The following is a 144,179-nucleotide window of genomic DNA, read 5'->3' as shown; positions in this document are numbered from 1 at the left end:
CAAACGAAATTATATTTAAGTATCGGCACGACAGACGGATCCGTGAATCATAAACGAAGAGAAATCTTCGCCAGCGATTCTTGCGACTCACGTCCGCGGTAAGGATGACTGTCTCCGTTCCGAGATATCTTAATAAGGTATGACTCATGTAATTATTTTTTTTTTATTCCTTTTTATATTTCCCTTTTTTTTAATTCCTATATAATTGTGGGTATTAAAAGAGCAGGATAAGAAGAAAAAATATATAATAATTTGATTATAATATTATTGATATGTAATATATTCATAAGAATGATAGCTTCATGTCTATAATGAAAATAGAAAAAGATTTTTGAAGATCGCGATATGAATTCCTTGAAAATAAAATTCTCAAAGTTAGTTGAATCATTTGCATGACGCAAGAATCGTTCGCGTGCGCTTTCCTGCTCCGGACGACACAATTCAAGACATAATCATGCTGTGCCGATGCTTAAGTAAAAATTTCCGTGCCAAGATGACGAATTCCGGGGACGAATGGTCAGGAAATCACCTGTAGTTGTCGAGCGCCTCCTCGACGTCTCGTTCGACCCGCATGATCTTCACGCTCGGATTGATGATTTTCGCGAAGATCGGCTCGCCCTTCTCGTACTCCATCGGAAAGCGCGGCGTGTCGATCTCGTCGATCGGTCGCTGATAGATGTCCCGGCTCTTGTACATTATCCTGGACTCGTCGAGCCTGTGATCGGGCTCCCGGTAGCGCTGCGAGTCGCGTAGAACTCCGTTTTCGAAGTTCTGCGCCCGTTCTCTGGGTTCCTGATCATCGCGAACTTCTCGATCCCCTCGAGAGTCGTCCGAAGGACGAACCGCCGATGATTCTCGCTGAGGTCTCGCGGTTTCGACCTGACGATCGTCCGTCGACTTCTGGAAGGCTTCGTTCGCGCGACCGCTTTCATCCTCCGGGATTTTCACGACAGCTGATTTCGGCTTCGACTTGGTATCCTCGCTGGTCACCACTGGTGTTACCTGTCGCTTGCCTGCAACGTTTATAAATTTTATATGTTTCTAAATTACATATTACATTGTAGATTACAAACTTGTCTATCCAAAAAATTTACAAACATGTAATATGTAATTTACAATGTAATATTACAATGTAATATGTAAACATATGTAATATTACAATGTAATATTACAATGTAATATGTAAATATTACATTGTAAATTATATATTGCATATGTTTACATTGTAACATTTACATATTACATTGTAATATTACATTGTAAATTACAAATTACGTATTACATTGTAAATTACATATTACATATGTAAATTTTTTGGATGGAAAATTATATTAATTAGAGAAGATCTTAATTATAAATAGAATAATAAATAATAAATAAATATGATAAATAATTGAGATATATAAAAATTGTTGCATCAAATTTCTTCTGCACAATTTAAGTATTATAATTAATTTACCTCTATCTTTTTCTAGGATTCGCGCTTCGTCCTGCTTCTCCTTCTTGTGAGGTTGACTCATCAGCAAATCCCCGATGAACACCAACGCTGTGAGCAGGCACAGCGCTCCCAAGACTGCAGCATTGTCAACCAGATCCTCGGGCACGCTGTCGATAGACGCCAACGACAAGGCGCCGACTATCCCGAAGAGGATCACGCCCAGTCCGAGTAGGAAGAATTCCTGAATATAAATCGCTTGACAATTAAATGCTCGCATCGGTTGAATGCAATCCGTTTATCTCGCATTGCATAATCGATCGGTTATACATGGGACCTTATTGTTACGCAACAATCTTCGGGAAGGAGAGCAAGTTTTTCGCGCGGATAAAACCGACGCGAAATGCCTAGTCGCTAGATATTCTAATACTCTATATTATCAAGAACAAACGCTTATTTTCGATGGGATTTTCTTAGTTAGAAAACATTGAATATATTTACGCGGGAGAGATCGATGCGATGCAATTCGCTCAAGATCGGCCCAGCCTCCCGGTTATGAGTCATTAAATGAGTTACATTACATTACGTGTCTCTCGATTGACCAAGGTTGCGATCACGTGCGCAAAAAGTCCGCTATTCGCTGCTTAAAGGAGAAACATTCTTATCCTTGGCCCCTCAATGACATCGAGTCGCGCCACCGATTTTCTCACGCCACCGTTTCTATCTCTCTCTCTTTCTATCATCGAGATTTATGCGCGGCATTATTTTCACTCGCGACCAACCTCGGAATAAATTAAATGCGCCTGGGAAGAATCTTGATGCGTCGAAATCGCCATCGTGTCCCGTTCCGCGTTACGTCAAACTTATCTCCGGACAGATTCCGGGTCTCCAGTAAGAAAAAGAAACACTTTTTTGACAAGATAAAATTTCACGCAATTAAATATCGTAAAAATCTCGATATAATCTTCTCTTAATATATCTGGTTTCCAGGAGAGTTCAAGTCAACTTTCTTTTTTTTTTTTTTAATGAGCTATATATTACATCGACGTGGTATGTACATATACACCATCTGACAATCGAGAGAGCAAGCCTTTCATTAACTGAAATTATTTCAATAATTCGCTCCATCATCTACCTGGCTACTTTCCTAATCTCTCTATAGAATCGAGAGTCTACGCCGTGTGCCCCTACCATTAGGGTTTCCTATTGTCGACGTACATTGACGGCTGATTACGAAACATCGCATCTACGACACGCGCGTTCCTCATGAGAAAAAGAAAGCAATTATTTACCGTCTTTCGTCCGCGGAGCTCGCCGGTAGCCGCGGCGATCAAGAGACCGGTCGTTATAATGATGTATCCGCCGCAGGTCGCCGTTGCCAGAGCAGCGCCTGCACATTCGCGGAAACCAGGAAATGAGTGTACATTGAGAGAGTCGGATTCCTAGACCCAAGTCACGCAGAATATTTTTGTCTGCACGTATGTATATATATACACATATATGTGAATCATGAATATGCGAGTACCTATGCTGCCCCATGTCACGTTGTTCAGCAGCGACCACTCCCTGCTACGATTCCGCAAGTAGTGAAACACCCTTCGACTCTCATCGTCCGTCACCCTGAGCGCGACGACGCAGGCGACGCACAAGAGCTGCAATTTTTTCATGCTTTTATATAATCGTTTTTTTTTTTTTTTTTTTTTCATTAGAAATCTTGATTTCTTTCAGAAGGGATATATTCAAAATCAATTTACTGACAGAAAAATAGAAAATTTCTTATGTTAATTTGGCCTCGTTTTTCAGGCATTAAAGTCTCTCAGCTAACGCGTCAATATCCTGTTATAAATAATTAGCGCTACTATTACGTGCTAATAGAGAGATAATTTTGAGTTTATACACGGAGAGAATTTTCTCTTAGAATTTATCTTGAAAATCGTAATAATCGTGGGACAATATAATATTGGAAGAAGCTTATAAGAGTTTCTCTGATTAATATTTACCATAATAAAAAATATTATTATGTGCATATTAAAATTAATCGAACATATTTTATATCTTATTGTAATAGATATTAATATTTTTATTGTGGTAAATATTAATTAGAGAAACTCTTTTATAAAATTCTTTCAATATTATGTTGTCTTAGATTACTATGATTTTCAGGGTAAATTCTAAGAGAAAATTCTCTCTGTGTAGGACTGTAAATCTACTAAACTATCTCGTGATTTTTTTTAGAAACGGAAGCAAAAGGAGACCTCACTAAAATTATTTTCACTTTTTAACGAACGTCAAATAATAAAATGCATCTCCAATAATATATACCACACGCAAAAAGCTTGAATCTGATTTTTTTCTGGAAAGATGTGGGAAGGGAAAAATTCGTTTACGTACCACTTCGATTATTCTGATGAAAACTTTGCGGTTCCACATGATGTTATATATCGCTAAAGATATGCGATTCCAAGATGCGGATGACTAAAGGAATGAGGAACGAACGGTCGTTTGCGAAAGTCTCGTCTCTTTTTGGCGAAGCATTACGTGAATTCTCAAGCTATTAACAAACCGTCCTCATTTGCCTTTGAAACGTCACTATTCGCATTAATAATTATACAGCTTTTGTTACGTTCACGAAGACATCCTTGGCTCCGAGCCAAAGAATTGTCATTTCCAGTATTTCAAAATAGAATAAGAATGACGAACCTTTCTCCCATTGTAGCACACAGAACGGTATAAGTTTTAAAATCTTGTAAAAATTGAATATTAAAAAGAAAAAAAATATAGATTCTAATAGACTATGTTTATATAATATTTTTCAGATTATAATGTCATTATAAAATTTTGATAAATATATATTTATAGAAACAAAATTTTTGACAATCAAAAATAATCAACTGAAACTATGTTTCTTCGCACATAAAATAATTTTTTTAAATTAGAAATCTCGATTTATTTCGATTTATATATAGAAAAGATATATATTCAAAATAAATTTAATAAGAGAAAAATATAAGATCTCTTATGTAACGTTAATTTGTTAGAAGTGCGAATTATAATCATCTCGAATTAATCTCGAAAAATGCAGGAAGAAACACAGCACACATTTTCTCGAAGCTATCTACGAAAGGTGAAAGCTCTCCTTTAAAAATCCAATTTTGTTATTTACGTCGCTGTGCGAACTCGTTAAACGTTTCTACTGACTGCTACTCGATAATGGCAAGTATAGTCGTGTTATCACCTGCAGCACCTGGAAATATCGCACGATGGAATCGCAAAACGAAGCTTCACGTCACGACGCGCCCGAGCGACGACTGAGAAGATATAGCGAAGGTGGAGCTGCTCATACACAGGTTGGCGGCATCGTGTGTCATGTAATGAGGACTGCCTGCATGCGAACGACAAATAACAATGCTATTATCACACACGGTGCAATGGCGCAGGACGATGCGAACCCGCGGATATGTGTCACGGAGACAGAGAAGCTCGTCGCGTTCTCCTCGTACCTTGAACCCGTTCGCAACAGGACGCACGTTAAATCTCGCTACCTGTGTGTATTTCCGATTTCTTGACATGTCTCTCTGCGTTTTGAAAAGAGAACAAGGTAATCTAAATCTCTCGCTAATTTGCAACAATTTTTTTTTCTTCGAAATTCGAAGATCAAACGACATAAAAGTGCGTGCTTGAGTTCCAATAAAAATTTTATTTAGAACGTTGCGAGAATATAAATTAATAAAAATCTTTTTATTAAATTCTATAATTTTATTAAATATAATTTTTATTAAATTTAATTTGATATATTCTTGCAACACTATAAATAAAATTAAAATTGTATATATAATTTTTATTTTTTTATTTAACTTGTTTCATTTTATTTAATTATTTAATTTTTTATGACAATTGTGATTTATCGTAATTTGATATTTTTATTTTAATTTATATATATATATATATATATATATATTATATATATTAATATATATACATATATGTACAATTTTATATATATATATATTAAAAAATAAAATAAGAGTAAATTAAAAAAAAAATATATACATATATATAATATATAAATTAAATATAAATGAAAAGAAACTAAAAGAATAAAAAATCTCGTAATGACATTATTCTAATTATTATCGAAATAAAATAAAATACAAAAATAATCTATTTATATGTTTTTAAAAATTAAAATACACTTAAAAAAAAAAATTAATGTCATTGAACTTTACATATTTTTCAAATGTGCACATTTCGAGAAACGTAGAAAGATCAGTGCGCGTTACCGCACGTGTTCCCGATATCAAGTGACGCGATAAGGTCAATTGTTTGACAGATGCCGGCTATAAATTGTTGGCGGTCGTCGGCGAATGATCAACAGACGAAAATCGAGCCGGTGCGGTGTGTCGGTGTTCTCTTTTCTCTTTTGTACCGCAGAAGGAGACATGCAAACATGCGTGGAGAAGAGAGACGAACCCACATCATCCCTTCCCTGTTAAATTTTCCGCCAATCCTGTGGGGCATCCCAAATCCTTCTTTCTCGATAATCGAACAGTCGCGCATAATTCGGCTGTTCTCCTCACGGACAGGATCAGAGCTCGTCTCGTTGCTTCGTGTCAATAGATCGATTCTCGAGGACCCGCAATAGACTCGCGAGACATATAAGAAAATATACATATTACTCGTATATATATATATATTTATATATACATATAAATTACGTGTGTATATATATTATTCTTATGTCAGTGATCGCTCGCGAAGAGTCATCTTTAATCAGCTGATATCGATTTATTGATCGAGAGATTGCTTGTGGAGATGGAGAACAATCATAAATCGAAGGGTGGCCGCAGAGGAAACAATCGGAGAAGAGGTGGCAGCAACAAAGAGAACATTAAGCGCGAGATCGAGAGGATGAAGTCGATGAGCGAGGAATCCATCGTGTGGTCTTATCCTACGTCCGACAACGAAAGCAGGACGGATGTCACCGACCAGGAATCGTCCCTCGATTTAGAAAATTTCGACAATGGTGAGTCGAGAGAGTTTTTTTTTATTGCGCGCAATTTGCGTCTTAATCGCTCGCGATATATTTATGTGCGTTGTGGGAAGTGAAAATATTTCTGGTCTCTTTTGGAATGATACGAGAGAGCACGTCGAAAGATAATGTGTGTGTTTATTTCGGACAATAGCTTCGCCATGGATACGATTACGCGGTGTTATTATTAGTGTATATATCGTATGTGCGAACAATAGTGTATCTGTATGGTTCCTTATATAGATTTATTTATATTCGATTATCAGATTATGTAGTTAGCTTTTTGTTCAATATTTTTTATATTTATTTTATATTTTATCCGAATATCTCATATTTTTAGCCAGAGCTTATATTTCGATACGTATATAATTATTTTTTATTAATATTGCATTTATATATAACTCGAAGTATTGCAATTTTACATCACATCTGTGAAGCAATCCAGATTTAATAAAAATAACGTCAATAGTATTAGTCTTATTGAGATTGAAAAAAATTTTTTTTTCTCAATTAAAATTACGACACAACATTATTTTATTTTATTAATCTGCATTAAAATATGATATTAAAATATTTTCAAAGTTAATTGCTACATATATTATTTATATCTGAATCGTGAGATTTTTTTGGAATGAAAATATCTTGTAATTATTTTTTATTAATATTGCATTTATATATAACTCGAAATATTGCAATTTTACATCACATCTGAAACAATCCAGATTTAATAAAAATAAAGTCAACAGTATTATTGAAAAAAAAAAAATTGTTTTTCTCAATTAAAATTACCACACAATATTATTATTTCATTTGATTAATCTGCATTAAAATATGTAAAAATATTTTCGAAGTTAATTGCTACATATATTATTTATATCTGAATCGCGAGATTTTTTCGGAACGAAAATATCTGTTGTTCCTAATAAATTGATCTATAACATATCTATCTTCATTAATGCGCAGGAGGAAATGAGAATGATCCAAAGGCCTCGCTCATGTGTCCCGCGTTACGCCGACAATTGCAGACGCACAAAAACGTTCTTCGGCTTCTGCACGAGTACAAATTAGCATCAACGCAGATCAACGGCCAGAGGATCCTCAGCATACAGCCGATTCGATGGACCGGGCCGACGCCCGGCATCGATTGCGAGATCTTCGTCGGCCGCATCCCGAAGACGATCTACGAGGACACCCTGTATCCGCTGTTCAAGACGATCGGCGAGGTCTTCCAGATACGGCTGATGGTCGACATGGCCGAGCTCACGAGAGGCTACTGCTTCATCATGTACACGAATCCGGAGGATGCTGGACGCGCCATCGTCCAGCTGGATCAATTCGAGATCTCCCCGGGTAAGAAGATCCGAGTCCTGGCGAGCGTGAACAAGTGCAAGCTCTACATCGGTCCATTGCCGTGGCATATCAGGTCCGAGGAGGTTGTCAGAGTAAGTTTTTTGTTTGCGTTATTTTTTATTTCTTTTTATGTATTTTTTAATATTTTTTATATTTATATTTTTTCGAGTATCTCATATTTTTAGCCAGAGCTCTTATATTTTGATTACATAAAATAATTAATTAAAATTTATATTTTCTCCTTATTTTTGACAGCTTAATTTAAAAAAAATTTATTTTTACCTCTCTTTTCTTGTTTTAAATTTATTATTAAAATGTTTAAATAATTTTTTTTCGTATGCGACCAGGTAATCTATGCATCAGCGTGGGATATCGAATACGTATCTATTTATCGATTTCCGAATCATGACGCGGCTTACGCTATCGTCTCCTTTAAATCGCATCGAAATGCAGCCTTGGCAAGACGAAAATTGAGACCCGAAAAGCTTTTCAAATGCAACGAAGTACACGTAGAATGGGCGCGTGTCGATTGGAATCCTTCTAATGTGGTGAGTAGACAATTTTTATTTTTTTCTGTTTTTGCGATCACGTCAGATTTTTCAACGATTAAAATTGAAGCACTGAAATTTTATAGATACTATTTTTTATTTAATAGATTCTATTTTTGGCCACTTCTTTTTATTCAGGAAAATTAATAATTGTTCGTAAAAGCACTGACGTATAATTTTTAAAATAATGGTTTTAACTTTCTTAAAATTATACTTTTAAAAGCATTTTGCACGACGCTGCTTCAATTAAAATCGAAATTAAACGAAGAAAGTCAGTATAATTTTTCTATATATTCGTGAAAACAGGAGATTTATTTATTGAAATTTTATATATATATATATATATTTTTTTTTTATTTATTTATATAATAATGAAATTTACAAGAGTCGATATTTTTTATCATTTAATTATCATGTTATATTGGAATGCGTGTGTAATTGATATGCAGAAATTAGAGAACTAATGAAATGTTTAAGATACAATCACATTTTTAATGCAACTTTAGATTTTTGCTTTTATTACGCTAAGATCGTAGCTGAAAAAAGTCGATGACACGTGACTTTCAAGATATAATTACCGGATTATCGACGGAATTGAGCGGCTCCTTTGAAGTAGTTTCTCGTGTTTTTCGTCACGAGGCGCTCACTTTGTCATTCTAGTCATTCGGCCAGACTCGGCCAAACTCGGCGATATTGATCGCAACATCAGCTGGTCGGCGTAGTAGTTTCATTCATGCGGTCGCGTTAAACGGTTCTTTCACTCCGCGAATTTCTTCTCTCTCAATCGCACGATGAGCGTTTCGAAAGTGCAGACCAGTGATTATTGCGATTATCGCAGTCCTCTGTCGACTCGGTACGCCTCCAAGAAGATGAGCTATAATTTTAGTGACCAAAATAAATTCAGCACGTGGCGCAAGCTCTGGATCTATCTGGCCAAGGCTGAAATGGTATGTGCGACAAAAAGATAATACACGATTCATTTACTGGTATTGTTCGTGTTGTATCATTGGCATTATAAATTCCTTGCGAATACAACGAATATAATATTTATATTTGAATCTTACCTTCTTCAGGCTCTCGCGAAGAGTATATAAGATAAAAATAAACTCTGTATGTTGATTCTATATGATTACAACTACATTTAATCCAGTCGAAATTAGATACGTAATTTAGAAGATTTCTAAGATCCGTTTTGTTTTTGAAATCGTTCTCTACAATTTTTTTGAATGAGAAATTTATGAAAAATATAAATATAAAAAATAATAAATAATATATGAAAATAATATTTTTGGATAAAAAAATTCTACTTATCTATGACAAATAAATTTACGGCAATGTGCTTTGCAAGAAGATTATGAAATTGTTTTTAACGCGTTCATACTGCCCCACATCTTATCGATTTGTGCGTGACATTTCGAAAACATGTTATCGTGGACCCCCACGAAGGTTATACGAAACGTCAGCTTAAGACGTAAGATCTTAGCGTAAATACTTCAAGTTATGTAAAAAAAGATTATAATTAATTATTATTCTAATGAGGAATATATTAATATGCATTTAAACAATTTTCAATGTTAATAACTCCTTTACAAGAACTTTAAAAAGTTCGAGAAGATCGATTAAAAAAATAATTCTCATCAATTGATTATCGAAAACTTAAACAATAAAATACGCATTCCAATATGACATTACTTTATAATCTTGTTTCCAATTCTCGTTTAAAAAAAGTGAACTGTTCTCTTGTGATGCTTGAACTCTCTTCGTATTCTGGCGACTTATTTACAATATTTGGTTTGCACCGATAATAGATATCAATTAACTTAAGTAACTCAATATCAATGAATTCGTTAAAGTAGCCCTTTTTGTATCACATTTACCTTATTTTATAAAACATAATATGCTGAATAATCTTTATATTATCTGTCTAAAATATTAAGAAAAAATACACTTACTCCAAAAAAAGAAGTGATACATTCAAAATTTGGAAAAAATCAAATTTCAAATAACGATAACTTTATAAATAATAAAGATATAAAGGTTTCTAAAAAATGAAAATAAAGCTTGGAAATTCCACTTTAAGAATCTATTTCTTTCAATGTTGCGAAATAATTTATTAAAAATGGCGGATGACAAAACGAGAAAATGCAAATTTGAAAAATAATGGTCTAACTTTACCAAGACACATGGCGTGAGTCAAATGTCGCAACTCGATGGGATAAAAAGTTCGTAATAGTACAGAGTTTTACCTTTAAAATGCTTTTTTATTCATCTCGATACGACAATTTTTCGCAGAGTTATTCGCATTTAAAGTAAAAAGCTGCCTTTTTATTTAAATACGAATATCTCGGCGAAAAATCATCGTATCGAGATGAGTAAAAAAGCATTTTAAAGGGGAAACTCTGTACTATCATATACTTTTTATCTCATTGAGTTGCGACATTTGACTCACGCCATGTGCCTTGGCAAACTCGGACCATATTTTTCAAATTTGCATTCTTTCGTTTTGTCATCCGCCATTTTTAATAAATTTATCTCGCAACATTGAAATAAATAGATTCTTAAAGCAGAGATTCCAAGCTTTATTTTCATTTTTTAAAAACCTTTCTATCTTTCTTATTTACAAAGTTATCGTCATTTGAAGTTTGACGATTTTTCGAAATTTTAAGGATATCGCTTTTTTGCAGTGAGTGTATATTTAAAAAGAAAATTTAGAGATATCTTTAAAATTTTGTTGAGATGAAATGAATGTCGGTGCAGCCAGACCTACATTATATTGTCTGGGCAAAATCTATCTAATCCCTCTCTCCGAACTTCGCATATTCGTATTATCAGTACGAAGATCGTGGCACGGTAGACGATAAGGGCGACGTGAACATTGTCCGAAAGTATCTGCAGTCTAAGAAGACGCCTACGTCATCGTCGGCTCCGACGCAGAATGAGTCTAATCATTGCCAGAAGCAACTTCTTCCGCCCATTTGCCCGCCGTTGTCACCCGGTATCAATCAAGGCAACGATCAAGGGAACTCTGTCAAATCCAATCGGAACCCGAAAAACACTCGTTACGCCACTATGCTAACCATGTCGGCGACGCTGGACGACGAGAAGATAGAGACGCTGACTGATATCAATGACAACAATGTACGGCTAGACGTCGCCAAGGATCCGCAGACGCACCAGAAGAGCGATGTCAGTCATATATCGACGGACAGCTTCCGGAACTTCGACATGTGGAGCTCCAATCTGGTCTCCCAGTTGTCCGGTTCGTCCGCGAACTCCGGCAGCTCGAAGGAATCGTCGAACACGACGTGCGAATCTGAGAACGACGCGAGATATTCCTTGCCGAAGGCAATGCCGTCTCTCAATAAGGGTATCGGCAACCGGCACCCGAACAGTGTTTCGAATTATCGCTATTCTTACCAGAACTATCGATCTTTCGGTAAGACGATCGACCAGAATCAGCTGATCAGCGACGCCATCCAGTACCAAGTACCTTATCGAAATCCAGCTCCGTCGTGCTATCTCGTCCTGCAGCCTCATCAGAATTATCTATATCCGAAGGACGCAATCGTTAATTATCCGCAAACCTCATTCGTTAATCGTCTTCCCGACGAGCTGACCGGAGTGCCTTTGTTCATGAATTCCGATCGCCGACCGTCCACCTTCTGGCACAACCAGCCGGGATCGATCGCGACGGATAAGGAAAATTTTATCGGCGACGGCGATTTTCGGCGCGAGGGAGTTGTACTGAAGCCGGAAGCCGAGAACATCGCGTCCGGCTATATTCCAAATTGTTTACCGAACATCATGATGAATCTTACGCCGATCTACGCGTCGGAGAACAACGGGACGGCACCGTATCTTGTCTCGTTCGACGCGATAAATGGCAGTGACGAGAAACGTCCTAGACCGATCTTGAAACAGACGACAGCCGGTCGTGGTTGGTTGTGATTTGGACTTTTCTTTCCTCTTCTTTTTTTTCGTTTTTTTTTCTTTTGAAAATCGCTTTACGCAGATTTTAAAAGACGACGCGACGCTAGAGATACCAAAGAAGGCGTTTTTACGTTTTATTTCACGCACTTGACGGGTGATAATCATATTAGGATATTTGTCTTTTTTTTTATTGATGCTGCCAAAGATTTGCATGTAAGTAGCATAAGGATCTTTTACGCGTTGTTTAAGAGCTCGATCTAGTTTCTTAGTTTAATAACTCTTTTTATATAGAGTTATATTATTTATTATTTTAATGATCCAATCTTGTACTAGTATTTTTTCCTAGTACTTTGAAACCGCGTATAAAATCGTTGGTATAAATTTATTTTTTTCTTTTTTTTTTTAATGATCGATGCGCATGATCTCATTTGTAAAACGACAGATTTATATCGGATTAAGTTTCATATGCGTTGCTGCGAACGTACTTACTATATACTTATTTGGAGGACGTAAAATAGGAGCCCCGATCTCTGAGTACTATTTCAACAATCGCATGGTTTTTTAAGAGACCTCAGATTTTTTATCGTTATATTTTTATTTTTTTATCGTTACGCGCTCGGGGCGAGAAGAAAGTTCTGAAGAACGCGAATTTATCAATATGAAGAAATTATGCAATATTATATTTGAAATCGCTCTATATATATATTTATATATATATATATTTTAATGATACAAGAATGCTACAAGACTCAAAAGTATAAAAAATGAAGCTAAAAATAATGAAAAGTGCATTACAGCATTACAACTGATTACAAATAGAGGACGGAAATAGGTATCATGTTACAAAAGAAGATACGAATCATGTGTTCCCCCCGATATCTTACATTAAGTTACAATTAATAATCAACAACGCGATTTCTCGTGCTCCTATTTTTAACATTTACGCGAAAAAAAAACGAAAATTCGTTTTATTCCTTATCGCTGTTCCTAATGACTATTATATTGTAAGGAATGAGTTTTTAAAGCAATCACGATATATCAACGCTTCCTGTTCATGCAATATCTACTCTATCGACGTGAGATATCTGTAGTTGTGTGTTACAATGTAATTGCGATGCGTTTACATGGAGGATGGAGAAGAAGCCGCTGTCTGTCTCTGCGATTGACCGCATTTCGGACAAGCGTCCGGTTTCAATTTATTCTGCGAATAAAAAAATATTTTTGATCCATCACTTTCATTAATTTTTTTGTCAGATAGATTGGCATTTCTTGACACTTACGATTTTAAAGCCTCGTGGTCGAAGAGATAATCGACAATTGGCACACCGTAGCTTCTTCAGATCCTTGACTTCGACTCTGCTTATTAACTAAAAAAAAAAAAAAAAAAAAACGACGGAAAAAATATATTCTTTTTTTTTAAGCAAATTAAATAATTCGAAAATTTGCTTTCATCGATCAATTTGACTACTGAAGAGAGAGTTATTGTTTCGTTTGCGCACGATTTCATATATATAAATCTGTTCTAGCCAGACATTTGTAACACGGAGGAAGTTTTTCCGTCCGAAAGGTTTGAATAATAATTTTTATAATACACAAATATAAATTGACAAAGATATTTACCCTATCTGTTGGAGCGCAAAACTCGCAAAAATATTTTCCCTTTTTGTCTTTGAAGATGTTGCAGCTGTTTGCCGAAGTTGGCGTTGAACTCTGAAAATATAAAAATGCAATTGAGAAATTTTCAAATATAATCAGAATATAATAAAACCATCGCGTTCTGAAGTCACCTGAAGTCGCTTGCAGTGTGAACAAACGTCCTTCATTCGATGCTCGATCGATTTCGGCAATTCAACATATTCGTCCTAAAATAGAAATCGAGATATTCTGTTGTAATTTATTTTTCAAGAGTAATAATTCTACATTAATTTTTTTTATACTTTCTGGACAGCCGGGCAAACAAGTGTTCTCGATGCTGCTATTTCCAACCCGGGATTTTCGTTTGATACACATCTGAATAATAATTGAAATTATTTTTATATTTACAGTATATTTTGGAGTATATTGTATTCGTTATCGTATATTATTTACAAGAGTCTTCGCTTGCTTACGCGTCTCTAATTGGATCCACCTTGTTCGATTTCAGGTATAAGTATGTTTTAGGCTTCGTCCTGCTGCTGGCGAACGACGAAATCAATGCGGTTCTAAAATGATCCCGAATTATAGTATTTATTTCCTTAGACATTGCGTAACGATGACAGTCGATTCAGCTGTGCAAGGACGTACAACAGCTAAATCGATAAGTCGTGTCGTCTTAAAGAGGACACGCTCGCCTACGTTTGGTGCCTCGACGATCCCTTCAGGTTCGACGAGCTTTCTCCATCTGACGCGCGCGTAAACTGATGACAGGTCATAATTCGGCGCTCCTCTCCACCTCCTTTACTTCTTTCAGTTTCGTCATTGTCTTCAACTCCTTCGATCGGCTCCTCTTTCCTTTTCTTCGCGCTCTCTTCGTTTCTTCTCTTCCCATCGATGGTCTCGATGATCATCTCTTCGATTGCCGCGGGATCCTCGCCTTTAGCGAGCATCGTAATTATCTCTTTCGATAATTCTTGGTCGGATTGGTTGAGCGAATTTCCATCTCTCTTTATCTCTGCTGCGTCGACTTTTGGCTCATTGTTAGATCTGAGATTAAGTAATATTTATGCATATGTGTGTGCGGTCCAATTAATTTTATTTATAATTAATTTATAATTATTTCTCCAATTAATATCATAAATAATATATATAATAAATTAACACAATTGTTTAAATTAAATATTAGAAATTACAATTTAGATTATATATTTATTATAAGTCTAAATTGTAATTTCTAATATTTGATTGAAACAATTGTATTTGTTATATTTTATAAATATCCTCGATAGAACAACGCTCGTGTAATTATATTCAGGAAATTTTAGATAAACTTTCAACGCGCGTACGCGGAATTTACTGAGTTATTCGGCGATGTCAGCAACTTCTTATCCGGTTTCATGTAAATAGAGGCGAGAGTAAGTCTTGTGACAGTTTGCACTCCCGTCTTTAATTTCGTTGAATTATTGGCGGTTCCGTGACTTTGAATCTTTGGTGACAATTAATATAAACAATTATGCATACTAAAAGGATACCAAGAGATTCAGGATCGGATTTATATATATATAATATATATAAAAAATAAAACTTAAACAATTCGTCTTCAATTTTTTTCGGGAATAGTTTTATCTCTTAATTATTTTATTACAATCCTAAAAAAATTATATATTTCGATATATCAGAGTTGTAAATCATATATCTTTCTTTCCATATATATATAATATTTATTTTTTCATTTCGTTTAATCTAATCAAATACTTAGAATTACGCGCGCGAAGCAAAGTTATATTATTCTTCGATCATAAAATTCCAAAAATTGCAATGTATGCATAAACATTTTTGCAATGCATACATAAGAATTATATATATGTATAATTTAATATTTTGCAATGCATAAAAATTCAATATTTAAATTTTTAATAGAGAAGAAAAAAATATTTAACAAGAATCTCGAGTAAAATATCCTATGCTCCCATTAAATTTACACGTCCACTGCACGTCGCGTGCGAGCAATCCTTTTCAATATTAGTACATCCCACGCATCCATCATGCTGCGCGTCTGACGCGAGACTGATTCTCGTGCGAGGTATCGCGAGTGCGAAACTGCTGATCACATGATCAGTCGCGCGCGAACAGTGCAGTGCGGTGGACGCATGAGGACGCGCGTGTCTAATAAAAGCGTGAGTGTATTTTGATCACAAAAATTCTTGCAGACAATTCTATTTTTTATTCGCATTTTCTCTTACAGATTGAAATTTTTATGCATTGCATAATTAATTAATTTATATTTTTATGCATTGATTGCAGTAATAATTTGTATCCATATGTTGCAATTTTTATTATTAAAGAATAATATAACTTCGCTTCGCGTGCATAATTATATTTAGTTAGATTACATAAAATTAGAAAAATATTTATATATTGGGATTGCAACAAAATAATTAAGACAGAGATAAAAGATTTCTATTCTCGAAAAAAATGACAGAGATTTCCGATTCTGAACGATAAGAATTTAATATAATTTCGTATATCAGATTTACTCGTAACCTGCTGTGTTGCCTCACTCGTAGACGTTTTGTTAGTTTTTGGAGCCGATCGAACCGGCGATTCCTTACGTTCTAATTGTCGAGATTGTTGCTGCGGTTGCTTCGGCTCTTGCGGCTGTTGCGTTTGCGGTGCAGTTCCCGTTGCGCATTTGCATCTACGAGAGGAGAGACCGGATCGCATTATTTCTTCGAGTCGAATAATATATATACGTTAAAAATCGCTCGTACAAATTTACCCGGGACAGCACGGCATGCCGTGCATTCCTCCGCGGATGAATTGCACGATGGCGGGATAGGAGGACCCAATGGTCGGATTATAGAACGAATTGTGCGATGAATTGTGGGAATAATGTCCTTCCTCGGGTGCCACAGCGGTTTGCAAAAATTGATGGCAATATTCGCATTTGCTGTATGTCTGCATCGGCGTTTCTTTCACGACCGTCCTCGGAGTCTGATTAAAAAAAAGAATATAGAGAATTTGAATGATACAAAACTTAATAATAATTACGCAAATTAATTTAATCAATGGCTTATATTTTTAAAAATCGATTCGATTGTTCTTTGATTTTTTTTTCAATCGAGATATCACAGTTTTCGCTCTGAAGAAAAATTATTTTTAATAAATTAAAACATTTGCATGAGATTTAAGGGGATGCTGATCATGACTGTTTTACCGACTTTGAGTTCAAGGGCTTTTCTTTTTATTGGCTATATAGATTGAAAAATCCTTCTTTACAATGAAGTACTGAAAAATTATGCGTTGATCAAATCATGAAACTCTCACTTGACTCTCCATGACGGATGTCTCGCGCGGTTCCGTTTGGATTTGGGCGATGCTGAGATTGCAGAAGGATGGTGAAACGCAGGTGGGACAATCGATGTATTCTCTTCTTCGAGGGTATTCGATTTTACGGAAACTGTGATCGGGCGTCGTGACAGTTTTTAATTCGACAGGTACCCTGACGTCGCTCAGACTAGTCGTTACGTCATGCTTCATTATCTGTTCGAGAGACATTAATTAGAACAAAATATATTTAATTAAATAATTTAATTATTATATATAATATAATTATATATATTATTATTATATATATAATAATATTATTATATAATATTTTTTATTATATTATATAATATAAATATATATAATAATATTATTATATATATTTAATTAAATAATTTAATTAAATACGCGTAAAAATTCTTTGTGTTCTATTACGGATTAAATGCAAAAATTTATATCAGATGGAAATCTTCCTCCGCTCACTTTGGTATCAGATGAGTGTGGTTCTTCATCCTTACGTAGCAAATGTTTCACTCCTTCGTTATTACAACATCGTTTGCAGACGGAGCATTTTCTCTTCCAAAATCTACAGAAAACGTAATATTATGTCTTCCGCGTCTCTTGACGCTGATTCGAGAATAAATCAATAATCGTGAGATTATATACAATACTTACGCGACTATCATCGTGATGTCGAGCAAGAATAATAACGCTGTCAATAGACAAAGTATCACTGTTCCCACCTGCACGCCCACTTGCTTGTAGTGATAAAAAATTAACGACATTCCGGTGATGCCGAAAAATATGAAGCCGAGCAAGGAGAACACGTACATCTGCGTAATCATTTTTTTTTACGAAGAAAAAAAATATATAATTTTGCGATATATTTGAAAAATATGTACCATATGTTTTTTTTCTAGCTCGTCGATAAATGATTTTTTTCAACAGGCATTTTGAGAAAGATAAATTACGAAGAAAAATTTCAAAATAAAATTTCCGAGTGGTTCTAATTTTTATTGAGATAATTGAGCGAAAATTAGACATTTCAACTCTTTGACGTGCAAAATTACCGGAATAATGTGCAGGGCGCCACCGGCAAAGTAGCTGATGAGCTCGACAGCCAGGATGAAGACGTAGATGCCTGATAAGACGATCAAAAAAATGCAGGCCAACGAGCTTATCGGTACGGGATCCATAGCGATTATGTAAATTGTGAATGCGAACAGCAGCAACACTGTAAACTGTCTCGAAAGGAAACATTTTTTTGAATTATAGAAAATTAATCGCTTTTAATTTTAATGTGTTTTCTCTAATGATTGAAAAATGTAATAATATATTAGATACGCACAAACTCAAATATCCTCAACGGCTTAATCATGTTTAACACACATCTGTTTGTCCTGTGCTGCTGAAGGAAAGTTTGTTTATACTTGGCCTCTTTGCTCTCTGCCATCTTTGCTGTTTTATAGATTATTTTATTTAAAACAACTTTTGACAGTTACGAGAACAGTTACGAGAACGTCGTGCATTTTTGTTTCTATGATCGAGATCGTTATGTCACAGAATGACCAACTTCGTATATAAGTATTTGTTTTTTTTATTTTTATTTGTTAAATATTTTTATGATCCAAGGAAAATAGGTAAATATGAGAGAGAGAGAGAAAGAGCGAAAAATATATAAGATAAATGAGAGAAGAAATATCTTTTATTTACTCTTAAAAGAGAGTATAGTTTCAATTGTGTATTAAATATTTTGTAGAAATAAATGCTCTTTGAATATACATACAAAACTTATTGGACGGATTCACACGCAAATAGATATTTATTGCTCGAATGGCAATGAAATTTTTACAATTTGCGATTACACACGCAATCGTTGCGATTTCTCGCGTTCGATCTCTTGTTTTTACATAATATTATCTACGAATCTATTATATTAACACTAATTTTTCCAACGATAACGATATACACGATATGTTGCTTATATACTACACTATGGTGATGATTATATAACACTATTATCAAGTTTCTACAATACGATTCTTGTGCTCGTCAAATGATATACAAAGTAAATATTACAAACAACTTTATAATTTGTTCTACAATTTTTTCTCAAAGCAGATAATATCCGTTAAAATTCGTGATAAAAGACAAAAATTTTTTTGTTAATTAAATGTTTTTTAAAAAAAAGACTATCTCTATAAAATATATTAGGACTATATTGACTTAGCATTTTTTGAGACACATTTCGGAAAACTAATAAGTCAATGGTGTAATAAACTTTCAAAAGAAATTTAAGATCTTCTGCTTTTTTTCTTCGTAATTCTGGCGAGTTCCTCGACTCCCTTAGATCGTCGGATCTTTTACGAAATTACCTTCGATATATATTCACGACGAATATCTTATTATGGCGACCATTTCCGCGACAAATACTACCGCGTTGACGAACGTAAATACGGCCGCGGATATAAGCATATCCATGTACTGTTTGCTGGGATGTATCTCATCGTTGTACACGTAATAGTAAGGCCCGTTCATCTGACGCCAATTGTGGACCATCAAGGCTCCGGCAACCACGTGCATAAACGCGCCCACGGACGCGAAGATTAGCAGCTGCAACAATTAAATTAATTGTCGATTAGATTCGCGATTCTCGGTTCGTTGCGTGAAAAGAATCACGCAACGAACAGTCGGCTATTTTTAATTTTTAATTATCGCGGAAACAAATGAATACACACATCATGGTGACATATCATTACATATAGCATTATGCTTTTGAAACATGACAGTTCAATTTGCGTATAGCTTTTGATGACTCTTATCCATACAGTGTGAAATATTTGTAAAATCTTTTAAAAATATTTCTTAAAGATCAAATAATTCTTGAAAACATTTTTAAAATGTTTTTATGTCCGCTTTTTCATGTTTTAAACAATAAATTTTAGAAATATTTTTGAATATAGATTTAAACTAATATGTCAAAAAATGTTATCACAAAAAATTTTTAAATCATTTTCAAATATATTTAAAACCATTTTGAAATGTTTTTATGCAATATTTTATAGAAATATCTATTTAGAAATATTTTTTTCAAAACATTCATAATATTTTGTGCTGTATAGCATTGTATATAATGAATTCATTTAATTATATAATTTTCATTACGAGAGAAGAATGAGAATAGTTTTTATTTCCAGTTTAAATTAAAATTAACGCGACGAGACATTTGACATTAATCCGCGATCAAGTTACACATTTCATTGCACATATTAAACAGGTGACTCGTGATTGTTTATCGTCGCATTTATTATACTACGTATTAAACCGAGATATATTTTCCCAAGGTTGTTTATCGAGATCTTGGGCTGGCGTCGCATCATCATCAATCATGCATCGTAAGAAGATACGTATTATATACGGAATTTGCACAGTTGAAAAGTTCTCGTTTGCATGATTTACAGACTGATATATCTCGGCCGATTCGCTCCGATTCGATAAGTTTGCACGCATGTCGCGTTTATTTGATGACACATATTTCCATTCGGAAACACATTCTTCAATATTATATATATATATATATATGTATATATATGTAATATAAGACAACGTAAGAAATATGTGAGCCTCGCGTAACGAGGCCTTGATGCGTCCGTTAATTAACGCATACGTCGTCGCTGCGTTCATAATGACTCAGCTGTACAAATGAACTAGGCGTATCTAGTTGCAGCCAGCATGTAGCTTCTACCATAAGAATAATATAACAAGGACAAGCGCATTGGCTATTAATCTCTATTAAATACTTGAAGAAGATGGACAAAGTAGAACTTTTTCAAGAATATACATTCTAATTTTCTGAATCTTTTTTCACCCTTCTCTCTGTCAAAATTTATTCCTGTTGAGAATTTCTCTCAAAAGAGAGAAATATTCAACTAATGAATTATAAATAATTTGTCAACTTTTTTATCTACGGTTTCTATGATTAATCTTCGAGATATTTTTTTATAGTAAATAATAGCTTCACATTAATAGTGGTGAAGATTATGTACGTACGTATAATCTTTCGTCTTATACCCTGCGCAAACCAAGGTTGTACAAATAAGTACAAGTGCGCATTTACGTTCTTTGTAAGGGAAATTAGAGGCAGAAAATGTGTCGCAAAAAGAAAGAAAGTTGGAAACTTAATTTCCTATTTTAGCGTTGGATTTATGATATACGCAGTGACATATTACCGTTCTTTTGGGCACGCGATCGCCGAGCATGTGGCTGAGGATGAAGATCGCATTGATGAGAATATAGCCGGCTACCGTAACGTAAATAGTGGCGGCATCGTCCAGCTTGAACCGCGGCCTGTTGAAGATCCGCTGGAACGAGTTCATCGGATCGACCGCCAGACCGATCGCAAAAATGGCCACAATCTGCATCGTGAAGAGAGCATTACGTAAAAAGTTTACTTGCTACGACGCTTGAATGTCGCGAAGTGACAGGTTTGCATCGCATCGAAATAAGGACATCGTCTTCAGTTAGCGTAAATGGAAATTCATCAAATATATTAACCCTCCAGCAAACTGAGGTCTCTTCTATAAGTTCATTTTATATTATTTTTAGTGTTCTAGACTGTCAAAAAATCCCCCAAAATTCTAGATTATTTGTTAATATCTCAATTACAATATCCAATGAATTTTAAAGCCAATTGTTTATACAAGGCAAAGTTTTTGAACAAAATGGAAATTTGCCTTAAAAGACCCAGATTGCTGACGGAGGATTAAATTTACTCGCGTAGAATTGAAAAATGTTCCATAACAAAATTAAAAACACGAAATAAAATCCATAAAATATAATAACCCTCCAGCAAACTATGGGGTCTCTTCTAATTCACTCTATATTATTTTTAGTGCTCTAGACTGTCAAAAAATCTCCAAAAATTCTAAATTATTTGTTAATATCTCAATTACAATATCCAATGAATTTTAAAGCCAATTGTTTATACAAGGCAAAGTTTTTGAACAAAATGGAAATTTGCTTGTGCCTTAAAAGACCCAGATTGCTGACGGAGGGTTAAATTTACTCGCGCAGAATTGAAAAACGTTCCATAATAAAATAAAAAACACGAAATAAAATGCTCTATCTTGTTCAATTGATTGAAGCTATACTCGCCACTTCGATTATTTTGATGACGACCGGCAGATGACTCAGAATCTTGTGTTTGGGGGCCGGCCGTTGACTCTGTTGATCTTCGTCCGCCATTCTCACTCTACGATGTTTTCCCCTTCTGTCGCCCAGTTTGAAGGATTTTCAACTGCAAGATTCGATGAGGATCGATCCTTTCTTTATCGCGTGCGCTCGACCCCTCTTAGGCAGTCTTATAGTGGACCCTAAAACCAGAAACGCGATAGTAATCGCGCGTAGGGGAGACGCACGTAAATCGGAGGGTTGAACCCGAGAAAAGCGACTCACGTGACGAAACGAACGAAAGACCGAAGCGAAATAATTCGAGCGGCAAAATAAAGATTTTCCTCAATTTTGCGATTTCACTCTTCCTAGTATGTATTCACGCATAATTCTGGTCGTAAAACCTATCACGAACACGTCATACATTTTTCTTTCGAAACGAAATATAAATTCCAAGCATGAAGGAGAACAAATACTTCTGTGTCTTTTAAGTATCGTAATAATTTTTTGTTCTTTCTTTTTTGTCAAGGAAATAAATACGCAGTTATGTCACGAATTGCGTATATAATAAAGTGAGTCGCTGCGCCTGTGAGACTCGTTATACCTAAATGGACTTCAAGTAGTACGTCGACTAACAAATACTCCGTCCATTGAGTCACCTGACACGCGTTCCTGTCCACGTGTGTTGCCGTCACCTCTCTCTCACTTCAACGCCACAACCACACTTTACTACAAGAACAAGTTCCAGATCGTCGTAGATTGCGCCACGTGTTGTATTTTGCCTATTTTATTTCTACCTTTCGAGAAAGTAGAGCGGCCTTCGGATGCACTTTCCCTCCGTTTGTTTTTCTATTTTTTTTTTTCCCGAACTAGTTGACGCACAACAACGCTGAGTTGCTCGTCCCAATGGGGAACCGTGCCGCACGTTGCAGCGGCGCAGCTCGAACTGAAACGCAGAACGTATTACGGTATCGTATACGCGACACTTATGAGCTTTACGATTCTCGCGCAAGCGAAGTACGGACTTGATGGAGGTCCCGAGTGCGCGCGAGCGACCGAGTCGGGCTTAGGTGTATATTCAAAGACGAGGAGAATCGATGCTCCGATATACCTAAGGCACCTTAGGCGCTCGCCTTGGGTTTCATCATTCTCAGGGCTTTCACTCATTCAGTGGCCACCAAACTTTCACCAAAAATCTCGTTAATCCCGTATCTACATATGATTGCGGGAGAGAGAGAGATGTTCCTTCTTTGAAATCGCTAGGAACTCGATGACGAATATAGGAATTTAACGATGTCACACTTCTCTTCGGAGGTGTTGCCTCCTGCTTGCGACAAGAAAACGTATCGAGGTCGGGCTCTTTCACGCACGATAGCGTTTGACATCGCCAGATTTCCGGTCGCGTTTTTTTTTTCCTGCTCTGCATATATCGGTAATGTGTCACGGACACGCGCGAAGTGTCCGTGTTTATGCGTGTTGCGTGCACACCCTATTGCGTCATCGATTAAATGACACGTAATAACGGTGCATTACGGAGTCAGTCGTCGAAGGACAGCTCTTGCAGCTTCTTCCTGCAACAGGTTGACTCGATGGACGAGGAAGAAAGTTGCAGCGGAAGATCTTTCGATTTTCAAGTTATTTTTTAACAGACTATATATTATTTAATCTAGTAAGAAACGTGAAGAAAAATGCGATGTAAGAAAATTCGAAATCCTTCTCTCTTTAATTCAGAGACATTTGCTTTCCGTTTCCGTGTTTCAATTTAATTATTGAAAAAATTAACTTTATTAATTATATTGAACTGACTTCATTAAGGGAATGCTGCTGTTGTTCTGTTTTATCAACTTTAAGTTAGGTTAGGTGCACTTTTTATTGAATATACAGATTGAATAATTAATTCAAGTACGAATCTTTTGATATAGGCTTTTAATCTCATTTTTATTACTTTTGTATTATTCTTTCATGTCATCTTTATTGGGAGCGCCATATTTTGTGCACAAATAAACTGCAGAACTTTTGTATTAAATAAGTATTGTTATGAGCTGATGCAAGAGGCCGATAAAAAACTGTAATTTTTTTAACTTTTATTGTTTTTTATACGAAATTACAGCGCTCCCCGTTCATTATTGTCAGTACTTTAATTGTGGAGAAGGATTTTTCAATCTGTATAGCCAATAAAAAGAAAAGCTCTTGAACTCAAAGTCGGTAAAACAGTCGTAGTCAGCATACCCTTAAATTTGACAAAATGTTATTTTATTTATCGTTTAATTAATTACGCTTGTATTATTTTTAAAGAACTGCCTTCAGTAATTCGGCTTAGCCGAATTATTTAATTAATTAAATTAATTGAATTAACTTTATAAAATTTTATTTGTCGTTTAATTAATTGCACTTGCGTTATTTTTAAAGAACTGTCTTCGATTGCATTAACTTGAGTAATTATCGAATTGATTTGATTAAATTTTACCATGAAATTTTATTTATTGTTTAATTAATTACGCTTGTATTATTTTTAAAGAACTGCCTTCAGTAATTTGGCGTATTGTTAGCCGAATTATTTAATTAATTAAATTAATTGAATTAACTTTATGAAATTTTATTTGTCGTTTAATTAATTGCACTTGCGTTATTTTTAAAGAACTGTCTTCAATAATTCAGCTTGACCGAATTACTTAATTAATGATGCACTTATTGCATTAACTTGAGTAATTATCGAACTGATTAAATTTTTCTATGAAATTTTATTTATTGTTTAATTAATTGCGCTTGCATAATTTTTAAAGAACCATTGTATGTACACCCAAATGCGTGCAAAGAGTATATAATTGAAAATTTCCGCAGGAGCGACTTCCCTCGCTCGCGACTCGGCACGTTCGATCCTATTTCACGGCGTTATTTTGACGTCGCGGTATGGTGCAAGGACACGTCGTAATTCCGCAGATTGCATTGCCTACCTTGTATTGAAAAGGCTCGCTATCGTATTACACGCAAATGCGCGCGCGCACTTATTACGTTTCACGTAATTATGGCAACGCGAATTATTTTTAACTCGCGACTAGTAGTAGGTCTACCGGACTGCAATTAATGAACTTTTAATGCACTAGCTCGCAATACGATAAAAGTACAACTTTCCGATTGTAGGACGCGATTGTGGGACGCACAGTGCTCTGATTATTTTATACCACAGTGTGGTATTGTTAATCTAATTGTGATGAGAGAAACAATGTTGTACTATTATATAATCTATTAATGTTAATTAATATAATCAAATTTAATTAATATTATATGCATATTATTATTAATCCTCTAGCAATCTAGGTTTGTAAAGACACAAGCAAATTTATATTTTTTCTCCAAATTTTGCTTTGTAAACAAATGTATGATTTAATATTTGGCTTTAAAATTTATTGTAATAGAGATATTGCAAATAGATAAGTTTTTGGGATTTTAAAAAATCTAGAACAAAGATAATGAGGAATGAACTGAAAAGATCTAGTTTTTTGATGGCATTAATAAAAAAAATGGTTACTGACGGAAGATTAATATGCGTCATTAGAAGAAACTTGATTTATTCGATTAATTAAATTCAGAAGTAACCAAGATAAATAATTTCACTGTGTTGCATTTTATTTATTACATCTTGTATTAAAAATTAATTTATTTAAAAAATCGTACTAATATATATCTATCGAAGACGTTATAGTCGAAGATGCAACATAAATATAATTAATTTGAAATGGAATTAGATTCTGCGCGTGTTCGCGTGTTATTAAATTCTTTATGAATTTTCCGTCTTGTCTGATGCGCAAAAAAAGTTCATTACACACAAAGCACGCGACTTTACATCACCTGTATGCAGTTTTTACATTGCTATATATACTTTGGCTTTAACCAACATTGTCGGAAGAGAATCGTATCGATCCGTAAATGTTGTACGACGACAACGTTAGCTTGCAATCTTTCACTTTTCATATATCGCGATATTTCTGAGTATCTATGTCAACTCTCGTCCTCGATGAAATATTTACGTAGCTTACACGACAATTATTTTTCGTCTCTATACACAAATGCTTACATAGTGAATTTCTCCTCCGCCGACAGTAAAAATAAGAATGTTATATTTTTATCGCGTTGACTTATTCCCTTTGGGACATCTCGAGCTTTGATTTTTTTTATCTCATAATCGATTAATTTTTTTTCTAAAAAAAAAAACAATTTATGAAAGGAGGAAAAAGTGCTTACTCACGTCTAGAACCTAGAACAACAAATTACTCTAATGAGGTTTTCTCCTTCTCTCGCACGAGTACTATGTTTATTCAAGCGCGAATAATATACTTGTCCCGTTGTTATTATTATTATTATTATTATTGTTAATATTGTTATTATTGTTATTGTTGTTGTTGTTGTTATTGTTGTTGTTGTTGTTGTTGTTGTTTTTGTTATTCCAGCTTTGTACCTTAGCGAAATTAAGCGTGACCTCTGCGCGATTAACGTGATTATACACGACCCGTGGGTGGGTGTGCAATCGTGTCGGTCATCCGCGACGATCGCCGGGTCAAATGGATTAATTGATGCGGTAGGACGGGATGCATCTTAGTAGGGCCTGGTATGATGGAATCATCCGGTGGAACGTCGTCGTGGAACGAATCAACGTTTACTTCGACAAGGGCCGTCTCCGGCAAAACGTTTCCAGCCGCGCGCTTTCTACATTTTCTCCTTCGTGCAGAGACCACCGGTTAAACAAAAGAGGTCACACGCATAATTATCGCCCGATACGTGTTATCGGTCGTTCGAGAAGGTGCGACCGAGAAGCCAGACGCGAAGGAAAAAATTTTCACAGCGGCGTCGCGAATGCGATTTTTAGAAACGAGCTCTTTGCTTCGGAGTAGAAAAATTTGTGCACCGAACAAAAATGATTAAGTTAATAAATATTTGTTTGAAATAAATAAATATTTTATTCGTTTTGAAAAAGATTTTCTTTTATAACGAATAAATATTTTTTATATTAAATCAATAGTTTTAAATTAATAATTTATTTGGCAGTATTGAAATATATACTTATTTGAGTTCAATAAATTTTTTTTTCAGTGTGTTTTCTTGTTAAAAACGGTCCCCGTTAAAATTTTTGTGTTAAATATTTAACACAATCCTGTGTTAATTTAACATATTACTGTTTTGTTAATTGAACTTAAATGTTAAATTAAAATAACAGAAAAAATGTAAAAATAACAATGTGCACCTATTTTTAATTTTACACAATAAATATATGTTCTGCTTTATTAGTGACAAGATTTATCTGTTAAAATTTACAGAAAAAAATGTTGATTTTTTATTTTATAATATCTATTTTATAAAATCTAAAATTAACATATTTTCTGTTAATTTTTACATTAAAAGTATGTTAATTTTACACAAAATTTATTTTAAATTATTTAAAGTTTTGCATTTATTTTATGTTAAAATATTAACACTATATTTGTATCTCCATTTAACATATATTCATATTCATTTATTTTGTGTTAAATTAACACAAAAATTTCTATGAACCGTTTGGGACATGTGATATTTGTTAAATTTAACAGAAATTTTTCAACTGTGTTTTAAACCAGAAGAACGATAGACGAAAAATAATAAAAATTGAAAATATTGATTCTCTCTCTTATATACATATGTAAGAAATATATTTTATAAATCAGTTTGATATAAATTCTTCGTGAGAAATTTTGTTGGGAAACATGTTACATGTGTATTACTTTGATCGATGTACGAATAAATATGTATAAAAATGTATAATGGGGGGAGACTTGCTGCTCTTCTTAATATTTGAAGAAGGATAAGATTATTTGCATTTCTCTTACAAAGGAAAACGACTCTCCGTACTAAAAATAATGATTAATAATACTCGGAAGTGTAGAAATAATTGGCGATAATTTTGCGATTTTTTTTGACGAGTTGATTTTGATGAAATGAAACGGAGGGAAATTATTATTGAATATCGTCGCTGTTGTCATCGACGTTATCTTGTAATACTTTTTTTATGCGAATTCGTCTTTAGCGTAATGGAGGAAGCTCAATATGAGATCCACCAGATAAGTCGCTCCTTCTAAGACGCATAACGAACCCACAGCAAGGCCGATCTGAAATTATGTATTTTGAAATTATTTATTTGTGTGTGCAAAATGCTACACAAAACTTGATAAAAATAAAGCAATATATTTATCAAAATTTAGAATAAATTTCCTACAAACGCTATCTATTTTTAAATATCGAACAAATTTAAGAAAAGTAATAAGCTTGTGAAGAAAATAAACAAATAATAATTTATGTTGCATTTAATTCTAAGTATTTAAGTAATAAATTATTTAATTTTAATATTTTTTGGAAGATTATTTCTACAGATGATTAAAATTAAAATGTATATATATATATATTGAATCCATTTTTGTAAATTTATATTTTTTTCACTCGTGTGAAAAATAATTCTCTTACCGTAATTGGGAAAACTTATACCTACATTCTTCAATTTTTTAACTTTATTCTACTTGTTCGAAATTCGACTTACCTGCCTCTCTGGTGCATCGTATATGAATTTTTGGTCAGGCTGGTAACCGTGCCAATAGTGAAGAGCTGTTCCACCTACAGCTACAAACATGAACGTTCCGACAAAATTCATGATGATTTCCTGTAAAAAGAAATTGCATTTGTTTCGATCAAATTATTTTAAAATTTTTGAACAGTGAAAGAAAAATTGAAATTTCATGTTTATAAAGTTTGTTAATGAAGAAAAAAATTATTTTCTGTTAAATGTGTCAAGAATTTCATTGATATGATACTTAATTCTCGAAATGTAATCTCTCTTGTGAAAAATGTGATTTTAGTTTTACTGTAATTTGACGTAACTATTTAATTATGAAATTTGCACGTCGACATGCAAGTACTTACCACTAGAGTCTTTTTGTGCTCGGTATTTCCAAAACAGTAGCTGACGAGCACGACACTCGTGTAGACGAAGAAGCCGACGAAGACGCCGGAAGCGACAATCTCGGTATCGGGATTTTTGTCCTCATTTAAGTTCCATGTTCCACCTACACCCAAAAATTCTCCCCCATATCCTGTACGATACAGGATCAGAATAATGAGGTTGAGAACCTGAAAATTGATAAATCATGAGTATTTATTTGTGCAAAATGTCACGAGAAACTTAATAAAAGTAAGGCAATATATTTATCAAAATTTAGAATAAACCTACAAACGCTATCTATTTTTAAATATCGAACAAATTTAAAAAAAGTAAGCTTACGAAGAAAATAAATAAATAATAATTTATTTTGCATTTAAGTCTAAGTATTTAAGTAATAAATTTTGTAATAAAATTTTTATATTTAATAACTTTTAATAAATATTTTATTTAATACAACTTTTTTACTGTGTTTCGACAATAGCTATAATTAATTTCGAAAATTTGAAATTTAGGTGATCGAAGAAAAACGAAATATGATAATCTTATTATTATCATTATAAAAGTTTTCTGGAGCACTCCATAGTTTCATGCAAGCAACGTATATAGCGTATCGCTTACTAAACGTGCGTTATCACGAGCGATAAGGGCAGTCAGAATGAATCATATACACGAATGTCCCTTGAATGACTGTATTTATAATGATTTTCCAACTCACGTTTTTTCACGATTGAATCAATGACCCGTGTTTATTGCACAACTTGCTAAGTAGAATATATGAGTCAGGTTAAATAAATTTTTTTACATGAAACTTAGTTTTGTTACATTGACCAGATACGTTACATCATATTAAAATGATCACAATTTAATATATTTTATTTTAATTGAACTATATAAATATATTTCCTAAAAGAAGTTTATTGAATTGATTGATCAACTTGGAGTCGTAAAAGATTTAATTAAATATATCTTTCTTCATAATTTTTCAACATTTAATATTAAACAGTTTCGTAACTAATTATAAGTCAAAGTTCTGATAAAATAAGTCACTCCAAATTAAATAAGAAGATAAGAAGTGAATTTGTTATGTCGAAAAATTCCTTGAATTTTTTACTCTAAATTTAACAAGGAAAATATCATGATTTTCAGACACTCTGCAAAACTATTTTCCTTTTCCACAGGTACACGTTTCTCACGATGATTACGACATGCGAGCGAAAATACTATTGTCTCACCAATTTCAGCACTTTGATCACTATACTCGCAATAGTCTGCAGGGACACCATGCTTGCAATAAACTTGGTGTTCAACACCTTTCGCCGTGAAAATGAACGAACAAAATGAAATCCACTATCGGGCGCTTCCCGAAGCGGAAAACCAAGCCCTCTTTATCTAATCAGATGATATAAAGAATATGGTTGAAACGAGGATAAGAATCGTAGAGGATCAACGCACATGCGCGATCTCTTATCGAGAGATAATTTTTGAATCGGCTTCTGCGTCGAGTTTCTTCTTCATTTTTACAACAGAGCGCTATCGAAAATAATGGTACCGATCAGAAAAATTGATCAGCAACGACTTTTCAGGAGCTCGGTCTGGCCATCAAGCCGCAGCAGGTTGCCGAGATGGAGGCACACGTGGACGACATCGACTTTGAAGCCGTCGCCAAGGAAGAAAGGGCGACGAGACACGACGTGATGGCACATGTTCACGTTTTTGGGAAACAGTGTCCACTGGCTGCACCCATCATCCACCTCGGCGCGACCAGCTGCTACGTGGGCGATAATACGGTATGACTAATTTATTTTACTATTATGAATGATGATTATGAATGATGATTTTTAAATTAGCTAGATAAAGATGCGATAAAAATATGTAAATTTTCTAGATAATCATTTTTAAGACTGCTTATGTGAACACAGTTATAAGACAAATGTAAATTATAAAAGGGATATAAAAATATATATGTATTCATATTTTTATTTATAAATTTTTATCGCTTATACTGTTTAGTTCTACTATTTAAGTATTTTTATGTGCTATAATTCTAAATCAAAATTATCTGAAAATTATTCTAGATCATCTATATAATTTTATTTAGATAACAGCAAACACTGATTACGAAGGATATTGTCTAGACCTGGAGATATGTCATATGATTTATAAAAAACATCTCTTAAATTTTAATTAAATTTCGTAAGATTAATAGAGGCAACTAATTTGTTAATATTGTTGTTTTGCGAAGGATCTCTTGATCCTGCGCCAAGGCTTTGACATACTGCTCCCGAAACTGGCCAGCGTAATTCGGCGTCTCGCCAAGTTTGCTCTCGAGAACCGCAGCTTGCCTACTTTAGGCTTTACCCACCTTCAACCCGCACAGCTGACGACGGTCGGCAAAAGGGCGACGCTATGGTTACAAGAATTGTTGATGGACGAAAGGGCTATTCGTCGGGCTAGAAACGATCTCAGATTTCGCGGAGTCAAGGGCACTACTGGCACCCAAGCATCTTTTCTTCAGCTGTTCAATGGTTAATTTTTACTTTATTTCATCAAGAGCAAATGAGAATATGTAGACTCGGAATTAATTTTTTTTTCAGATGATTTTAAAAAATTGTATTTAAATATATATGAATCTAGTTTTTATAATAATGACAATAAAATTTTTATTATTCAGATCTCTCTCAAGAAGAATCGAAGTTACAAAAACTTGATAAGCTTAATGAAACCTAACTAAAATTTTGGGAAATAACTGCTACAAAATTAATGTTAATAGGCGATGCGGAAAAAGTGAAGCGATTAGACGATCTTGTCACAAAGATGGCTGGTTTCGAAAAGCATTATGCTGTTACCGGACAGACGTACAGCAGAAAAGTCGATATAGAATGCTTGAACGTCTTGAGTTCACTTGGTGCGACTGTTCACAAGGTGAGCTAAAAAAATTCTTCGCGCAACAGCTCTATATTAAAACACAACCTTTCTTCCAAAAATTATCTTCCCAATTAATTTTTCTAAATCTTCTTCAGATCTGCACGGACATTCGGCTTCTCGCGAACATGAAAGAGCTCGAAGAGCCCTTCGAGAGCACCCAGATAGGTTCGAGCGCAATGCCTTACAAGCGCAACCCAATGCGCTCCGAGAGATGCTGCAGCGTGGCACGTCACCTGATGACTCTGGTGAACAACGTCCTTCACACCGCGGCGACCCAGTGGATGGAACGAACGCTGGACGACTCGGCGAATCGTCGGGTCACCTTGGCGGAGGCCTTCCTGTCGGCCGACGCGATCCTGATGACTCTCCAGAACATTACCGAGGGTTTGGTCGTCTATCCCAAAGTCATCGCAAAACATGTGGCGCAAGAGTTGCCCTTCATGTCCACGGAGAACGTGATAATGGCTATGGTGAAGGCCGGTGGTGACAGACAAGTACGATACACTTTTCTTTATTTTTAAGAGGATGCTGATCATGACTGTTTTACTGACTTTGACTTCAAGAGCTTCTCTTTTTATTGGCTATACAGATTGAAAAATCCTTCTCTACAATTAAAGTACTGATAATAATGAACGTTGTAATTTCGTACAAAAAACAATAAAAGTTAAACAATTACAGTTTTTTTATCGGCCTCTTGCATCAGCTCATAACAATACTTATTTAATACAAAAGTTCTGCAGTTTATTTGTGCACAAAATATGGCGCTCCCACTAGAGATTATATGAAAGAATAATACAGAAGTAATAAAAATAAGATTAAAAATAAGTTTGTGGAGAATTTGTCAATCTGTATATTCAATAAAAAGTGAACCTAACCTAACTTAAAGTCGGTAAAACAGAACAACGGCAGCATCCCCTTAAGTATGTTTATATTGGATCAAAATTTTGAGCAATTTTCTAAAGAGGATATCAAATTTTTATCGTAGGTTTGTCACGAAAAAATTCGCGTGTTATCGCATGAAGCTGGAGCGCAGGTGAAGCAACACGGCTTGGATAACGATTTGGTTGACAGGATCAAGAAAGATCCATATTTTGCGCCAATCTTATCTCAATTGGACGATTTGCTGGATCCGGCGACTTTCGTCGGTAGAGCTCCTGAGCAAGTCGTCGAGTTCCTCGAAGAGGAGGTGCATCCTATACTTAAGAATTACGAGGGACAAGAAAGTGAAAATGTTGAACTTAATATTTGATTCTCATCATGACTGTTTTACTGACTTTGACTTCAAGAGCTTTTCTTTTTATTGGCTATACAGATCAGGGAAAGGGATTTAATAATAGTTTAGTAAAAATCTTCTCGAGTGTTTTCCAGAGAAATTTATTATGTGATATCAGATTATATCAGAGTGGAGAGTGTGATTGGCTTTTAGGAATATTTTTGTAGGAAAGTTATGAAATTATGTGCGTATACACAATTTTATTCATATTGTTAACATTTCTTACATTTATAAAATAATTCGTAAAAAAATAAATCGCACTGTTCGCCATAGATGCACACGTTCTCTTTTATCATGTAGTATATATTTAGTATTCTTATAATCGTTATCTTTCCTCTTTTTTCGTTATCATACATTTTTTATTTTTTATTTTAACTCTTTTTGCCAATTTTACGATTCTTCTCTCCGACGTAACTGCTGTAACAGCAAATGAACAGCAGAGTGAAAAAGATAGAAAGAGAGATAGAAATAGATCGATAGATAAGATAGATAAGTAGGTAGATAGACAAAGACAAAAAAGAAATAAACGATAGAAGATGCACAGATTAAATCGGAAGTAGAAAATGAAATTGAAAGGAGAAAAATTATATTACAAGAGAAAAAGAGTAAAAGAAATTTGGCAAAAAGCACATAAGCTCTGAAGAAAAGATAGACTAGAAGAAGATAGAGAAATAAGAACAATAAATTTAAAAAAAAATAACGATAGAATAATGATAGAGAAATGAAATCACAGAAGCAACAAGAGAGTAAAAATACGATAATTTTAATAATATTTAAGAATATTTCTAAAGAGAAATATCCTAAAAGAAAGCACAAGAGATAGAAGAAAAAATATGAAACAAGGAGAAATAAAATTTGTAACAGACAGTAAAAATATAGAGTTGAGAAGAAAAACAATTTCTCAAAAGAGAACACAACGAAACAATAGAGAACAATTAAGACTAGAGAAAGTATTAGAGATACATAAATAATAAAAGAAAATATAGAAAGAAAAATAGTAACTTAATTGAACGGAGAAAGTTGATCTGTTAATTGCGTTAATTTTTAATAACGAGAAAAACAAGCTGAGAAAAACGAGGGGAAAGTTAGTGTGAAGAAGAAAACTAGAAAGCAAAATGGAAGAAGTAATAGACGGAAAAACTGAAAAAAATCTGTATTGATTTAAAGAATTAAAAATTTGTTTTTACTTCTTGTCTAAAAATTATTCGATCAATAAAATTTTGAGAGCGGAGAGAAACATTTATCACAAAATATTAAATTTATCGTGAAAAGTTTTAGAATCACGAATTACAAACTCTATTTCGGCACACAAGAAAACTTTTTAAATGAAATAACATTGATATTTATAACAGTACTTGGATTTTGCAAAAGCGTTTTAATTTTTTCGGATGCCTTTATGTATAAAAATATGTATATATGTATAAAAATTTGAAAATTTCTCAATTCAAGAGTCTGACATTATCTTCATTTTTGTTTATCGCGTATAATCTTAATTTTCCAATCTGCAACTTGATTAAAAATTTAATTTTTCAAAGATTGATTTATTTAATAATTACTAAAGACTTGTGAGAAAGATAATCTCATAAAATTCGACGTTTTTCGTGTTTAAACAGAAAATTCTAATTTAGTAAAATATTATTACATTGTATCACGGATTTGTACTTTAATTTCGCTTTTTGCATAACAATGATCAGCCTGATATGTCATTGAAGATTTAAACGGTCCAGCTTATCTTTTGTAAACGCGATGCCCCGTAAAGGTAGCCCCATCAGAGATCTTCCCGGACTCGACGAAGACAGCAAGCTGATCGCCGGCTTCGACGTCCAACAGGACCAGATTGCTTCCTCCGTTTGGTCCAGCGCTGACAACTGTTCTCCAGCTATCGGACTTGTTCAACTTACGCTTCAACGTCAACCGCAGGTCCGTGCTACCGTAGCCGGCGAAGCTAAATTGGTAGAGGCCTGGACAATGAGTGGTGAAGATGCCCGTCTCCGCCGCGTAGCCGACTCCTTTGTCCACCAGAGTCTCGGCGAGGACGAGTCTAGCTTCCTGTGATTACATTTACATGTATCACGTTCTTTTATATATCAATTTTTATATATATACAATTTTTTATATAGAAATGTTATATATATAACATTTTTATATATAAATTTTTTATGTGTATAAAATTTTTTATATATAAATTTTATATATATATATATATATATATATATATATATATAGAGAGATATAGAATAATATATATATAGATATATATATATAATATATATATATATATATATATATATATATATATATTAATATATATATATGTATATATATATATATATTATATATATATTTATATATATATATATATATATACAATTTTTTATATATAAATTTTTTTATATGTAAATGCGTACAATAATGATAAAATTTCAAATTGCACTCTCTACTCGGAGTTGACGGGACCATTAAATCAGTAATTTTTTTTCTCCTTCCGTGACGATTAATATTTATTATGGGTCTTTAAGCTGATTAAAGGACTGGTAATCTACTAATTTGCAGACTTTTATTCTCTTGCATAATAGCTACTTAAATTTCAGTTTAATCGCGATGACTTACATTCACCGAGCCTTGAGTGGCAGAGAAGGCGACGACCCCGGCGCAGTCGGCGGCGGTCGCCAGCTTTTTGGAACCGATCGTAGTGATGCCAGAGTTTTCCGGTGGATCTGGTACCGCAGCATCCGTGAACGCGACCACTGCCAATATCAGCACCGCCCACACCACCCTATTCAAATATACGAATGAGTAAGCACATATTTGTCAGCGCATTAAATAGCTGATTTGACTCTAGTAAATCCAACGAGCCAAATAATATATTTTTTAGGTTCCGATTTTTCTAAGTTTTACCCGACAAGTAGCGTGTTTTCGTCTCTTTTCAGATAAGTTTAAAAAAAAAGGGGCGACTAATTTAATTTCGTATACGAAGTTCTGATTTTCACGAATGTTGATTTGGAGGTGAGAAAACTCGAGCGTTCCGCTTTGAAATTACGCGAAACAAACATAACATAAGGCATTTATGCGTGGCAACAGGAGATAATACTTTGTTGCGTAACGCGTCACGTGGAAGAAAATTTTTTACGTTCATATATCACTTCTTTTTGCTCGGCTGCACGTTTAATGTCGCTGGTGCGACCATTCCCGGTAAAGTTCAGTCGGTTCGAGTTCTACTTTCACTGCTCGCGGCTACTTCTCGACCAAGTATGTCCGCAGGTTCGTCTTCTCTGCGCGGGCGTCTTTTATTCTCCTCTCTTGCTTTCTTGCCTCGTAAAATCATCAGTTAAAGGTTTTTATATATAAATAATTTATCATCATTTATATTTACAAATTAAATATGCAGAGTTTGCACAATTGTGACCGAATGGCATTAAAGAGTTTGAAGAGTTTGACGTTGCTTCGGATAATGGATGATAAAATTTATCTCTAAAAAAATGATATGATGCAACTTAACTCTTGCTATAAGCAAAATGAAATAGTCTCTGATATGATACGCACGATCTCGAAGTTAAAAGTTGACCTATTGAATATATAGAGAGAACTCAACTGCGCGTAAGTGTTTATATTATATCGGGAATACGATATTTGTGGAATTCTAATAAGCAGACGATTTACATTGATTGATTGATAGCCGGAACTGCAGCGAAGCCAGTCGCAAGGTCGACGATTATCGCGTTTTTTTTTTATTGCATTTACGTAATGTGATGAAGAGAGATCGATTAGTACTTTGCTACGATGTTATTAAAAACCTATCCTCTCGAGTGCATTCACATGCAAATCAGAAACTACGCCGTTAACAAAATATATCTATCTTCGTTACTATAGAATAAATAACAGAATAATCGACCAACATTGTCCGACTGTATTTATAATTACTTTATTTTTCCTTCTATAAAAAGAATATAGAAAAAAGATTTTTTGAAATTCAATTTATATTTATTAATAGAAGAGTCTGAATTAATTCACTTTTTCGGAAATTATTTATGCGCATGCGGTTGTAGGAGAAATTTCACCAATAAATTTTTGGAGCAATGCCTGGTAAAATCGGAATAATCACGTGTTAATTATATGATAATAAGATAGTACGAGCATATATAAAAAAAAAACTTACATGATGGTAAAAAGTGGTGTGGCAGCGACGGGTTTCCCGTTAGATCAAGCTGATCCTTCCGTGTTACAGGCAACGAATCGGACCTGGACAGATCCCGGGACGCTTTTATATCACCTCTTAGCCCGAACTAACGAGTCGCACGTCGACGCCAGCCTTTTCTTTCGTTTTGCGTCCCGTTCTACTCGCGGCGAATGCTCTCTTTCTCGCTGATTGGTAATCGTGACCCCTCTCCAATCGTCGATTGGCAAGTCGACTGGTCAAGTGGTGATAAAAGTGACAAAACTTCTCATCTCCGTCGGCGAGAAAGGAAAATAAACTTTGGAAATAAAGAACCATTACTCTTTTTCCGACAGTCCAAGAGTGCAAAATGATAAGAATAATAAAAAAAAAAAAACACACATGAATATACAAACAGCAATCAATCTATTTCATCAAGAAAATAATTTTTAATTTTTAAATTAAGAGTAGAGAAACAAAGATGCGCAAACATAATTTTTTGTCAGAAGTAAGGAAATAATTATCGATTTTATTTTTTCACGATATCTATGAGTCATAAAATTTTGCTGAAGTAGTATGATATTTCGAAACAATTATCTATTTTATTTTTTTTTTACAATATCTGTGACTCATAAAATTTCGCTGAAGTTTTATAATATTTCGACAGAAGAATGATTGTCAGTTAACGACTGTATTTTCGTGTCACGTAATTTATTGTTTATTAAAATCGTAATTGTATTCGATGACAGAGTAATCAAAGCGGAATTGCAAGAAAGAATATGCATCGATGTTATTTTTTTTTTAAATAAATGATATTTTTGATTGATAATATAATAATAGAAACGAATAATTAGTTTAACGTAATATATGATAAGAATCATCACACTTAAACAGTTTAATATTTTTCAGGAATATCATGAAGAATCGTGGACAAAAAGGCAAGCTCAGAATGATCATAAATTATATCAATTATGCGATGTCATTACGCCAAATGAAAAATTGTGGTAAGAAACGCTTATTATATCTAATGAACATTTTATAAGGATACGACACATTTTAGATTGAATAAAAAATAAATTTTATTTTTGTATTTTCAAGGATTTATTTTTTTGTGCCTTGACAAAAGTACTGATTATAACACACTATTGTTATTTTTAACATAATTATATATTAATGAGCAGACGGGTGTTTTATGCGATTTATTCAATATTTACATATATAAATTTGGAATGTATAAATATAAATAATATAGATATATATATTATTAATCGAAGGTTTTTCGCGATTTAGATCGAAGCAGGCACGGACTACTTTCACTTTGACAACGCTTTCCCGCAGCCTGCATCTCGATCGCCTTGGCTTTAAGCCTTCCTCTTACGTCTCGACGAGTTTCAAAGTTCCCTCTCGCAAGTTCTCCATTCTCCGATGCCACGAGATTCATTTCAACGAGATATATCATCGGCGCCATTCAATGCAAACGCGTTTAGGAGGGAAAATCTAGGTGTCAAGATGAATTCAAAACCGACGCTATCAATCGGATCCAAGGACCGAGAATCGCGTGAAAGTAAGTCGTTCTATATTTAATGATATACTGCGCCTCGCAACGTCTTTCATTGTTTGTGTAATATGGCGAATCAATCTTTCGAATTGAATCAACACGAAAACGATCTAAGAAACGATCTCGATATAACTCCTCTATAATGAAACTTTCGCCCTCTATTTATTATGTACAAAAGAAAAAGATATAACCGTGGATATACAAAGAAGACGACGAGAGGGAGATACAGGGGGTCGACAAAATAATGTGAACACTTGTGAAAGAGAGGTATTTATATTTGTTTGTTAATAAGATGTTGAACCGCCATTTGCCTTTTTTCAGTGGAATGTTGTCTCATTCTTCTATCTGCTAATTGCTTTGCAGATGTTAAAGGAGGAAATCTGCTTCTCATTCTTTTTCAAAATTGCCCGATGATATTAAGCTATTAAAATGTTTAAACATTTTCCCTGGCCAGTACAATTACCAAATTTGAATATCATCGAGCCACTATGGAAAAATTTTTTCATTCTCTTCTCCAAAACTATCCATGATGGATATTTGGGTTTGGTAATTATGCTGGCCAGAGAGAGTGTTTGGGCATCTCAATGGTTTAATATCATCGGACTGTGGGCAATTTTGAGGAAGAGTGAGAAGCGGATTTCCTCCTTCAACATCTCTAGGGCAATTGGCGGATGGAAGAATGAGACAACATTGCACTGGAAAGGGGGCAAATGATGACCCAACATTTAATTAATGAACAGGTATAAATATCCCTTTTTCACAAGTATTCACATTATTTTGTCTACCTTCTGTACAAGTGTCTAATAAGAGAATTTACACTAATAGATTGTCGGCTTGGCAAGCTGGGCCCTTACTCGGCCAATTGCACGCGCTCGCTTTTGTGTCGAACGTCAAGTGGATCGGACAATTGAAGATGTGAAGCGTGAATTTCTTCTTCCACTGGTCCCAATGACAGGCGTAGAACTTATTACAGAGACTGGGATGTCTGAAGAGGCCTGGCCTGGCGCAGTCGGTGGCGCCGTTGATTATTTGATCGGGATCATCGTCTTCTAGATCTTGAGCGATCGGTGGTGGCTCGAAGTCCTTCAGTTTCTTGCCAGTTCGAAGATTAAGCTGGAAGGGTGCGTCACTTGTTGGACGGAAATCTCTCGTTCTGATCGTCGTCGAAGACACGGGTAAGTAAGAAGACGACGGAGGGATGCTCGTCGTCGTTTCGATCGGACTAATTTTATAGGGTTGATCCGGAAAACTGTCATATTCGTTGTGGTAATTGTCCTCCTCGGAAGAGCCGTAGTTCTTCTCAAAATCGACGTAGATGTTGGATTCGTCGTAATTGGCGAGATCCACCTTGCCCTTCGAAGAGTCGATCAACTTCCTCACCGGGCCGCGAAGATTGGCGAAAGGATCGGCTTTGCATGTACACTCAGCTCCGAGTTTGCCTAGAAGAAGAGGATGTAGATCGCTCCACTTCACAATGACCTTGCCCTTGCCTTCTGGGGACTTTGTGGTGACTTCGTACGAGGATGTCGTCGAAATGGAAGGGGCCGTGATGGTATTGTACGCGTTTGGCACATACTTTGCAGTACCTCTGTCGTAGTTTGTAATCAATTTATCAATCTTGTCTCTCGAAATACCCAGGCTTGTCGGAGAACCACCGCCAGGAGTCCTTCCTGCGGAGGATGCCGTCGAGAAACCTTGACCGACGTAATAATTGGAAGGTCTGTACGTGGTAGGCGTGATCAAAGAACCTTCGTACGATGAAGGTCTCTTGTACGTTATTCCTGGACGCACAGTTGTCGCAGGTACGTCGTATCTCGCGGTGGACGTGAACACACCAGGCTTAGTCGGCTTTGCTGGAAGATATTCGGAAGATAAAGAAGCACCATAATCCTTCTTGCCGCTCGAATCAGTTTGTTGAATAAACCTGCTCGTCGGTTGCGACTGGGATATTTGAAGGTCTAGTCCTGTAACCGGTGTCGACAGGTCTAACAGTCGGCACAGCTACTGGAATCTTAGCTGCTTCAAAGAGGGTCGTTTTATAAATCTCTGGACTTTCAGTAGAATAAACTACGGACGAGACCGGGGTTGAGAAGCGGTGATTGGTCGGCTGAGTTGGTATTCTAGATCCGAACGTTACGCTGGCAGTGCTGCTCGATGATTCGTCGTAGACATTGCTTGAGAACGGCCTGGGCGATGAAATCGGTAAATTACTCTCAATCGGTGAAATCGATGACGTCGCGCCATTAATTCCAAGCTGAACGTTTGGTTTAGGATACGAGTAACCGGAAGTAGCTGACTGTACAGTGACACGACTCGGTGGAGTTGTTGAAGAATATCCAGGCGAAGGATACGAGTAACCGGAAGTATCTGATTGTGCAATGACACGACTTGGTGGAGTTGAAGAATATCCAGGCGAAGGATACGAGTAACCAGAAGTATCTGATTGTGCAGTGACACGACTCGGTGGAGTTGAAGAATAGCCAGGTGGAGGATACGAGTAGCCGGAAGTATCTGATTGTGCAATGACACGACTCGGTGGAGTTGTTGAAGAATAGCCAGGTCGGGGATACGAGTAGCCGGAAGTATCTGATTGTGCAGTGACACGACTCGGTGGAGTTGAAGAATATCCAGGTGGAGGATACGAGTAGCCGGAAGTATCTGATTGTGCAATGACACGACTCGGTGGAGTTGTTGAAGAATAGCCAGGTGGGGAATACGAGTAACCGGAAGTATCTGATTGTGCAGTGACACGACTCGGTGGAGTTGAAGAATAGCCAGGTGGAGGATACGAGTAGCCGGACGTATCTGATTGTGCAATGACACGACTCGGTGGAGTTGTTGAAGAATAGCCAGGTGGGGGATACGAGTAGCCGGAAGTATCTGATTGTGCAGTGACACGACTCGGTGGAGTTGAAGAATAGCCAGGTGGAGGATACGAGTAGCCGGACGTATCTAATTGTGCAATGACACGACTCGGTGGAGTTGTTGAAGAATAGCCAGGTGGGGGATACGAGTAACCGGAAGTATCTGATTGTGCAGTGACACGACTCGGTGGAGTTGAAGAATAGCCAGGTGGAGGATACGAGTAGCCGGACGTATCTGATAGTGGAATGACACGACTCGGTGGAGTTGTTGAAGAATAGCCAGGTGGAGTTAAGGTAACAGACAAGCCAGCAGTGTTGCTAATAGACGATGTCTTCGTATATCCAGCAACATTACCCTCGAATGCTTTTTCACTGATATTTTCTTCATTCCAAGCAGGTCGGCGTTCGCTCGTGCTTACTGAGAAGCTACCACCACCTCCGAGGATGGCAGTGGTTATACCTGTCCTGGTTGCGCCGGTTTTCGTAAATCCACTCGGTGTGAAAACGGCCGATGTAGGTCGAGGATATTCTGGCGCAGCACTGGTCGCACCTTGTGATGAGGTAGATCCAAAAATAACACCACCTTCTATTCTACCTCCAGGAATGATAGACTCTGGAAGAGTGGCGCTGGTCGGTCTATAATCCGGCAGGTCATTTTCCGAATATTTGCCTGCATCAATGCCGCATCCGCCATCAGTTTTGAAACCCTGAGGACCCGTCGGTGTCAACCTTCCACTTGAAGAACTGCCTGAGCATCCTCCTGTTTCGGCACCGCCGCGATAAATTGTTCCTGCTTGCGACACGTACGCTTTACCGGTTGAACTCTCGACGAATCCTGGTCGAACGGAACTTCCTATGTATCCTCCAGGAGCGGTATGTCCAGAAATTCCCGGGGCGATGCCACCGAACGTCGAAGAAGGCACGGAAATTGAAGGAGTCGGCGAGCCGTATATTAAAGTTCCCGGTCTAGCTGATTCGACATTTACGGTTTGCAGCTCGTCTCTATTCACGTATCCTGATGTTCCGGAAGCCCCGATATATCCAGGTTGTCCTCCTCCTGTTAAAACAGTACCTTGACTAACGGCAGGAGACGAGATCGCACCGGGAACATTTCCATAATTGAAAGCAGCCCCCGAAGTAGAACCACCGCTAAAAGTACCTCGTACGTCGCTACCAGTCACGAACGCACCGATTTCATCTTTTCGAACATCGTAACCGGTAGGAACTTCATTGCCAAAAATGCTAACGTTCAAACTAGGTCTCGCAAAATCGGGTCTCCTGTAATCTGGCGTTTCAGTACGATCTCTCACTCCATCTTCTGCTCTGAGCAAAGGATAAGTCGGTTCTCCATGTACTAAGAACACAGGAACTGTATATCCTTCCTCGTCGTATCTTGTTCTTGTCGAGGTACCGCCGATTACTCCAGAAGATGATACACCACCGCTTACAAAATGTCCGTCCTCAGCAATCGTATGCCCGGAGACGGAAGAAATTCCTGAAGTTACGGATTTCGAGACGTCGCTACCGAAACCAGTCGCTGACACTCGACCTGAGCTTGTCGAACCTTGCAAAATTCCGCTCGTAGAATATCCAGTCGGTCCTTCATATATTCTTGTCGATCCTCCGACAGCTCCGGGATGAGACGATTGAATTCCAAACGACGAGCCGGTTCTATCGAACGGCTGACCTCCAGGTTGAGCTCCTGAATAAGTGCCGGTAGAACCCGAGTAACCATCAGCACTAAACGCACCGGAGCCTGTATATAGATTTGCTGAACCGTCGTATTTAGAACCAGTGGAATCTACACGAATATTGACGGATGATCCGGGTGATGCTGAGGATGCCAAATAACTCGGAGGTCTGCCCGTATAAGTTGCACCTGTTGTCAAATGACTTCCGTCAACGTTTCCGAAATATCCTCCCGTCGCAGATCCAGAGAAACCTGTAGCAATTCCTCCGGTATATCCACCAGAGTATCCTCCATCGGCTCTGTATCCGGTAGATGCGGTATATCCGGCATCGCCAATTTTACTACTGGACCCAGAATATTCTCTATTACTTTCAGCGATGGTACCAGGAGATATCGAACCGACCTGTATACCAGACGATCCAGTATACGTCGGTATAGAAGATATCGTGCTTCCGTATCCGCTCGGTTTAGAATAATCGATACCGATTGGACCAGCCGATCCTGCATATCCCCCGGAAACCGCGCCGGCACCGGAAGTATGTTTACCGAAATATTCCGCGGTGGATCCTGCAAAGTTCACTCCATGGACGCCGGTCGTTTTGGAATAGTCTATGTTAGAGGGACCCGTGACGGAGTATTCCGGTAAACCACCGGTGATATAACCACCACCGACAGCGCTTCCCGAAGAGCTTCCCGCTACGGTGTATCCTCCGTAATTGTATTCCGTCCTGGTGTAAGCCGATCCAGATTCCGAGCAAGCCGGGACCAGCCAGGGCCATTCGCATATTAATCTTCTTTCGTCAAACACCAGGCCATAAGGACAGCGAAACTCGAACGCCATTAACTCCGACTCGCCTGTCGATTTATCAAGTTATAATATTTATTCCTTTTAATAATATTTATTTATTCTATTTTAAATAGGATATTTATTCACACAAAAATTTTCTCGAATTATTTAGATGATATTGTCGATAATAAATATAATAATTAAAATAAAAAATAAACTTTACATTTTCTTTATGAATTTATCATACCCAGATCCATGCAAGCGAAGAACCAGCGACAGTTTTGCGGATCTGCATAATAACCAGGTTGAGAGCATTCGAATCTCTTCGGTGCAACCGGAGCAATCTCGCTGCTACCAGGACAGGGTGAACCCTGAGGCAAGGAACCCGGCCAGACGCAAACCTCGGTTCGCTCATCGAATGATAAACCGGCCGGACAGTCGAATTCGAAGACGGAGTAGTCCTCTATCGCTTGATTGAATTTCACGCAGCGATAGAATCTGTGAAATGGGACAAAATGAAACAAGCTTCTCTTTATATCCCTCTTATGTTGAAATTTAAGATCGTGTTATCTCAGCTATTTCATCTCACCTGTTGCAACTCTTGGGATGAACAAAGTAACCTTGTCTTCTACAGACAAACTCGGTCTGCGTGTTCTCGCGAACAGCTCTAATGTGTCCCTCAGTATCTACTACACGAACCACGCGGTAGCTGGACGTTTTCGCTCGACTAGGATACGAGAATTGAATTTGCTGAAATTATAAATTTTAATTTACAATCTTGGAAAAATAGAACAAACGAATAATTTAAAAATTAAATATCGATAAATTAAATATAGAGATATAAATAAATTCTCTGTTATACATGGAGCTCGTCTTCCAATTCGTTCAGTACGGCCTGTCGCGATTTTCTTCTAAACTCCGTGAAAGAACGCCGTATTTCCTCCGTGAGTGGCTCCTCGCATTCGGTTTTTATGTCGTCTTCTATGTTTCTTACCGCTAAACCCGCCAAATCTCGCAGCAACGCGTATTTTGTCTAAAATCAGACATCTTGTACAGATTGTTTTTGCAAAGCAAGTATTCAATCTATTTCTTGATTTTTAGTAATTTTTTTTGAGAGAGCAATTGGCAGATTTGTATATACCTTTATTCCAACCGAGATCTTATCCTCGAAAGCGATCCATGTTTTGTTTTGAAACGCATAAGGCGCCGTGAGATCTTCATCTCGTTCCACGGTCCATTCCCCATCATTCATGGCATCGCAAAGCTACGGTGAGGATCGAATTAGTTCGACGATAGACAAAATGCAATTGTAAAGTAAATTCTTTGTATTTTAAAAGAGCAATTAATAAATGCAATTGAAAAATATGCGCACCTGTTTACGATCGATGGCTGTGGGTTCCTTTACCGTGGTTTGCGATCTAGGAGCGTTCTCGACCTCATTCTTCAAAGAGAATCTGTATGCGCTAGCTGGCAAAGTTATCATAAGCTTCTGTTTGGGTGCACCTAATTCGCTTATCAAATCCACCAAACTATCCGTATTTAGTACGTCGAAGAGCCCCATCAAACGCGAGGGATGAAAAGTGACGAAGGCTCCGTCCTCATCCGTCAAATAATCCGTCGATAACGTAAATAGATCGATATATCTATAATAGAAAAAATAGAAAATTGAAGATTAAAAAATATTTTCCTAAAAAAAGAAAAATAATTCTTACTTTACGAGTTCTTTAATATCAATCTGCTTAGCCAGATCCTCCGGTTTACTGGGTAAAGCTAGGAAAATCCTTTTGTCGTAAGATTTTCGTATCATTTCGTCTTTCAGACTTTTGACGAAATTGTAAAGACGCTCTTTGGAACCTGCTGTCACATTCAATTCCACGCCATCCACCTTGAAAGAATGAAAAGTTCTTTAATTAATTAATTTATATATCAATTTTTTTCATTGTTTCGTGATTTAATTTTCATGTTTTTTGCATTTCAATTTATTTCATATTTATTTTGATAACAATTTATTTAAAAACAATAAAACGATAGTAATGCGAGTATATAAGTATACTGTACCTCTTGAATAACAGCAATAATCTGAGCGATAGCTTCCTGTCGAACCATGGCGGAAGTTCTGAGCGTCATTTCGGGATCGTATATAGAGATTACAAATTGAAGAGACGGATGCATCTCTTTTAAGGACTTTTGCAATTCGACAATATCTAAAATATCATCAATAATGTCATTCATTTCAGAAAATGTAAATTTAATTGACAGAAAATTCTACTAAAATTAATTATATATTTATTTTATTTAAATTGATTCAAAAATTGGACTTGTCAACTTTTATTACAGTCACCTCGGTGTTAATATATATTCACTTCGAAAAAAGCGGTACACTTAAAATTTAACAAAAATCACCAAATTTCAAATGACAATAACTTCGTAAATAATAAAGATAGAAAAGTTTCTAAAAAATGAAAATAAAGCTTGGAATCTCTACTTTAAGAGTCTTTCATTTTAATGTTGCGAGATAAATTTATTAAAAATGGCGGATGACAAAACGAGAAAATGCAAATTTGAAAAATAATGGTCCGAGTTTGCCAAGGCATATGGCGTGAGTCAAATGTCGCAATTTAATGGGATAAAAAGCATATGATAGTACAGAGTTTTACCTTTAAAATGCTTTTTTATTCATCTCGATACGATGATTTTTCGCAGAGTTATTCACATTTAAAGTAAAAAGCTACCTTTTTATTCAAATGCGAATATCTCGGCGAAAAATCATCGTATCGAGATGAATAAAAAAGCATTTTAAAGGTAAAACTCTGTACTATTATGTGCTTTTTATCCCATTAAGTTGCAACATTTGACTCACGCCATATGCCTTGACAAACTCGGACTATTGTTTTTCAAATTTGCATTTTTTCGTTTTGTCTTCCACAATTTTTAATAAACTATCTCGCAACAGTGAAATAAATAGATTCTTAAAGTAAAGATTCCAAGCTTTATTTTCATTTTTTAAAAACTTTTCTGTCTTTAATATTTACAAAGTTATCGTTATTTGAAATTTGGCGATTTTTTCCAAATTTTAAATATACCACTTTTTTGGAGTGAATATATTTATTTAATTTTCTTAACTGCATCTTGCAAGAATATATACTTAACGCTGCATGTTTCATTCTTAAACTAAACTTACTGGAAACCGAGAGATTTCGCACGTCATGATGCTGATGCATTAGAGTGGTGCAGCCGCATATGGAGTCGGCCAGTGGTTCAGCTTCGAGGGCGGAAGTGTAGCAGAGAATTTCTCGGACTGGCGACATTTTTCTCTTCGGACATTCTGATGGCAGATTAAAAAGGCGTGTTCGATGCAGGAGTGAGTTTCACACGGTTGACATCATCGGTCACCGGTGCGTTACGCATTATACATATATGATTTATGTTGCTATATATATGTATGGCGGAAAAAGAAAGAAGCGGAAGATGATCCGCGAGAGATTAATCTCCGTGAATTATGCGAGACTGATTAATAATCAACGGTCCCGGATACATTGAGGTAATAAGCATGAGCAATTATCGCGCGACTGATTGAGCGTTAAACGTCGCGTCAAGTTGCGTGACGTTCCCGTGTATACTTCTTGTCGTTGCATATATAAACACATCTTTATAAATACTACAAATGTCACTTCTCGCGCCACGTGCGGCTCGTGGAGAATATGAGTAAAAATGAGACAGTATATATTCTTGACTGTGTAAATTAACTTGTTTTAATGACTTATTGCATAACATTTCGTCAAAAATAATGTTTAATGAAGAAGAAGAAAAACACACGTTCTGTTTTATTTAATTATAATATGGGCCAGTATCAATAATAGAAAAGAGGCAAAATGTGTTCTGAATCATCGCGTCATGTGATTCTTAGAGAAGCGTTAGAACATCGAGTGTATACAGATTCCACTGGACGATATAAATGGTATCATCCTTGTGAGAATAGCTGCTCCAGTCGTACGTGTCGTAATTCAACCTTAAAGGACGGTAACGTGTATCCGATACGCGTCGTAACGCAATCGGCAGAAGATCGCTTTTTGCATCGGACGCACCGATGCGTCCTATTTAACTCTGTGTTGTGTCATGTGCCATACAATTTTCATCTTATCCGAGAAATCATAGAAAATATGTATATAATCTATATTGACATAATCTTTATTAATGCGCATATATATATTTTTATTTTTGTTTCACGATTCTATGACTCTTATGATTTAATGAAGTTACATCATAGAAAACGGGACATTTTGTCCTTTCAAACTTTTTATTTACAAAAAGCTTTTCTTATTTTCAGTTAAAATTTATGTAATATTTATGCGTACATATAAAAATTATTTATGTCTAGTTTCTTACTTTATATCGTAATATGTAATGTTTTAACTTAAAAAATGTCGGAAGGTAAATAATTTTTATATGTCACTGGAAATAAAAGGCCATCCTTGCAAACTAATATCAGCGACGAATAAAGATAAAAGTATATAATTATAATTTTATTATAGATATTACATATCTATAATTTAATTTATCTAATAAAATTCGTAAAAATATATATATGAATAGATCATGTAAAAAATTAGATATGTAAAATTAAACAATATTTTACATGTTTCTTTATCACTTATATATCAAGAAAAAATTTAATCTAATTTTTTACACGATCTATTTATATATATATTTTTTAAGAATTTTATTAGATAAATTAAATTATAAATATATGTTATAAATTTATTATAGATATTAATTACATGTTGAATAAGATTTCATCATTATTTGTAGTTTATTTGCAAGGTGGCCTTTTATTTTCAGTGACATGTAAAAATTATTCTTTATTATTTTAAAATCAAACGATTTTATCATGAAAATCTATATCAAGAGATTTATCCTCAAAAATCACACTTACTCGTCGCAGTTCCGAACGCTATGAGCGCGAAAGATATTACGAGAATTATTTCGCGACCCCACATTTTCTTCAAGATCCCCGGACGAAGAACACCGAAATCGCGACAAATCACAAGTCGGACAGAGACACACAGGGGATCACCCTAGAACTGTTGAGCGTCGCATCGAGAGATCCCGTACGAACAACAGGATCTTCTCCGTCTCCTTTTCCACCCCTTTCTCTCTTTCTCTTCTCTGTCAAGTGGAGGATCCTTCGAGTTCGAGCGCGCGTTTTGCACTGAAGTTTCGGAGGACGCGTGCTCTCTTAGTAAACCTCGGCCGGATGGTAGCGAGGACCAAAGATCGAAAGGGAAGGCACCGAGAGAACGAGCCGTGGAGAAGCGAAAAAAGAGGGAGCGAGACCGGAGGCCATCGGGATATCGATGGGGATCGCCGGATCGCGGGTGGGGTTCTGTCCCAGTTCGGGACACTTTCCGCGTTTGATGTACGAGATGCAAAAGGTTTCTCCTTCTTCTTCGGGGTTCTTCTTTTTTTTTTTTCGTCGGAATAAAAAATATCGAACAGTCGGGAAGAAATCTGAATGAGGGATATTTCGATAATGTCGCGTCTGGATAAATTTTGGAGTGTCTAGAGATTCTTGGAGAAGTCTCGGAGATTCGACTCCCGAGAGAGATTATTATAGAAACGCGCGCCGCGATAGTTTGGCTCAAACTACCACCTTGGATAATCCCGCTTCGTCCTTCCGAAGGAACGTGAGAGCCGTCTCTGTGCAGCGCTCGGAATCCATTGCTATATATGTTAATCGATGATGAAGCTCTTAAATCTGAACAATTGCGTCATTGAATCTCTTGTGCATTCTCGTGATGAAATCCGTCGAATTTCGATAAACCTTTATCGTATCTTTTCCTAATCTTTTTTAAAGGAAAGACAGCTTGTCGATGAAATCTAGCGGTTCCCTTTGTTGGACTTCTCTGGTATTAGCGTAAAAAAATTTTATTCTAACGGAATCGGTTTTTCCAGAATTGTCTTGACTGATCTATGATTGAATCTATACTACATTACTGTTGATCTCCGGCGAAACCGATATCCGTCTTTGTCATTGCCGTTTGATCGTGAGAAACTTGCGACAAGAAAGGCGACCCAGTGTCGATTGATTCTGAAATTGTATGAGCAGAGATCTATAAAGTTGGCGAACGAACATGTGGGATCGAAAGGACCACAACCGGATAAATAAGTTTGATTAAACGATAGCTGTTTCTGAGCATTACATCATATTTGCAGGCGATCACTTTCTTCATTTAATTTTACATGATAAAGATGATAAGTCACTTTAAAATTCAAAGAAAGAACGACTCGCGGCTGCATGCTACGACGCGAATATTTTACCATAATGCTTTTATTGATATTTGTGAGTTATTGATCATATATATATTTTTCTTACTTTTATTTCCTCATCGAATCCGCATTAACTCCGACTTAGCATAATTTACAACATTATCAACGATTAAAAGAGGTTTATATAATCAAGAAAAGCATCAGCTTCTTTGCACTTTTTTTATTTATAGTTATTCATCGCGAGTCATCGAAAAAAATATTATTCTCGTTAAGGATCTATTTTTAATCATAACATCGGCTGTTGAAAAAAAATTTCAATCAAACAATAAAGAATCAGATGCTTTCGCAATCACTTCTTCGCAACCGTAGTTCCGTTTGACAGTTTCGCAACACATTGCGAATTAATTCGTAACATCTGATGTCGTTTGAAGAATGCGAGGAACTGAATTGGATCCACCCTTGAATCTACGACGCGGAGCGATAACGCAACTTATAACGAGGATATATAAACTTGTTGAGCTCTGACTTCGCGATTTGGTGCGACAAGCAGGCAATGGTTCACGCATTCTGCGTGGATCATGATGAGGGAAAGGAATCTCTTGGAAAATTACGACGTTCGTAAAAACGGCAAGAGTCACTTGAAAAGGAGACACTTGTTCTACTAACAGGCTTTTTTACAAAGCGCGAATTGCTTACTGACAACCTCAGAACGATTCTGTATGTTTTATTCTTCTTAGATCTTTGCGGTGCTTGCAATATATTTGAGAGACCCACACCTTTTATCCTACCGGACATATTGAAAAATCATTTATTAAATTCGAATAAATATTTATTTCAATATTGTCTAATAAATCATTTATTTGAGACTAATAATATTGATTTGATGTGAAAAATATTTATTTGATCTAAGAAAATCCTTTTTAAAACAGATTTATTTGTTTCAAATAAATGATTTATTAGGCAGTATTGAAATAAATAATTATTAATTTAATATTTGTTTTCGGTGCACTATAATAGCTATAAATAACTTTTTAATTTAAGAAAAAATTTTAAAATTAAAATTTTATGAAAAAAGGATAGCCTTTTTTGATTTTCCAATGAAGTCTTCTTAAATTAAAAATGTTGTCACCAAAAAAAAAAAAAATCTCGGAGAAAAGAGAATCGATATTTACCATAAATAAATATCACTTCGGAGATATATTTTATTGTTAGTTTCCTTTCTTCAGTTTCCTGAAAGTTACTTACAAAAGGATCGATTCAGAACAATTGAATATTCGTGAGAGAATTGTGTAACCTTGTAAGCGATGTAAATGCGTTTGTGGACTTATGCGTTCATCTTCAAGAAGATAAACGCCAAAATTCTGTGAGAAAAAAAAATTAAACGTAGGATACACGCAAGGTCAGGATTAAAATAAAACCATGATTAAAAGAGCATCAAGAACGCCAGGAACAGCTGTTTACTGTCAAATTGCGAAGGAAGTTCCTAGAGAGAACACGAACATACTTATCTAATTAGCAGAAGAATAAGAATAATTCACGCGGCTAACTAGAAGAACAAGTTACACTTTAAATAATTCAATTGCATTTCTATTAAATATTTCTACACACTCATGCAATCGATGTGGAAAGGAAATAAAGTCAGCGTCGATTTTTCGAGACTCCGCTATTCTATTATTCTGCAACTGATGTGGAAAGTCGTAAAATTAGACTGAAAGGCGAACTCGCGTGCGCACACGTTTAAGTTATAAATAAGTAATAATTATCTCTCTCCGAGAGAGGACGAGAACTACGTGGTTTATGGTAGGCAATGTGTCTTTGCCTTATTCCTTTTACGTAAACGGCTACACGGCACTTCGGCGAAGCCCGCGGGTCTAAGCCGCGGGCGTGGTCCTTTTGCCGCGACAAGTGACCGCTATCGAGAGATTGATCGATTTGCAAGTATCGACTCTCCCGCGACTCCCTCGTTTGGAATGACTCGTTGCGAAAATGCGATTTGTAGCAACAGCTGTCGTATATTTCTTCTTTTCTTTCAGCATATCGGTACGAATTTCCATCTGTACTGTCATACTGTGTACAAAGTATTTTATAGTGACTTTTTATATATTTTTCCTGCATTTATTTATAATAATTTATGCAGTTATTTTTTTATATGCAATTATAATTTTTATATATTTATTAATTATATTTTTTCTGTATTTATTTATAATGATTTATACAGTCATTTTATGTGTAATTAGTAATTATAATTTCTATATATATTTATTAATAATTAATAATTTATTATTAAGTTAGAGTAATTTTTAAAATTTTTTTTTCGTGTTGCTTACAAAAATATATATATATTATGGTATAATAGAACAATTTCTTTACGCATAAAAAAGAAGATATAAAAAAATATGTACAAATTACTATAACAAAGTATAATTATTAATACATATAAATTACTATAATAAATAAGTAAATATATATATATATATATATATATATATATATATATATAGTATAAATAGCAGAGATATTTTACGTAACATAAAAAAAGAAATAAAAGTTTTGCTATAATAACATTTATTCCTTTTATTTGAAAGTGCAAACTACGATAGTCGACAAAAATTCCTATCTTTTCTCATAAAAACTTCTTCCAGTGTTCTCCAAAAACATAAATAAGGTCATACTAGGGATCCCACGCAACGTTACACGCGCGCCTTAATAAACTCGCGACGCAGTCGTTTACTTCGCTAATTAGCGGCGTCACGTGTTTTGTAATGAGAAATAAAATAGCGCTTATACACGTAGATCTCTTGGCGACGATAAATTTCTTCGACCTCGACTTTTACCATAAGGAAGCTTATTAAGGAGATTTTTCTTTTAATCTCCGGAAGCCATCGAGAGATAGAAATACCGATCGTTGTTACGACTGATTTTTTTTCCGCGTCTTTACTGAAATAATTGCTTCGATGACAATTTTATGAATTCGGTCGGCCTTCGAGCTAGTATATACCGTTATGAAATTATCACAACACCTCTGGAAAAAATTATCCTTCATAGACACATCACTCTCTCCTCCTAAATCCTTTATGTCAAGGATATCCCAATCATTCAAAGATTCAAGAGATGAATAATAAAAAAAGAAGAAAACTAGAAAAATATGAAAGAGAGTTCTTCAGGGTTTCTTCTATGCATAGCTTCTTAATTTAACTTCCTCCCTCGCGAAAAGCGCATCGAAGATATATGTAATCTTCTAATCGCGTCGGTTCGAAATTAATTGACATTACGCGATTTATCGACGCAACAATCGAATCCCGTCTAAGGCAATTATCGCGCATTACGAACCGACGAGGCACGCGATGGATTATCCTCTCTCGCGCCGAGAAGAGATTCCTGCCACGCGACGTCACTGAAGGAGACCCGCAGAGAGGACCTTCGGGCGCGAAGTCGCGACTTCGCTCGAGAGAGTGCAGGAAATAATAATAATTCCCGCGTAATTGATGGATCGCGCGTCTCGGGATCTCGCCGCGCTTTTTACGGACCGTACAGGTCCATGTGGGACCGCTTTCTCCAGAATTACGTCATCGCGCACACCCTCCTGTTTCCTTCGTCCGGTTACGGGATCGCAGACTGGACTGAACCAGACACGCCCGGTCTCTCGCTCTTTCTCTCCTTCTCGGCGCAATTCGCCGAAATTCTTTACGGTCTCTTTGCAGACGCGACGTGTCGACCCCTTCATGAAGAAAAAATATCAGCTCAGCTTTTTACCGTCTTCCGAAATTCAGAAATTTCACCTTTTAACTATGATAACCACACGGGGAGAATTTTCTCTTAGAATTTACCCTGAAAATCAGGGTAAGCGTGGGACAATATAGAATTTTATAAGAGTTTTTCTGATTAATATTTACCACAATAAAAAATATTAATAAATATTAATATTAAATTTAAAACTTAATTAATTTTTTGTTCATGGAACTTTTGACTTAATTAAATTAATTTTATAAGCAATTAACTTTAACTTAACTTGGTTTAAAAAAATCATTAACTTACCCAACCCTGACGATAACTAATATTTTGAAGCTACAGTTTATCGGGGAATTCTCTGTTAAATTGTAATTAAAAATTTAGACATGGTAACTAAATTTCAGATGTACAGGGATACCTAATTTTTTAGGTATATTTTGATGACTCTATTTGAAAGCGATTTGTAGCAACAGCTGTCTTATATTTCTTCTTTTCTTCCAGCATATTGGTACGGATTTCCATCTGCACTGTCATACTATGTATAAAGTATTCTATAGTGACTTTTTATATATTTTTCCTGCATTTATTTATAATAATTTATACAGTTATTTTTATATGCAATTATAATTTCTATATATTTATTAATTATATTTTTTCTGTATTTATTTATAATGATTTATACAGTCATTTTATGTGTAATTAGTAATTATAATTTGAAACGCATTCTAAATTAGCAAACTGCTAAGTTGCTGCTGAAATTTTAAAGAATATTTTTTTCGGACAAATCTGGTTCCTTTTTGTCAAATCTTCGCGCAAGGAACGCTGTCATAAGAAATTTTGTGTTCGATAGCTCGCGTGACCTTTTTCTTTCGCACGTCAATTCGGATGTATTGGGTTCGATTTTTCGGCCGATATCGAAGCGAACTTAAGCCTCAAGCGACGTTTATATCAGCGTTGTTACGTCGAGAAACGCCCGAGGGAAACCGTAATACGCAATGTTTAGCGTCAGAAAAAGAATTACGAGTGAGAAGAAAAAAATGTTAACATGAAAAATCCGAGTGAGAATTTTTTCTCTCAAAGTATTCAAATTTCCACGACACAAAACAAATAATACTTTTTGTGAATTTTCCTAAGGTGCGGAAAAAATGATGCAAAGTGTTCTTTAAAGGAGACATATCGAACAACAATTCCTTTGATCATTTATTGAGAACCGCTTATATATGAGAACCGGATTAATGCGGAAATTTATACGTATCAGTAGAATCTAGGGATTTACGGTAAATGATTACGTTAACGCGTCGCTATAAAAGGCGGGGGTGTAACAACTCACAATTGTAGCCTCGGGGAAACTGGAGCGAACCATTATTACTTTCGCCATTATCGCCCGCGGCTTCGTCAGGTTGTTCGGTTAGGTCACACGTTGAAACGCAGCATATAATATTGTCGAGAAATGTAAAATATCGTACTTAAACGTAAAATTGTGTCAGTGCAATATAATAACCCAAAGGAGAACAGAAATGTCAAAATAATGTCAAAATATGGTGATTTTTTGTTCGTCAAAATAATATCAAATTGCAAAAAATTTTGATGTTATCTTGATGTTTATAATAATAAAAAATTATTTTATATTAAAAATAATTGAGATTGAAATTTAAGACATAACCCAATATTTTATATACATTAAATTTAATATTTATTATATATATATATATATATAAATATTTAATTAATTATTTATTTATAATAAATCATTAATTATAATAATAATTAAAATATTTACATATATAAAAAAGAGATTAAAAAATATTAATATATTTAAAATTTATTAAAATTAAATATATTAATTATTAAAAATAATAGATTATTAAATATTTATTAATATCTAAATATATATATATATATATATATATACATATTTAAATTTTAATCAATATATTATTAAATAATTTATTAATTTAATAAATTGTTTAATAATATATTGATTAAAAAATAAATAATATAGATAAATTCTTCCTGCTACTTTTTTGTTTCCTATATTTTATCTCACATTAGAGTTAATGGCCTTTTATCTTTGAACCTTTTTTCATTTTATTGTACGATGACAGCGTGACATGCATATAGTTTCTCCGTGTTCTCCATTTAAATTTGACAGTGCGTAATCGCTCCGCAATTTCAATTAGAATCCCGCTCGCCCAAGTTTCTCTTTCGCGATCCTTGTCGATTTGTCGTTGCGTATGTCGCATAACGACGTTACGCATAATCCATAATAATAATCGTCGAGCGAGTTACCTCGAGAATGAGATTCGACGACACCTTTAACGGAGGCTGAAAGTAAATTCCGTTCGCGTACCGATAAATCGCCGATCAACAAACGGATTGTTAGCGATTTAAACGCGTGCAGAGAAGCACGTGTCGAAATTTGCTCTGGTCCACCTACAATGGATTAATCGTGTCAAGGACTTCCATCGCGCCTATAATAACGCTCTTTCAACCTCGCTTAATACTCCTTTAACCCGGCGAGGAATTCTGTTCGATATCTCGAGAGAAAATCAACGCAGTTGCCCGTCAATTTCGCTATTTCTAAATAATGAATGTGAAGAAATTCAATTATTATAATAAAATTTTATTGAATATAAAAATATAACACTTGTCTATTTTACGTCTTTGATTATTTCGAAAAAAGTAGATGTTAATATATTAATAAAATTAATAATTTAATAATTGCAATTAATAAAGAATGTTTACTGATTATAATAATAATAATTTTGCTATAAATAAATATTATTTTCGAAAAAATGGCATTAATAATTATTTTATTAAAAAATAAAAATTAATTTTCTCTCAAAATTTTTTAATAAAATTTTTAAAATAAAAACCGCGAGATCGCGGTTTAATGTCACGCAAAATATAACAATCATAAAATATTTAAATGACTTTTTCTTTATCGATTGCTGGTACTACATATTGCTGCTGAATCTCTCCAGCAACGAAACGTTTCACATTAATAGAGAGCGCTTCGATGTAGTTGTCGATTTATGAAGAATAAACATTTTAGAATTTTGATTTGAATTAATTTAGATAATATTTTTAATAAATAGAATTTTTGTTAGACAATATTTTTCACAAACATTGAGCAAGTAAAAGAAAATTGTTTAAACAAATTCTATAAATTGACTCTCTCGCAAAACTTGAATAAATGAAAATTGCAAAATATGTACAATAAAGACGTCTTCACTTATTCATACGCAATGTACGATAAACAGGCAATTTTATCACTAATAAAGATCAATATTTACATTTGATGAAATTATTTCAGATATTGCAAAGCATGTGATATACTTTATCTTATCTGTCATTGAATCTTATCTATATGCACTCTCGAGATTTCCTGTCAATTACAAATTTTTAATTATAACTGCAATGATGAAAATAAAATGTTGTATACTGTTTACCGTAGATCCTTTTACGAGCTGGTAAGTATTCTTTAAAGCAAATAAAAATAAAGATAAAATATAAGTGATATGTTTTTCCAAGAGATAACATAGTCTGCGCAAGCACATACTGATTCATTGTGATTCAAAACGGAGTAAACAGCAACTTGTGCGCAGGCGCAGAAATGAAGCGACACCGACGTGAACTATTCTTCTCTCAGTTTCCTTGTAGTGGCCGGTTCGAGAAGAGCTGCCACAAGGGTCAACGAGGGCGAACCACTTCGCATCACGCGCTTGCGCCCTTCGAGTCACGGGAGAGATTAACAGACAGCAGGATCCCTAAATTCTCAACATGTCATACTGCACGCGTGTTCTTCGTGCACAGGTAAAGACAAAAATTGCGTGACACAAAGGAATTTGCGCGCTTCGGGCTCTCTTCCTCGTTCCCTCCACTTGTCATCAGGAGGTCAATACTATTTGACCCCTGACGATTGACGCGGCCTTCGCGCAGTGTCAGCCAGACCGACTCGAGACTCTCCAGAATTGGTGACGCGAATGATTGACGTTTTCCGGAGCTAACGAGATAATATTTTTCCGCTCGAGGAGTCTCTCGCTGCTCCGATTTTTCGGAGCACATGTTTAACTAACTGGAAAATTTCTCGGCCATTGGAGGAGTATGAGGCGCATATGTTGGCGGTTGTTCGGCGAGTAAATGTCGCAAAATTCGTGAATTCGAACGAATCCAAGAATGAGGAATAAGGCGGGTCGAAGTGTCGTAGAGACATTACGTAATCGTGCCAAACTGAGTTTATGTATATATTGCTCGCTTTTCGAGGACATTAGATTCAATACGTATATATTGTGTGGCGCAGGTGTGTGAAAGAGGCGCGAGATTTAAAGTTGAATCGAAATAATTGGGGAGAGGGTTGTGAAAAAATGACAAATTTTTTTTATTAAATTAATTAAATAAAATATTAGGAAGAAAATTGATTGTATTGCTTATCAACACTCTTGTAAAATATCGCGGTGTAATTATTATTGTGCATAGTCAAGGGTTATCATTATTTATTTACAATTGATGTATTTCTTACGTGGCTTATCTATGAAATTAATATCTCAAGTGCAACAAATGTCACGCATGTCCGGTCTAATTACGTAATTGGAGTCAGAAATAAACAGAGCATTGCGCAGCATATATGACAAAAATTTTGGCTGGCACGTGATACGATTTGTTTCTGACTATTATATATGTATACATATATATATATATATATATATACACCTGTCAGACGCGTATGAAAAAATCAGCATGATGTAACATCTACTTAACAAAATGATTTGTTTACTTTGCAGAAATTGTCCGCTTTAGCGGCGGACATTCAGCAACGATGCTTCAGCGCAAGTCCTTTGAGCTTCGCCGCAGCAAAAGTAGCAATGTCCAAATTCGATTCGACTAGTTATCTGCCCTATGACAAGCTAGAAGAAAATCTCCAAGTGGTCAAAAAGAGGTAAGAAGAGAGAAAACAGGAGATCGCTTTTGTATCGCGATTTATTTCAATTTTCTCACTCTTTTCAGATTGAATCGGCCACTGACTTTATCCGAGAAGGTTCTCTACTCCCATCTCGATGAACCTGCCAAGCAGGATATCGTTCGCGGTACCAGCTATCTCCGATTGCGACCGGATCGCGTCGCTATGCAGGACGCGACCGCGCAAATGGCAATGTTACAATTTATCAGTTCCGGTAAGATCACTTATCATGTTAGATTATCAACGTCATCGCGATTTATTAGATAACTAATTATTTTTCTCGTTCTCAGGCCTACCAAAGGTCGCGGTGCCTTCCACCATCCACTGCGATCACTTGATCGAGGCACAAATCGGTGGGGATCAGGATCTTAAGCGTGCCAAGGACATCAACAAAGAGGTCTACAATTTCTTAAAGACAGCTGGTGCTAAATACGGCGTGGGCTTCTGGAATCCCGGTTCTGGCATCATCCATCAAATCATTCTCGAGAACTACGCCTTCCCAGGCCTGCTGATGATCGGTACCGATTCGCACACGCCGAATGGTGGCGGTCTAGGTTGCCTGTGCATCGGTGTCGGAGGTGCAGACGCCGTCGATGTTATGGCAAATATCCCCTGGGAGCTCAAGTGCCCCAAGGTGATCGGTGTGAAGCTCACGGGTGAGCTCAAGGGTTGGACCAGCCCCAAGGACATCATCCTGAAGGTGGCCGGTATTCTGACCGTCAAGGGTGGTACCGGTGCAATCGTAGAATACTTCGGTCCGGGTGTCGACAGCATCAGCTGCACCGGGATGGCCACTATTTGCAACATGGGTGCCGAGATCGGCGCCACAACCTCGCTCTTCCCGTACAATTATAGGATGCAGGATTACCTGAAGGCGACCGGACGCTCAGATATCGCCGGAGCCGCCGATCAACACAAGAGTCTGTTGACGGCGGACCCCAACGCCAAGTACGATCAGATCATCGAATTGGATCTGTCTACCTTGGAACCGCACGTAAACGGACCCTTTACACCCGACTTGGCTCATCCGATCTCGAAACTGGGTAATTAAAGATCGAAAAGCTCTTGAGAAAAAAATCTGCTTCGTTTATCTCCATTGCTGATGAGGATAGTTATGAATTGTTTATATGACAGGCGAAGCGGCAAAGCAGAACGGCTGGCCAAACGAAATCAAGGTCGGCCTGATCGGTTCCTGCACCAATAGCTCCTACGAGGACATGGGTCGATGCGCAAACATCGCCAAGCAGGCTCTGAAGCATGGTTTGAAAGCAAAAGCAGCGTTCAACGTCACACCCGGATCCGAACAAATTCGAGCGACAATCGAGCGCGATGGAATTGTAAGTATTCATCTTTGCAAATATCAGGCATTTTACAAGACTGAATATTATTTTATTACAACACAGTCGTGTGCCTTTCTTGAATATTCAACTCAAGATTTTTTTATAACAAATCATCTATCAATACATGATTTATTCAGAGTATCAAGAAACTATGTTCTATTATATTGCATTAATTTATTCCAGGCTGAAACTCTTCGTGAATTCGGCGGCACGGTACTGGCTAATGCTTGCGGACCTTGCATCGGCCAATGGGATCGTCAGGATATCAAGAAGGGTGATAAAAACACAATTGTCACATCGTACAACCGAAACTTTACCGGTCGAAACGACGCTAATCCGGCGACACACGCTTTCGTGACCAGTCCTGAGCTTGTCGTCGCTCTTTCCATTGCTGGTCGACTCGATTTCAATCCTGTCAGCGACAGATTGAAGGGCAAAGATGGAAAAGAGTTCCTTCTCGACAATCCGTATGGTTAGTCGATAACAACAATTTGTGTATGTTGCATAATTAACAGCAGAAATAAAGAAAATGTATATATATATATGTTTATTATTAATGAATATATTTATGTGCTTGCAGGTGATGAGTTGCCTAGTCGCGGTTTCGATCCCGGTGTAGACACTTATGATGCACCGCCGTCAGACGGTAGTAAAGTGAAGGTCGACGTGGATGCAAAGAGCCAAAGATTACAGTTGCTGGAACCCTTCGACAAATGGGACGGCAAGGACTTGGAGGATCTGACGATCCTAATTAAGGTCAAAGGCAAATGTACAACGGATCACATTTCCGCGGCCGGTCCGTGGCTCAAATATCGTGGTCATCTCGACAATATTTCCAACAACATGTTTCTCGGGTAAGCTACTTGAACGTCTGAAGCAAGTATATGATGAAAAAAATGGCCAAAATTCGCTGCCGTTGTTCTGTTTTATCGACTTTAAGTTAGGTTAAATTCACTTTTTATTGAATATACAGATTGAAAAATTCTCCACAAGCTTTTAATCTTCTTTTTATTACTTTTGTATTATTCTTTCATGTCATCTATATTGAGAGCGTCATATTTTGTGCACAAATAAACTGCAGAACTTTTGTATTGAATAAGTATTGTTATGAGCTGATGCAAGAGGCCGATAAAAACTGTAATTTTTTAACTTATTGTTTTTTTATACAAAATTACAGCGCTCCTCGTTTATTATCATCAGTACTTTAATCGTGGAGAAGGATTTTTCAATTCGTATAGTCAATAAAAAGAAAAGAAAAGCCCTTGAACTCAAAGTCGGTAAAACAGTCATGGTCAGGATCTCCTTAAAGCTGTACAGCTTTTATTAATTAATTAATTGGTCGTTTCTTCTTTTTTTAGCGCCGTCAATTCTGAAAACGGCGAGATGAACAAGATCAGGAACCAATTGACAAACGAATGGGGCGCCGTGCCGGACGTCGCGCGCGATTACAAAAAGAAGGGAGTGAGATGGGTCGCCGTAGGCGATGAAAATTACGGTGAAGGTTCCTCCAGGGAGCACGCAGCTCTAGAACCGCGTCATCTTGGCGGTCGCGCGATCATCGTCAAGAGCTTCGCTCGTATCCACGAGACGAATCTGAAGAAACAAGGTCTTCTGCCGTTGACCTTCTCCAACCCTGCCGATTACGATAAAATCCAGCCCAACGACAAGATCAGTCTTCTTGGACTGAAGGACCTGGCAGCCGGCAAGGTTCGTGAAAGGATCTAAGATCGCTTTCTCTTTAATGTATTCCGTCTAAGACTCCCACGTCTCTCTCGAACGTTTCCTAATTTATTAATTAATTATTTATTCATCCTTGCAGCCGGTGCAAGCGCAAATCAAACACAAGGATGGCAAGGTGGACACCATCTCCTTGAATCACACGCTGAACGAGCAACAGATCACCTGGTTCAAAGCCGGCTCCGCCTTGAATCGCATGAAGGAAATTTCGAGCGGACGATAAATGGAGTATCCGACTCGCGGAAAATTAGCCGATTGTTATATAACGCGCAACGCATTTGTGTGATAAATGGAGAGAACGTGCCGTCGCAGAATGAGGCAAGGTCGATCGAGGCGCATAATGTCGTTACTATTAATTTTGTTTCCCGGATAAGCGAATTATATATGTATATGCCATAGTGCCTAGCAGCCATATATATGAAAAAAACACTTGGAGGATTTTAATTTTTTAAAATCTTAGTCTTAGATATATTTTTTAGATAACGTGTTTTTAAGAAAAATCGATTTTTCTTCATCATTGATTTTTCTTCTCTTCCTCCCTTGGCGCTTCTACTTGACAATACTTATGTGCGACGTGAAGAAGAGATTAAGATACTTATTATTCTCTGCGATACGCCGAAATAATTGCGATCGTATTGACGGATCGCGTTCGTCTCTGAATCGCAGGTCGTGGCGTTGTTACATGTACATATTATTCATCAACCAAGGACGATTACCAAGAAGACACTTGGTAAACGTCATTTTCTAGTTGTTGACCGATTTAGGAAGAAAAATGTATTGTCCCGCCGCAAGCGAGAACAAATAAATTATTAGCCAAGGAGTCGCGCATTATTAATTCCCTTATTTTAAGAGTCTCTTCCCAAGAAATACAAATGAAAAAAAAAAAAAAACAACGTAAACATTTAAGAAAGAATAAAATAAAGTAAAATTAATTTAATTCTTAGAATATTCTCTTTTTCGGTAAATTGTTATTCTGATAAAAATTTGATTTAGACAACATAATTTTAAATTAATTTAGGACAAAAAAAAACAGGGAAAAATCCCCAAGAAATGCTTACAACAACATATGTATGTGTCGACCAGGTGTGCTTCCATGGCAACAGCGTAAGGTACGATGACACAAACAGAGAGTTAAGGGATTGTTTGCGTCCGCTCTTCAAGTCAAGTGTCACAGTTTATTCTACTATCAAAAAAGCTGAAAAAGAAAGCACAGTTGACAAGTTCGACAAGTACTATGTCAGTGGAGGGACAATTTTTTTTGTCCATTACCGGATCCATTGAGCATGCGGAATTCTATGAGGCCGATAACGTTTATTGCAAGTACAGTTTTCATTTCGGCCCGGAATGGAATGTAGTCACGGTAAGCTTTCACAATAATCAAATCAAGTCAAAGAAAGCAATAAAATTACATTAGAATTGTCACAAAAGGAATCTTCTCGGCAATCTAGGCCACTTTACTGCCGTATTGGATTATGTTGGAAAAGAAAAAAACTTTATATAATCTGTTTTCTGTGCGTACGTGTTTTTTTTTTTTTTTTTTTTTTATATTAATGAATACTGAAAGAGAGAGAATTGAATTAATTTGGAACATTCCGTCAGTTGTTACATTAAATTATTGCTTATAATTTCTCTACCTTTCGCTAACAATAAACCATTGTAAATCATGTGGATACAAAATGCAAGAGTTGTATGACTGTATATAGTTTCATAGCGAGATTCAATTATAATCAATATTTGAAATCTCTAAATTATGCACGATTTAATCCAAATTTGCAGAGAAATTTGTCATGTTTATTAGCATGCATGTCTCTTTTTAATAATTGATTATTTTACATGATTTATAGCTCCGGGAAATTAAATTACTTAAATAATACGATTAACTGTGTGTCGAGAGATTGACCATTAATTCCAGTAATATATTTAAATATGTACAAAAGTGACATATATTGTATCGTCTTTTTGAAAAACAAGGGAAATTTAATTATATATTGTTTTTATAATATTTTTGTTGGGCACTATCTCAAAGTATGCTTTGCGATAAAAATACTACTGAGAAACTTTATACTTTGTTTCGTGATAACAAATTTAATACGATGTCCGGGAATAAAAAAAATAAGACCTTAATTTTTCCCCCTATTCTTATGCATAAGCAAAGAATACCTGTTTCCAAGAAACAGATATGGATGTAATTTTTAGTTTTCTCACTTCTGACATAATAAAAGAAAGTTAGAAAGGTAGAAAGTTATGAGTAAAAGCATTAAAAATTATGTCATATTTTTCCTTTGCCTGCAATAAACTTACATGGAAAGCATAATAAGCTGTGTAAAGTTGAAATGCTTTTCAATTAAGATAAAAATTTACTTTTATATAGTTTTAAAAACTTATACAGGTTTAAAAGAACTTTTAATTGCTATGACACGATACATATTCTAAGTGCGAAATAATTATAATTTATATCTAATTACTATAGAAATTATAATTATTTAGCGTTTAGAATATATCGAATAAAGTGAGATAAACCTCGTTTTGCATAGATACATATTTGCAAACCCCTATGCATTATAAATTTTCATTTATATTTTTTATTTACTGAGGCACACTCAATCACTTACTTTCGTGTTAATAAAAATAAGCGACGGCTAAAATCTTTTAAAAATTACTCAGTATTATCTTGACAATATTTGTATCAGCCGGGGCTGACTATGCAAAATTAATTAATTTGCCTTAATTAATTTTTTATAAAAGTTATTCCGCATATAAAAATAAAATAAGAGACTTTATAAAATAATATAAAGCGAAAAAGAAAACAAAGTTTCCTGTCGGCTTCTTTGGAATAAAATGCATTCACGGTAATAAGATCGCAAAAATGCCTTCATTCATAAAGCTAAAAGTAAAAAAATAATACGCTCGTAAAGAATTTGCTTTTTGCTCGAGTCATTATAATCGCTTAAGATGCAACAATTTGTGTATTGACAATTTGAATTATTCTTTTATTCGTTGCAGGGAATCGAAGAGGGTTTGACGCAAATGTGCAAATGCAGTAACGATCCGAGGAACCTCGTCGTTTGGAATTTTCCCCTGGATATTACGTTCAAAAGTACAAATCCGCACGGATGTAAGAGCAAACTTAAATTATTTTAGTTTGAATTTTACACGAGCCTATAATAATAATTAAATTTTTTAAAAATTACAAATTATTTTTGTCGCGTGCACAAGCGTAAAAAAATAAATGTATAAAAAAATGCGCGTTCTAGATTATTTCCAATTACAAGTAATGCATTTTTGCCGCAGGGCCACAACTTATTATGTTGATCTACGGATTGGATTGGTTCGGTCGTGACGTCATTAGAGGATACGGAGTATGTCATTTACCTTTGAAAACGGGACATCACGAGAAAAGGTATTATTCGAAGACGGAAGAGAGAAAGAAAATGTTATTTTGAAAACATATTGAGAAAATATATGCCGTAGAAATATATCTGTATGCTCGAGTCTCAGGTTCTTAACGATGGAAAATGTTGATTTTACATTTTGTAATCCAGACGTATTACAACACCGAGAAAAGGTCGAATACATATATGTATATATATATATACAATATATATATATATATATATATATATATAAAATTATATAATATTATTATATACATATATATACATATATATATATATGTATATATATATATATATATATATATATATGTGTATAATATGTATATATATATGTATATATGTATCCGTAGATAATATATATATATTACATTATTCATTGATTTATGGAATATCTCTAGCTCTCGCGTTATGTTAACCTTTGAAGAAACTCTTTCTCTCAAATCCGGCCATCGATCAGTGCGCGAAAATAAATATCAAATTTTCAGTGGCCCGGAAACGTGAGTTTTTCTCTCTTCGGGAGAACGCGCGTTTATAAATGACATTATTATTCATGAAGCCGGCAGCATTATAGCTGCCAACGAAACAAGAAGAAAAAACCAATGTTTTTCTCTTACGAATGTACACACGCGTGATTTAATCTCTTTTTACGTCGAACTGCGTTGCAACTTACAATACTTTTTTCTCGCGCTCTTTTTTACCCATCGCGTTTAAGGTAAACGTTCATTTGTTCGTGCGTTCGCATGGCATCGCACGTATCGCTCATATATATCGGAGGGAAATATGTATTTTCTATTATTCTGCGTTATTCCATTCGCTAGTTCTCGTCGCGCGCGCCGGAAAATCCGATCACCGGATTTTGCGGAAAAACAATTTTTCCGACGATTATATATACGACGCGTTCCCACGATAAATCATCTGTACATATAAAAGAAAAAAAAATAATAAGAAATACAATAGGCAGAAAAAAGGCGGGAGAGTAAATCCACATGCGTGTATTGTTGTTTTAATTAAGCGATTAATCTTTTGTATTATTTGTAAAAACGGATCTTTCCGACGATCAAACTTGAAATTTTAGGGATTTTATGCCAGGAAATCGTATGCTTAAAGTTAAATTCTCCGAATATAAAAAAAATCGGACATAGTGTTCAATCAGGTATTGGAAAAATTCGACAAATGGAGAGAAAAAGAGAAAAAGTTCGACATACCTGATAAAGAAGAATGCGATACGTGTCGACGTACGTGATAGTGAAAATTTATTTATTTTTTTTTTTTTGCAAATAACACTTTTTCAGTCTGTTAAGTCCGTATCGAAGCAGGATATTCGATCATAATTCCGCGTATACAATATCCTGCATAAGTCTGGAAACACCTTACATTCTACAGTTAAACAATCGTATGACAGCGATCTGTGTAGATTTTTTGTATCAATAAATCGCAAAATATTTAAATGACATTTTTATTTATGACAGATCGCTGCCATGCGATTCCAAACTTGTAAAGGATACTTATAAAATAAATAACAAATGTTCATTTGTAAGACTGTTTTTTGTTATCATGATTAATAATAATATTTTAAATAATATATTGATAAAAAAACACTCGATTAAGTTTATATTAATAAAAATCTTTTCTCAATGGTAAAAGTCGACCAAACTGGCAATCATTTATTATAGATAATTAGTTAAAATACAACGTTTCGGCTGTCATTGCAGCTCTTTTCACAAGTAAATCTATAAAAAGTTACATAAAAATAATTATAATTTTAATACATTTCATCGCAACAATTAATTATAAATTCATATATGAAAATATGTTACATACCAAAAGTAAATGCAAAATAAATTAATACAGTAAATCAAATTCACTGCATACCTCAGACAATGTATTTTAACTAATTATCTATAATAAATGATTGCTAATTTGGTCGACTTTTACCATTGAGGAAAAATTTTTATTAATTATTACTGGCGAACCTTAAGGATTATTATAAGTTTATATTCTTGCATGTTATCTATAATTAAAGAATTTCTTTAGAGAATTTTTCTCTTAAATTTTAAATTATTTCTCTTTTATTTTCTCTTAAATTAAATTAAGAATCTGTCCTTTTGACAGATCTGTGCAGATTTTTTGTATAAATAAATCATCAAATAAACGTAAAATATTTAAATGATATTTTTATTTATAACAGATCGCTGTCAAGCAATTCTTTAACTGTGAAATGCAAGGTGTTTCCAAACTTATGGAGGATATTGTATAAGTCCGCGTAGCATCATCCCTTGTGAGATGCCGAAAGTATTTTCACGAGCATGTTTTATTTACTAAAATCTCGATAATCACGCAGGGTTTCCGTCTACGTACCGGAGTCCTCGTCCACGTTGCAACGTTTCATGGAGTGGTTAACCGGCAGGAGACCGGAATTAATTGATCCCGCCATCCTAGCATCCGGAGGCGGCAGAGAACATAAGGAGATGCACCGAGACGTTTCTCATTAGCGCATCCATACATATTGACGTTAATGTAATTAACGGAGAAACGAAGGGAAAAATCAGATGATATATATTCGCTAGATTATCAAATTAAGCCGTCTTACAGGCTTTCTCAACCAAAGGGATAATCCCACTTTGTTAGACCCCAGGAAAACATTTCTTACATTTAATTATATATAAATAATTGTATAATTATGTATGTCCATTTCTATACATAATTATATAAATTTTAAGGGTCCGTATATAATTATGTCAAATTATATATGAAACATATATATTTATATATATGAAGAAATACTTATTTATTGTAAATATATATAAATTTATATAATTATGTATAAAAAAGCATTATCTAATTATGTATGGACATATTTCATATATAATTTTATATTGTTACATATATAAACAATTTTTCCCGAGATGCAAAATGATGATATACTTTTGGGGAAAAATTGATTACTTGTTTAAATAAAAAAAAATTCTTATAAACCTCCCTCATCTCGATAATATCAAAATTGATAATATTTCTTTATTGTTTTTTTTTTGCACAAGTTTCTCTCGCTATACTGTTAATTTTTTTCCCCTCAAGTTCTGTGTTTCGCAATATTGCAGTCACACGCATGAGAGTCGAGGGAGTCGTTACCTTAACGTTCAACGTCGTTTTGAAGGATTTGTTCAAGTTGGGTTACGACAACGGCGAGAAATGGAAGAAATGATAACAGGATCGTTAAACTTCCTCGGCTCGAAAGAGGATTACTCTGCCGTGCGGGATCATCTTATCAAAGAGGTACAATACACCCTGCGCTCTCATAAATAATATCCCGATGAGTAATCGAGGTGTGATTTTTCGAGGTATAATTTTGCGCCCTTTTTGCCAGATGTCGACGGTGAAATAAGAGATACAGCTCCATTTTCGGCGATAATAAACACCTTAAGGAGAGAAAAAGATCGAGAAAAGGGAGAAATGCGGAAGAGAGGATGGATTAACCCTTTACGAGGGATTTATTAAATTTGACGTGGTTCTAAGTCAGATGATTCCGGAAGGAGGCATTTGTTCTCTCTTGGGAAGTAAAAGAATGAAGCATTTGCCCTCCTTCTGAATAAACACTGGAATTTATTTGTGCATTTAATATAAAAAATAAAAATAAAAAAATTGGATCATGTCTCCTCCAAAAAAAATCCTGCGGACGCCCATAAGTATGCGATTGCGATAAAGCATCAGTAAAAAAATTAAGCATTTGCTCTTCTTCTGAAAAAACACTGGAATTTATTTGTGCATTTAATATAAAAAATAAAAATAAAAAAATTGGATCATGCTTCCTCCGGGAAAAAATCCTGCGGACGCCCATAAGTATGCGATTGCGATAAAGCATCAGTAAAAAAATTAAGCATTTGCCTCTTCTTCTGAAAAAACACTGGAATTTATTTGTGCATTTAATATAAAAATAAAATAAAAAATTGGATCATGCGTCCTCCGGGAAAAAAATCCTGCGGAACGCCCATAAGTATGCGATTGCGATAAAGCATCAGTAAAAGAATTAAGCATTTGCCTCTTCTTCTGAAAAAACACTGGAATTTATTTGTGCATTTAATATAAAAAATAAAAATAAAAAATTGGATCATGTCTCCTCCAAAAAAAATCCTGCGGACGCCCATAAGTATGCGATTGCGATAAAGCATCAGTAAAAAAATTAAGCATTTGCCCTTCTTCTGAAAAAACACTGGAATTTATTTGTGCATTTAATATAAAAAATAAAAATAAAAAAATTGGATCATGCTTCCTCCGGGAAAAAAATCCTGCGGACGCCTATAAGTGCAACTGTAAGAAGTGTAACGGGAAAAAATAGATAACAATATCGGTCCGTTTGGTTTCCGCGAGAGAATTAAAAACGTCGAAATATATAGGTATATCCTTTGACGGTCGGAAAAGCTGTCGGTAGCAGCTTCGATTTTTCGCGCGATTACAGCTGACCGAAGCAGCCGCTTTACATATCGCTGAATATTACGTTCGGGATATTTCATCTCGAACCGGGATGCGGTGAGTGCATTACACTTTACACTGTAAACGCGGGGAAGCCCAGGTGGCGATCCAAGAATTATACGGAGGCTATCTACATATCCACTCGTGCGTGTTACGGCGTAAATATGTATGTTGTAAATATAAAGTGGATCATGTACAAATATACCATCCATAGACGGACATGTGTCCGTCTCTGCAATCAATCTTGCAAATTGAAATACGATAAATTATGCATGTTAATTACAAAAATATGCATGATATTATTACAAATAAATATTTATACGGAAACATTACGGATAATATATAAAGGATTCTATAAATGATTGCGAAAAACTTCAGGAGATAAGTCTTTGTCAAAAATTAAGGGCAGATCTTTCATATAAAAAATATATATTCATTAAAATTTGATGGACATTTTCCGCTCTTAAAAAAAGTATTTATTAATATTTTTTTAATCCTCTTGTTTTGTGTAGGGATAAAACTAGCAAGCGGTATTCGATTTTTTATTAAAACTTTTAATGAGTCGAAATGTAATCATCTTCAAATATATGGGTTAGAAAGTTTAATTATTTTAAAAACTTATTTTATTTTTATCTAACTTTTCTTTTATGTTTTCGTAAAATCAACAATTAAAATACATTATCACAGCTAAATGACAGTTTCGCGTTTCGAGAAGTTAAATTTAGAATAAAAAAGTAAGTAAACATAGGAGTGGATGTTCCTCTTTAATTTTTGCCAAAAATCATCTCCTAAAATTTCTCGCATTTATTTAAAATCACCCTGTGTATAAAGAAAACAAATCTCTTAAATCTCACCTAACGGATATTATTTTAACAAATATTATTTCAAGGAAATTTAATATATAGAAAAAAAAATCGTAACAACAAGCTGCGAGAATAAAACCGTACGTTCGCAGCTGAATTTTAATTTTTCGATATACATACACAGTTGAAAAATTTCTGTTAATAGATATCACATGTTCCAAATGGTCCACAGAAATTTTTGTGTTAACATAAATAATACGGATATGTTAAATAAAGACACAAATATTGTTAATATTTTAACACAAAATAAATGTAACACTTCAAGTAATTTAAAATAAATTTTGTGTAAAATTAACATAGTTTTAATGTAAAAATTAACTAAAAATATGTTGATTTTAGATTTTATCATCCCTACTTAAACTATAAAATAAAAAATCAACATTTTTTTCTGTAAATAACAGATAAATCTTGCCACTAATAAAACAATATAAAATTGAACACAGATGCACATTGTGTTACTTTTACATATTTTTTAAATTGTTTTAATAATTTAACATTTAAGTTCAACTAACACGACAGTAATATGTTAAATTAACACATGAATGTATTAAATATTTAATTAAAAAATATTGTAAACGATCCAACTGGCTTCAATAATCTTTATTAGTTCAATATCATAAAAATTTATTACAGACTACGTTTCGATCTTTCGTGCTTTTCAAGTCTAAAATTAAATAATAAAAATGCAAACATATATGAGGAAATTATTTTATAGAAAATTAGTGCAAACCAAATTGAAGAAAAATTATTAAAAAATAGTTTATCTAAAATACACCTCAAATAAAATGAAACAAAACTGCTACATGTTATAATTCTCTGTTTAAATACATGTGTCAAATATTTAATACAAAAATTTAACGGGAATCGTTTTAACAAGACAATACCAATTTTCTACTGTGTATATACGAAAGCTCGAGCTTGTCGGAATGCGATATCGATGAGATACGACGTGCGTGCATCAGGGGTTACATATCCGCGGTCTCTCACCCGTGAGATAGGGTTAATGCGATAATGCCGGCGGAGATGCGTTGATAATGATCCAATAACGCGGGGACGTTAAAATCGAAAGACCGTGGCTTTAAAGGACGGCTGACTTTTAATCTAGACGTAAAGCGTATTATATGTACCCCCGGCGCACGATTATATACGCCATATACAGGACGTCAGGGGACGCCAGAGTGCACCCGGGGCACGATGACGTCGTCGGCGTTTTACGATCGGCGCGGAATGAAAGTGCTGCAAACTATAGGGAAGGACCCCATGGAGGTCGTAAACATATACAAGTCGGGAAATAAGCGGGCGACGCGACTACGCGATGAAAGGCAGGACGCGTCGCTCGCGTTATTGTTATTTTCCCGCGCGCGAGAACCTAACCTAACAAGATTCGATTTCCCGCCCTTTTTGTCCCCGGATCCACGAATGCGCGGATCCAATTAGCCTAATATGCAAATCTCGATGCTCTTCTTTCGCCTCTCTCTCCCGGGTACGGGATTCAAGTTTTGAAATGGAGTGACATATTGGATAATAATGGAATGAACAACTCGGAAACTGTATCAAGTAACAGAATGATGTCATTAGACGTCACAATGACGTCATTCAATGTCAAAATTACGTACGCTTGCTATATCTGATATTTTAATGCATTTTTATACGGATTAATAGTGGTATGTAGGTATATATTTATTTGATAATAATACAGTTACATTAATTGGATCAACCTGGGATAAATATATATACATCATGATATCTCCTTTTCTCTTATTCTATCATGAAAGAAATAATAACCTGAAGTGTGGTACGAGTTTTATAATTTCAAAAATTTCAATCTCGTACCGTGTAAATCTTCTCTCCACTGTTTCCGATCGAAACAGCTGTTTGGGAGAAGATTTTAGACAGCATATGCAACAAAGGAGCTAAATTAACGATTCGCAGCTTCTCGAAACTTCAACCCTCTCTCTTTTCTCGCTAATTTCATATCGCGTTACAAGTGATTATAACTTAATATATTCTACGTGTTATATCTACTAATGCGAGGAAAATTAAATATAGATATAATTTCTGTTCTCTATCTTTTACATCTCAAAATTCCCCGTTCTTTTGTATACATCAGACATGCATAATTTAAAATCTGAAAGCACGGTGGGTTTATCTTTGCGCTGCCCTTGCAAGGTTTTCCTTGTGGACTAGATTCGTTAACGCTACGCTTTATCGATACTTATCGTTAAACATTTAACAATTATTTGATATAGCTAGAGCGCGTTCTTCCGTATACATTTCTCGGTAAAGTAAAGTTTACATAGTAATTATACGTTTGTTAAACTGTAAAAACTGTAAAATGAGGTTTTGGGAAACAATCTGCGAGTTCATCATTATTTGTGTTAATTTATGTATAATTGCTTTTATAAAAATCAATATTAAGTCTCGCTCTGAAATAAATCGTGTAATCTCTCGCAATTGATTTTTGTAAATTATTTTTCCATTATATTCAAAACTATTCATAACTTTCGTTAAATATTAAAATAAAAATTATAAACTCATTATCTTCAAAAAGACTCTCTTAATTAAAGAGAATGGACTGAAAAATTGTGCCTATATGTTAACGATCTAAAAAAAAAACATGCTCGCAAGTCAAGTCCTCGATTTTAAGGTGATCCTAAATATCCTTTAGAAGTCTGTGATTTTTATCCTATTTTATCGACAAAATATGAGTTTAGATAAACTATAATGCAAATCTATTTATTGGCTATACGGATTATTTTTTACCTAAATGCTTCGCCCTTTGTTCATATTAATATAATACTTTAATTTGTACAGGAAAAAGATTTATCAATCTGTATAGTCTCATATATCTTGCGATTACAGAATTAAAATTCTAAGCATTCATAATTCTAACCAAGATATATAAAACTATACAGATCGATAAATCTTTTTCCTGTATACAAATTAAAGTATTAATATTAGGAAAGAGCAAAGCGTTCTAATTTCGATTAAAAAACAATCCTTATAGCCAATAAATAGATTTCTAGCTGAACCTAACTTCACATTTTGTCGATAAAACAGGAATGAAACTTAGGTTAGCTTAGGATTCCCTTAAAGCTTGAAAAATTTGTAGAAAAGAAATCAACGCGAGAAGAAAAGTATTAATATTAGGAAAGAGCGAAGCGTTCTAATTTCGATTAAAAAACAATCCTTATAGCCAATAAATAGATTTCTAGCTGAACCTAACTTCACATTTTGTCGATAAAACAGGAATGAAACTTAGGTTAGCTTAGGATTCCCTTAAAGCTTGAAAAATTTGTAGAAAAGAAATCAACGCGAGAAGAAAATTCATTTAGACATCGCCGCGTCGACTCCTCTTCGCACTTGTTAACGCTCTCGCTCCTAGAATCAATTAGCTACTTATCCGTTTACGTGCATTATCTGCTAACGATATCGTTGCCGTATCTCTCCGAAGACTCGACGCCCGGGAAGAGGCGGAGGAACTCGAAGACGATGCCGTTGGTCCATCCGAAGCCCTCCTGCACGTTATATTCGCCGCCGCCGCCGCTCTCGCCCGGATGTATCGCGTTGTACTGAAATTAAAAGACTAATTACTCACTCCCCGAGTCACAAAGTCGTCCGTCCCCGTCGAAAGTAATCAAGGCTTTAAGACCTCGCGGACGACGACGCTTTTCCATCCGCGGCGGCGAGTTAATTCTCCGGCGCGGAATGCTTATCCCATGCGGAAATCTAATTTCGCACGATCGAGAGAACTTGGATGAACTTTCGTCAGTTAGTTAAACGTCTGTGTACGTCTGAATCCGCGATCGCGCAATGTGTCAACTACTTTGCCACTAATTCATCTCCCTCTGCTTCCTCTTTCTATTACAATTTTCGAGGGAAAATTTTTTATTATTTCTTTATTTACGAGACAATAGCTCCGTCTAGTATAATAAGGTATACATAAGAATTGAAAAATGAATTAAAAATAAGAATAAATATAAGGATGAACTTTAAGAACTATTTTGCCACTTTTAACTCATCCTTCTCTTTTTATTATAATTTTCGAGGAAAGAAGCGAAATAAAAATAAAAAAAAAATAAAACAGGCAAGGTGTCGTTTAATTACATTTTCTGTATGCACAAATTGTTAGCTTAAATTTATCAATTATCCTTCCCAAGGAAATTTCTAATTTCTTCAACATAAGAGAGGAGCATCGGTGCGCATCAGTTTTGGAATTAAAAATCAATGATAAGAATTCTCGTTGAAATTATTAAATAACACGGGATAGCTAAGATATGCGATATTATATATTCAATTTTAAGAACGAATATTTAGCTTTTTAGAATTTTTATTTCCCGTTAAAGAGAATTTCTAACAATTTTCCAGAATTAAAACCAACGAAGACTATCTCGCGAATCATTGAAACTGAAATAACAAGGACTAATAATAACATTACGGGAGATGTGATCTTGCATTTAATTTTAAAAGCGAATATTCAGCTTCTCAGCAATCTTTATACTCATTTTACCCATTCGAGAGAGAAAATGATACAATGAGATTTGGAGAGTCGTAACGAGAGATTTTAATAGACCGATAGCGGGATGCGCAAATATAGGGAGAACCGTATTTATTTTCATTAATTTCATATCGATGATAAATCATCAGCCGGACTGTCGAAGGAGCGCGGTTGACGTTGTTATAACAATTTCCGACCTGGAAGCGATACGATATAAATCTAGTACGAGGGGGTGAAAGGGGGTGAGAGGGGATGAAATGCTCTTCGTTATTCCATCGGTTCTCTTCCGGACGGACTGAACGAGACAATAACAGGATATTACTCCATACAGCACACAAATGTTGAATCAACATCTCGAAGACATTACCCTGCAATATTACAATATTGTATCAACGTAATAAAATATAAATTCAATATTAAAAATATGTTGCAGAGATGTCTAATGTCCGCCGAATTGCAATATTGAGTGGACGTTGTTTTAACGTTGTAGCAATATAAAAGAATCAATATAGAAGACGCAACGTAGATTCAATGTTTTAGCAATATAAACCCAGCAAACACCGATATATAATTGTTACATTGCTACAATAAAACGGAATATAACAGGTAATATAACGTGTACGTTACATGTAACATCCATGTTAGTTGTAATTTTCCACTCATAGATGTAACATTTTAATATAACATATATTACATTGTAGTTATATTGTAATTATATACCAAATATATACGTTACATGTAACATCCACGTTAGTTGTAATTTCCCACTCATAGATGTAACATTTTAATATAACATATATTACATTGTAGTTATATTGTAATTATATACCAAATATATACGTTACATGTAACATCCACGTTAGTTGTAATTTTCCACTCATAGATGTAACATTTTAATATAACATATATTACATTGTAGTTATATTGTAATTATATACCAAATAGAACATTGTGATGTATTGATAAGTCAGTGCTATCTTGGGATATAATGACAATATAACTACAATGTAATATATGTAATATTAAAAATGTTACATCTATGAGTGGAAAATTACAATTAACATATACGTTACATGTAACATGCTTAAGTATATAACATTTATATACTGTGTTTTCTGGGAAAGAATCAATGTAAAAGATGTGCAACATAGATTCAACGTTGCAAAAAATTGATATTTCAATATTCAACATTGCAACGTATCAACAACGTTATTTCAACTTTTTGTGCTATGTTCGGTACACCACCCCCCGTAATGGCGAGATCCTATACCCTTCCAGCCAAAAACCGATATATAATTGGTACATTTGCTATAATAGTATCGGAATATAACAGGTAATATAACGTGTACGTTACATTGAAATCATCCATGTTTAGTTGTAATTTCCCACTCATAGATGTAACATTTTAATATATATATTACATTGTAGTTATATTGTAATTATATACCAAATAGAACATTGTGATGTATTGATAAGTCAGTGCTATCTTGGGATATAATGACAATATAACTACAATGTAATATATGTAATATTAAAAATGTTACATCTATGAGTGGGAAATTACAATTAACATATACGTTACATGTAACATGCTTAAGTATATAACATTTATATACTGTGTTTTCTGGGAAAGAATCAATGTAAAAGATGCAACATAGATTCAACGTTGCAAAAATATTGATATTTCAATATTCAACATTGCAACGTATCAACAACGTTATTTCAACTTTTTGTGCTGTTCGGTACACCACCCCCGTATGGCGAATCCTATACCCTTCCAGCAAAAACCGATATATAATTGTTACATTGCTATAATAGTACGGAATATAACAGGTAATATAACGTGTACGTTACATGTAACATCCATGTTAGTTGTAATTTCCCACTCATAGATGTAACATTTTAATATAACATATATTACATTGTAGTTATATTGTAATTATATACCAAATATATACGTTACATGTAACATCCACGTTAGTTGTAATTTCCCACTCATAAATGTAACATTTTAATATAACATATATTACATTGTAGTTATATTGTAATTATATACCAAATATATACGTTACATGTAACATCCACGTTAGTTGTAATTTCCCACTCATAGATGTAACATTTTAATATAATATATATTACATTATAGTTATATTGTAATTATATATCAAATATATACGTTACATGTAACATCCACGTTAGTTGTAATTTCCCACTCATAGATGTAATATTTTAATATAACATATATTACATTGTAGTTATATTGTAATTATATACCAAATATATACGTTACATGTAACATTCACGTTAGTTGTAATTTTCCACTCATAGATGTAACATTTTAATATAACATATATTACATTGTAGTTATATTGTAATTATATACCAAATAGAACATTATGATGTATTGATAAGTCAGTGCTATCTTGGGATATAATGACAATATAACTACAATGTAATATATGTAATATTAAAAATGTTACATCTATGAGTGGGAAATTACAACTAACATATACGTTACATGTAACATGCTCTCAAGTATATAACATTTATATACTGTGTTTGCTGGGCTTGTTCGCGACAATGCGAATTTTTAAATGGTTGTTATTGAGCTTTTATCGGGCGCGTCTGACAAAATGCCGGAAAAAAGCGACTTTGTATACAACTCGAGTTGTTTATTTTGCAAAAGCTATATCTTGTAAAAAATAATGTTATAAAAGCGAATTATGTGTTTTGTATTATATAAAAGAAAAATAAAAATGTTGAAACAAAAATGTTTGTCGCTGATTTTTTACATAAGGCAAACCAATCTATTCTCTGCGTTTCGATCAATATTTTGCGAAAGCTATATCATAAAAACTAATGTTATAAAAACGAGTTGCGTTATATATTATTTAAGAGAAAAATAGAAATGTTTTGTTAAAAAAGAAATTTGCTGACATAAAACAAACAATCTACCGTAAACATATCCTTTTTGTTTCGATAAACATTTTTAATTGCATTAAAAATTATTTTAAAAAAGCATAGAAAATGTAAAAAAGAAGGAAAATATTGGTCGCAAATTTTTAACGTAAGGCAAACAATCTACCGTAAATATACTATTTTTGTATCGGCGAACATTTTTAATTATCATGATTTTTTTTAAAGTTGCGGTTGTCCATTTTTTTTCGCGAAAATAATGCTTTTGAAAATTTCGTTACCATATGTTAGAACGTCGCGTATATTTTGTACACGGTTTTTGTTAAAAGCACCGGATGGTAAACGAATAACAAAGTCGCGATAAATCGACGATGTCAGTGCATCGTCGATGCATTCATGTTGATCCAAATTTAAGCCGACGCCGGGCTTACCGAGTTAAAGAAATGCGTTAACGCATGCGTGTACGTATAAATACATATGTATATATGGATGTATGTGCATCTACAATTGTGAATGTCGCGTTTTATGCGCGACTATGATATATTCGCTTTACTGTCGAATGTGCGTAGAACGAAACCGTTCTTTCGTAAAACGAAAAATAAATACGTGACATTTATTTGTTGTGTAACATTAAATTGGAATAATAAAATAACTGCTTCTCGCTATTAAATGCGACAGCGATTTTATATGAAAAATAATAATAATAATAATTAACTAAAATTTTTAAACCGCGAAAAATGAACCTTTCGAGAAGAGTTGAAATACTTTTTGTTCCACAGCATCGACATGACGCTTACTTCTGCAATTTTATTACGCGTTCTTGAGCGCAAACGGTGTAATATGAAAATGTATTGCTCGACTCGAGATAGAAACACACGTATACACGCATACATTCTTTATTCTTTCTCTCACAACAAACCTCGTCGCAAAGCGTGTTCTGAAAGGAGGCAAAGAAAGAATACTTGAAAAACATGGCAGATTGCGACAAACTCTATAAATATAGAATATAGAGTGTCTTAAACGTTATGATTGCTTCATTTATAGAGTTAGATTTTTTATCGAAAAATTAATTAATAACACACTTTCTCATATAACTCTATAATTCTATAGAAAATTACATGTAACTTAATAGTTGAATGTAAATTAGAGTGTTAAATTAAATGTGTAATAAATCAAAATTAAATATGTAATTTAATAAAAAATTAATATGTTCGCTTAATATTGCTTTTCTTCGTGTCGACTAGAATTTTATCTCACTCTACTTTGTCGCGAAAATGTATTTACTCGACGCCCTATATATTCGTAATAAAGCAGCCTATTCCCCGACGACGTGAACCAGAAATTAACTGAAATAAATTGTTCCAGCTTATTCGAACGCGAAAAAAACATGGCTTTAATACGCGTAAACTTAATAATTAATATTCCGGACCAATTGCTCCGTCAGCCGTATTAGATTATGAAATTAGAGAGGAGGAAGAGGAGAGGAGAGGAAAAAAGAGATGTAATTTTCAGCGTACTTGAAAATAAATGAATTTCTTTGCATGCCATCATTCACGCTCGATGAAATAAGTCTGAAAAACGTGGCAAGAGCACTTTTCCCTTTAGCACTTCTCCTTCATTAGTAAATGGCCGTGCGATCTAATCTAAAGTTCTTAGGATATAAAAGTGCTCTCTATATGTATCGTATGCGTGTGTTCGCATTAAACATGAAAGCGAATTATTTATATTCACGGAGCTGGTGACGGAACTCGCGTTGTGCTTTATAAGCTAATTTGGTCAAAAGCGCAAAAAGTTTGTTTATTTCAAAGTTCATTCCCGAGTGCGCGCCGCGAAAAACAAGAGAGACACACACGCGAATATATCCTAGCTTCTGACATGACAATCCAACGTGCATTGCATGCGGTAACGGAGTATAATCTAATGTGGTTCGTCCGGAGCTTTACTTGTCAACGTGTTATAATCAACTAACTAACAGATACAAATCCGTGGATTAAGCTTGAATGACGTCGGTTGTTGTTAAAAATAACTAAATATCGTCGCGTAATCCCTTTTCGGTGGGGATGAGGGAGAAATCGAGTCTCGAAGATCACGGTTGGACGTCGACAAATGACGCACGCAACGAGAATATAATTTCAATTTGTCAATGCGAACAATTTTCTCGGGAGAGACGAACCTAACCTATCTTTCTGACGGGGAGAAAAAGCGTGAGAGAGAGAAATAGAGAGAGACCTGGGTGTCTCTCCTCCTCTCCCTTCTCATTTTCAGGACAAGGCGAACGAAAGAAACCTTGATTGAATCGATCGAGCATGTTTGTTCAGCGAGATGGACCGGCTATTTTCCGCGAGAGCTCGTTATATTGATACTCCGGATATCAACGCGACGTGATTCGTGCAAAGTTGCCGGGCACACCGTGTATTTCATCATCGCCATTCTCGCTGTCTACATTGTTCATGTAATTATTACAATCTAAATTTACCCGTTCAAAATAGTTTCATTAACCCCCAACGCTATATTATTGATATAATGCCTCTGTCTCGTACATACATCAATTTAATACTGTTTCTTTAATACGAATACACGAAAAAGAGCCGATTTTTATTAATAAAAATATCGAAAAGCGTCAAAAAGAACTGTGTCTTTTTTGTTATTACGAAATTTATTTTAAACAAATTTTTTAAAAAGAAATATGTTTTAATTATTTGGAGAATGTTAATAAAAACTTTTGGAAAAGTATTTTGTAATTATTGCAATCTGAATTTACCCATTCAAAATAGTTTCATTAACTCCCAACGCTATATTATTGATATAATGCCTCTGTCTCGTACATACATCAATTTAATACTGTTTCTTTAATACGAATACACGAAAAAGAGCCGATTTTTATTAATAAAAATATCGAAAAGCGTCAAAAAAAGCTGTATCTTTTTGTTATTACGAAATTTATTTTAAACAAATTTTTTAAAAATAAAAATGTTTTAATTATTTGGAGAATGTTAATAAAAACTTTTGCAAAAGTATTCTGTAATTATTGCAATCTGAATTTACCCATTCAAAATAGTTTCATTAACTCCCAACGCTATATTATTGATATAATGCCTCTGTCTCGTACATACATCAATTTAATACTGTTTCTTTAATACGAATACACGAAAAAGAGCCGATTTTTATTAATAAAAATATCGAAAAGTGTCAAAAAAAGCTGTGTCTTTTTTGTATTACGAAATTTATTTTAAACAAATTTTCTGAAAAGAGAAATGTTTTCATTATTTGGATAATGTTAATAAAAACTTTTGGAAAAGTATTCTGTAATTATTGCAATCTGAATTTACCCGTTCAAAATAGTTTCATTAACCTCCAACGCTATATTATTGATATAATGCCTCTGTCTCGTACATACATCAATTTAATACTGTTTCTTTAATACGAATATACGAAAAAGAGCCGATTTTTATTAATAAAAATATCGAAAAGTGTCAAAAAAAGCTGTGTCTTTTTTGTATTACGAAATTTATTTTAAACAAATTTTCTAAAACGAGAAATGTTTTAATTATTTGGAGAATGTTAATAAAAACTTTTGGAAAAGTATTCTGTAATTATTGCAATCTGAATTTACCCATTCAAAATAGTTTCATTAACTCCCAACGCTATATTATTGATATAATGCCTCTGTCTCGTACATATATCAATTTAATACTGTTTCTTTAATACAAACGCACGAAAAGGAGTCGATTTTTATTAATAAAAATATCGAAAAATGTCAGAAAAAGCTGTGGTTTTTTTTTTGTTACGAAATTTATTTCAAATAAATTTTCTGAAAAGAGAAATATTTTAATTATTTGGATAATGTTAATAAAAACTTTTATCAAAGTATTCTGCAATTGATTTACGTTTTTAAATATTATTATAACATATAACAACTTTGTGATTTTCGATAATTCGATAAAAAAATATTATAAAAAGTTATAAAAAGGTTACGCAATAGAAAAAAATTGTCCGCACAGGACAAGTTAAATTCGCGATAATTTAATACAATACCGGCTTTGTGTGCTGCAAAAAAATACATTGAATAATTAACAAAGAGTGCAATGAAAAAATAAACATTTCCACAGGTGGAAACGCGCGTGTTGAAAAAAAAGGATATAATTTAACGAAGGATAAAAAAAGAAGAGAGCTGTCTCGCCCTCTCGATACAGGCTATTACGTGTGCTGCCTTGTCAATATGCATGAGCGCATCGACATTTTTCTCCCTTTGGAAAAAGAGAGAAAGAGAGAGAAAGAAGGAGACGGATAATTTATACAACATACTTTCTCTCAATGTATCCACCGTACTTCTAATCGTAACGTTCAGAACGCACGCGAACGTCCTGAATCTTCTCCGAAGGGTGGTGTAACAAAACAAGACAGATTAGAACGAGCCGTACACCGGACGTATTTCCCGGAGGCTTTCGATCCCTCGCTTTTTTTCCACTCACCTTTTCGTTCGTATCAACGTTTGGATTCGTGGAAACGACGAAAGGAAACAAGGGAGGTCACCCTCGAGCGCATTAGATGAGCAATTATCTGTTCCCGCAGTCGAAATCTGAGAGCGTTTTTTTCCAAAATACCTACGTATCTCGAGTTTTTATCTCGGGGAGAAAAAAAAAACAGAGAGAATATATAGCGGCCCCGTCGCTCTTCCGAAAATGAAAATGTTTTGCTCCGATAAACAGCGTTAAATGTAGTTGCACATTTTAATTTTGACATCAGCGAGATGTATTGATATTTGGACGTCAATAGGGAATATTAGCACGGAAATAAAAAATATATCGCGAAAAAAAGAAATGATGAATTATTGAAACTGAAGCGATATTAAAATAATTTTTTTTTTTTAATTTGAAAGGAAAATATCGATCTAACAGACCACTACATAAATTAACTTTAATCACGTACCTACACTCTATTGTCGCAAATTGCCCTTGAGAAGATTAACTCGGATTATACGTGGGGTTATTTCAGTAAAAGACTCGGTACATAAACCTACACTTTCTGACCGATATACGTGTGTGCGCGCGTATATATATGTAGAACATGCGCCGAAAACTTGTCAGCAAGAAGCGTCTGTCCTTAATCTGTTACTTTTCCGGTCAACGGAGCGGTTCACGAATGAATAGGGTGGAGTTTCTTATTTATAGAGTAAGAACCGAGTCTCGCAAGAAAGTGACTCACCTTCTCGAACATCTTGCCGTACTCGTCGTAACCGATATAATTCGATCTGAGCCATCTGCTGGCCAGGATCTCGGCCAGATCCATCGCTTCTGTTATCCCCGTTCGATGGAGACCGAGAACCAAAAAGGATTGTAAGGGTGGCCACGCGTTGGGAAAGTCCCATTGTTCGCCGGTGTAGTTCACGGAAGCTGGTGTACCACCTGCAACAAAAGACAAGCAAATGCTTTCCTATAAACCATTGTCTCTCTGAGAGCTCGATATATCGCTTCTTGATTAGAGACAACTCAAACTGAGATTACGCGAAGGGAGAATCTCCATACAAAGTCGTCCCTCTTATGTAAATACGTCTTGATAATTATTATCGCGATGGTAATTAAATTTCTTATATACATATATATATATAAATTTAATTATACATAGAAATTTATATTTTATATTAATTATATATTATATATTTAATCAATGTAAAATATAAAATATATATAATAATTTTTATAATCTAAACGCGAATCCCATTTGTAGAATTTCCGCCAAATTCATACAAATTACGTAGAAAGGATAGTTTTTTATTAGATTAAGTAAAACAAATTGCAGTTTCATCCGCTGCGCGTTAGTAATTGAATAAGTAAAAACTAACCCCCGGGGTATCGTGTGTTTGAGATTAAAGCATTCATCGACGAATTATACTAAATATATCATTCATAAAGGGAATAAGAGAGAAAGAAAGAAAATGTTTCAATTTACTGGAATTCTTTTCATTGAAAATTCTCGCGTGTCTTTTGATCAATTTGAAGTCGATGTTTCCTTAATGAAAATTTAATCGACTCGCAATCAATCTCAATGCACTCAATAGAGTATAATTGATCGTTCCTTTTTATCATCGGATGTAAGGTGAAAAATTAAAAATTCTTTAATTAAATTAGCTCATAATTAAATAGTTTTTTTTTAGAAAAAATTTTCATCTTTTCACATCAACAACTTTTCTATTATTTTACGAAAAAAGAAAAATCAATTTATCGCATATATACATATATATACATATATTAATATTCCGAACGGAATTTTAAACGGTGTATACGAAACTGTCCAAACTGTCCGAGAAATTAAATTGTATCAAACGTTGAAAATAATCCGCGATATTTTTACTTGGTTCATCAATATGTCAATATCGGAGAAGTGATAACGGCATTTATATTCGTGGAAAAATTCTTCCTCGCGAACTTTCGCGAGTCACTTGTCGTTGGCATCCGAGATTGAGATTATTCTGTAGAAATCCGTCCAATTTTTCCCCGACTGTGTAGTCAGTCATTGATAAATCGCGAGATTTTGCCCTGCTCCCTTGACGCACAACTGAAGAATCTTCCTCGATCTAGGATCTCTCTCTCTCTCTCTCTCTCTCTCTCTCTCCCCTTCCTCCTCGGATTTACCCTATTATCGCGAATAATGACGCTTCACTCGCAAACACTCGCAGACTCGCCAAAGCTGTCTGTTTATCACGAACGCACTTATGGGGCTGCGTGGAAGCCATTACTATAAGATGTAAGATAGCAAAATACGTACACAGAGCTCTCGAGCTCGTGTAATAAATAATTTATTTGCGAGAGGCAAGCTTTGCGTTACGATGAGACTCTACGAATGTTTGGCGAAGGGACAATTCGAAATTCTCGAAATTCTTTGTTCGGAGTTAAGGGGCCGTTGTTCTGTTTTACCGACTTTAAGTTAGGTTAGGTTCACTTTTTATTGAAAACACAGATTGAATAATTAACTCAAATACGAATCTTTTGATACAGGCTTTTAATCTCATTTTTATTACTTCTGTATTATTCTTTCATGTCATTTCTATTGGGAGCGCTATATTTTGTCCACAAATAAACTGCAGAACTTTTATATTAAATAAGTATTCTTACGAGCTGATGCAAGAGGCCGATAAAAACTGTCATTTTTTAACTTTTATTGTTTTTTATACGAAATTACAGCGTTCCCCGTTTATTATTATCAATACTTTAATTGTGGAGAAGGATTTTTCAATTTGTATAACCGATAAAAAGAAAAGCCCTTGAACTCAAAATCGGTAAAACAGTCCCCTTAATACTTTATATTCCATTAAGGACGTAATTATTGCGTCGACTCTCATAAAGTTGTAAATCGGAGTGACGCAATAAACACTGATTGTGATTCGCGAATAATTTCGCGCAATTTGCTATTGATGAAGAATTATATTCGCGCAGAACTCCAATTTGAGGTAATTCATCTGTAGCATTCCTAAAATTCTCTTCACATACATAGTTTGGTATTTGAACGCGATATTCAATATGCCGGTGAATGGGTATATGTATATGTATGTAATCCACTACAGTTTCTCTTTGAAGAGAGTTAATCGGCGAAATTATTGTTTACCCCGATCCCTCTGAAGTGACTCGACAAAAACAGAATGCGCCGAGCGAGCTTTGGCGAGTTTGAAAAAGAAAATGGAAGATAAACGATGCCCGCGCAGAAACGCACTGTACATCTTTCTCGGAGATAGTAAGCGGAAGTGAGATTAATCCGTGTATCCTGTTCGCACGGTTGGGTTTTCATCGACCGTCAGTTTATTCGGACTGTCCGAACTTGTGGACTTTTCGATTCCATATGCGTTTCACTTTTATTCCACTTATTTTTCCGTCTCTCTGCCGCCATTTGTTTATTTTATTTCGGTTACTTTGAAGGGATAAAAGAGCGCTCGAAGGGAATAAAAGCGAACGACTTAACAAACGGAACAAAGATTCCAAAGAGGAAACTCGAGTATTTTAAATTAGCACTTGTACGGATTTTTCAATACGACGTTAAAATGGAATGTTTCGAATTTAGCTCCTGACATTCAACGAGCAAAAAAAGCGCGAACAAAAGATCAAATCGATGCATATTTTACACAGCAAGCGGAGGAAGCAAAAATATATATTCATATGTATTAAATAATTATATTAATATTATTAATAATATTATTAATATTTTATTAATTATATTAATATTATATAATTAAAAGCAGACGACAAAATATATATATGATATAAATATTAATATACACAAATAGAGTATATATTTTTCCATCTACTTTTAATTATCAGAAGATCGTTTGAAGTAAAAATAAACCGTAATTATAATTATAATATTAATAATAATTTTAATAATAATGTATATTAATTATCAAAATTTTATTTGCGGATTTATGTCGCGCTTGATTAGCTTATTAGCCCTCCCATTATTTATAATGAATATACATTTGGCGTGATATTTCACGTCTGAGGTAAAAGAGGGATATTTCATCCCCGTAAAAAGGCTTTGGAAAAACAAGCCATCATTCGCGACGGAGAGGTTTGTCGACGCAATCGATGGAGAAACTTACCAAAATACAAATCGACCTGGTTTCTTTTGAGGTAAGAAATAGCCTTCTTCGCGTAATTCTGTCTCCTGTTCCAATTGTAGCTCATTGTATACAACGGTGACAAATTCGAGGGATAGAATATATTTCTCGAACGTTTATTTCTCGCGTCATAATCGAGCCAGATTCCCTCATCCTCGTTCCACAGAACGTTGTCGATGGCAGCTTGAATGTCCACGGCCATTTTGGCGTAACGCCAGACCTTCTGGAATGAGAAAAGGAAGGAGAGAAAGGAGTTGAAACGTCGATAGACACAGAGAGAGAGAGTATACATAACTGATAATGATGTGGGACCATGGCAGACAATATCCAGCGACAATAATATTATATCACAATCTCTCGCGAATCAGTACCTCACAAGGGAAACGATTTCTCCCGCGAAATTCAATAACATTATCGAAATTACCATTTATAATAGTGTGTCGCCCGAGTATCCCCTCTTTATACATTGACGAGCGAAACGCGGCTAGGAGACTCATTAATAATCATTACACGTGATAATTAAGGATCGCGTCGCGTTATAGTTCCCTTATTCGTCGGATAATATTATCGCGTATCCTACATATAAACGATAAATACAACGTCCTCGGGAAGGTTGATTGCTATATACGCTCGTTTGCGGAGCAATCCAAACGGAAGGAGCGAGTTTAACGAAAGGCTTACCTCGGGGTTGCCCAGGATACCGTGAAAGCGGGCGAGCAACCGGGCGTTGCGCTGCAGTAGCGCGTTGAGATCAACTGGCACGATGTCGCTGGTCGAAGCGTTGATAAGACTGAGATTGCCGTTCACGTCGGTCCGTATGCACCACCTGTAGGAAAAGTCCCAGCCGCTCTCGGCCGCGGCTTTCAAGTCGTTGTAAAGAGCGCCTCGCTTCTCCTCCGACAGTCTCTGGGCCAAACGGTAATCCTCTCTGCGGGATATATATATACGAGTTCTTAGACACCCGTTATAATTAACGGCGCACCCCTATCCCCGGTGATCGATGCAACTGTCGCAATATAGATACTTTACGAAGAAAAATGATGACAGACCGAGCGTCGTGTTACACGTTACGTCGACATAATTCAATGTGGAGGGAAAAAAACCGCGAATTTCTGTTTCTTTATCTCTTGAGTTCTGCGAAATTTCACGCTTTCAGTTGGGTGAAATAGTAAATTGAAATAAAGGCTCATTGGATCTACTGCTTATTGCCACGTGTTTATACTCTATATTTGTGTACAATATTTTTAAAATATATGGATAAATGTATTTTTGGCTGGTTGTAAAGTAGATATTAAAAATTGACATTTTGTTCCTGCAGAATCTATGCGAAGCTTACTTTTATTAAGAGAATGCTGACCATGACTGTTTTACCGACTTTGAGTTCAAAGGCTTTTCTTTTTCGGCTATACCGAGATATTCGAAAATCAATAACATATGTCTTTTTTAGGGAGAGATTTAAACACACTCTTGCATTTTTTTTTTAGTATTAATCATTTACAGCAATAATTAATTTTTTAGAAATTTTAGGGTCGTGATTTATTATTAGGTTAGATGTTGGCACGGTTTTTAAACTATTTTTTATTATCGAATTAAGGATTATTTGATTCGTGTTTTCTCATATTTTTAAACGTGCTCTTGCACATTTCGATTTCTATAAAAGGCATATGTTATGTCGATTCTCGAAAATTTCGAGATTTTCACGTTAATTAAAATAAACATCATTAGATGAAATCAGACAATGGCGCGCACTTGTATTGTATATTATATGCAAATATAAGATCAGTGTTTAATATGAAAAGAGCTAATAAAATAGCCAAGCGCAATAGATTAAAAAAAATTTCTCTTTAATTAGTTTGAACAAAATAATTAAAGAGGAATTTTTATATATTAAAGAGCCTTTTCTATATTTATTATTTACTTAGAATTTTAAATCCTTAAAATTCCTCTTTAATTTTATTCTAAATAAAATTATTAAAGAAGAATTTTTAAAAAATTCTTTGCCCCTGTCTGCGCCTTTCCATATCTCATCTTACATATCAGATTCTTTTGTTACTTAAAACTGTGGATTTGTAAAATTCCTCTTAAATTATTTTCTTAAAAAAATTTAAAAGTCATTAAATTATTAATTAAGCCTAATATACATATGTGTTAAATTTATCTTTGACTACAAACTTGAAATGTTGATTAATATGAGTTTTTGAAGTTGAAATTTTCCTCGGGGACATTATATCGAAAGGTAGGTAATAGCTGGATTCGCGTCCGTAAATTCCTAGTATACAAGCAATCGTAAAATGAAGGGAACGATTATATAGATATAAATTCTCTCGGGCATTTTGACAGTTGTATCGATCGTCCGGGAAACGCCTCCCTATCCATCGAAGAAGAAGAGACTTGCTTGTAACTCTCCGGTCGCGGACCATTGCTGTTTGTCACGTAACGGGCCATCCTGTAAGTTTTGCCGTTCTTGATTACGTTCACCATCTTCCATTTTTGCCAGTACTCGAATTCCGAATCGAGAGTCGCGATGTTTCGCCTCAGAAATTCGTAATCCTTCGTGTAGTCGTAGTATTTCGCGACCTGGAACAGATGGTTTTTGTGTTAGACCGCAAAAAATGAAACTACAGGAATTCCTCGAGAGATCGTTTAAAGGAAGGAGAGAAGCGGAATATCGTTGTACAAAGGAATTTGCCGCTATTGACGCGATCTCTATACAAAGTGCAACTAATTCAGAGATAGAAGGTTCGGTTAGGAATGCGCTTTCGTCGAAAGACGGAATAATTACCATAGGTATCAACAGAGGTGGTTGGCTGCGCGACAAGTAATAAACTCTGCCGCCGTTCGGGATAAAACCGTATCTCTCCACCATGGAAAGAAAATTCTCGATCATCCCTCGAACGGTGACGGGCATGTCGCATAACAAGAGTCCCTCGATTATCCAGTAGCTGTCCCAATAATAAAATTCTGCAGCACAAATTTAATTCTTTTCAGCGTGCGCAAGCTTGCCTCTTTTCCCTTTCATATTTTTTTTTTTTACATAGAAAATTCTTAATATAAAATTCTTGCAATATAATCGATTAAAAAATTAAACTCCTTTATTTTTACAGCGAGTGCGATATAAAGCTCGGGGTCTCGTCATCTCCGCGATAGTTCTTTAAGCGTCCGCGTTTTACAAAAAGAAAGGATCAAAGGGACAAAAAGAAAGTTCGCGTATAATAACAAATATCATAAAAATTATTATCGCTTCTTGACTCTTGGCAATGCAAACACATAAAAGTACGTAAACGACTTCTCGCTACTGCCAACGTAAACACATAAAAATAAGTAGTCGCGAAAATGTCAACCTTTCCGCCATCAAGCGACTCTGCGAATATAACTTGTTTTCAAAGTTTGCGAAGAACGGAATTTTTAGGGAGTCGTTTACGTAACATCCAACTCAAGACAGAAGCTTTTGAGATCCGTTAAAATTTTATGGCAATAAGAGGCTTTTTTCTTATTCAAAGACATACATAAATCAAGGTAAGCTAAAATATTCATTTGCTTTAAGAGTGGAAAAAAATGTCACGTCCCAAGTAGCAAATTGACGTCATTAAATGTCAATTTGCTACTTCGCGTCGATTTAAAAAGGTGAAATTTAATGGCAATAAGAGAGTTTTTGCATTTTTAAAGATACATAAATCAGGATTAGCTGATATATTCATTTGCTTTAAGAGTGGAAAGAAATGAGACGTCTCAAGTAGCAAATTGACGTCATTAAATGTCAAAATGGCGTCATTAAACGTCAAAATGGCGTCAGTTTGGTGCCTGGGGAGCGTTGACTTGAAAAAGACTTTGAGAGATAATTTCTCTCGCGACAAAATGTCACCTTTGAATCGTCCCCCGGGAACTATGAAAGTGTTATTCACGTAGATCAGGCTATGCCGTTGCGAGTTGATCACCACATCGTTCCTTATCTTCCTCGCCAGCGTTTTCCAAATATAGTTCAGACGTTTCGCCCACTCGCGAAATTGTGGATCTTCGATGGATTTCAGAATTTCCGGGTTATCGTTCCAATCCGGCAACGTCGAGTTATCCAGCTCATCTTGCATAGCAAAGTTCTCGGAGACGAAGGCAGCCACCTCAGCGCGATTAGGAGAGTTGTTGGTTGCCTTCATTAAGGCATCGAAACTAGGACAGATAGACGAGTTGACTCCGAATTTATTGGGTTGTTCAAAGTTCCTCGGTAAAACATTTTTTATATATAACAATATAAAATATATAATTATATATCAAATATATAATATTATAGAGAAATATATCAAATTATATACATATAATCGCAAAATTATATATGAAATAGGTCCATTCATAATTAGATAAAAGTGCTCTTTTTATATATATAATTATATAAATTTATATATATATAATAAATAAGTATTTCTTCATATATATATATATATATATATATATATAAATATATATGTTTCATATATTTAAAATTTAATTTAATTATGTATAAAAATAGACACATTTCACATATAATTTTACGATTATATGTATAATTATGCAATAATTTATATATAATTATATATAAAAAATTGTTCAGCGGGTCATTTAACGAAGAAAAGAATTTGCGATTTTATATACATGAAATATAAAAAGTAAAATAAAAAATATTATTAATATAAGCTTTTTACTCGACAAACATACAATATCGAAGCTTATCATGTTCTAGAAATTTATATAAATTTTAATTCATTTTACGTTGCTCGGTAAAACGATATTTATCATCCATCAATCAAACACGCGTTATCTCGCTAATGGAAAGCACATATGATAATGATTCATATATGATAGGGAATTTCTGATAATTGCGATAAAGACGTACAAATATCACTTATGTATACGTTTTATTAGATTTGTACTATTTTACAAATAACAAGAAATACCTGACCTTATCGGATTTTCATTTTCCCTTCATCATCGTATCATTCGATATTTGTTCAGCTGTTACGTAATATCATCTAAATTATCAGTTTATGTAACGTATTTGTAGAGACACGTTTGCGCGCGGGAATTCGATAATTCCTTGAGTGGTGCCGTTTTCTAGAAAATAATTCCGACGCGCGTATTCACGTTTCTCGCTCGTTATCGACGGAATCGCGAACGGAATATATAAAGTCCGCTCCAAGTCGGAGAGATTCCGTATATTATTCTGAAAGAAATGAGAGAGGAGCGAACGCAAGCACGCGTATAACGATGTACGCGAGATGTCGTAAAACGGAACCCATAAATATCTCGACACGGGAAGCGATTTAACGCGGACAAATGGAGGGAAAGAGTCGCGTGCAAGCCAGCGGTCGACAGATTTACTCTCCGGACACGATTCCATTAGGGAAACCAAAGGATCGCCGACTCTTCTTTGTCGACACGCGCGTGTAAATTTCCAAATGACAGAATCAAAATAGTGAATTAATTATACAAGCTTCTTTTAATTAAATACAGGGGAAAAAGTTAGCAGGAGCCAGCGCAGTATATAATTAAGCTTATTGTTAGAAAATTTAATTTAAAAACAAATTAAATTTGAAAAATTAAACTTCAAAATGGACAAGCACGTTTTCCCTTTTTTTTGGGGGAGTCATCTTGATTAATTAAATGAAAATTAAAAACTGAAAATTGATTTAAACAAATTAACATTATAGAAATAAATTAGTATCGGAGACGATGAATAAAATGATAAGTATAAATAGGTCATTATATAAACACTCGAGCTTTTTCTCTCAGAAACTGCGCTGGTTCTTATTATCTTTTCTTCTCTCTGTTTAATTCTACATGATAATCTGCGAAGACCGAAATTATTTATTAAGCAAAATGTTGCTGGAAAATATACGCAGACGCATTTACATTATTAGACTCAACACAATTTTATGTTGAAATTACTTACAGTTATGCGCTTTTCCATTTTTTTAATTAGTCACATTTACTTAAATTTTATTTATTCATTTTCTTTATAAAAGATTAAAGATCTTTTTATCATTTTTTGACTTGGAGATTATTTGCAAATATCTTTTTAATGGTAAAAACCTATATTGTTATTTTTGTACAAACTTATATACCATAATTTATCTTATTTTAATTAAATTACAATTATGATTTGACAACGCAGAATATTTTTAAACAATGGTCAAAATTTTGAGGTTTGGGTAAGAGAAGTGATTAGTTTAAAAATATTAAAATATAATTTGATATTCTGCACATGATAATGAAAATTATAATATAAATGAATAAAACAGTAACAGCGTTTGAGTCTAATAAAATCTAAACAAGTCTGCAGATATCGACGAATCTTGCGTTTCGAGTTGGCATTTTATCGCATCTTTTATTTACAACAATGACAGATAAAGATTGATTATCCGAGAAATGCATTTCTTTCGCGGAATCGGGCGCGTAAATAAATATATATAAAATCGACATTATTCCCGCGAAAGAAAGAATTCTTGTCACGCGTGTACAAGTATATACAATACCCTCCATAAATTTGAAAATACTTTACATTTTACAGTTAAAGAATTGCACGACAGCGATCTGTTATAAATAAAAATGTTATTTAAATATTTTACGTTTATTTTAGAATTTACTTGTACAAAAAATCTGCAAAAGAATTCTCTTAATTTAAGAGAAAAATTATCTAAAGAATAATTTTTTTAATTAGATATTCGTAACGTGCAAGAATATAAACTTAATGGGGTGTTTTTTATCTTAAGTATATTATTTGAAATATGATTAATCGTGATAACAAAAAACAGTCTTATAAATAAACATTTATTATTTATTGTATATTTTACGGTTTATTAATACAAAAAATCTACGCAGATCGTTGTCATACGATTGTTTAACTGTAAAATGTAAGGTCCCAGGTTGCAAGCTGACGCCATTAAACGTCAATGACGTCATTTTGACGTCAGCTTGCTACCTGGGGTGTTTCGAAACTTATGGAGGGCACTGTACAAGTATATCGATATTGCTCGATTTAAGTTTCAATTTTCCTGCAAATATATCGTAATACATCATGCATGTCGGTGAAGTAAAGCTACGCGTATTTGCTCTCAGCTGCCGTGACGCGATTAAGATCCCCTTCATACGAGCGACCACGGAATTTGATTACTTACTCGTCTCGTATGAAGCTAGCCTAAAGCGACACCCTCTCGCGCTCTTCCAGTACAAATGACATGTATGTTTACGACCGGAAGATCGAACGTCAAGGCCACGCGAAATTTTGGAAATATATCCATATATCCCTAATGATTCCATTAATTTATTACAATGTTAAGTCCTTGTCTCATTTATGTATAAAAAGTAGCAGAGGAAAGAAGAGAACTTGTTGCAAATAAAATGAATTTGAACGATAAAATGAATTTGATAAGCTTAATTGTTTATAAAATTATAACTTAATTGCGTCTGTAATATTGTGCTATTTTAATTCTCAATATTTTTTTTAATTGATTCGGGTCTTATTTTTTCTTCATTTTTTGAAAGTTATATTGCTTGTTTCTTTATATATATTTTTTCTATTTTATTATTATTTGTATATAAAAAATACATGTCATTTCAATTAATCGAGATATTTTAAAAATATTAAAGGAAAAAAAGAGAACTATTTCAAGATTAATTTATACAAGAAGAAACTTCTCTCCCTTTTTCTCTCCTGCTCTTTTTGGCCAACATATTAATATGCAACGCTCCGTTTCAAAGTTTACTTTTTGCTTTATTAAGAATAATAATAGTAGATCATTCAAACAATAAGGATTATGCTCGTGGAGCAAAATGTTTTATATACTCTGATGAAGCTTTACGATTAGTTAGAAATTTAAATTACAATATTTGTTCGCTTAAAAGCATGTAAATTTAGAAAATGCATGCAATCGTTGAAATTCTTTCTGTATAATAATTAACGCTTCGAGGGAAAAAAATTATTCGTCTCTTTTTTTCAATAGTAAACACCGTATAAATTTCTTTAATTGATGCATGACGTTTTAAAAGCATAAAGCAAACATCAACTTTGCCGTACAAAATTCAACGAGAAAATTGAATGCATTAAGAAGGATTTGATTGCTTTGAGAGTGTGAAAGGTGGAGAAAAATATTTGAGAATACTCCTATTTTATGTAATTCTTTAGACAAGCAGCGTTGAGCAGATATTTCGAAACAAAATATTTAAATTCAAGATACAAAAGATACTGTTTGACATATATTTAAATATTACTGAAATACTTTGGTTTTGAAATAATTTGAAATACTAATTGTATTTAAATATGTTTATGAATACTTTTAAATACAATTATTTTTTTAATTTTTCTGATTATATACTATATACTTAATATTAAAGCATATATATAATTACAAAAAAAATATCTACTATTATTTAAAAAATAAAATTTATATATATATATGTACGTAAATACATTTAAATACTATATATATATATATATATATATATATATATGTATATAAATACATTTAATTATTATATATTATGTATGTAAATACATTTAAATACAAGATACATTTAAATTAAATAATTAATTACAAAATTTGAAATACTTGATTATTCAGTATTTAAATACTATATTTAAATACAATACTGTATTTAAATACTGTATTTAAATACAAAATACATTTAAATTAAATAATGAATTACAAAATTCGAAATATGATTATTCAAATTATTCTAGTTTTTTCTGATATAAAAACTGTATTTAAATAAGATACATATTTCAATACGTATCTCAGATACTTTAAGACGCATATCTGCCCAACCCTGTAGACGAGGAAAAGGGAGAAATATATATTAAGCTTGTTATATTCTTCGATTCGCTTTTTGCAACAACACAGATATCAACTTACTTGTTCAGCGTTACGTTCGGATCGTGAAGTTGGTAAAGATCCACGAAGGTCTTGCTATCATTAAAAATCCCGGCCAGCTGCACCGTCTTCAGCAGCGGTCCTTCGCAATAAACCTTGCTGAAAATCAATACAATCCTCGGCGTGAGGCACCAGATGATGGAAAACGAGAAAGTGTAATTAACAAACATCGCAACAATTAGGTCTCGATAAAAATGATTAATCCAATCACGCGCGTTTGTACATAACGATGTTTGTAGTACGTGATAGCTGTGCGTTCGACAGGCGGGCAACAGTTAAATTAATAGATTTTGCGGGACTGTATTTGATACGCAACTGTATCAACACAACCGCGTTGGTACAGTAAATAGCGGGCGAATTAAAACAAGTCATTGGAGCTATACGATGAAAAAAAAAAAAAAAAAAAAAAAAAAACAGTGCATCTCCATCATCTATGAAAATAGATAAACTTGATGACATTAAACTGTCTCATGCAGCTTTTCGAGAGAAGCGACAGCTCGTGTCACAAGTTTAATTAGCAACTAATTTAATAATAAAAGTCGAAGACATTTTGATATAAAAAGCCCCTTTTTCTTAAAAATGTCAGCCGCGTAATAAAGACACTCTCATCCGTTTATTATACGCTCTCTCGAAAATAACCTTTTTCGTGAACTCTGTCTTTCGAGTGGACTGCATATTTAACGAAATGGCATATGAACCCCTGGCGGTCTGAAATTAAATGCTAAATGATTAACGAAATTGGGGCACGTAATTTAAATGAATTGTAGAATTATGCGTAGACGTTGATATTATCGAAATATTTAGTCACTTAATATTATCTTTATATTTTCGAAATTAATTACGTGCACGAGAAACGGTCGAGAATGGTGTATAATTTATTTGATTCCAAAGAACGCGTAACATTTTCTTCAAAATAAAATTAAAGTCGAGATATATTTCAAAAAGAAGTCACATCATATATCTTCTATATAACTCTGATTTATTAAGGAATTTAATAATAAATAAAATGTAAACGTTAGCGCGTAGATAGGTAAAAATGTTTCATTATATATGAAAAATATTATTTCCAACAAACTAATGCTGAAAATAACGAACTTTTTAATGGGGCGATATCTTTCCAAGTTTTTTTGCTAAAGGGAAGAGAATATCGACTTGAAATTTATATCGTACAATAGCTAACAAGAGAAATTCGCTCATTCGGTGCACTCTTACATGCCTCCTTTATCCTTGTTTTGCAAACTTTTTCAATCAACTATCTTATCGTAAGATATATCAAACGTCATATATATATTTTCCAATGCATCGGATAACCGAGACAAGAAGAGGAAGAAGAAGAGTCCGTTCTGACCAAGTATAATCGAGTTTAAGGGAAACGACGACTTTAAGCCAAACTCGCAGACTGTTATATTTTTCCTCGACAGCCGCGTCGACATTGACGTCGATCCAATGCGAAATTTCTGCTTCCTGAAACCGACGGGCCATAAAATCAGCTAAGAAAGTTGCATGGCTGAAAAGCGGGAACGAGAAGTTACTCCTATATAGTGTAGCAGAAACTCGTGCGGCCTATTGTCTTTATGACGAATACAGGATCCTTGGAGCATAATGAAGCTTCTCCGTTCTCGTTTCCCGCCGAGAAAACTACTCATCGATGTATAGTCCAGTAAAATTAGACTGTGATTTCATAAAAATTTGGACCAAGCTAAATTTTTGTGGAGACCTTTATTTCGATGTTCTAATGAAATCCTGAAAAGTACCTTTAATTTCATTCAGGCTTTTTTTTTATGGGGATAAATTTCAATTTTTTGCCATTATCTCGAAAACTATAATTTTTCGAGAAAAATAGTTATCAAAATTGTAGCTCATACAATTCTCTACAAAAAAGGTCATTATACTGTTTTTGTGTAACTAATTGTTTTTGAGTAAAACGTGCGATAACGTTGCAATATCTATCTATATAGTAGTGTGCACATTTTCTCTTTCAGACTTACTTTGCTCTATATCTTCGAAACGGTTAACTCCACGAAAAAAAGTATAATGACCTTTTTTGTAGAGAATTTTATTAGCTACAATGTTGATGATAACTATTTTTCTCGAAAAATTGATAGTTTTCGAGATAATGGCAAGAGAACTAAAATTTACCCTTTTTTACCCCCTATAAAAAAATCCAGGATGAAATTAAGAGCACTTTTCAAACAAAAATTTAGCTTGATCCTAATTTTTATGAAGGAATCGTGTCTATTCGTTCTCGTCGCCCTTTCTTTTCGTCGAGGGTTCCCCGATGTACGAAAACCCGAAAAGGATAATAGAATTTATCATCCGAGGATTAATTCCTTATTATCAAAAATTCACACGTATATGAAATTCGCCAAATCTTCAATCTCGCGAGCTTTTGACATCCAGGAGAGGAGCAGAAGATTCTCTCTCTATATTCAATGTTTGAGCAATAAAGATTCGCGACGCGGTATTGAATGCTTCTTATATAAAAGGAGAACCAGACGCTTTTCCATGTCAAAACCAGTTCCTAGAGTGCTTTCCGAGGAGCAAAATGTGATAATCTTTCATATGAGAGGAAAATAGTTTGATATAAAATAGATTTATTCAAAATAATCTTGTTTATTTTTATAATGTATAAAAATACATTTAAAAAATATATATAAAAGAATAAATGAAGAATATTTGTAATCGATTATCATCCTCATTTTATCCTTAATCAGTGTTGTGCTTAGATGATTTTAAAATTAACTAGATAAAGATGAGATAAAAATATGTGAATTCATCTAAGATGAAGACAATTTTGTTTTAAATATACAAGATAAAATTATATGGCGATTCATCTAGATAATTTTCTAAATAATAATTTTTAAGACTGCTTATGTAAACACAATTATTAGAAAAAATGTAAATTATAAAAAAATTATAAAAATTATAAAATTATAAAAATATATGTATTCATATTTTTATTTATAAATTTGTATCGCTTACTGCTTAAGTTCTACTATTTCAGTATTGATTATCTATATAAAGATAAGATGACGCCAAAGTTTCATCAAATGATCATTTTATTTAGATAAATTTTATAAAAAAATTATAAAAATTATAAAATTATAAAAGTTATAAAAATATATGTATTCATATTTTTATTTATAAATTTGTATCGCTTACTGCTTAAGTTCTACTATTTAAGTATTGATTATCTATATAAAGATAAGATCACGCCAAAGTTTCATCAAATGATCATTTTATTTAGATAACAGCCAGCACTGTCCTGAATTCATCCAACGTAAATAAAAGAGGAAATACTCTACTTTTCACGTCACGTCAGACACGCGGCTTTTTTTTTGGCGTTAATATCGCCCGCTTGTCTTTCATTCCAAGTGATTCGTATGAGAAAGTGAACGATTGTCGATCCGTCTTAACCCCATCCGTCCGATGAATCGAACGAGGGCGTTTCCTATCCACTGTGGCTGTACCATAATGGGATTTTGATGGATTAAAGGAGACGAAGAACCCACCGAGAGAGAACACTTCGCTTTATACGAAGAGAGAAATCGAAAAGAAAGCGAAAATTTTAAAGAGACACGTTTTCGTGAAGTGGAAGACCGTTTTCTTCGCCGGGAAAAATAAAACGGACACTTTGCTGTTTCGAGTGGACGAACAAGAACGAAATTTCGGTTACGAGAGTGCGCGTGAAACTTTTCCAAGTGAAAAGTTTTCAGAAAGTTTCGCTCTCGAGACGTCGACATTTTTTTATTGAATTTTTAAATATAAAATTTCGCTCGATCTTGTCAAATGAACTAGGATGCTCAAAGGTTCATAAAACACATGTTTAGAAATTTATTATCTATATTGCTTGTTTCTCAAAATTCGCAATTATTATTGCGCCTCGATATGTGGTTATTAGATTGTCATTAAATTGCAACCGCGATTAATCGTCGACGTTAATGAAACGAGAGGCTACATTGTCCTTGTCCATCGCGATAAGTCTGATGAGATAAGCCTCTGATAAACCTATAATCTGCAATACGCGGAAATACACTTACTCGAAACTATCACTCAGCATTCGAGTAATGCATTCTAGATGTTGCTGTAAAAAAATCAACAAAGTTGAGAATGATGGGTAACGATGTATGTAAGTGAACGGTTATCGGGCTACGAATAGATAAGCTGTTATCGCCCCTAAATTTCCGGAGTGACTGGTTGATGATTCGCACGCTTTCATCCGACATGCAATAAACGCGTAAATATATATTTACTAATGACAAAAATAATAATATGATAAAAATGTAATAAATATATGTAACAAATAAAAAATAAATTTCCAATTTTTGAATTCAATTATTGCAACTAAAAAGATACATCGAAAGAGTTTAATGTATTATAAAATTAACGCAATATATAAAGAGAATAATAATATAATATAAATAAAATAATAAAAAAGATAATAATATAATATAAATAAAATAAAAAAAAATAATATAATAAAAATGTAATGAATATGATCGTAAAGTTAGAATAAATTATAGGGTTAAAGTAAATTTCCTCCGCAAAGTGTAAAGTGAGCTTTAAATATTACAGTGATAATTAATATTATCTCTTTAATGAGAGAATAAAGTAGCAAATGTGCAATTTCTCGACGTGTTTAATCAATACCTGCATTAACGTATAATTAAGCAAGACTAATCATTTAATGGGATATGTAACTTTTGTCTTTCGCAGTAATAGCCCAAATCGGCTTGGGAAACTCGGGGTAGCCAACTTATTTCATAACTGACGAACGACAATCGCTAACCGAGCGTGTAATGCGATTATTTTAATTATTCTTGTTTCATTAAACTGTAAAGCGAAAAGTAACGGAAGTAATCGGTTCAATTACGATGAGAATATATTAGAGAGGAAAAGGAAAGGAGAGAGAAAAGTGTGCAAAGATCAAGAAGTTGCCTTCTTCACTATGCGATAAATATTTCAACGGAAAGCATAAGCATGTCTCTTCGAAACAATGGCGAAAGTTTCACCTGCTGTCAATAAGGCGACCCACAGAGGATCACTAAAATAAGTCAAGTGACTACATCAGGGTTAATTCGCTGTTTTTCAAAAAGATGGCTTCAATCGAGATGAACTTTGAAATTTTTAATCTGGATAATACAAGAAGATAAAAGTTTTTTTTAATCAAAGATTATCAAAAGGAGTAAAACATTTTAAAATTGATATACATGCTTTGTTTACACTTTATATTTGCATTTTCCATTTGAATATCTTTTGAAAAGTGATTAAAAAATATTATATATTCTATATGTATAAATAAACTAATGCATATTCTTATTTAGTCGCGCATTAGGTTTTTGTTATAATTGGCTAGTTTTAAACATTATTTTAAAAATAGCAAGCTCGAAAATTGTTTGAAACTGGCCAATTATAGATACGAAGCGGAAGCCTGAAATGCATCATTAATATTGACATGCGACTCATGAATGAACATAAGATTAATCGTGCATATACAAACATATGTACACATATATAAGATTAACGCATATATAAACGTAATAGAATAATAGTATAACAAAAATGTAATAAATATGTAACAAATAAAAAATAAATTCTTAATTCTCGAAACTAATTATTATATAACTAAAAAGATGCATCAAGAGAGTTTAATGTATTACAAAATTAACGCAATATATAAATGTAATAGAATAATAATATAATATAATATAATAATTACAAAAATAGTAACAATTAATAGAAAAAATGACTATAAGTAAGAAAGGCCGACTAAACGAGCAAAAATGTTTTTTGGATGTTAAAATATTTTTATTTGATAAAATCAAAAATTAATATTATAGTCATATTTATAGTTATCTTTTTTATTAATTGTCATTTTACACGAGCCTACTTATTTGTTTTGTTTATTTTAAAAAAATAATACAATAAAAATGTAATAAATATATGTAACAAACAAAAAAATAAATTCTCAATTCTCGAATCCAATTAAATTATAACTGAAAAAATGCATCAAAAAAGTTTAATGTATTACAAAATTAACGCAATATATAAATATAATAAGAATAATAATATAATAAAAAAAAATAATAATAATAATATAATAAAAATGCAATAAATGTATGTAACAAAAAAATAAATTCCCAAACGTCGAATCCAATTATCACAACTAAAAGGATGCACCAAAAGAGATAAGTATAACAGACAAGCAGACCACGAGGGAGTAGCATAACAATTCGATCGTAAACTTGATCTCCTTCAATCACAGAACGGAACGAGGAAGCTCAACAATCGCCGCGGTGTTATTGTAATACTTTCACTCACCTGTCACAGGCATCCTTGGGTCCAGAGGAGTCATCGGACGATCCATACCTGACGGAGGCGGCGTCGCTCAGGACGATCGCGAGAAAGACGAAGAGGAAAACGCCGGGGATCGTCATCGTCGCACAAACCTCGATCGATACTCGACTCGATCTCGCGAAGAATGTCGAGTTCCCTCTTCTGGTGCCCCTGGGACCGGCCGGGGTCTCAGGCGCTATAAGCGAACGCGAGAACTAGCGATCGGTTATATCTGCGTCGCACGCTTCGCGTGTTTGCGTGATAACACGCCGTGTGTTCGGCGAGTGGGCACTCTCTCTCCCCTGATTAGCCGTTGATTACGCGCATCGCGCGCACTATGTAAATTTCGAACGAGCATCACGCACCACCGCACCGATATTGGACGTGTGCGTGTGTGTATGTGCGTGGATGTTCGCGTGTTTACCGTTTATCAAACAAAAGAGATAAGTGCCGAAGCGAGGTCGATAGCGGTAAATAATATGGATCAAGGAAAGTAGGAACGGTTACGATTATCATTAAGACAATATCATTGATGATGTATTAAGGTTTCATAATACAGTATATATTATGTGCAACGTTGTTTTAACTATATTGCAAATTCATGCCTATATAATATTTCTGCAATATTGCTATGCAATGTACAATATTGCAATGTTGTTGCAATATTGCTGCAAACTTGTGTGCTGCAATATTGCAAATTCATGCCTATATAATATTTCTGCAATATTGCTATGCAATATACAATATTGCAATGTTGTTGCAATATTGCTATGCAATATACAATATTGCAATGTTGTTGCAATATTGCTGCAAACTTGTGTGCTGTATGAGTATATACATATATACCCATATGCAACAACATTGCAATATTGTACATTGCGTAGCAATATTGCAGAAATATTATATAGGCACTATATAGGAATTTGCAATATAGTTTAAACAACGTTGCAGCAACATTTCAGAAATATTATAAAAATAAAATTTACGCAAAAAATATTAGGTACAGACCATTCAGTCCGATCATGTATTTGGCACATTTCCAATAGTAATATTACATATATATTTTGTTGCATTATTGCTGCAATGTTATAGAACAATGTTTCTGAAAGCGGACATTTTACCATTGCTGCAACCTTGCAGCAAGATTGCTGCAACATTTTACAATGTTTATGCAATGTTGTAATATTGCAATAAAATGTTGCCACAATGCTGCTGCAATCTTGTTGTGGTGTATGGGTATGTATATATGTGTATAGGCGTTTGCCTCTCTCGACTCTGGAATCAGCACAAAATTTTGCTTTCCATTTGAACGAACATTGCAATTTATTTGCACGTGATAAAAAAAGAAAAATAAATTTAAAAAAAAAATTTAAATAAAAATATTTTAATCATGCTTCCCACTAGAAAAAATTTGTAGGTAAATATATATATATATATATATATATATATATATATATATGTATGCGTACGCACGCGCGTGTGTGTGTAATTCAAAATATGATCCTGCCATAGATGTCTTTTTGATATATGAGACGCGTCAGACATTTTTTGGGGAAACGTAAGAATATTTATCTTGAATCAAAAAAACAAAGGCTACACGTGTCCTCGTTATACACACGTTAGATTTGATTGATCGCTCTTATTTATCAAGATGCAAAATAGAAAAGTGAAAAATTACTTGAAACTCTGTTTTGACAATAATAGTTTAAATATCATTATTCATACTTTTGCGATATTGAGTTATGATTTTTTTTTACTTCATTTAAATACTTCATTTAAATCTGTTTTTTTCACACTTTAGGTCAAATATATTATGGAAAAATTTAGAGGCGCTCAAATACCTGAAATAATATCGAAAACAATTTAATTAATTTTTTTATGATAAAAATTACTAGACATATTCGACAACAAAGAGTTACGAAAATAATTTCTTCTATTACAGTGTACGATATTTTTTTAGATGACATTAAAACATGTCGAGCCTATCTTGCTTGAAAAGTTTGATTCAATTTTTTTTCCATTTTGTCATATTTTACATTCACTCGACAGAGACACAAAAAAGCACCTATTTAAGGAGATGCTTCATCAGTGATGGAGGAATACTATTACGAAGCTGAAAAACGTCAACGCTGTAATTCGAAAGAGATTCCAATGCGTTGTACGAGATATTGAAACACAACGAAGCCCGACAGGGTCCGCTCTTGGGAATATATTCATGTATAGGGAAGACCCGACGAGATCGAGGGGAGGATAGAGAGAGAGCAGACGAATGAAAAAGTTAATTGAACGAGTAGTTTTTCTCCTACGTCAAGGACAGCAAATCATGATACTTTTTTTACTTTTTTTTCGAACGATATATATATATATGTAGGTATATAACATTTGCATAACAAGAAGCGCGAAAAAAATGCACAGGCAGGATAAAGGATAATGCTATCATGAGCACAGGATTTTTTCCAAGGTGAGATACGATTAAATTTTTTTGTTTCTTATTTTTTGTTCTTTCTTTATTTTTTTTTTTAATTTAATTTTTTATTTTTATTGTCTTATGTTAAATACGCAAATAAATTCCAGTTTATTCAAAAGAGGAGCAAATGCTTAATTGTTTACGGATTTTTTCCAAGGTGGGATACGATTAAATTTATTTGTTTCTTATTTTTTTGTTCTTTTTTTATTTATTTAAATTTAATTTTTGGTTATTTTTATTTCCTTATATTAAATATGCAGATAAATTCCAATTTACTCAAAAGGGGAGCAAATACTTAATTGTTTACCGGTTTTAACGGGGAACAAACGTCCTCTTTTACCCCCTTTACGCTCATGAACGCTATGCAAATAATTCCACGTCGAAGTGATCTTTCTAACAAAGTGTAATATGTGTAGGCTTTTGTTCGTTTATTTAGTTGCGCTAGCAACGATAAATTCTTTGTAGCGTCATTAAATTTGCGTAGCGCAAACAGCTGTTCCTGTTTCTCCGTTCTGCGAAAAACAACAGTTTATCTGTATTGCACATCAGTACGTTCGCGACCACTGGTTCAAATTAAATGTAATCAAGTTCGGTGTTTTTGTAGTTCCCTTTCTGGTTCATACGAATCGTGGAAACTTTTGATGAGATCCAACGCCGCGCGCTTCCTCCTTTCGAAAAACAATTGTCATTTTTATTAAATTTTTACGAATCGATAAATAAACGTAAAAAAAATTGTAATATAGAGGGATTTTTTCTCGCGAACTTGTACTCTTGGATATCGAATTTACGGTGCACAAAAATTTCGTCTCTCTCTCTCTCCCGCGATTTTCTATAAACAATTTCCGCACAACTGTGTTCCCCCTGTTTTATAATTAAAATTTGACACAAAAGAATTTTTCGTTTCTCTAAATTCCGCTTCATCACTATCTCCCCTTCAGAAATATAGAGCATGTTTGTCACTTGACGCGAAAAGCGGAAGCGCGAATAATCAGCTTAAGAGCTGGCGAAGTAAAGTCACGTGAATTGAAGCGAACCGATAACCGCTTAAGTGTCAAGTAATTATGCGGGACAACCTGCTTTTGCGACAAAAAATGCGAAATTCGTATAGATATACGATGATTCAGCGTATCCTATCTTATCCCTAAGTATACCTACACACGCACACACACATATATATACACACACGCGTATCGTACATCCTGTAACATGCACACTCATTCTCGTTTCAAGTAGTGTCGAGATAATTGCTCGCGAATCACTCGCACGCTTATATATCCTTCTGCAAATGTTTATTTAACCTAGACACGATTTAACCCATTAACTTCGTTTTTAAGGGTCCCGAAAGGGGTTCGAATTCGGGAGCGAAAGGGGTTGCGAAAAAAGCTGAAAATTTCAAGCACTCGAGGGAGAAGAAAACTTCATTCCTAATTGTTTATAACTATTTTTGGTCTGAAGGGCGCGAAGATACGCGCTTCTCTGCTTCCGATGGACACGAGATCTATATATATGCAGACAGTATACAGAGTTAAATTAACCTTCGGTCGACGGATATCGGGTCCATTCGGACCCATCTCTGTTGAATGTCAACCGTCAAAGCGTCAATCGTCGTTTGTTTTATCCCTTTCCCTCTTCTCCCCAGGACTGCCTGAAACGCCGAGAAACAAAGCCCGAGTGACGCTTTGACGGTTGACATTCAGCAAGAGATGGGTCCGAATGGACCTGATATCTGGCTCGGCAATGCTTATGAGCATTACTTAAACTTTCAATGAAATTAAATCAGTAACTTCAATGTCTCTTCAAAATACTTGGAAGCTATTACTATTTGTTGTAATTTATAATATCTATCCCAGCAAACACCGATATATGATTGTTACATTGCTATAATAAAACGGAATATAACAGGTAATATAACGTGTACGTTACATGTAACATCCATGTTAGTTGTAATTTTCCACTCATAGATGTAACATTTTAATATAACATATATTACATTGTAGTTATATTGTAATTATATACCAAATAGCACATTGATGTATTGATAAGTAAGTGCTATCTTGGGATATAATGACAATATAACTACAATGTAATATATGTAATATTAAAAATGTTACATCTATGAGTGGGAAATTACAACTAACATATACGTAACATGTAACATGCTTAAGTATATAACATTTATATACTGTGTTTGCTGGGATTATTTCGTCTTCCCAGCAAACACCGATATATAATTGTTTTATTGCTATAATAAAACGGAATATAACGTGTACGTTACATGTAACATCCATGTTAGTTGTAATTTCCCACTCATAGATGTAACATTTTAATATAACATATATTACATTGTAGTTATATTGTAATTTTATATACCAAATAGCACATTGATGTACTGATAAGTCAGTGCTATCTTGGGATATAATGACAATATAACTACAATGTAATATATGTAATATTAAAAATGTTACATCCATGAGTGGGAAATTACAACTAACATATACGTAACATGTAACATGCTTAAGTATATAACATTTATATACTGTGTTTGCTGGGATTATTTCGTCTCCAATTTTGTCAAAATCTTTCGACTTCATTTTCTCCTCCTGAATTTGTTCTCGAGATCATCTGTCATTATCTGTTATTTACGCAAATTTAAGTGCAATGTATTAAATATGCATTGGAGTATTCATTAGAAATGCATTAGAATAATTCGGAAGTCGTGTATCTTATTTGCAACTAGAGCGAAATTGAATATGGATCACTGACCCGTAACATCGTTCTTCACATTTTGCGATATGCAGGCGCCAAACTAGTTCCAGCCAGTTTCCATAAAGCAAGCATCCTGTTTCCCCAGCAATGAGATAAATTATTTAAAAAAAAAACCAATCCATATTCAATGAAATATCCGGTAAATTTGTCACGTGTATTTTTCATTTAACTGGAATTAACAAAATCAAAAAGAAGAGAAAGTATAATGAAATCAAATATAAATCCTTCTTCGTACACTCTTCATAATTAATTACGAAATGTTATAAATAAATATATTTTGTTGCACGCGTTGAACGTCTATTTGAAAACTATAAGAGCTCATCTCCAATGATCCGAAACTAGCTTTCTCTCGCTCCCATATGTTTTCCCATTTCTTTCTTTTTTTTTATTTTCAATTAAACTGCCATAGTTCGATGAAATAACTTTATGAAAAGCGGCGAAAAATTTATTACATTATTTTACATCAACGGTGATGTAAAATGCTACTGAAAGACGGGGCGCATTTACAGTACTTCGTAAAATCGTTCTGACAGATCTAATTTCGTATTCTCGCATTTTTCGAAGCGCGTTTTCCCGATAGATACGTACATACGAATATTTTAGAAAATCCGAGATCAAATCGGATCGAAAACACGCGGCTACAAAACTTATTCATTCAAGCGCTATCGAACTCGCATACATCATTCGATTGATATATTTCCGGGGAAAAATGACTACGAGATTAACAAATACATGACTAATGAATGAACGGCAAGAGAATGTGCGATATTTAAAAAACCATCATCGTGTCCATTTCACTACGAAATGAAACTACGGTTATAGCGAACCCCAGAGAGTCGTAATGCGCCTTTTTCTCCCTGCAGAGATATAGAACACGGCTTGGATATTGGCCACTAATCATCGTTAATGCGCACGCTTAGCCCTCCGAATATATTTGCTTAAAAGCCTTCAGGGAGGAGGCCTATACCTGTGCATTTGCTATATCGCAACATAATGTCAAAGTAATGAGATACGTGCCGTAACAGGTTATTACAGCGTCTTACACCGCTATCGTATTATCTCGCTTAATGCTACAATTTAATATTGCATTTATAACGCTGTATAAATGTACCTCCCATTATCGCGTAAAAATCAAGAGCGAGAGCGAGAGAGAGAGAAAGAGAGGGACTCGGACAAGTGTGCGTTTACAACGGCGTAAATTCCATCAACAGCGCGTTGTACAAAGTTTCGAGAGACGTGAATAATTACACGTCAAAACACCCCGCATATATATAGTATACGATATATATGTGGAAATAATATATATAAATGCAATATACATCATTATGTAACATGAATGTAGGCCACTTTAGAAGCGTATTCTACTTATAAAAATGAGCAAAAAAGTTTATATAAACATTTGTCCAAAAATAATGTTTCAATTTTAATTAGTTCCTTGATTCCAAGATGCATTGTAAAAAAATATGTAACATATTACATATGTAAATATGTAATATGTAATAAGTAATATGTAATATGTAATATATATTAAATATGTAATATATTACATATTACATATGTAATACATATTATATGTATATATACATATATTACATATATATTACATATGTAATATATTACATATTTTTTACAGTGTGCTTAACAGATGGCCTATATAGGTACAGATAATTTTTGGAAAATAATTTGCTTGAAAATAAATTATTTTAAAATATGAAAATATTTTCAATTATTTTTATTGGTGGAAATAAAATAATATGCTTTGTAAAACGTGAAAACGATGAACATTTTTGGACATGTATGAACTTTCTTACTCATTTCAAGTACTAGTTGAGTAGAATATGGAATAGCTGTCCACATTTACAATACACCCTGTATATAAATATATATACCATAATACATAATCTTACGAAAGAGAAGCGCGTCTTTGATGTTGAGGAACAGTCAATCGTAATTGGAGCGCGAATGTGTAACATAATCATCTCTGCGAATTGCCGTGAACGCTTAAATGCTCTCTCACAGAGTGAGAGTACGAAGCTACTTTAGGACTTTAATGATTGCTTCATGTACGACGTCGCAAATAAAAGACAAAAGGATAAAGCAATAAAATATAAGACCGACGATGAAGAGTGACTCAAGGAGGCAAAAGCTCGTCGGGCCCGCGACGATAAAACCATTTTCGTTAATACGTAACTTATGAGGGAGTGTAAGAGAGAGAGAGAGAGAGAGGGAAAAAAGTAGCTTTTACGAAATTGTAGTTATAAAAATCTCAAACACCCTTCGTGGCTGTTGATTCTCCACGTCGCAAACGCGACATCAAATCGGTTTTATCTAATTATACCGGCAGATAAACGATTCTCTCTCATCTCTCTCTCTCTCTCTTTCACGGAAATCCATAGAAATCTCGACTCGACTAATAATTAAAGCCCCGAGTATCGATTCGACACGTACATGGCGGCTGCCAGCATCGAGCAACTCCGGACTGCCAGCTCCAATTGTTTCTCTCCCTCTTCCGTAATTAGCCGAGATGTATCCGCGCAAGCATAAACAACTCGTAAATTGTAAAAGGTCGAGAGTCGTGAAGAGATAGCGATGTGTGAGAGAAAGAGAAAAGGAGCCAATGTGAATAATTAATAATTCCATCAACGCGCGCGGAAAGGGTTGTATCTTCGAGCAATCGATATCCTCTAAGCGTGCGTACAACTCGGTCGCGTTAATTCGATGATGAAATTTTAACAAGTTCTTCGGGTCGCATGGTCGCGAAAAAAATCACACCGTCATGTAGTACCACTTTTTGCTCTCAGGGATGCCTTCGCTTTGCCGAGGAGACGAGGGAAGAGATCTCCGAAAATAAGGGACGCGGATAAATCGAGCAACAAAGCGAGAGAGACAGAGAAAAAAAGAGAAAGTTTCACCCTCCCGTAAGAGAGATCTACTATCTGTACATGTACAAAATTGTCGCGTAAATATTTTTCTCACGAGAGACACGGCGAAAGAATTCAATATCTATCTATAAAAACTACGGGCGCACGAATTTCATTCGTGTGCGTGACTGAAAACTTGATATCGAGTAATTCCGTTTTACAGCTGAATCTACGACGGTACAAAGAGAGAGATGTAAATAGAAAATAAACTGGAAACTGGAAAAACTCTTGATTAAGAATGCGGTCTTATTATATTATATAGCGTTATCAATGATATACTTTTTTCGTTGTTTCTTCTCCCTCTTAAAATTCCTCGCGCGTTGTATTTATGTTAAACTATGTGGCATAGCGATCCAAATAGAAACGCATATTTTTGAATCTCATTGCGTGTATAATTTAGAAAAAAATTCTGCTTCCCTAAATTCGTAATCTATATTCGAAACCAATTACATGAGCTTCGAAATAACGCTCCTCGTTTTTTAATTTACGTTACTCTTGAAATTTTGCACATACATCTCGCGACATGGGAAAAAAAAACGCAGACATATCTATTTCATGTTGTATAGACAGAGATATTTCTCTAGATTGGCTAGAGTGATCGATCCATTGAATGTTGAACCACGCGGTTGTATATACCGGGAACGTGACGTGATTATATTCGCACACATACACATCCCTACGACGGTTTATTATTTAGGAAAGCATTGGAGCAAATGTTAACGTTTATCGAACATAATAATTATTGTTCAAACTTTGGCCTTTGAACAATAAATATCATATAAAGTTTCTCCGCAAAACAAGAATGTAAAACTATATCGCTAAACTTTTCGCCCTATATATATATATATATATATATATATATATATATATTCGATACATTCGCTGACAAATTAAAAAACTAAATTTAGACGGTTTCCTATGTATCGTACGGAAAATAAAGAGGAGCCTCATTTGGGTATCCACTTTTATTGATTCTTCTCGACCTGGTTTTCATCAATAGAAAGGAAATCTACTCTAAATCCTCCATCCAGCCACACACACACACACACACACACATATATATATATATATATCGTATAAATGACTCGAGCTAAATTTGAAAAATGCGTTATAGACATTATTAAACTTTACGAGGGTCCCGGACGAAACTTTTGATGTGTTGAAAGTGCCTCCTTGGACCGTTAGGATCACAGGGATCAATGGGGAGCGCAACCGAGCGCGAATTTCCAACACGGCGTTGTTCAAGACACAAACATACTTGGGAGGAAGCTAGAGGGAAAGTTGCAAACACCTGCGAGGACTTAAGGTCGGAAAAGCCCGGCAAGGAGAGCGCGGTAAGCCCTTGATGATGTAGAAGAAGATCGAAAGGCGAAGAAGGGAGACGATAACGTCAGAAGGTGACGTCAGAAAAATTTACGGGACGACACGTAGATAAATTGAAATTCGCCATCACTTTCGAATGCGCTTTCCACGTATATATTTCCCATTCAATGGCGAGATAAAGGGACGCGAATATTGCGTCCGCTCGTTGTGCGAAATGAGGAATATGAAATGTCAAAGTATCGCGTATATCGCTTTATGTATAGCGATGGGATTAAATATCTCACGAGTGGATTCGAATTTTTTTTCTCTGTGATCAATCAAACAAAAAAAATAAACAGTATTTTCGAGGAGGTTTGAACCTGGACCAAGTGTGTTTGAATTATTCACGGAGAAGCTTTCCTAGAAAAATGAAACCTGATTATCGCGTTCGCGCATTTTTAAATACATATAATCAACTCAATCCCATCCCTATTTATGTATAGTTAAATAGTTAAAACTTAAAAAAAATTAAAAAGTTAATATAAAATGTATTAATTAATTTAATGTAAAATGTATTAATTTTTATCTTCAACTAGTTATTTTTGATCTTAATCTTATTAACTTTTTTTCTAACAATAAGTTAAATTTTTTTATGTCTGAATACTATTATCGTTTTTTATTTTTATAAGTTATAACTGTATTATTTTTAAATTAAAAGTATTATTAATTTTTATGTTTATTTATCATCAATTGTAATTAGCAAAAAATATATTTCTGCATAAAAATCAAAATTATTTCTTTGTTATTTGTCATTACAAATTTTGAAAGAATTAGCAAACAAAATTCTAATTTAATATAAATAATATTTTTAGAAATTAACTTTTTGGATTTAACTTCAGTTAATTTAACCTCAACTTAACTTTAACGGAGTTAATTTTTTGATCACGCAGCTTTTAAATTAACTACATTAATTTTACGAGATACTAATTTTAACTTAGTTTTAAAAAATCATTAACTTACCCAACCCTGATCGCTTCACGAAGCTTTCCCGATAGCCGGAATTTAGTTCGGGATATCCTTCATCTATTATTAAATACCGTATTTATTTTAGATAACGATTAGAAGTGGTTCCGAGAGTCCCTACGGAATTCGCGGACCAACTTGTACATCCTCCCTTGTTTGCTTTAAAAAACTCACAAGACGCACTTTTTTGGGGTTCGGCGTAAAAAAAAAAAACTCGAGGAAGTTAGTTCGCGCTTTCGCTCGAATCCGGCAAAATTATATTATCCCGCGAAAATGCGCGCGCGCACGCACTCGAGAAATGGATCTCTCCCATGGGACTTTGAAAGAGATCCCGGTCGTAAAGGGACGGTTCTCGAAATAAATCACGGTAATTTATCGAGCGGCGGCTATAACGTCGCGGGCGTTTAAAGTAGCCGTAAGAGATATTTACTGCGGGGTCGTGCATCTCTATCTTTCTTCTGGCTCTCTTCCTTTCTCCAGCGAGTCGTCAATGCGATTCGATTTCTATTCGAGTCGAACTTGGAAGCGAGTCCGAGAGCTCTCGAGCTGTCACTTTGGGGTGACTCAAGACGTCTCTCTCAATCTACATATTTCTTCCCCTAGTCGAGAAACGTCACGCGTCGTCACTTTGCTCTCAACTATCTCGAAGAAACCGGAATCGATTTCCGGAACCGCGAGTTGCTACGTCGGCGAGAATTTTATATAAGTGATTCCTGGCCTGGAGAAGCGGGTTTGTTTAACACCGCGAGTGTATAACGTCAACGTTATCCTTTCATTACAGACGGAACGAAGAATGGACGTTCTATTTTCTGAATAATCTCGATAGGAATGGCAGCTAATCAAGGGAAGAAGACATCCCGCAATCAAATAACGGCACTAATCGCATACATATATAACATTGCATAATATAGTCAAATAGGATGGATTTGTCGCATGTTTACCGGGACATATGATGCACCTCTAATCACTTAATCCAATTATACCACTTTGGACCGATGACGCGCTCGTCGCAAAATCGAATCATTAATAATCATTTCATACAGCATAAAGCGTAAACATTCGAGCTAGATTGACGAGAAATTCCCCGACGTTTTCGATCCCGCGATATCGGGAGAGAATAAAAGTCGTATCTTCAGAAGGGGATGCTCCTTCGATGAAATTTTTCCTCGTTTAAACATATGTACATGAACGTCCACAGAGAGAGTATATTTGGCCTCCTTGGAATCAGTAAAAAAACTTTTGCTTTTCCTTTTGAATAAATATTGAACCATTTTTTGCGTATATTTAATCAGGGTGTCTAGTAAAATTTAGAAAATGAAATTTAAGGACATTTTCAGAACATTTCAAGGAAATTTGTACGATTTTCCACTAGATAAGAAATGTACAAAAAATCGAATTTTTTTATCAAGTCGATATATGTATAAATTGCACGTTAATGAAAATTAATATATGCATAACAAATATTCGATACAATATTCTCTTATATTATATTATATTTGAACTCTTAAAATTTACACAGAGAAAATTTTTTCTTGGAATTTACTCTGAAAATCATGGTAATCGTGACACAATATGATATTGAAAAAATTTTTCTGATTAATTTTTACCACAATAAAAAATATTAATATCTACCATAAATTGTGGTCCACAATAAAAAATTAATATTTTTTTATTGTGGTAAATATTTAATCAGAGAAACTCTTATAAAATTCCATTTCACAATTACCATAATTTTCAGGGTAAAGAAGTTCTAAGAAAAAATTTTCTCTGTGTATAAACAACTTATTTCTGGATTCCGTAAATAAAAAATACATTGTATTATTTATGAGAAGATTAAATATGTTTTACTCGAATAAACTCAGCTGAATGTTTAGAAGCAATGGGAAAAAATCAAAAAGAAAAATTCAAATACATTTCCAGGATTTTTAAAGAAGAAACAAAATTCCGGAATATTTTAAGGACTTCAAGGATTTCAAAGACGGCTAGACACATCCTGTTAATCAGAGAAATCTGGAAAACCGGACATTGTTAGGGAAAAGTCAGGAAATTTATTTACTATTTATCTAGATTTTTTCTACATTTGTCTCAATAATTTTAAATATTTTATTAAATAAATATAAACTTTTCCTTGACTCCCAGCACGCTAATTTGCTATGTTGCTAAAAATCGATTCATCTACAGCGTGTTCGTTAATTTATATTTTTATCGTCGTGTTATTTTAATTTTTAACTTCCGAACTTTTTTAATATGTACAAAAATATCTCAAGAATTTCATAATTAAACATTTAATTAATTTATCATATAGATATATGCAAATTATATATTTGAAAAAAATAATACTAAAAAATCAGGGAAAAAATAAATTCCTGGTCTCGGAAAATCTGAAAAAATCAATTTTTTTCATTGAGTCTGCTGGACACCCTGTTAATATAAAAAAATAAGAAAAAAATTAATTATACCCCATCCTGGAAAAAATCCTGCGGATGCTCATGCATGTGCATACGCACTTCCGGCATCTCGCTCGACAATGACTGAAAGTTCCAACCAAAGAAAACTCATCAGGGATCAGGATCCACCCGGTGTTTCGCGTCTGTATTCGCGCGTTTTCCGGGTCATCGCGTCAACTCAACGCTTAGGTCACGTGGTTCGATAAGTTGTTCCATATGGCGGCCGGTGATCGATCATCGTCTGGAGAATTTCGCTAATCGAGCGAGAAGCTTCCTCTCTCTTTCTCTCTCGCGTTCTCTCCATCATCGTCAGCTCGCTTATAGACAAATCAGCTCGGCGAGTTGACGGAATTGGCGTCTTGTCGGCTCTCATTTCGTCGTGATCTGTTTAATTCGGTCGAGGCGCAACATGACAAGGAGAGATCGACGTGAATTGAATCAAGGTTGTCTTCAAGACTGAAATTGAACGGGATATCGATATCCCTCGGCCGTGTATCGATGATATCGGATTTACGGGATAAGTATCCCCGAACGCGTGTGGAGCATCGACGATTCTATGGAGGAGGAGGAAAAAGATTTCGAACTTTTTGCAGAGAGAGAGATAGAGAGAAAGTATTTTCTTCCCTCTCTATAATGGGGAGGCAGAACGAAGCAATAACGAGGCCGTCGTCCCCTTATTTTCGTAACGACGGAATTTGACCTTGGAAGTGTCTCGATACCTGAAATGAAGTATATATCCTTCTCTTATTTCTCGGATTCAAATTTAATTTACGATTTCGGCATGCATCAGTTTTAAGGTGATCCTAAACGTCCTTGAGAAGTCTATGATTTTCGTTCTGTTTTATCGACAAAATGTGAGGTTAGGTAAACTATAAATCTATTTATTGGGAGGAATTCTTTCGAGTGTCTCGATACCTGAAATGAAGTATATATCCTTCTCTTATTTCTCGGATTCAAATTTAATTTACGATTTCGGCATGCATCAGTTTTAAGGTGATCCTAAACGTCCTTGAGAAGTCTATGATTTTCGTCCTGTTTTATCGACAAAATGTGAGGTTAGGTAAACTATAAATCTATTTATTGGGAGGAATTCTAAGCATTCATAATTCTGTAACCAATATATATGAAACTATACAGATTGATAAATATTTTTTCTGTACAAATTAAAGTGTATTAATATTAACAAAGGGCGAAACGTTCTAATTAGAGTAAAGAACAATCCGTATAGCCACTAAATAGATTTATAGCTGAATCTAACCTCATATTTTGTTAATAAAACAGAAAAGAAACTTAAATTAGTTTATAAGATTCCCTTAAATCAAGCACATCCCCTTTTTGTTTCCTCTCCTTTCTCTCACCCTTTTCGCATCCCCCTTTTTCCTCATACATCGAGATTAATTAGGTTAATTACGAACAGCTTTGTTTTCAATCCGTCAGTCAGTTACGTCATTTATTCTCCCTCATTGATTCGCTATCACGGATGAGTGAAATATAAGTGAACAGACAGCAGTTAATCTCGACTTTTAGTTGATTACATTTACTCGCAGGCATCTTTACATCAATTGACTTTGAAAAAAAAATTAAGTTCTTCTTTTTGAATAAACGTTGGAATTTATTTGCATATTTAATATTAAAAAAATAGCCAAAAGATTAAATTTTAAAAAATTAAGAAAAAAAAATGCAATTATATGCCTCCTCTTGGAAAAAATCCTGCGGACGCTCATGATTATAACAAATCAAGAATAAATCAATTCTTCCGATCTCTCTTCTTCATCGAGTGGGATATCGAAGTGGACGAAAGAGTGGGACTCTCTTTTCCCGTTCACATACCTCAACCTTTACACAGTAACACGATGACACTTCACCGTAATTTTTTTTTTACGAGCACGGTATAATGATTCCCGTCACTCGGCGATTTAGATTTTACCTCCCTCGTAGAAGTCTTCCTTAACGCTGTCTCTCCAGTCCAGTGACCCATTTTCCGCCCTTTCTTTATATCTTTCAATCCCGTTGCGAGAGGGAGAGTTTCGTTAAAAAAAAAAAAAAAAAAAAAAAAAAGAGAGGAAAAAAATAAAATAAAAGTCGCCGACTCGGCGACTTTCGACGTTTCCTCATGATCGACGCGATAAAAGCCGAACGACAATACTGTAACGACGGATATAATGAAGCCGTGAGACAATAGACCGTTGAAAATTAAAAGACGGGACAACTTTGGCCGTTTTTGCGACCCCGCGTTGATTTCCCAACTTTTATTAGACCTGGTGACCCGACGTCAACTCTTTCCCCGAACGGAGCTCGACCTTTGTTTAGGGGGATGATCGCGCGTTTGTAGACGTGCAAATTACACGATTCATTTTCCCGACTTCGTTTTTCGTGCCATCGAGCTTCACACTTCTTTCCCGACAAAATAATTCGCGCGAGTCTTTTGTTCTCGCTTCTCCGAAATCCTCAGAAAGTTATTCCAGGCGTGATTATTCCCTTTGCGCGGAAATAACCCAAGCTACATTGTGCGATATTTATACCGCGTTTGAAAATGTTTCAGTGTGCGTGCGACGAGAATTGTGTGTGGATATTCTTAAAATATACCTGAGCTCTCTCTATCTTTGAATTCGATCAAGTGATATAATCGCGTGAGATTTATATTTATATATACTCCGCGAATACACTCTCTCTCTTTCAAATATTTTTTATTTTATTTAAATTTAATTATTTTATTTTATCCTTATTTTTTTAAATTAATTTTGTCATGTTTTATAAAAATCATATCTTGCTAATTAGGTAACCACCAACGAGATACTTCTGTCAAAATAAGATTTTGTTGTAATCAAAAATAATTTTACTACAATGCTGAAACTATTTCTCGCAATTCTATTTATAATAATGTTGTGATTAAAAGACACAAACGTTGCATAAACATTCGAAGAATAACACTCAGAAAATTACCTTTTTGAGCAAAAATAAAAAAATTAGGAGAAGATATCAGATTAAATCCAATTTTTTACTAATTATAAATATATATACTTTTTATATATATAAATCGATAAAATTATTATTAATATATCATAATAATAATTCATAATCAAAATTTATTGAAGCCCATATTGATTGTTGCATCATAATAATTTACATCATTTGAATAAAGTAAAGTATCAAGTTGATACTTTACTCGATGCCAAATTTTTTGCTCAAAAAAGGGATTTTTAAGGACCATTTCGGGGTCTTTACTCCTTGACCTCTCGACTGCGTCCTAGATTTTTATCTGAATCCTCAGTCCACTGCAACAACCGAATTAATTAATCAGTTACCTCGAAGAAAGAAATTTCCACATTGGTATCGGTATTTCATTCGTTTCTCTTGTCGCACAACAATCTTGAAGGATAGGTTAGGTTAGATTGAAGGTGCTGGCGGAAGCAAGAGAAATAAAAAACCGAGCAACGTCAACACCTGTAGCACTTTACAAGTGCTAGAGTGGTGTTGATAAAACGACATACGTATTCCTGAAAGCGCACTCGAGGTCGAGTTTATTTTTCGTATCCGATGGGATTATTTGGATCACATATCCGGTCTCGCTTTGCCTTTTCGCGATGGCGTCGCGCAACCGCGAACAAATTCGCCTCGAGATTTCTCTCTCTCTTTCTCTCGATATCCTCGCTGGAAAGAGAGCTCTCTTAGTAAAGAAAAAAAGAGAAAAAAAGAAAAAACAGAATACATATTTCCAGAAATTCTGTGTCGACATTCGCGCTTGAAAATCCGCAATTTCGGGCGAATGGCCGGGAATTTATACTGCGGCTTCGTGAATGCGGCGAAAACGCTCTATAGTTTGACGCGGATGAAACCGCAAAACCGTTTCGACGTATTTATCGTTCTCCACACCGGCAGTAAAACGACATACTTATCGATCCTGCCAATCTATTCAACGGGATTAATCTCCCGTAACTCTCTGCGGCAGAGACACATCACTGTCGTTGACGCTCTCTCGTCTCTCCTCGCTGTACAATCAGTATTATATATGTATATGTATATCAGTGATTCGCGTTTTAATCGCCGGTTAATTGCAATTTCATTGTCGGAAAAAAATCACGTCTCGAATAATATAATCCAGTGATGATTATTAAGAGGCACTTGATTTGGCGCGCCTGCGAATTTAATACAGTGCGCTTTAATACCTCGACTTATATACATATATATATATATGTACCGAGAACGTTTTGTACCCAGAGGCCCGAGAAACGTTTTCAAGAATTTCAATAAACGCTAAGTCTATTATAAACTCATTTTATTATGAAATACGAAATGTGCTCGCTAAAGAGAGAAGCTTTAATCAAAGAATTAAACTTTAATCAACGACATGAAAAAAAAAAAGATTGATAGGGAATTAACGATGACCTTTTATATATCTTCATTTGCAGATTCTCTTGAAATGTTTGTATGATAACATCAAGAGAAATCCGTAAAATAATTTAAATATAGATATTAGAACGTGTGTAAAATTATCTCGACGAGATGTATGTTATTTTATTTGATTTCAAGATTTTGCTTGAAAATATTCTCTCTTTTTGCACTGAAAAAATATGTTAATTTGACTAAACCTTTCAACTAAATATTATTTTGCTTGTTATATTAATTAAACATATAAAAATATTTAAATTAAACACATAGCACATTAAAATCTAACAAAACGTATATATTTGACTCAAATACTAATAAATATATGTTCAATTAACAAAAGAATAATTTAGTTGAAAGGTTTAATCAAGTTAACAATTTTTTTCAGTATGAAAAGTCACTATACATAGAAGAGTTAAATAGGTTTGACCTACACTGAAAATAAATATATTGAATTTGAATAAATATTTATTTCAATACCTACTGCCTAAATAAATCATTTATAAACTAATAATATTGATTTGATGTGAAAAATATTTACCTATTTGATATAAGAAAATCTTTTTCAAAACAGATAAATATTTATTTGTTTCAAATAACTGATTTGTTAGGCAGTATATTGAAATAAATATTTATTAATTTAATAATATTTTTTCTCAGTATAGAAGAAAGAATAAAATAAATGTATTAAAGTTAAAAATAACGACTACTTCATTCGCGATGTACTTTTAAAGCATCCTACCCTGCCTCCTCCTCCTTTCCTTTTCTCATAAGGGAATAAGGGATGAAACTCGCGCGAATTTCATCCACTTACCTAATATCGTCGTCATGCCATTCCAACCGCATGTGCTGCGTGTTGCATCTGGGGAATATACATATATATTTATATGTGTATGCGTAACTCGCTACACACTTGGTCTATTTAGTCTGCCAGCCGTATAAAGCGGCTCTATCTAATCTCGAATGGTTATTTTAGTTTTTCGAAATTACTGCGTTATTCGTTGACGAACGAACCATTCATCGCCTCGCACGAGGTGTTTACGCGATCGCGATTCAATTATAACTTTCGAAATCGTTGCACATATGCACTTATTGTTACTGTCGATTATGTAATTTTCGTTCACCATCATCGATATTTATAAATTTTGTTTATACTCGGCGAGAGTTTACACGTCTTCCCTTAATTCTGAAAGCCCTGTAACAGTATTTCTTGCGTAGCGATTGTGTGCTTACCTGTACGTATCGAAGGTAACTGCACGAAAGGAAAATAAAATTTCATTAACGCGATATTAGCTTCGTTAGCCCCGTTTTCATTAGTTAACCACCGAGAAGACGTTTACGCTGGCAGAATAATTTCGCGAGGCGTGTACGTTTATTACTCTCATTATGCGAACTCTTCGAGCGATCTTGACGTACGTGAGATGATCGTCAAGAGTGTCCCACATGCATCGTCATTCATATCTATTTGCGGCCAACTCACGTGAGATATCAATACAAATGGCTGCTCCGAGGGAGAAGAAAAAAGAAAAAGAAAAATCAAATGTAAATTCTTACACAAGTTTTGCTCAAAAAGTATTTATACAATATATGTTAAGTTAAAGACAAGTAAATTAATTTATTTATATTTTAATATAATTAATATAATATAAACATACATATATATAATATATATATTATATATTATACATATATATAATATATATATATATGTTATAATATATATTATAATATAAATATAATATATAATATATATAATATATAAATATAATACATATAATATATATATGTAAAAAATTATATATATGTATTTAAATTATAAATATAAATAAATAATATAGGACTATATGCAGAGAAAAGTATAATTGATAAACTTTTTTCCCGGATCTTTGATTGCGCGGTAGCTATCAAATATCTCGCACACACTCGAGAAAGAGAAGAAACCTCTCAGTTTGCCAGAATCCTGAATTTCGACAGCAATCTTTGCTTACTTTGAGTAAAACGGTTCTTCGCGAGAGAAATCTCGTCGGAATTGTTGGCTCCTTGTTTTCCCAGACGTGCATTTTTCACCAGGAACCAAGATTCTATTTCCTTGAAGTACAGAACATAGAAAATCCTTGCCCCAATTTTCGTAAACACGAGCGAGTATCTGTCAAAAAAACGTAATAATCTTGCATCGTTTATTCTCGCGCAGTTAATTGCTGCCTTCCAAAGTTTTTGACAGCGCGTACATTTTTTTTAATCCATTCGTTCCTCTTTAATATCTTGTCTCCGACAAGAAATTTCAAGTCGAAATTTTAATAAAGTTCACTTGGGATTAAGTAAAAAGGAAAAAGAGTAAATTATTTTTGTTCCCTTATACTCTCTTTTGCGTGGAACCTTTAGAATTCATTTCCGCAAAGATCTCCGGATTCTAAATCGCTTGCAGCATAAGGAAAAGACATTATAGTTTCTAAGAAAGGTTCTATATCGGTTCGGGAAAATCCGTATAAAAGAGGAGAAATGCGGAGAATTTGGGGTTGCAGCTCGTACCGAGTTAATAAAAACTTGCCGCGACCTTCATCCCCCAACTCATCATCCCTTCGGATCAACGTAACTGGTTAAACCGACATGGGCTTATGACTTTGAAAGAGGGTTGTGGCCCGTAACTGGACATAACGCATAGCCGATGAAAGGCCGTCTTTCTGTACGCGTTCCGCCATAAACGGCCGGCATTTTTATACGCTCGAGTATGTCTGGAATTTATGGAATAAGGTCATTGTTACAGCGTTCGCGTTATAGAACGTCGCGTCGCGTCGAATAGAGATGGCCGGATAGATTAAACGGCGTGGGCGCGATAAGTTGGCTCGAAGGAGGTTGAAAGCGAGAAGGTATATGTATATATAGAGGGAAGATGCGTTTGCGAGATTCTCCTCGTGTTTCCTACAGATCGCAGCTGTATCTTCCTTTATAAGCGAGATACCTTTAATCGAAAAAAAAAAACGACAACCCGATAACCGCCTTTAAAGGTCATTTCATCGGACGAGTCCTTCTCGTTTTTGAGATTTTAAAGAGATAGTTTAATCCCTCCGAAGTTATCTTTCATAAATGTATAGATATGTCCGGATACCAATTGCTGAGCATCGAATATTCTTTCATTATTTTAGGCGATTTTCAAGTACAAAGGCTCTTTGTATTTTGTTTCGGGGATGGAGAAAAGTTCCGATACGTTTTTAACGTTTAAAATTGCTTTAGGAATTTATAGATTAGAAGAGTTAGATATTGTTTCGTTTAACATATAACATTAGGATTTTTAAATCAATCACTGGATGCATAATTTTTCACCCTTTTATCAATGTAAAGATATTCGGATACCAATTGTTGAGTATCGAACATTCTTTCATTATTTTAGGAGATTTCCGAGTAGAAAGGCTCTTTATATTTTGTTTCGGGGGCGAAGAAAAATTCTTTGAAACTTTTTTAACATTTAAAATTGCTTTACAAACTTAAGTGCTCGTTCAGTGACAGAAAGGTTAAATATTGTTTCGTTTAACATATAAAACTAGAAGCTTCAAATCGATCACTGGATGCATAATCTTTTACCCTTTTATCAAAAGATATCCAAACACCAATTGTTGAGCATTCTTTCATTATTTTAAGAGCAGAAAGACTCTTTATACTTTGTTTCGGGAGCGGAGAAAAGTTCCGACACGTTTTTAACATTTAAAATTGCTTTAGGAACCTATGAGTTAGAAGGGTTAAATATTGTTTCATTTAACATATAAAACTATAGAATCTTCACAGAAATCAATCACTGGATGCATAATTTTTCACCCTCGATGTAAAGATATCCGAATATCAATTGTTGAGCATTCTTTCATTATTTTAGGAGATTTCCGAGAAAGGCTCCTTATAATTTGTTTCGAGAGTAGAGAAAAATAGGTTAGAAAAATTAAATGATAGGTCTGTTCGTTTTGGCTACACTGGCTACACTAATTCAGAGGTTATCTTTTTTCTTCCAATGTCAAGCAAAAAAGACAATCTCTGAACTAGTGTGACCAGTGTAGCCAAAACGAACAGACCTAATGTTTCGGCTTCTGTCCTAGGTTAGGTTAGAAAGGTTAAATATTGGGTTTGTTCTTTATTACTTCATTAATGAACTACTGCAATAAGTTAAAGTGAGACAAATATATTTTGTTTTACTCTAACTTACTGCAACAGTCTGCACTGGTGAACCAGTGCAGCAATAAAGAACAAACCCATTGTTTTGTTTAACATATGAAACTAGGATTTTTAAATCAATCACTGGATGCATAATTTTTCACCCTCAATGTAAAGATATCCGAATACCAATTGTTGAGCATTCTTTCGTTATTTTAGAAGATTTCCGAGACTCTTTATATTTTGTGTCGAGAAAAGTTCTAACACGATTTAAAATTGTAGGGACCTGTAGGTATTGTTCAGTGACATAAGGGCTAAATATTGTTTCGTTTAACCTGTAGAACTAGAAGCTATAAATCGATCACTGGATGGACGCCGATGATCATGCCATGAGCACTCCCAACCCTGGAACGTGCCGAGGTGGAATCCCGTTAGCCGGAATAATCCGATAACTGAATGTATCCGTAAGTACTTAACCGCCATTGTGGGCTCTGAGAGAGCCCGTTAATTCTCCATTATTGTCATCTCCGGTTAGGGGATAGTATTAAAGACTGCCTATATTGTAAATCACGTTAAAAGAAAATTAAAAGTTAAATTAAACAAAGATCGAACGATTAAATATTCACTGCGATACCGTGTAAAAGAAAAAGTTACCAAGAAGCAAAAGTCCGATGAGCGATATGCAAAGTGTACACGTTAATAAATTTAGGAAATTTTAATTTCTCTCTCTCTTTCTCTCCATAAAATCCATTTTCTTTTCATTTGAATATCTTTCTGCAATAAATTTTTTCTCTCTCCCAGAGTTAGCTCCTTCGCATAACTAGTGCAATCCCCAATTGACGATCAAGATGCCGGAATGAAATAAAGGATTGAAAATGATTAATTTGACATTTAAAGTCACGTGTAATCGGGGAAAACAAAGTAATCCCGAGCGAGGCGGTACCTAATTGATTTCTATCTCCCGTCTCTCCCCATTGTGGGCGAATAATAAATAGATAACAAACAGGACATGATACTGTTGAAGCGCATAGTCCGTCTGAAGGATCATGGAAAAGGAAGATCGTTGCTTTCTGGTGCTCAGGGGAACGGGCTCAGTTCGCTTCTCATCTTTCCCTGAAAGAGAAAGACACGGTATACGAATCCCATCCGCTTCCCCTTTCATTGTTTCGCGCAACGACAAGAGTTCATCGATCCTCCGGCAAAAGGGAATGCGAGGAGGAGAGAAAAAGAGAGCAAACGGATAGGTGTTTTTGCCTTTCACCCGACGAGAAAATGTTCTCGACCATTTGAGGTGCCTCGTTCCCCTCCACACACATAATTCTTTCCACGGTTTCTCTAGTTATTCCCCTTTGACTTTTTTTTTTTTTTAAACAGGACGCAAACACATCTCTCCTTCTCTGTCACTCGCTGCTCCATATGTTTCTACTTATGGCTCATTAACGTTTCACGAAGATCGCGGGCCGACTCGACGAGTTAGCAATTTGCAATTTAAACTAACGTCGCAACGACTGGCATAAGGATTTGTGTCGCAGATTTTTATCTCACGCAGAACTCGAGGGGAGAAAGTTTTACAAAAATAAAACTGTCGGAGATAAGATTTTTGCGCGTTATCGCGTAAAATTTTTTTACCTAATTTCTGCGCGAAATAAGGAGTTATTAATTTTTTCCATAGAATCTAGGAAAATTAACTGATAATACACAATATAAAATTGTCTTGATAAGTTGTTATCGCAAGTTTTTTTCCGGCAAAAGAAACTTTTGTGAGATTATCAGATGTTCAACAGATTTTGTTCTTCAATCTCGACTTAATAAGATGCCACGATTTATTGCAAAAAAAAAAAAATAAATAAATTCCAATTTGCAGGAATTATTCGGTCCAGAGAGAACCTGGGTACTTTCGAAAATAAAATTCAAACACAAATTCACAAGTCAAATCTCATCTCAATTTATGTTTCCTGTCTTCACGATATTTGCATGGGGATGAGTGAATGTTTGCAAACTAATTTTTAGACGAGCGAAAATGTTAAGTAATTTCACTTAGTCGTCCTCGGCGACATATACGACCTCTCTCTCCCTATCCCCGGAGCAGTTCTCTTTTCGTTTACGAAAGACGAGTCGATATTTATGCGCGTCGCGTGTTGCACTCGTAAACCATATAAAATCCATTTAATTTTACGCGCACTCGTAAAAACGCTCTCTGACCGTTGCTACTCGGCGTAATAATATCTTCCGCATTATTTACGCATAATCGCGCATATGTGACAGCGTAATAGGAGACACGAATGCCTTTCGAAAATAGAATGACGAGAAATCGTGAGTATCGATGTGCTTCTTTTATTTTTTTTTTTATATAAACAATAAGACAAATGGATACTTCTTTTTATTACGGTAAAAATTTATTTCATCTCTTCAGAATTAATTGCGCAAGATTTTTCTCGAGTTGCAGACTTCAAATCTACGATTAAAGTGACAAACTTTTGATTACATAACAGAGATAATTTAATTCTTCTATCAATAAACAGATATCTAAAGCAACTTTAAATGTTAAAATAGTGTTGAAACTTTTCTTCGCCCGAAACAAAATACACAATACAAAAACTTTGTACTCGTAAACTTTTTAAAATCTAACGAAGAAGAATATTTGATGCCCAGCGGCTGCTATAAAGAAATTATCGCAGTGCAATGTGTCCAAAACATGCAGTCCCGGTAAAAAATTTTGTATATATAATTATATATAAATAATTGTATAATTATATATATAATCGTAAAATTATATATGAAATGTGTCTATTTTTATACATAATTATTTAAATTTATATAATTATGTATAAAAATGGACATATTTATAAATTTATAAATGGATAAATTTATAAATTTAGATTTGGATAAATTTATAAATTTATATAATTATAATTTATAAATTTATAATTTTATAAATTATAAGGGTTTATATATAATCATGTCAAATTATATAATATATGAAACATATATATTTATATATACATATAAAGAAATATTTATTTATTATATATATATATATATATATATATATATATATATTTCCCAGGTAGCAAACTGACGTAATTAAACGTCAAAATGGTGTCATTTTAACGTCATTTTAACAGCGAATGACGTCATTTTGACGCTTGCTACCTGAGTTATATAATTATATATTATTATATATAAAACTTTTATCTAATTAAGTATGGACATATTTCATATATAATTTTGCGATTATATGTATAATTTTATATATTTCTATATAATTTGATATTATTATATATAAAAAAAATGTTTACCAGGTTGAAATGCGGGTACCCATACATCGATAAAAAGATAAAAAAATTGCATTGACAAAAGAAAAAGAAAAAAATAACGAAGAAAAAAAAATGAAAATAATTGATTATCTAAAAAATTCTTTTTTGCGGGGTCTCTCCTTGATCTTGCGAATTTATAAGCTCGAACGATCGTTCGAGGAGGGACAAAAATAGAAGATGAACCCTCCGTTCTCAATGCTCGACGATCATTCCTCCGTTTCATGCCACCTATCTTTCTGTCACTTTGAATGACGCATCCGAGATCCGTAAAAAATCCATAAGGTTTTTGCAATCTTGAAAGTCCAGGAAGAAAAAGAGAGATAAAGAGAGAAATCAAAGATCTTATGAATCGTGGAATTCAGATCCGGCGACGACGATAAAGCGCGACACCGACTCGCACATCGATTAACTTTATTAATGCGATTATCGGAAATTCGCTCTCCCTTTCTCTCTCGAATCCTCGAGAAGTTTACGTGGAGAGAAGTCGACGGAGGAACGCGGTTCTTCCTCGGAACATTAAATTTACGGAAAAAGAGAATCTTTGCTTCGAGGGAAGCGCGATTCGATTTCCTTTTGTTCGCCGATCATTAGCTCTTTTAACTCCTATCTACTTAAAATCATCCCCCATCGTCTCGTTAAACCGTTTGTTCGCGTTGCTAAAGGTGATGCTCTTTCTCTTTCACGTTTGCATATCTAGCTCAAAGGGAAATTCATTACACCCTCGTCCGTGTACAGTTTAAGGTCGCTCCGAATCGGTCAGTGCAAATATTGGATTACGGCACCGATAAAAATTACATTTGTCCAACGTAATGAAACGACTTCTTTCTTGTTTCACGATACCTCGGATAAAAAGATTTTAATTAGTTCTTTTTTTTACATTTAATAGCTTAAATATTTAGGATATCTATCAACAATTTGAAAATTTTGCCAGCAAACTGTCGAAGATATTTTAGTGTCGAGAAGAAAATAAGGGACACAATTAAAATAAATCGTGTCATTATCGAGGAACGAGCTTTTACTTCATTCGATATAAAAGCTCGAATTAATTTCTTTCCCGACATCATCGTTCCATAAATCTGATTCCGTCCAGTTATCTGCAAAGTATAAATCGTGACATTATTTCGATAAAAGTTTTTCGATCGATAGTTAAAAGTCTCGGAAAGGCGAATTATTCTTCGCATTTAAATAATTTAATTTTAAAGTGCGTAGCTCCTTTTTCATTCTCGTTAGATTCGATAAACGAGGTAAATAAAAAGTTTTCAATTACATCGAATTTAGTTGGATATTAATAAAGAAAAGCGTCAGTCAAATTCCTTTTCTCCTTTACTCCAATAATGCGGGCAAACGAGATACGGATTATCTCAATGTCTTTATTGATACACTTTACAATGTGCTCGGACGTGTAATTTCCTGACGATGATCCTGACAGAGAGATCTTTCGAATTAACAGTCCTGGATAAGAGGATATACGAGAGAGTCCGCGTTCTTTCTCTTACACATTTATTAAGACTTCGTAATATTTCGCACTCGCGGAATATCCCGATTCGCGAGTTTCTCGAATTTATATATTATTTATAGATTCCTCTATATATGAAATCCATTCATATTTAGAGAAACGATATCGATGTGATGATATACGAGATAATCGGATACGAATAGGCTCTTTTTCTGTGACCATCAGCTGTTGCATCTCGACGCCGTTAACAAGTTGTTCTCAAGCGATCGCATACTTTCACAACAATTATTATTATTAATATTATTATTATTATTATTATTATTTCTAATACTCACCTTGGAGCATTTATTTTGTCGAAAAAGAAATTGAGAGAACATGAAGTGTGTGTGTGGGTGGATGGGTGGGTGGTATATATTTGGCGGAGATTTGAAGAATTAAAAACACACGTGTCTTTTCACTTAATCGCCAGATGACATCAAAACACCGAATATCCTATAGATCGTAGACATTCGCCGATCCGCGCCGTCGCCAGTGAGAGAATTTACGTCTGTAACACAGTAAAAAACATTTTAATGCAAAGACATATGGATGCTGGATTTTTTTACGCGTGAATCTACTCTGATCCCTTTAATATTTTTTTTAACATACATATGTAGGCGTCTGATGGGCGTGAGAGAGAGAAATAGAATGTTTCTCTCACCGTTTCGATTAGGATATCGTGTTTCAAGGGATAGACCAAAGGTTTAATTTATTCCAACGTTAAATGATAGTATGTATATGTATAATGTGCAATTGTGAATATTACACGTCTTCACGTCGACAATTCTTCAGAGTCGTATCTTGCCGTTTTCGCCGTCGTTCGATGTTTCGAGGAAGAGAGATATGATCTGTTCTGTTCGGTTCTCTATTGTCTGTCGATTCCCAAAAAGTCGGCATATTTATACCCGGTGTTAAAACCTTCCCTACCCGAAACATCGGACCAATCAGAATTACCTTTGTTCATCGCGCAGAGATGTGTTTTCGGTTTTCTCGACAAACAAAGGATCGCTTAGAACGCTTTCAATAATAAATATTACAAATAAATAAGTACCCGGCACGAGGTCGACAAACAAAACACGTAAATCAGCTAATCTCATCGTCGGTTAACGTCTTTATAAAAAATGCCTACACATATATATTTTTTTAATATTTTAAATTAATAATATATAATTAAAAATATTAAATCATTTATATAATGATATAATCATATATATATATATATATATATATATATATTGTATATATACATATATATAATTATATTATTGTATATGTATATGTATATATATATATATATATATATATATAATTATATATTATATTATATGTATATATATAATTATACATATATAAATATTTTAATATTTTAAATATAAAATATTTTAATATACATTACTTTTGCGATAATTAAATAAATATTTTCCTTATTTTTGTCTCTCTTGCCGCGTATAAAAAAAAAAAAATTGCAAGAGAATCATGAAATCAAGCACGTCTGAAAAATATTCGTTCTTTCGTTGAAAATCTACAAAAATTTCGATTTCCCGTCGTTCGTTGAATTAAAAGGAGAAACTGATTTAAGCGATGATCGGAGTGTGATTTGCGCGCTCTCGATTATAACACGTCAAAGAGTTTCCCCAGGATTTCCAGGCTTCGATTTCAACTCGAGTCTCCGCCCGATCTTCTCGACGACGTAATTCCCGTAGGAGACGAGGAAAGGTTTCCGAAAGTAGGCCGCGCCGTGAAATAAGCGGAAGACTTTTCTCGTCGAGAGAGCAAAAGAAGCCGGCTGGCGCTACTTCTCAACCCTTGGTGGTTCGCTCTTCTTGGCTCTATTTTCCTTCTCTGTTCTTCCTCTTTGATTCGATTCCTTACCAAGACACCGTCGATCGAGCTTCTCGCGATATATCGATCTGTGTGCATATCATCGAATTTGCATATCGTTGCACTCCGTATTGCGCTCTCATTAAATTTTTGCGCATAAAACGCTGGATTTTTCGCGGAAAATTTATTCCAACGTTGTATATTAAATACATTCTGTATGTATATAAAGGCTCTTTGATAATCTTGAGTTTTTATATTTAATTCGCATTACTTTGAAACACGATATGCTCTCGTTTATTCAACAGATACATATATATGTAACGAAATGCAATCAATGTTTGCGAGTAAATTTAAAATAGGCCGCAACATTATATGAAAGAGATATAAATTGAATTTTAATAAGACGATTACGCAATAAAGTAAAAAAATAATTAATATGTCGGAAATATGCCAGTAAAACGAGCTTAATAAGCTTCGATTGTTTTGATCTGTGAGAAATTGCTGGATCGTGACGAAATAAAATTATAAAATAAATCGCATGTACAAGGGATATAATGTAGAACCGAAAATATTTGTAATTCATTTTTTCGTAATTATTTTATAATTGTTTTTATGCAACATTCAATAAACAATTATTTATCAACATGCAAAAACAATCTAATTTAAGTATACATTTTTAAAAATATTATTTTGTAAGCTTTTTTATAAAATTTTATTTTTTCTTACTAAAAATATCTAGCAATAAAAAAATATTGTACTTTTTTTCAACTTCCATCTCGCTAAATTTATACAAATGAGGGTCACGAGACGGTTCTCATGTAGTAGACACATCCTATCTACCAATTCATGAGAATGTCAGAGCCCCCGTATGATATACACTTCCAAATCCTTGCCAAACAATTCTCATTTATCACGTGCAATGGCGACAACTTTTTTCTGTGACATCTTTGAAATTATGGTTCCCGACGTAGTTTCTGCTACGTAGACCGAATCAATATTTGTTTGGAAGCTTTTCAACGACTAATTACGCGAAGCGAATTACGAGAGTACAATATCGTCATGATTGTCGAGATAAAACGCGGAAAATTATTCGCGCCGGAAATTATTACTGTCTCATTAAAATCGGATTTACACTGATCGTATTCCTAATCAATACGGACTAAATTTGGAAAGTGCAAATGCCTTATTATATCATTCACTTTTAGCCGCGCTTCACAAAAGTATATGTAATATATATTTGTACGGTATTATAAAGTTGCACTGAATTGAGAAATGCTTTTAAAAATCGTTAGAGAGAAGAGGGATTAAATTTTCGAAATTAAAAAAGAAATGTAATCTCGTCATTTCGCGGAAAAATTCACATAAAGGTAAAATGTATATTTATTAAAAAGTTTGGCGAGGCGATCTTTTAAGCGAAAAAAAATCTTAAATTTCCGCGTATTATATAAAAATAGTAGATAATTCCTCAAATCCATTAAATTAATTTCCCATATCCCGGTATGTGATTTCCTTCGAAATCTATTAATAAAATAAATATAGAGCACGAGATAAAAGCGGAGCAAAGTACAAGTCACGCCTGAGCAGACAGATCTAGCCTGGATCCAGCGATCTGTTTATACGATAAAGCAAATTCGCCGAGACGGGCGAATGTATAGAAAGCCGTATTAATATCGCGCGAAACGTTTTGGTCGAGAAATCGAATCGTCGGGATATCGAATTACCGTCCCGTTGCGTACGCAAATCTATTTGATTAACATTTTGTTTGCGCGGAAACCATCTTCCGGTGTCCGGACGATTATCCGGAAGGAATATCGTTTATCCTTTTAGAAACGTCTCGTCCGTATAAAATACGGATATTTCCATCTGGCTGAGTAGTCAAACAGTTCGAAACTATCCGCTTCTGCCTTGCGATCTTTATTCAGTTGACACTTGACGTCAGCGTCGAGAAGACATATGTATTATGTATTCTTGACTTAAAGTCATGTAACGACATTTCGATAATTGACGTAAAATCGTTGCTACGTTGACTCTAATCTCTATATATTAACTAAATAAATTTCCATATAATTTATATATATATATATTAGCTGTAGCACCTAACGCGATGTCTTTTGCGTCAGTTATTGCAAAAATCCATTTTTTGCTTATTAGGAATAGTATCTTTTGGTTGAGATCTTTAATTCTTGTGTTCCCCTTTAAGGGAATGCTGACCATGTCTGTTTTACCGATTTTGAGTTCGAGAACTTTTCTTTTTTCTGGTTATACAGATTGAGAAATCCTTCTCCACAATTAAAGTACTGATAATATATATATATGGATATATATATATATATATATATATATATATATATATAATCTTTATTCACTTCAAACTTATAGTCAAGAAGCGAACTTGGTTTACAATACTTTCTTATCCTCATTTATATCACACTTACTCATTCATTCCTCTTCTTACGCTCTACTTTTACTCTCTACCCTCTAACCTACTTACGATCAAACCTTCTACTATCTTATATCATGTAGTCTAATTACGTCCCTTTTCTCTATTCTTTTTTAAAGTATTCTTTTTTCTTATGCATATTAAGAGAATGCTGACCATAACTGTTTTACCGACTTTGAGTTCAAGGGCTTTTCTTTTTATTGGCTATACAGATTGAAAAATCCTTCTCCACAATTAAAGTATTGTACTAATAATAATAAACGGGGAGCGTTGTAATTTCGTATAAAAAACAATAAAAGTTAAAAATTATAGTTTTTTTATCGGCCTTTCTTGTATCAGCTCGTAACAATACTTATTTAATACAAAAGTTCTGCAGTTTATTTGTGCACAAAATATTGCGCTCCCAATAAAGATGACATGAAATAATAATACAGAAGTAATAAAAATGAGATTAAAAGCCTGTATCAAAAGATTCATACTTGAATTAATTACGTATGTATATTTGCGTGCACAGAATCGATGTCTTGGCATAAAACAGCAAAAATTAGTTGCAGGACAGCGCTCTCCATTCATTATTATCACTTTCATTGTGGAGGACTTTTCAATGTGTATATTCAATAAAAAAAGTAAATCTGACCTAACTTAAAGTTGGTAAAATAAAACAGCGACTGTATTCCCTTAATTCCCCTATAATCTAACCTAACTTAACTTAAATAATTTTTTTTTTTTTTTTTTAATTTAATATTCGACCGATATTGAAGCTCTTTCGGAGAAATTTATACGTGCCATAAACTCATTATATTATACTCGTATTGATATATCGTATACAACAAAGGGAGCCTAATACAAGGGTCAATTCGGATTAAACTCCGCAATATCCTTCGGCTTTCGTCGATGAATCTGCTTGTTTAACGGACTGAAAAGCAAAGGGATATTGATAATTCCGACCAGTTCAAACGAAACGTGCCGTCTCGCAATTTTAGGCAAGTTACACAATGCAAATACACGATCAATCGCTATATTAATTCTAATTAATATCACGCGTTTAAATCCCGCCATATCATTGGTATTCCGAAAGCAGAATGCAATACGTCGTACGATATTCGTTATCGATTTTTTTTTCCACTCGTTTATATCGTTTCTGTCGATATATACGAGATATTGGAGAGGAAAAAAGAAGGGAATATAAAAGATGACGGTTGTTACGCGGTAAGGGATCAAAGGGAGAATCGTTATGGTATAAAAACGACAATGCATAACGTATAACATGGCTAGGTGTATCACAGGAATGGTTAATTGAATTTTCGGTCAGCCATCAATCTCTCACGCATTGGCCTGATTAAGGTTTGTTTGCTGTGTCGCGATGAGTATTTTTTTTCTCCCGCGGAAATGCCTTCGATGTATAAGCGATTGCCAACGATGCGGAGTGCAAATAAATCAAAGAACAAAGACACGGTGGAAATTTTTGTTGCGGTAATAAATCCTGTTCGTTCATCTATCTATGCTGCACCGCAATAAAGACTTCGCATACGCCACGAGCGGATCCGTATATATATATATTTTTGTACAATATTCGGCGCGATCTGTAAATTTCAGAGAGAGAGAGAGAATAGAGCGAAGAAACTTGAAAAAATATAAAAACGAAAACATACAAATATATGTATATGTAAACGGTATAAAGGAATATTAATAACGTTAAATAAAGTTTACATACATTAATATTAATGGCGTCACTTCGTAATGTATTCTCACACCTCGAAGAGGGAAAATTGGCTGTGAAAATGAATTCTGCGATATTTCCTCTCACAATTAAACAAATTGATCGTCGTGAGAGAACAATAAATGAAAATGTTCGTTGCATAATAACAATTACGTAAGACAAAAGGTAGGAAGAAAGAAAATATTATCGTTCAGATATACATTAATACCTTTTTTCCCGTAAGTTCGCAGAGCTATATATATATATATTTGAGCTCACCGCATAAAAGAGACTTCAGTCATTATTATGTACCTGTAGCGAAGCATTTTGCTACCTCTTTCTCTCTCTCACTCCTCTAGTAAAGTGAGCTCCCGTTTGCAACGTATGCGGGGAAGATGTTTTAAATGAAAATTTTCCCTCTATTCTATCTGTCCGCTTTCCCAGCAGCGCCTTTACTTAACATTAATGCCTCGCGGTATTAAATTGCGTTTGTCACTAAACCCGCACTCGCACTTTTCCTCTTTCTATCTCTCTTTATCCCTATCCCCGATATCCGCGTACAGAAGGGACAGACGAAAATGGTATTCCAGGGTAAACTAGCTGTGAAAATGTCACCGTGTTAATGGCAATACGCCACGCTGCGCCGCAGAAGGTGGGAAAAGGGATGGTTGGGGTTGGAGAAGGAGGGTGGACGAGAAGTGAGCAGAAGCAGGAAAGAGGAAAATTTTGTTACGCGCATACCCGAGCGGGCCCGAATCTGGAGCCAAGTAAATCGTGTAATGTCGTTAAGTGCCCCGGCACGAATTCCCCGGCTCGTCATCTCTTCCGAAGAAGAAATTTAGATCGGAGGAAGGAGGGAAAAGGCGAAGATGATGGGTAACATGCTGCACTATTGAAAGATTCCCGCGTGGAATCCTAAAATCTCGCCCATGTTTAATACTCCAGAATCCTTAACGATGATCCCTAATCGTTTTATATATAACCTCCGGATAAAATGTCGCTCTGACGGAGAAATCGATACCGTTTATAGAGAAAGAGGGACCGCGGAAAATTTTTAATTCCGAATTCTCCGAGAGAGAATGTAATGAAAAAAAAAAAAAAGGTATCGCAAGGAAAGAAATATTCATCAACGAGAAAATTATATGTTGAACAATAGAAGCATATAATGTATATATACATAGAGCGAGTCCACACGCAGACCAATATTATGTCTCAAGGATTAAAGCCAGAAGCTAAAAGAAAATACCCGGTCTATTGTGAAGAGCAATCGCAGTTTGTGATACCTCGATTGCGACATGTACAGAGAGACATCTTAGAACATCGATACAATCGGTCATTTTGCGGATAAAAAGAAGAGGGAGAAAAAAAATCAATTTGTCCTCCTCACCTCTAAAGAATATCGCCGCTGCTCGCGGCTCTCGTTGTCCTCGTGGCTGGTCCCAGCCGATTATTCGGCTCCGCTCTCGGTCTGCAGTAGATAATCTTCCGGAAGGCTTTGCGAAAGTTATCGCTCAGGAAGGCGTATAGAAATGGGTTGACGCAGCTGTTGGTATAAGCAAGGATATGGCTGACTATCTGGACCATTATCGTCATCGTGGTGTACGGGAACACGTCCAAGGACTTGCACACCAGTATCACCTGCGACCACGTACGACCATATGGTACCGGATGACAGATATCGACGAGAACAAGGAAATTGGAGATTCTTCTCGATAAACAACAACCACTTTACCTGTATCGGACACCAACAGGCGGCGAAGACTCCTACGACGACGAAGACGAGCCTGGTGACGCGTCTCCTGCCGCGTCGACTCTCGGTGCTGACGCGGGTGCCTCGCCAGAGCTTGATCAGCATGGACATGTAAAAGATGCATATCAGCACGAGGGGCAGCACGTAGCTTGTGAGGAAGAAGGACACCTGGAAGGTCATCCAGTCGTACTGTGCCAGGACCCGGCAGGCAGTCAGGTTCTGCATCGGATCGTCACCCTCCTGGAACACGTAGCGAATCTACGTACACGGGGACTAGGTGAAGGAAGTCCGTTCGGGGACGAGGACTTGATCCGTGCCGGATCTCGTGTCCTTACCTCGCCGTGGATCACAATGGCGGGAGTGGACAGAGCCAGGATCATCACCCACGTGACGCCGATCGCCAATATGGCGTGATTCTCGGTTCTCCAGGACATCGAGGTAATGGGATGCACCACCGCCAGATATCTGCGGAAGAAATGTCTTATCTTGACACGGCTTGTCGCTGTCAAATTTTGTCATTAGCATATAGCTTGATTTGCTAATCTGTTGTAAGGGGAGTCTTCTCCCTCTGAGGTTCTAAACCCAGCAAACACCGATATATAATTGTTACATTGCTATAATAAAACGGAATATAACAGGTAATATAACGTGTACGTTACATGTAACATTCATGTTAGTTATACATACATTTTTAATATTACATATATATATATATTACATTGTAGTTATATTGTCATTATATATCCCAAGATAGCACTGACTTATCAATACATCAATGTGCTATTTGATATTGATAAGTCAGTGCTTGGGATATAATGACAATATAACTACATCTTGGGATATAATGACAATATAACTACAATGTAATATATATATATATATATATGTAATATTAAAAATGTTACATCTATGAGTGGGAAATTACAACTAACATATACGTTACATGTAACATGCTTAAGTATATAACATTTATATACTGTGTTTGCTGGGAACCCTCTCCCATAGCGTTTCGACAAAGTTTGATACGGAATATAATAATGAAGAAGAGAAATGAATTTGAAAACATCTCTCACTTTTCATTTCTTTATTTTTTCGAAATTTAGCGTTTAAAGTTTAAACGATCAGGTTTCACGAGTTTATAATCTCTAAAAGTATCTAACCTAACCTATAAAAGTAAAATCCTTAAAACGCTCAATTTAAGAAGTTCAGTTTTCTTGCCTCGAGGATCAGTTAAAAAAATTGCAACTTGGAGATAATTTCTAGTTTAAACATGCGGTACATATTTGCTTTCGGAGAAGAAGGTTAGAGAAAGACGATGAAAAATAACCGAGAAGTTTCTTGAGTTAAGTTTAGTTTTACTTTATTCTCGTTCTGATTCAAAGTAGGATGCTGAGGATCGTTTAAAGAAGATCGATTGACTGTTCGCGCATCTTTAAGGCGTTAATCAAGATGGATAAGACACATCGAGGAGGCTCTAACTATCCTGTAAAAAGAAAAATAAAAGCTTTGACAAGTTCGAAGAGTTGTTTTACATTCCATTACACCATCACGATACCGAATCAATCTTCATTATACTCGAACCCCAATATAGATACAGTACAGACATGTTCAGATTAGTGTAGACTCAAATATATTTTTATGTTAAAAATAAGTTTTTTTTAAATAAAATCGAAGATTTTAAAATAATTTTTTGAATATTTGCAAACCAATTTTAACAAATATCAAATAATTTGGAGAGGATGAACATAATCATTGCCAGATCGAGGGACTTTCGTCAAATAACGATAAGTGGTTCATTTGGAGTAATGTATAAGTGTCACTCCAAGTTTTTATTAATAATTCTAATATATTTTATGAATAACCGGACAAATCATTCTGCTTCTAATTGGGTTCTTACTTTGTTGAACTATTTTAATGGTCTCAATTCATTGTAAATATATTTTGCGTTTTAACTATGACTCAACTATATAACTTATATTGACTATGCATTGCGGATTTTTTATTAGAATTTTATGTATTTATTTATTATCGTTATTTATTATCACTATTTTTTTGCGCACTGAAGAGGAGCAAGTAGAGCTCGAAACGTTTGTATAATTATTATTTCAAATTAAGAATTTTCTTCTCAATAATAAAATAATATCGTATTGCTCGTTACACATGGCCTTAATTTAATAATTTATCATTGTTTTTATTGTCATACGAGCTTGAGCATTGGTATGTGATGTTTTGATTAGGTATTAATCTCTAATCATTTTTTTGTGTCACATTATCATATATATTATAAATAATTATATACGATAATTTATCTTATTTCAAGTGAATTACAATTGTTGTTTGACAAGAGTGTTTTTAAATAGTCGTCCAAATTTTGACTATTTTGGGAAAGAAAAGTACTAAATATAAAAATATAATTTTGAATATTCTGTACGCGTTACATGTACATAATTAACAAGTTACTTTATCGAATAAATTTGATTATATATAATTAATTTATTTCATCAAACAAATTATCAAAAATGTTGGAATAATAATACAAGGTAATAAACTTGTGCACGATCTAAACTAATAATCCAAATACGTATTGCACAATGTATACAATATCGGCTATTGATGTAATAATAATCATTTCGCAGAACTGCATCTCAATTACCGGAGATTGAATAATAGGGAGAGAATATAACTCGCGGTGATTTAATCTAGTTCATACACTGTACTATGGGGTATGTCGATTAAGCTGGAGGACGCATCGCCGTGAGGTAGAGGAGTTAGACGTCGTCGAACGTCTACAATGGTCTACGTCGCGCTGAAATTGGCATGTTCAAATTGTCCGAGAGAGAGAGATAGGTGAATGTATCAAACGAATATATATTCCCGTATTCTGCAAACTGCTGGCGCGCATCGGGATTCAAAGCTGGACGACGATCAAATATCAAACGTTCAAAAAGCCCGAAGCGCTTCGCGAAGCTGCTATACGACGAGTTTATGTTAAAAGGCCGTCTGAATATATCAGAACACACACGAGATAACAATAGTGGAGATTTTTTTAAAGATGAAAAAATAATAGCGCAAAGAAATTTGCATGCACGATAAGGGATACATTTTATCAATATCAAATAAATTTAGAAATTATTGAACAATTTTTAAAAAAAGATGCACATATTTTTATCTTAATTACAGAGTGGATGCCGTCTCGAGAAATTTATAGAATCTCAATTTTATTCATAATCTAAATAATCTCAATAATTTTCCTTGTCGCTACATTTTTTTTGAGATAATTGGGTAAGACGTTCTTTCTCTGCAGCTTATATATATACATATATATATATATATATATATATATATATATATATATTTAATAATATTTAATTAAACCATTAATTAACTTTTATACCGACTAATTCAATATGTAATTTTCTTAGTGTTCAGTTCAAACAAGATTTTCTAGTAATTGATCACAAGAAATATATTTACATATATATATGTATATATATATATATCCTTAGAGAATTTACATATTTCATCATGTTGAAGTAAAGTGCCCCAAGGAAACGCATATCCTCTGAATTAGTCTTTTGACCAATTACACGAGAAGTTCGCTTTAATACAGATAAGTATAATACAGTGACTTGTCTAAGTAAATTATTTAGCAGAAGTTAATTATGAATATTAAATAATTAAATATGCAATTTACAGAAAAAAAACGTCTAATCAAATATCTGCTAAGAAAAAATATATAATTACAAAAAGTTTGCCGAAATTATATAAAAATGAGGTACTTTATGAGAAGTTTCTTCAGAAAACTATTATTTTGCATGATTATTCTATTTAGAATTGTAACGAGAAAAAAAAAGGACTGTATTAAATATTCTAAAAGTCGTTTACGTTTACGTCGAATCCATTTTATCGATTATACAAATAAAACGAAGCGAATGCTCTTACTTGTTGAGGGATATACATCGAAAAGAAAAGTAAGAATAAGAATTTCAAATTGTTTGTTCGCGTCTAAAGCACTCGCTTTCTAAAGAGATTGAGATAACAAATTCCGTAGAAATATATAAATAAATTTAAGTCATTCTTCGCTTACAAAAAAATGAATTACTATCTGTGCGAGAGAACGCTTTTATAAAAACATCTGTGCCCTCATAAAAGCATTTCCGCGTCGTCAAATGACACATTTCAAAATTATTAATATCTTACGATTTGTATATTTCATGATTGAATTATTAATCTGGCTTCAATAATGACGACGAACGTTATTTACAGCAATTTCTTTTTTTTCTCTTCGGCAAAAAATAGACACGTTATTAAAAATGCAAACGATCTTGCTTGGTGCTTGAAATAAAAAAAATGCTCGGTTTTTTCACTCTCTCGTCTAAGAATAAATTTACATTATACTCGACTTAAGTATATGTATATATCATTTGTTTCGTACTTGTTGACAGCTATTGCGGACACATCCGACAGTTTTGCATGAAATATTACGCGTGTGTTTCACGCAATATAAGCAGACAACATTGTTTTTTAATCAAACATCAAAAAGGCTCTCAAGAAGTTTTCCAATAAATTACACACAGCTTGACAGTTCGTCAATTACACAAACTAAAATTTTTTTGTTTCTAAAACCAGAGTAGGTATTTCTTAGATAGATTTTGATCGCTGAATCCAAATCCGTAACCCGTTTTATTCCATCACTTCTAGTTTTTTAGATAATTGAGAAAAAAAGTGCAAAATTTGAGAAAAAATTCAAGAAATTAATTTTTTTAATAACTTTATTTTCTAGGAATTTTGCAGACAAATATTCAAATATTTTTGAAATATACAAATGAAAATCTATCGATTTGGAAATCTATCGAATATTTGTCCCCAAAATATTTTGAATACATTTTTTTATACAATTAGAATTAGGATAGGTGTTTAAAAAATATAGATTACTAAAATCTATTAAAAAAACTTATCCTAATTCCAATTGTATAAAAAAATGTATTCAAAATATTTCGGGAACCAACCTCATTAGCCCCATCACCCACATATATATAAATAGTTTATAATTAATTAGATCGATAGATTTTCACTTGTATATTTCCAAAATATTTGCATTTTTGTTTATTATCTCTAGAAAATAAAATTATTAAAAAAAATTTGAGCTCTTGAATTCTTTTCCCTCAAATTTTGCACTTTTCTCTAATTACCTAAAAAACCAGACTAGTAATGGATTACGGATTTAGATTCAGCGACCCAAAATCTATAAGTAAAATACCTAAAGTTTTCCAAAATATTTGAATTTTTGTTTGTTATCTCTAGAAAATAAAATAATTAAAAAAAATTTGAGCTCTTGAATTCTTTTCCCTCAAATTTTGCACTTTTCTCTAATTACCTAAAAAAAACCAGACTAGTGATGGGTTACGGATTTGGATTCAGCGACCCAAAATCTATAAGTAAAATACCTAAAGTTTTATTTCGCGATCCTGTTGAATCGGAGGAATAATTTGAACGCACCAACCTGTCGAGGCTCATGAGGACCAGGGTGTAAACGCTCGCGTAAGCGGTGACGATGATCAGGTACTGAACCATCTTGCACCAGACGTTGCCGAACGGCCAGTAGGGCAGGACGAAGTCGGCGGCCGTGAACGGTATACAAAATATAACGAACAGGAGATCCGCCACGGCGAGATTGATGATGAGAATATTCGTGGTCGACCTCATTCCGGGATTCGCCGCTACCACCACGACTACCAGCGAATTCCCGACGAGACCGAGGATGCCGATTATACCGAAGAACAGCGGCACCACCACCACCACGATGGTTTCGACTAGTTCGTGATTATAATCTACGTACCTCTTGCACTCCTCGATTTCGCTCGCGAAGGGCGAGCTGCAGTTGATGAGAGCGCTGACATTCGTCAGATTCGGCCCCATGTTATTATTTCTTATTATTATGATTCGACGCGAATCGATCAGCACGTGAGGACGACGTTAGACCGGTCTGGCTGAGATATTAAGAAAAATAGGAACTGCGTTGCACACATTTACTGCGACTTAGGCGTACGTAAGCTCGATTCTGCCTCAACGGGATCCTGATCTCGTCCTGGGGATCCTGCGGCCGGTGTCGTCGACGTCGAGGATGCCGGGGGTGTATTTTCTTTTCGTCAAGTTCATGCTCCCTGTCGAACGACCGGCTTCCACGATCGACGATTCTCTCATCGGCATCGCTCATCGCTGCTTCACGGTGTCATCTTTTTCGAATTTTTCCTTCGACTCTCGGAGAAGTCTCAAGGATCGATGAGATCCTGGGATGAGAAAAAATCGGCCGTGTAGAAGGATGTTGACATGATGATGTTTTTACTTCTTGTGTCAGTTTGATTCGTCTCCAAATTTATTAAAAATACGAATTAAACGTTGATCTCACACGTAATCTTGATGATTTTATTTATCCACTTTTGTAGTTATATATATGTCTGATTTACCACGTGGCGAAAGTCGGCATTTTTTTGGGGGATAAAATATCGCACTGACAATGAGAACTTTTCGATCGAGCAGTGTAAAGATGCAATGATGGATAATGTAAATATTCGATTTATCAAGACTCGTTTATCGCTGTTCACTTAAATTTGAGGAATTGAGGTTTGCCCTTATTAATTGTACCATTCGTTTGTCAATTATTACATTTGCTCGATCGTAGCGAGTCATACATTTCTCTAATTATACACTTCGCCTCTATTTTATTACATTATTATAATCGTACAATTAATCGATTATTGCATTATTCCTCTATTCTTTGTCTTCGTCCTACTTTCTTAATTCCATATGGTGGCGTACATCAAAAGTTTCACGGTATTTCATCGAGATCCCAGGAATTCCGTGATGGGTCTAAATCGAAAAACACTGCACTGATCACCGACAGATCGAGTATTGAAAGTACGCGCGATCGTCGAATTCCATACGTTCGCCGCCGAATACTTCAACTTGGCGAACTAAAGTTTGGCGTCTTGCGGAATTGTCTTTTAAATCCTGCCGTTTTAAATCCTGCTTTTTTTTTTTTTTTTTTTAGAATTAGTCTATCGCTATAATAATTTTCTAAATTTCCAAAAGACGTGCAATTGCGCTAAAACAAAAAATACCGATCGCGACAGATCGAAAACTGACTTTTTCCGGTTCGACGTACTTGAACGAACTTTGAGGTTTCAGCTTCAGGTCGCCGGAAGTTGTACTTGGTAAGTTTTGCGACAAAGTTTGTTGTAATCGGCCGAGTGTCGGGTTTGGCTTATATCGTCGCGCGCGCTAACCGATAACGCCAGCTCCGGGGGTGGTTTTGCACTGAGAAACCCCGATGTGGTGCGGCGCGGCGCGCAGCCAGGAATGGATGGGGCTAGGAAACTGTACGCGTGAACGACGGGAGACATTCGCGGCGCCATCTGCTCTATATACATACTTATATATATGTATATGTATGTGTGCGTATATTTATATAATACATATATATATATATATATATATATATATATATAATATTATATAAATGCGTGTATTTATATAATATATATATATATATATATATATATAT

General features: G+C 34.5%; 12 protein-coding genes and 1 long non-coding RNA gene across 22 annotated transcripts in view; 5 read left to right on the top strand and 8 right to left on the bottom strand.

Moving 5' to 3' along the window:
• LOC114939064 (uncharacterized) overlaps positions 1 to 4,760 on the bottom strand; it is a 5,856-nt gene extending 1,096 nt beyond the window's left edge. Inside the window, exons 1-7 of one of the 6 annotated variants that reach the window (XM_085480484.1) lie at positions 4,671 to 4,760; positions 4,136 to 4,178; positions 3,827 to 4,024; positions 2,961 to 3,087; positions 2,728 to 2,825; positions 1,460 to 1,679; positions 530 to 1,013 (exon numbers count right to left, since the gene is read on the bottom strand). In XM_085480484.1, the coding sequence (XP_085336610.1) occupies positions 530 to 1,013; positions 1,460 to 1,679; positions 2,728 to 2,825; positions 2,961 to 3,087; positions 3,827 to 3,865 (968 nt within the window). In that variant the 5' untranslated portion in view covers positions 3,866 to 4,024; positions 4,136 to 4,178; positions 4,671 to 4,760. Of the gene's footprint in view, positions 1 to 529; positions 1,014 to 1,459; positions 1,680 to 2,727; positions 2,826 to 2,960; positions 3,088 to 3,826; positions 4,179 to 4,670 lie in introns of all 6 variants that reach the window. The other 5 variants (XM_029313294.2, XM_029313295.2, XM_029313296.2 and 2 more) reach the window with 5 other exon arrangements.
• Positions 4,761 to 5,805: 1,045 nt separating this feature from the next.
• Positions 5,806 to 14,075, top strand: LOC114938911 (uncharacterized). The gene is made up of 4 exons (XM_029313049.2): positions 5,806 to 6,458; positions 7,428 to 7,906; positions 8,162 to 8,362; positions 11,195 to 14,075. Exons 1-4 carry the CDS (start codon positions 6,248 to 6,250, stop codon positions 12,308 to 12,310), a joined length of 2,007 nt encoding a protein of 668 aa, XP_029168882.1. The 5' UTR covers positions 5,806 to 6,247; the 3' UTR covers positions 12,311 to 14,075.
• Positions 9,061 to 34,197, top strand: Adsl (adenylosuccinate lyase). The gene is made up of 6 exons (XM_029313050.2): positions 9,061 to 9,309; positions 30,968 to 31,171; positions 31,627 to 31,909; positions 32,155 to 32,306; positions 32,405 to 32,803; positions 33,295 to 34,197. Exons 1-6 carry the CDS (start codon positions 9,154 to 9,156, stop codon positions 33,556 to 33,558), a joined length of 1,458 nt encoding a protein of 485 aa, XP_029168883.1. The 5' UTR covers positions 9,061 to 9,153; the 3' UTR covers positions 33,559 to 34,197.
• LOC114938913 (uncharacterized) lies at positions 12,970 to 17,470 on the bottom strand. The gene is made up of 12 exons (XM_029313051.2): positions 17,255 to 17,470; positions 16,707 to 16,921; positions 16,428 to 16,625; positions 15,910 to 16,093; positions 15,274 to 15,413; positions 14,627 to 14,974; positions 14,401 to 14,493; positions 14,230 to 14,302; positions 14,080 to 14,154; positions 13,913 to 14,002; positions 13,573 to 13,659; positions 12,970 to 13,493 (listed from the first exon to the last, which is right to left on the bottom strand). Exons 1-12 carry the CDS (start codon positions 17,465 to 17,467, stop codon positions 13,413 to 13,415), a joined length of 1,797 nt encoding a protein of 598 aa, XP_029168884.2. The 5' UTR covers positions 17,468 to 17,470; the 3' UTR covers positions 12,970 to 13,412.
• LOC114938914 (uncharacterized) lies at positions 18,942 to 23,488 on the bottom strand. Of its 4 annotated transcripts, none has more exons than XM_029313053.2 (4): positions 22,709 to 23,488; positions 22,409 to 22,626; positions 21,484 to 21,669; positions 18,942 to 19,867 (listed from the first exon to the last, which is right to left on the bottom strand). In XM_029313053.2, the coding sequence occupies exons 2-4, from the start codon at positions 22,496 to 22,498 to the stop codon at positions 19,643 to 19,645; spliced, it is 501 nt and encodes a 166-aa protein (XP_029168886.1). In that variant the 5' UTR covers positions 22,499 to 22,626; positions 22,709 to 23,488; the 3' UTR covers positions 18,942 to 19,642. The 4 variants fall into 4 exon arrangements, with proteins under 4 accessions (XP_029168886.1, XP_029168887.1, XP_029168889.1 ...); XM_029313054.2 differs by having other exon boundaries at positions 23,028 to 23,488; XM_029313056.2 differs by having other exon boundaries at positions 23,083 to 23,488.
• Positions 28,052 to 30,774, bottom strand: Ssk (smooth septate junction protein snakeskin). Its single transcript, XM_029313060.2, has 4 exons — positions 30,617 to 30,774; positions 29,366 to 29,572; positions 28,986 to 29,105; positions 28,052 to 28,560 (listed from the first exon to the last, which is right to left on the bottom strand). Exons 1-4 carry the CDS (start codon positions 30,665 to 30,667, stop codon positions 28,459 to 28,461), a joined length of 480 nt encoding a protein of 159 aa, XP_029168893.1. The 5' UTR covers positions 30,668 to 30,774; the 3' UTR covers positions 28,052 to 28,458.
• Positions 33,668 to 37,914, bottom strand: C1q-VP (C1q-like venom protein). The gene is made up of 3 exons (XM_029313058.2): positions 37,739 to 37,914; positions 36,193 to 36,358; positions 33,668 to 35,631 (listed from the first exon to the last, which is right to left on the bottom strand). Coding segments are annotated over exons 1-3 (489 nt in total). The 5' UTR covers positions 37,741 to 37,914; the 3' UTR covers positions 33,668 to 35,310.
• Positions 36,409 to 45,999, top strand: LOC146724081 (uncharacterized). Its single transcript, XR_014924213.1, has 6 exons — positions 36,409 to 38,243; positions 38,645 to 38,739; positions 39,026 to 39,299; positions 40,119 to 40,850; positions 40,932 to 42,451; positions 42,555 to 45,999. It is a non-coding gene; the product is annotated as an uncharacterized LOC146724081 (long non-coding RNA).
• Positions 38,920 to 50,287, bottom strand: LOC114938915 (uncharacterized). Its single transcript, XM_029313059.2, is given in 11 exon segments — positions 38,920 to 41,219; positions 41,221 to 44,702; positions 44,882 to 45,132; positions 45,224 to 45,384; positions 45,497 to 45,667; positions 45,776 to 45,898; positions 46,007 to 46,277; positions 46,347 to 46,519; positions 46,693 to 46,838; positions 47,816 to 47,959; positions 49,568 to 50,287. Coding segments are annotated over 11 exon segments (6,099 nt in total). The 5' UTR covers positions 49,632 to 50,287; the 3' UTR covers positions 38,920 to 40,106.
• A 7,986-nt stretch (positions 50,288 to 58,273) lies between these two features.
• Positions 58,274 to 63,487, top strand: LOC114938987 (aconitate hydratase, mitochondrial). The gene is made up of 9 exons (XM_029313198.2): positions 58,274 to 58,446; positions 59,415 to 59,569; positions 59,638 to 59,804; positions 59,881 to 60,633; positions 60,725 to 60,927; positions 61,114 to 61,402; positions 61,511 to 61,784; positions 62,289 to 62,637; positions 62,750 to 63,487. Exons 1-9 carry the CDS (start codon positions 58,414 to 58,416, stop codon positions 62,888 to 62,890), a joined length of 2,364 nt encoding a protein of 787 aa, XP_029169031.2. The 5' UTR covers positions 58,274 to 58,413; the 3' UTR covers positions 62,891 to 63,487.
• Positions 63,488 to 63,628: 141 nt separating this feature from the next.
• On the top strand, positions 63,629 to 69,872 carry LOC114939080 (B9 domain-containing protein 1). Its single transcript, XM_029313314.2, has 6 exons — positions 63,629 to 64,027; positions 65,671 to 65,782; positions 65,959 to 66,067; positions 68,404 to 68,522; positions 69,161 to 69,335; positions 69,427 to 69,872. The coding sequence occupies exons 1-5, from the start codon at positions 63,902 to 63,904 to the stop codon at positions 69,262 to 69,264; spliced, it is 570 nt and encodes a 189-aa protein (XP_029169147.2). The 5' UTR covers positions 63,629 to 63,901; the 3' UTR covers positions 69,265 to 69,335; positions 69,427 to 69,872.
• Positions 69,873 to 73,047: 3,175 nt separating this feature from the next.
• LOC114938904 (trehalase) lies at positions 73,048 to 102,904 on the bottom strand. Its single transcript, XM_085480481.1, has 9 exons — positions 102,630 to 102,904; positions 96,291 to 96,407; positions 91,274 to 91,575; positions 90,194 to 90,372; positions 89,803 to 89,988; positions 88,093 to 88,335; positions 87,394 to 87,634; positions 84,012 to 84,211; positions 73,048 to 74,964 (listed from the first exon to the last, which is right to left on the bottom strand). Exons 1-9 carry the CDS (start codon positions 102,743 to 102,745, stop codon positions 74,809 to 74,811), a joined length of 1,740 nt encoding a protein of 579 aa, XP_085336607.1. The 5' UTR covers positions 102,746 to 102,904; the 3' UTR covers positions 73,048 to 74,808.
• A 26,445-nt stretch (positions 102,905 to 129,349) lies between these two features.
• Positions 129,350 to 143,959, bottom strand: AstA-R1 (allatostatin A receptor 1). Of its 2 annotated transcripts, none has more exons than XM_029313239.2 (5): positions 142,119 to 143,959; positions 136,951 to 137,080; positions 136,598 to 136,873; positions 136,253 to 136,503; positions 129,350 to 129,413 (listed from the first exon to the last, which is right to left on the bottom strand). In XM_029313239.2, the coding sequence occupies exons 1-4, from the start codon at positions 142,532 to 142,534 to the stop codon at positions 136,255 to 136,257; spliced, it is 1,071 nt and encodes a 356-aa protein (XP_029169072.1). In that variant the 5' UTR covers positions 142,535 to 143,959; the 3' UTR covers positions 129,350 to 129,413; positions 136,253 to 136,254. The 2 variants fall into 2 exon arrangements, with proteins under 2 accessions (XP_029169072.1, XP_029169073.1); XM_029313240.2 differs by having other exon boundaries at positions 136,598 to 136,855.
• Positions 143,960 to 144,179: the final 220 nt, after the last annotated feature.

The sequence above is a fragment of the Nylanderia fulva genome, unplaced genomic scaffold, assembly GCF_048542155.1.
Source record: "Nylanderia fulva isolate GAGA-0341 unplaced genomic scaffold, ASM4854215v1 Scaffold15, whole genome shotgun sequence".
Lineage (NCBI taxonomy): Eukaryota > Metazoa > Arthropoda > Insecta > Hymenoptera > Formicidae > Nylanderia > Nylanderia fulva.
Note: the sequence above shows the minus strand (reverse complement) of the source record. Positions and strands in the feature narration are given on the sequence as shown.

Excerpts from the sequence above, each read along its gene's own strand:
- LOC114938914 (XM_029313053.2), bottom strand. The coding sequence starts at position 22,498 with ATGGCGGACGAAGATCAACAGAGTCAACGGCCGGCCCCCAAACACAAG. Across the intron at positions 21,670-22,408 it reads TCATCAAAATAATCGAAGTG|ATTGTGGCCATTTTTGCGAT; the intron begins GCGAGTATAGCT and ends TTCACGATGCAG. Across the intron at positions 19,868-21,483 it reads ATCGCGTGCCCAAAAGAACG|CTGCTAATCTTCGCGTCCGT; the intron begins GTAATATGTCAC and ends TAATTGTTGCAG.
- AstA-R1 (XM_029313239.2), bottom strand. The coding sequence starts at position 142,534 with ATGGGGCCGAATCTGACGAATGTCAGCGCTCTCATCAACTGCAGCTCG. Across the intron at positions 137,081-142,118 it reads GTCCTCATGAGCCTCGACAG|ATATCTGGCGGTGGTGCATC; the intron begins GTTGGTGCGTTC and ends TTTCTTCCGCAG. Across the intron at positions 136,504-136,597 it reads CCTGTTGGTGTCCGATACAG|GTGATACTGGTGTGCAAGTC; the intron begins GTAAAGTGGTTG and ends ACGTGGTCGCAG.
- C1q-VP (XM_029313058.2), bottom strand. Across the intron at positions 35,632-36,192 it reads CCACTCAAGGCTCGGTGAAT|GAAGCTAGACTCGTCCTCGC; the intron begins GTAAGTCATCGC and ends ATGTAATCACAG.
- LOC114938913 (XM_029313051.2), bottom strand. The coding sequence starts at position 17,467 with ATGAAGCATGACGTAACGACTAGTCTGAGCGACGTCAGGGTACCTGTC. Across the intron at positions 14,975-15,273 it reads AATAACTCAGTAAATTCCGC|ATCTAACAATGAGCCAAAAG; the intron begins GTACGCGCGTTG and ends ACTTAATCTCAG. Across the intron at positions 13,494-13,572 it reads GACCACGAGGCTTTAAAATC|AATAAATTGAAACCGGACGC; the intron begins GTAAGTGTCAAG and ends TTTTATTCGCAG.
- LOC114938911 (XM_029313049.2), top strand. The coding sequence starts at position 6,248 with ATGGAGAACAATCATAAATCGAAGGGTGGCCGCAGAGGAAACAATCGG. Across the intron at positions 6,459-7,427 it reads TTTAGAAAATTTCGACAATG|GAGGAAATGAGAATGATCCA; the intron begins GTGAGTCGAGAG and ends ATTAATGCGCAG. Across the intron at positions 7,907-8,161 it reads GGTCCGAGGAGGTTGTCAGA|GTAATCTATGCATCAGCGTG; the intron begins GTAAGTTTTTTG and ends GTATGCGACCAG.
- LOC114939080 (XM_029313314.2), top strand. The coding sequence starts at position 63,902 with ATGTCAGTGGAGGGACAATTTTTTTTGTCCATTACCGGATCCATTGAG. Across the intron at positions 64,028-65,670 it reads CGGAATGGAATGTAGTCACG|GGAATCGAAGAGGGTTTGAC; the intron begins GTAAGCTTTCAC and ends TATTCGTTGCAG. Across the intron at positions 66,068-68,403 it reads ACGGGACATCACGAGAAAAG|GGTTTCCGTCTACGTACCGG; the intron begins GTATTATTCGAA and ends ATAATCACGCAG.
- LOC114938987 (XM_029313198.2), top strand. The coding sequence starts at position 58,414 with ATGTCATACTGCACGCGTGTTCTTCGTGCACAG. Across the intron at positions 59,570-59,637 it reads CTCCAAGTGGTCAAAAAGAG|ATTGAATCGGCCACTGACTT; the intron begins GTAAGAAGAGAG and ends CACTCTTTTCAG. Across the intron at positions 61,785-62,288 it reads TCCAACAACATGTTTCTCGG|CGCCGTCAATTCTGAAAACG; the intron begins GTAAGCTACTTG and ends TTCTTTTTTTAG.
- Ssk (XM_029313060.2), bottom strand. The coding sequence starts at position 30,667 with ATGGTGTCCCTGCAGACTATTGCGAGTATAGTGATCAAAGTGCTGAAA. Across the intron at positions 29,573-30,616 it reads TGATCAAAGTGCTGAAATTG|GTTCTCAACCTCATTATTCT; the intron begins GTGAGACAATAG and ends ATCAATTTTCAG. Across the intron at positions 29,106-29,365 it reads AGCACAAAAAGACTCTAGTG|GAAATCATCATGAATTTTGT; the intron begins GTAAGTACTTGC and ends TTCTTTTTACAG.
- Adsl (XM_029313050.2), top strand. The coding sequence starts at position 9,154 with ATGAGCGTTTCGAAAGTGCAGACCAGTGATTATTGCGATTATCGCAGT. Across the intron at positions 9,310-30,967 it reads ATCTGGCCAAGGCTGAAATG|GAGCTCGGTCTGGCCATCAA; the intron begins GTATGTGCGACA and ends ACGACTTTTCAG. Across the intron at positions 31,910-32,154 it reads TTTTCTTCAGCTGTTCAATG|GCGATGCGGAAAAAGTGAAG; the intron begins GTTAATTTTTAC and ends TAATGTTAATAG.
- LOC114938904 (XM_085480481.1), bottom strand. The coding sequence starts at position 102,745 with ATGACGATCCCCGGCGTTTTCCTCTTCGTCTTTCTCGCGATCGTCCTG. Across the intron at positions 87,635-88,092 it reads GTATCCTGGGCAACCCCGAG|AAGGTCTGGCGTTACGCCAA; the intron begins GTAAGCCTTTCG and ends TTCTCATTCCAG. Across the intron at positions 74,965-84,011 it reads ACGGCAAGATGTTCGAGAAG|TACAACGCGATACATCCGGG; the intron begins GTGAGTCACTTT and ends TTTTAATTTCAG.